This window comes from Falco biarmicus, chromosome 13, assembly GCF_023638135.1.
Source record: "Falco biarmicus isolate bFalBia1 chromosome 13, bFalBia1.pri, whole genome shotgun sequence".
In the NCBI taxonomy this organism is placed as follows: Eukaryota; Metazoa; Chordata; class Aves; order Falconiformes; family Falconidae; genus Falco; species Falco biarmicus.
This window is the reverse complement of record NC_079300.1, coordinates 6,342,100-6,477,101: the sequence shown is the minus strand read 5'-3', so window position 1 is coordinate 6,477,101 and position 135,002 is coordinate 6,342,100. Positions and strand designations below refer to the sequence as shown.

Below are 135,002 nucleotides of genomic sequence, written 5' to 3'. Positions count from 1 at the left end.
TCTCCTCTGTTTTTGTTCTATGGAACTGGAGGCAGAAACCTTGCTGGAACAAAGAGTTTCTTCTCCCTGCTGCAGATGGTGGTTTGACAGAGGAGCTTTCCTACAGAGCAGAGCCATCCTCCTAGGCCTACCTCCTCCCTTCATTTTCAGCTTTTCCAGCTCTTGAGGCTTTTTTTACAACTCAAGAACCAAAAAGTAAAGAAGGACATACAAGAGCCTGCGCTTTTTACCCTTCCTTCCAAACCCTGCTAGCTGGGTTAATTTTGCTGTTCTTGTTTTTTACATGTTTCATGGATTCCTAGAGGTCCCTTTACCTATGATATTACTGAGCCTCCTTCCTATCAGGCTTGTGTATATCCAGAGCAGACATCTTTGATCATGTTGTACCTACTATGAGGAGCAATGCACCCAAATCACTGGTGATGTTTAGACTCCCACTGACTTGTTTGGGTGTCCCAACTCAAGGAAAAATCTGCAAAAGCAAGGACAGCATTAGCTTAGTTCTTCTTGACCTTCCCTTATCTGCAGACAGAGACATGGGTCCATAAACTCAGCGTTTAGTTAAAACATAACTGCTGGTACTGTTAAGTTCATAATGAGGAAAATGAAGCAAAGATCAAAAGATTCCCTCTTTTGCAGATTTAATTTTCTCTCTCGTCTTTGCACTTTGGTCGTAAACACTGCTGTTCCCCCTCTGCCCTCCTGTTCCATATACTGAAGATGAAGTTGGGAAATATTTTTAGAAAAGACATGAGTATACAGAGGGGAGTATTAGACTGTGACCTTATAGCTGCTTTTGAAGTTTTTGAAGGCTACATGGCAAACGTTCTCAGTATTTCCAAATTCTCAGAAAAAGGAGATTCATAGATTGCTCTTCATTAATTTAAGTGTACTAACTAATTGGCCACATGTATGTTTATTCCATCTCTCTCATGCATGCACACATAGAGCAAAGCCAACACATATATTCCAAGATGCTTTAAACAAATAATGGACCCACAGTATTGCCTCGATAGCTACTGGCATGGAATGAAAAGTAAACAGCAAAACAGGAAAAGGAAGGCTAAAACTAGATTAAACAGATTGCTGCATTCAAGAGTGTGCAGTCATCTGGGAACTTAATGAAAAAAAAAAAAAAAGAGTTGAAAGGAAAAGTTTAAACAAATAACATACAGGCCTCTCTTGTATTTTTGAAAATCCCTCGCCAGCTGTGTGGTAAAATGCCTTTAACAAACTAGCATGCAGTATAAAACGTAGATGTACAGAATTAACCTTTCATTCACTGAGGTAAGCAAAATATCAGGATATTCCTCATCACTGGAATTCAAAGTAGGCCCAGATTGTTAGACAGGAACTGGAAGGAAGATGTCAGGGATCAAAAATCAAAAAAAGTAGCTTCTTTGTCTCAGTTGCAGGGGCGGGGAAAAGTAATTTCTCAGAATGAATATATGTTACCAATGGAGATTTATGCTGCATATATGTAACACAATATGACTTCAGTTATCTGTAAGAGTTGTGCAAAAATCAAGGCAATTTAAAAATTTGGCCTATCAAAGCCAACTAGATGTCTCACTGTCTCTATCATTTGAAGCCAAAATCTCCTGCTGAATACTCTAGTCCTTTTTAATCCTGATTTGATTTGGACTCGAAGCCTAGGTCCTAGAAGAAATCAAGCCCAGATCTTAACATGTTCTTTCCAGACCATTTCTGATAACACCACCTCTATTGAAATAACCTGGCTTCACTCCTGCAATGATTTCCAAGAACTACAACCAGGAATTTACTACTTTCCTGACCGACTTCAGACTTACCTTTTCAGGTTAGCCAATTGAGCCAAAAAAAAAAATAAAATCCTTGCCTCCTCCACCACTCTTCTAGGTTTTTACATTTGGAAAAATGAAAACTACCTTAGAATAAAGACTCTATTGAGACAACCCATCATGTCAACTGGGCAGTATTTTTCCCCTCTTGTCTGATCTTCAAGAGAGAGGGTGATCAACTTGTCTGCGATATTTCTGAGTTCTGCGGTAGCCCCATAAATTGAAAGAACTTTTTGAAGTGAAATGCCCACTGGACAGAAGGCACAATAAGAGACTTCTCAACTAAGTTAAGCAGAAGTTCATCTGTTATTGCCCTGATGAGAACACCCCTAACCAATTCTACAGACCATTTAGGCCATGGAGTCTAAAAGCAAGATGCTCTTCTATTATGCTAGCAAGGGTAAAATTTTTTTTGTAAGTTTGGGCCAGCACTGCCTTTCGGATGGATTGTGTAACACAGGACACTTCTTCCTTCATCACCAAGTCCTCTGGTCCAGGCCAGAAAAAATATTTTCATTTGGTTAGCCCAGCCTGGGCTAGTGAATGGCACAGGCTCACCTGCAAGTACTTACGGCTGAATTTATTCAAAAGCCACATACCTCTCAAATTCAGTCTCAGGTATCTAAACCTACATTTCCAATGATATTTTATGTAGGACGTAACTCTTTGTTTATCCTTAACCGATGTCCTGCAGCAAACACTTGACTAACTTGTTACTAAAATCAGCTGTGTTTCAATTTCCAAGCAAGGGAGATACAGATGAAACTACACAGTCTCCAGTTCTTCTAAATTAAAGATGTATACCAAAACACAAATAGAATCTGAAAGGCAGTGATGATCATTATTGGTATCGCTAGCATCCATAGTCATTAAGAATGAGGGGGTACTTGTAAACATCACTACTTCTCCTAACAAGCTAGTCTTTCTGCTCTTTTTTAGCAAAAGGTTTCTTCTATAAAAGGACCTCTAGATGCATCCATCTATGTGAGTGGTTTTACTGCTGAAAGCTGTTCACAGCAAAACTCTGAATAGAAGATGCTAGTAAAGCAAAAAGCAGAATTAAAAACTCCCACGGAGCTCTGCGTTTGAGCAGGACATCCTGCTACACCAAGAGAGCTCAGACTCCTGGCAACTTACGTTAGCCCAGACTCCATTGAATGGGAGCACTGGCAAGCTGAGCTGAGTGCTGGGGTGGTTTGCGCTGTAGGTGTCTGAACTGTACATGAATAGGAGATTTGAAGTTCTGGGACAGCCAGGATCTTAACCTTCACCTGTACAGATATTTATCCCAAAAAATAGAATACAGATTTTGGAAAACATACACATTATAAGCGTGCTTGTTGCATTTCCACCTGTATGAGTCACAGACACATCATTTCAAGGAACTGGGAACACCCTTACTAGATATGAAGCCATGATAACACTTATGTAGAAATAGGGCTTATGTAGAAATGGGGCAGTGGCTCTCTGGTTGCTATAATTTTATTTTTCTGAAGATTCCAGGTACTGGTACCATAGAAACAACATTAAGATACTAAACTCCAAGATGCTCATTGCTCATCTCCAACATTAGATACGAGCCTTGGTGCTTCACTGGTACGCAGGGAACTGTGCCTAATTTTAGCAGTCACATCACAAGACAAGTTTGCAGGCAGACTTGCCCCTTTCCTCCAGCTGCTCCCTCCATCTCCTGATGGGCTTTCAGCCTCTGGTCCAAGGATCCCTCCCTGTTCCCTGCCCCAGAAATGCCTAAGGATCTGAAAGTTTAAAAGGAGGATGTTTCTCCTTGTACTCACTGCTGAGCCTTCAGCTGCAATCCTTGTGCCTGGTGGAATGCAGGTGGTAGACAGCAGTCTGTAATTACTTCAAGGACTGCAAATAGAGGAGAAAAAAGTACTCAAAGAGATGAAACCCTGGTCCAAATGGAATCAGAAGGAATTTAGCTGTTTACATCAATGGAGCCAGGATTGCCCCTCTAGCTGAGATGATAAGACCCTGGAGTTTATCTATACATTTACTCTTGTTTTCTGCCAGCAATAAACACAGTAAAAAGTAAGATAAAGATGTATCAAAGAAGCTGACTGTGCTACAAGAGATGTTTCTCCTAGCTTCAGGCCGCAAGATTATCTTGCGCAAAGCAATAAGTAGGAAAGCCATTGTGCAAACACTACGCACCATTGTTTATTTTGTCATATCACAGCTAATCATAACCCTTTCAAAATGCTGAGCAGATCTCATGGAAAGCACCACACTGTCATTACTGTGGAAGGTAATCACTGCTAGATTGGAGAGTTCATTTAAACCACTTCAGCTGTGGTTGTATTGTTGTACAGGAGTTTGCAACTCATCTGCTCTTGGAAATGAAAATGGATTATAGGCAAGAACTGGTCTGAATGTGAACTTCGACATACTCCAAGATCTGACTTATTTACTACGCCATATATAACACTACCATAGCTTTGATATACTGTTTCTTCATGCAAGGGAACAGGACTTCATTACTCAGCTTCTCCCAAGTGCAGCTATAAACATCATTAACACTGTGTGATTCTGCTGGAGGGCTCTGTCATTAAAACTGGTGATTTTAAGACATTACTGGTCACAGCTGTCTGTCCTGCTTGGGGCAAACACACTGTCATGGTTGATCAAGTATCCCAGAGGTATGCAACTCACTGCTTATGACATTATGTGCAGGTGAAGCATCCATTAGTTTGAGGCTTTCTTTTACCTGGGGTCATCCCAGCTCTGCTTGTCTGCCACAAAAATCCTTGAGAAACGACCATACAACCTCAAACCACCATCGATGATTTACTGATCCAAGAGTATAATCACAAGGAGAAAAATGACAGAGTGAGGAAGCCACAAGGACTTGCGCTACCTTACTGCTGTGAGCTGCTGCCTCTCCAGCCGGGCTGGCAGTTCACCTGTCTGCTCCGCACAGCCCGAGTGCGGTCTGGCACACAAACAGAGACATTACGCCAAACTGTGAGGCAGGATCCTGGCAAGGGGAAGCAGGGCCAGGCAGGACAGAAGAGCAGCTACAGATTTCAGCCCATTTTCTTCCACAAGTATGACACAGGGGCCATTGATCGGGTTTGTGCTCACTGTTCTAGAAGGATGCTGACACTAACAAATTTTTTCCTCCCCCTCCCCTTTTTGTCCCCATAAAAAACCCCACACTGACAGGTAAAGCTTTTCAAAAACTTCTTCCATAACAAGAGATTTAAACCAATTTTGATTTCTGCTTGTTGTGAGCACCACAGGTTCAAAGGCACAGAGAATAATCAGAATCATTTAGGTTGGAAAGGACCTTTAAGGTCAAGTCTAACTGTAAACCTAATGCTGCCAAAGTCCAGAGGCTAGAAGGGCATCAGCTTTCCTGGTCCTGGTGGACCAGACATGTTGCAGGGTTCTTCCTTTCCATCACGTGGCTTGACATAAGGGGAAGAGGCAGAATTACACAGCTCTCCTCCTCTTCCTCCTCCCCCCACATCCTCCTGGAGACCTCTCCCACGGACACGGGGCACCGGACACAGCCTGTGTGTCAGCAGCAGCCAGTCCCATTTCCCTTCTCCTCCTTGCAGTGAATAATCTCCAGCTCATACCAGGCAGCAGTAGCCAAATGGAAAAATTTACCTCTTCTTTTATCCACCACCAGTAACATAAGGTTTAATCATATATCCCCAGTCATTTGTGCCCCAAGATTGGCACCTGAAAATGTAGTGCAAGTTCAAGACAGTCATCTTCCACACGCATTCACTTCACCAAGTTCAGGAGCAGGAGGAGCCCAGCCTGTGGAAGCAGGGTCATTTTTCAGTTCTTGCACTGTACTTTGAGCCAGTCACTGTCCTTGCTTTTACTGCTACAAAACCAGGCATCAGCGTGTAAATCAGTTCGCTTCTGTCTCACAGAGTATGCTAGACAAACTCCCAGCAGAGGTGTGAACTTCCCCAATTAATCTTAATGAAGTGTTAACTTCAAAGCTGATCTGCAGCCATTTCTAGGTTAACAGAACCGTACACAAAAAACCTCCCAGTTTGACTTGTTAAAAAACAGCTCCAAGGGGACAAGAGTGGTCAAATTTGGGGGTTATTCTGGGATCTGGAAAAAAAAAAATCCCACTTCACTGGCAGCTTTTGCTCATGCACCACTTCCATTGCAGCTGCATTGTTAAGAGACCAAAGGGTCAGGCAGCCAGACTGGAAAAACCATACAGTGAATGCATGCTAAAAATATCACTGAAATGGAGCAGATGGAACAAGATAAGGAGGCCTGGATGATAAAGGCTGTAAGGAACTGTGTAATCTTATTGAGCCAAGTGATGACCTTGCTCATACTGTCTTTTACCTTATCCACATCAGAGAAGTGCAGAGCCAAATTCGTCCTGAGGCCAGATTTAATCTGTGTATTTCCAGAATCCTTAGTTACCCAAGGATGCAGATCTTTTCCCCTGAAAACTATTAATCAAGTGTATGCTTCAAATTGGTCTGTAGGTGTTTGCAGCATTACTGTTAGATCCACTGGCACCTTCAGCCATTGCTGTATGAGTGCATTTGGAAGTGTTAATCCACAGCAGGGACCCTAAATATAGGAACTCGTGTTCCAAGTCCTTCATTTGAAAGAATCTTCAATCTTGTTTTCCTGACATAATGCCACAGATGTGGGGCCTTTTAAGCAAGTTTTCCCTGATGTGTTTCTGCCCAGCTTGTGGCCAAGGAGCCCACCTAAGAACTGGGGAAGGAAGATGTAGCTTGGGGAACTAAGCTATGACCCATCAGTATGTATTCACTTCCTAGTCCCAGCAAGAACTCTTGGTCTTTGTGCTCATCTGTTACTCTAAAATAGGACCAATATATTGAGCTGGTATAGTTGTAGGGACCATATAAACAGACTGGCAGCACCTTCCCTGGGGGAAGTGTCACCAGATCAGACTTTTATGTCTTACACACTCAGGTACTACAGCAAGTAAAAACTCAGACACCTCATTTTTAACTGTTAAAGGCAATAGGAAAAGCATTTCCTTTGAAACAATTTCATGGATCTGTTTGACATAGCCCCAAAAGCCAAAGCTACTGTGCTGAGCAGTTCATGTCACATTTCGGGTAAGAATATAAGAGAAAGATCCTTCCTGGCACTTCATTACAAGCTCCCTTGAAGATCTGACTCAGCTGATTGTTAATTGCCGGAACACACCCACATCTGCCTGTGTAAGCTTTTAAACTATAAAAACTGGAAAAAAGCTAAATTCATTATTCTTATTTTGAGATGTTCAAGACTAAGTGGCCATGAATGCTTTTTTTGTTTGTAGCATTGTTTTTTCCTCATTATTAGCTACTATTAACCAACAAGAAACAGGAGTTCACCTCCAGCACTGTAACATGGCTCTGACCTCAAATATACCGCCAGCAGTGGGGCACAACAGAGTTTTAGTTTGGCTAACAGATGGGTGGAAGCCAGATGATGCTGAAGCAAGCAATAGTTCTTCCAGATCCATATGATTTTCTGCAGAATACCTCAAAACCAACTATGCTCACCAGGGTCAGGAAGCAGTTATTTTCACATTGCAAAGTTAATTCATGCTAGCAGCTACTGTGTGTTCTTCTTTCTCCAAAGCGCCTCATTAGAGAGACAAACTAATCGACTGAGCTTGGCAGCAGCAAGCAGTCAATAGGGAGCTGGGTAGAGGTCCCAATCCTTTCTAGGAGCGGTGGGTCATCACTGACAGGAGTAGGAAACCGTTACTTGAACTTACACAGTTATAAGATAGCTGGCGAAAAGGGGGCTTTCAGCAGCCCCAGGCTGGGAGCTCTGTTGAGCTGATGTGACAGCTCAGTCACAAAACCAAATTTACAGCTGCCAATAAGTTGTTTCCCAAGTTAGGGAGGCTTTATGTTTTTCCAGTGGAATGGAAGCATTGGTGGGTATTTACTATGACACAGAAGCTGCACAGGCTGACATCACTCTGCACCGCCTCTCCTTGCTCCATGCCAGCAGGAAGAGTGTGTGGTTTTATCCCCCCCAGAGGCACACTGCCGATTGCTAACCTGTCTCCCATCACCTCCTTCCCAACGTGTGTGTTCAGGGGGAACAATTCAGGCTGCACAGATTACACCATTTTTCTTAATCCTTTAAGCTCAAACTCCAACAAAAGCAAAGCACACAGCACTCCCAATACAATAACTTTTTTTGAACCAATTTGGTATTAACTTGGAAGTCTGGGCTGTGCTGTTTTCTCCAAAAACTGACCTTGATATACATATGGGAACACAATGGAACAGCTGTACTTGGCTTGATTCATCAGATATGGTTATATCCTTTTTAGCTTTAATTGTATACACTGTGTTTTCTTCACTTGGAAGACTTTGTAGAGACCATAAACCAATTACTAGCAAAAATAACGATTCTACATTTTACAGATAAATTATTAATGTCCAAAACCTTTGTGCTATTTCTTCCCTAAATTATTTTTCACTGACAGAGTAACAGTGGAAAGGAACAATGCATCTCAACAGAGCAGCCCTATTGACTGGGGAGAAACAGGTGCTCCCCTAGATGCTGCTCTGCAGGGCTGCCAAGACATCTGTAAATAAGTTATGCTGTTGCACTGTTCTCGGTCTTATTCGCATAATAGAGCTTGCAAGAGTTTAAACCCATAGCAGTGAATATATTCTTGCAGATAACAAATCAGTAAAGCCACAAAGCCACAAGTTCTTAGGCATCCCTCATCTCCTAATTAATTTCAGTACTAATAAGCAAAAGGGTATGCACACACATGTGCATGCCTACATCCATTTCTGTGTGGAAATATGGAATAACTAAGTGAACTATGACTCTTTGGGACCGAAAGAGATGGCTATGAAAGGAGCACAGTAGCTTACAGTGTAAAATGGCTCACAGAAAGCAAGCAAGAACTGACTGTTCATATTATATCACTTCAAGAAGTGATGGGTAACAAAGCTAGAAGACACAGGGCTCAAAACAGAGAAGATGTTGTTCTTCACATCACATATTATGTCATTGAACTCCCTGCTGCAGGCCAGTGAGGGTGCTAAAGGTTTACATGGGTTCAAGGGAACACTTGAGAATTTCATGTAAGGGAAATACACTGACAGTTATTAAATATAAAGGCATTGACTCCAGTTCACTGAGCCGCAAATAGTCAGAGATTGAAGGAACACATTGGGGCAATATCGCTTCACCATCAGCCTGCACCCACTCAGCTACTTTTACACTCCTCTATTAGTATTTGGTTTTGACTACTTGTCAGGGAGAAGCAAGGGCCCACTGCTCTTTAAGGGGTGGACGCCAAAGGGGTAACATGGCCAGCAGGATAAGAGGACCCCTCCAAGCACAGCCCACTCCCACAGTACCTGAGCAAGGCGAGTAGGGCAGGTTCACCCAAGAGTCCAGACCATAAGGCAATATCATGGTGATGAGACAGGTCCAAGGTCAATAAGTCAATCTACACATCAAGACTAAGATCAGGTCCTGTGGTTGCTACATGGGCTCGTATTGCAAGAGAGTCCTAAGGCCAAGTCAGGAGATCAGGCTGTACATTGGGATCTGGACCAACGAGCTCTACAAACAGGTAAAGGCATTGCCAGGCTAGAGATTAATACCCCTCCAGTACAGCTTAGACAAGAGCTGAGGGCCCCCAGGCTGAGCTTAAATAGAGTTACTGGGCCATGGGTGTAGGTGGAGGTCCCAGGTGAGGCTGATCAGGGTCAAAAAAGCTTGCTAAAAAGCACTCGTAGCCCGGTCACCACTGCTGGGCTTAGTGAGTGGTATTTTCCTGTATCGTGTAAAACTGCATTGGAATGTATGTGTTAACAGCTTAATGGCAGTGCAGAGCATCAGCCTCACCAGCTGGAGGGACAGTGACATGATGAGGCCATTGATAGTTCAGTAGATGAGGACCAAGCCCTGAAGATGAATGGTCAGACCAATAGACTGCAATTATAGCAGCTGTAGACAGGCATAGTCACTAATTACCGCTTTGCACAGGTCCACATATTCATGCTTCTGAGATCCAACAAAAGACTAATGCCTTGGCTTAAGTTATGCTGTACAATGTTAGCCTCTTCCTGAACAGAAAATATCCAAAAGACCTGATATATTTTATTTTTTCTCCTGCTGATATGTTTCATATGACATCACAGAGGCAAGGAAATATTGCATCATTTTAACATACGGACTTGTGGAAAGGCCTCTGCTTGAACTGCCTGTTGCAGTTACGGAACATGGATTATGTTAGTGGTTTTCAGTCATCCGTAATGTGGCCTACATTTTAACAGACTATGGAAAGCCAGTCCTGATGTGAATCATGGACCATCCTGTGCATCCCTTCCCCTTGCATCTCATCACACAGCATACTCTGGCAGGGATAGCAACAGCATTTATGGAAAAATAATGGCAGTTGTATCATTAACTTGTTAAGATGCTGCAAATAAGAACACCAACACCAAACTATGTGTTCTCTCTCTGTGGACCACTAATGATATATTTACTAAGGTTGCTGAGCCATGGGAGCATACAGTCCTCTACTTAATAACATGAGTCATTCAAATGGAAATTTTTTACTCTAAAATTTTATTACTCTAATTAAAAGCATTAAAAAAATTATACTAGCCTTTTTGTAACATCTTTGTTTTGGGTATTACCTTTATGATATTTCCATTTATAAGAATCACAAAGGGTAAATGAAAATAATCAGAGTTCTGCTTGCAAAAAAGGGAAGTTTATTGGCCTGAATTCTTAGGTCAATATCCGATACCACATACCAAATAAAGAAAACAAGCCTTTTTCTTTTCTCCCACTGATGCAGTAGTGAACTCTCTTCTTAATTAAAAGTGTGATTGCCATAGTGGTAGTCCAGGGTGTCAAGACTTTTGTTGTATTATTAAGTTGGGTAAACAAATTTTATAGAAGGGTCTGAGGACCGAGCATTCAAAGGAACGTCCGGGTTTCTATAATACTCAGCAGAAACAGATGACAATGGTGACGCTGTGAATCCTACCGTGACAAGCTGTCTGTAAGAAAATGTTTTGGCCCATCAAATCCAGCACTTCATCTCTCTTATGAAAAGTCTTTCAGAATGGAAAGGAAAAAATGGGAGCGATGGACTGCAAGTGACAAACTGCAGAGGTAGTGATGACAGCGAGTCCAAAATACACTACAGAAGACATTGCTGCATTAGCAGCTCTTAGGTGGAAATGGCAAGGCCAACAGCTAGCTAGAAATGGTAGACTTGTCTGGACAGAAAGAGAGATGACCTGAACTTCTACCCACAACTTGATCTGCAACCAAGACAAAAATGTAGTTTATATTCTAAGCAGTCAGTGCTGTTACTGCAGTGTTTGCTGTTTGGGCTTTTGGTTCCAGGCTGATGTTCTGTCTCCCAAAAAAAGTCATTGTACCTCTACAGACAATAAAACCCATGAAAGTATAGTTATAAATGAGCACGGTCACACAACAGCTCTCCTTCAACAGCTTCTCGACAGCTTGCACACTGCCTTTCCTGATTACTGCAGCTTCCTCCCCAGCCTGCCTTGCTCCCTGGAAGGGTGCAGTGAGGCACGGGGAAGGTTTTGGTCCAAGGCAGTTTTTAGCCCTCAGCTTGTTACCACCAGCCCGCTCTGGCAGACCTGAACATCTCAACTTACTTTCCTAATCCTGTACCAAGCTGTCTGCATGTGGGGGAAAAAAAAAATGTATTCTTTTAATTTATTATTGCATATTCATAATTTCTTTATTATCATGGTCATTTTTCTTAATGACATACACTAAACCCAGACAGCTTTGCGTGGGCAGCATAAATGAAGATAGATGCGGTGGGTTGGTGGGTGTGGGTGCTGTAGGGAGTTCCCCGTGCAGTTACTGGTGGTAACTCCCCATACACATCAGATTGTGTCTTGCATTGTGGCCGAGCTTACTCTTTCTGTCAATCAATAGTTCAATACTCTTTAGGACTAATCCAGCCAATACTTTTCCTGGCAATAGTTTTATATACCATGGTAATGTACCGCTCCTATTTCTTTTTCATTTTTTCTCCACCACTTCCAGCCATCAGCTTGGTGTTTTCTTGAAGACCTGACAGTTTTGCAGACATTCAAAACACTGCTCCCACACCATGCTCAAACAACACAAACCTAGAGCAACTCTGCTCTGGCTTTCCCAAACTGACCCTTTACTGGCTTGCCTAATACACCTTCATTTAATTACATGAATCTCTCAGCTAGCGAGTTTATCAAGGAAGTGACTTCTGATTTCTGTGTGATTTAATCTCTGCCTTGGAGAGTGTCTCAGGAGCTCCTCAGGTTTGAGGCTGAGGCAAGGGGTTTAGGGGGGATTAATGGGGTTGGATGGCAAGGGGTCTGGGACAGCGTGGCAGAGGATTGGAAACTCGGGTTTGTGATGTTAAATTGTGCTGCAAATATTAAAATAGAAAGGTTCATTGGGTTTACCATTTTTGCCCATATTAGATTTTGTATAAATTAAAGATATACAATATGTGCTATATATAAATATAAAATACTATCATCTTGCTTTATCATTTAAATACAGGCCCATCCTGTGAATCAAGTTCTGAAAGGGACCTCTTATTTTCCTGCGGAGAACTGAGTCTTTCTTCCAATTTAAAGTCTTTTTATAGCTTAGCTGCTGTTGGAAGCCAGTCTACAGGAGAACGCCAGCTCAGCGGCACTGCTCGTGCAGGACAGCCGCTGTTCAGACTCCTTTTGTTTGCTGCTTCTCGCCCAACACCAGACAACACCAGAAGCCTTTGCTTTTGCTACTCGTTAGGTGATCTCAGCCTCCCATAACACCACCCTTGTTTCACCATAGCCCTGGTCTAGTCCAGAATAAAACATACTCTTTTCAGGAACATTTTTTCAAGGAAAGTGAAGGTTGTATCGAGAAGGGTCATTTAAAGAGATCAAATTAACTCTGAAATTTGTTACCTGCAAATACAACTCAAATGCTGCTGCTTCATATATTCTTACCATTTTATGAAATTATCTATAGAGATAACCCTTGATTTCAAGAGATGATGGGTTCGGATCCAGTACCCAAATCTGGGGTGAGCCCTTTAGAACCTCTTGAGCCCCAGCGCTGAGCTGCAAGCGGCACGGCTGTCCGGAGTGTAAATAACTGGAATTTATATCAGGGTGATAGTGATGTCATTTGTACAGCTGGGACATCACATGAAAGCCAAAGAAAAATAAAAAACAACACATCCACCAACAGAGACGCACACAGATTAGCGGGAAGTTTCACCTCAGGAAATCACTGTGGCTCTCCGTTCCTGTCAGTAACGTGTCTGCAAATGTCACCCAGCAGCAATGCATCGCCCCACGAGCAGCCCCAGCACACAGAGGCAACCAAAAGGGTGAAGAGAAAGAGATTGCCAAATACTTTTGGAACAAATCAGGGACTGGACCCGTCGGGAGAAAAATTACGCAATAAAATAAACAGCTTTTGCCAAGAAAACCAAGAGTCAGGGAGGAAGTTGCCTGTGCCAGTCCTGGCCACAGAGGAGAAAGCTGTTTCTCTGGGAAGGACAGTGAAGTTGGATTCAATATTTGCTTCTCCTCCTTGTCGACTTCCTCCTCTACTTAACGTCTCGACAACTAAGTTTGTCCAAGCTGGTCCTCAGCCCCAAAGCTTCCCCTGTGAACGGTGTCTGGCTGCACACAGGCTGTACCTCTGTGTGAAACCACTGAGCTAATTTCCAACAGGTATACGTGGCACAGGAGAGTAATATCTCTCCTCTAGAGAAGCCTCCTTTTCTTCTTTGCCCTCTCCTTACAGCATTGCTCTGTGGCCTGCTGTTAGCAGAAAGACCTCTTTTATCTTTATGCTAGACCAGTTCTTAGAGGAGGAAAAAACACAGGTCCAGGAAAACCTGATTCCATTCTGTGCTCCCGGTGAGCACAGCTTCCCTGCTCGCTGAAACGAGGAGGAGGGTTGGCACACCACGCCAAAGGGTGCACCTCCAGATACACAGAACAGGAGACACAGAGGTGCATGGCTCTCCTAGGAGAAACCACAGCCTACGTGGACCCATCGCTGGAAAATGCCTCTGGAATTTCATCTGCTGGTGTCCTGTTTGTGTCCCGGCCCGAAGCCTTCATGCTGGAGACCTCACTTCACTCCTGGAGCCCGCTCAGCCTCAGACGCTCTGCTGACAGTACCAGCCTATTTGCCAACCACGACGGTAATCACAAGTCTACGAGGAAATGAAGTCACAACAGTAACTGGAATAACTTCAGAAAAGCCTTCCGTGAGGCAGCAGGGACCGAAAACCATTACCGACGAGGGCTGAATTAGAAACAGTGGAAAACTCTGTATCTCATTACAAGTTGCCACAATATACAGATTAAAAAGGATTAATCTGGTTGGTGGTGCCATATGCTGCTCCAGGTGGGCTGGAGAAGGACTTGGCTCGGTGGAGTGCTCAGAATGTTTTAACAGGTTAATACTGGCAAGTGTATTTAATACACTGAGCTCAGTTCCTGTTGGCTAATGTTAATGTTGGCACAATTAGGCTGATGAAAACACTGTGCAGATGTCCTCTGGTGATCCAGTCCCTCCCCAACACTTGTAACTATCAGATAATAAGCTCTTTTTCCACGGCTGCTCCGGTTGGTGATTCACTGAAGATTACTTAGACTAGTTCTCCACTTCCTTTTGTAATGTGTCTGGGCTTCTTACCTAGCTCCGTACGTTCTTCTTGGTTGCTCTCGTGACGGGCCGTTGACAATTTCTCCAAGGTTTCTTGCAGCTTGCAGAAAGCAGGGCTGAGCCCGGCACGACGAGCACCCGCGGGGGGAGGGCTGCTCTGCGGGTGTCGGGGGGAAAGCTCCAGAGCAGCAGGGGTGACTGGCACACTTCTCATCTCACTCTTTTAATTTGAACTGCTACCAATACGTCAGCCTGCTGGAATTTTTTCTTCTTTTTTCTTCCTTTTTGTTCTGCTTTAAGAGCTTTTTCGCTGAACTAAACTTGTACTTCTATGTAGCTATTTCCTTCAATATTTACTAAATGCGATGTTGAAATGTAGTCGTAAATTTAAGCTCCCACCTTCTTTAAACCTCCATTTAGAATATTCAGAGCAAATAGCATTTTTTGAATTGGAGTTTAATTAGTTCTTGCCCACTGTTTGTGCATCTAAGATGCACATTTTGCTATCTTATTCCTACTTTCAATGATGCTCACCTTTCCTATAATCATTGCTAACAAAAAATAGAAAAATGAAAGGCAGGTGTTGAAAAAACAGTGGGTCCTTATAGGTGCCTGTTCAATATTCAAGTGGAAGTATGAAAAGAGCAATCCATAGAACAATTACTGGCTGAAGAGCTTGGAGTCAATCACAAGGAATGAAGGCAAACCTTTGTTCCCTGAAGAGTGCTGGGTGGGACCACTCTTCTAGTTCTCTTGACAGCAACCTCTAGCATCAGCATGAACTCCAGAACAGATTCGAGTTGCTCTGCTTGCCCCCATACCTGCTTTTTTTCAGCTGAAGAAAGGGTTCTGAGGTTCTGGAGCATTTCAGTGTTCTAACATTATTCTGCAAAGGCCTGTGTCTATGGGGTGGAAAGTAGGCTGTACAAGGATGTGCTGGAAGCAGTTTTAGTGCCCTGGCTATGACTGGAAGGAGGAACATGGGTTTCATAGCACTCAAAGAGCTCCCCTGCCTGAGCGTGTTGTCTGCTCAGTGCTCAAGTTCCAGGCTTTTCTCTGTGTTTTCCTTTTTATGGGAAGGAAATTTGTATGTGTGGGGAAAATGAAGGTCACTGTGCGGTATAATCAGATTCTGGGGCAGGATAATCAAGGACCGAGACCCCAGGACATCCAGTGTTATGTCCCTGCTGCTCAGCTGAATCATCACCTGGTAGTAGCCCTTATCGCCTGTGGGGGACGAAGCCCTTGATGTGATCTGCAGAAACCAGCCTGCTCCTGTGGTGCTGACTTTTTGCTTATTTTCAGCTGCTTGAGCATATTAAATAAGCCTTTTCCCAGTATTACTCTTCCATGCAAGCCCCTGCTTTAGTTGCCATAGGGATGGCTTGCGACTGCGACTGGCAGGGATCTCGAGGCCATCTCTCTGGTGATGTGATGTCTGCTGTCAATGAGTGAAAGCCCTTACTCATTTGCATTTCACAGCTACAGCGATGTTTATTGCCAGCATCAGAGCAGAAGAAAAGAATGATTTGTTTTACTTAATTTATTTTTTCTTGCAGGCCAGTTACAATTCTATTTTATATTCTCTTTTGCTAGAAGTCAACATGAATCAAGCCTAGAAACTCATCATTTGAGGCAAGGAACGCAATGTTGACCTTATCTCCAATCTAAAGATGCCGTACAGATTTCCAAGAAACAGGAAGCCTAAGGAATTGATCTGTGCATGGAGGGAATCAGAACTGATCTGTGCATGGTGGGTGGCAGTGGTCAACTGTGCACTTCAAAAGGCATTCTCACGGAATGGCATTAGTCATTTATACTCAATAGAAAATGAGGAAAGCAGCCTTTCCTCCACTACATTGTTTTAGTTTGCAAAAGAGCATGTTGACAGCATTGTTTCTTAATTAAAAATATTTAGAACATGTGATGTGATAAATATGAATCTCTAAGAAGAGAAATAAAGTTAGTATTCTAAGAATAGACCAAACAAAAGTGATTTGTGTTTCAGCAAACAGTTCTGGGGCATTTGTCTTTATTTGCTAAACAATACTATCTAGATAGAAATATAAATGAAATATCCCACTTTTCTGTAACCTTTCACTGTAACAGCTCCCCAGTGCTGCATCTGGCACTACAAGAGCCACGTACTTTCCCAAAGACCTCTGCTGTCTTCTCCCGCAGTAGGATGGGAAACAGGAGGTTTCATTTTGGCAGTCTTGAGGAAGGGAATGAATTTCTCCTCGATGCCTCCTCCCCAAAAGTTAGCAGTGAGGTGGACTTGCCTTCTGCAGGGCCACTGCACACAGGAAGGGCAGGGACTGGGGACCAGGTTGTGAGGCTGAAAAAGGAAAACCAGGGATCAGCTGTTTCAGCATGCAGCGACCCTTCTTCACAGGACGAGGGAAAGGACAGCGGATACTTGTCTATATGCCCCGTGGCATCCCTCCAACACCGATTTTGTAGGCATCATCAATGTGAATTCGGAAGAAAGTAATGGATCTTCATAATGCCTAGTCTGGGGAAGGCTACGTGAGTTATTTATTTGAGAGGTTTTAGCGGAGCTCTTCCTGAAGGAAGAGGAGTGTAAATTCACGTGCACTTTCAGTGAGGAGTTTCTCTTCCACATGAGTCTCTGAGACAACGGAGAGGACAAAGTGTAACTGGAAGGATGGATATTATTAGTGACCTCTGAAACCATCTTTAAAACTTCTTCTGGATTAGTTCTCCAAATCAGGTTGACAGAGTAGGGCTGCCACCCATCTCCTGTCCATCTGAGCCTATTTAAGACAGGCCAGGTCTAAACTACAGGACCAGCAGTGCTGTCTAATTGTGGGTGACATCCAAGCATGCAACTTTCTTCTCCTACATTCTAGTCTCCATGGGGAGGAAATGCAGGTAATTACTCTCCGTGCAGGTTTCCAACTGAGCAAGACTGCACAAAAAATCTTTGAAGAGTATTTCACACCCAGACTACACATTACCAGAATCAGCACCGCCCCACCTCTCTTGTGAAAACAGTTGTCATCATCTCTCTCCCTGCTGGTCTTAATCTTTGTATTCCTCTTGTATCTTTTCACTGCTTTCCTACTCCGTTGCTATCTTTGCTTTTTCCTCTTCCCCATCTCATTTCACCTCCTGCTCCGCCCTGCTTCTTCCCTTGCTTGCCTCAGTCTTTACCATGTTACTTTCTCACATGGGTGGAAAATCCCGACTGAATAGGTGGGGTCCTGCCAAATAGGCAGGAAGAACTGACAAAGAATAGCTGGATGTACGGACAACTTCAGACCCTTACAGTGCTGCCTGCCAGCAAGCGGCAGGCAGACAGAGGCTGCGTCACATGGCAGACTAGAAAAATGATGCTGTAGCAACGCATCCGACACCAAGACTGATAAGGCTGGATTGAAGAGCTTCAAAACACCCACGCTATCAAAAATGGGCTGCACTGATCGATTTAGAAAGACAAAAAGCTTTTGGGCTTGACAAATCTAAATGTACCAGCTACATCCATGAGCAATAACATGGCTGAGTATGGTATTTGAAACTTCATGAGACTTGCTTATCCTGCTCCTGGTACCTCTGTGTGCGTTACATCCTTGAAAACTGTGAGGCTCGTGTGAAAAAGGAGACGTACGGTAGAATAAACATTTGTACAGTGTGTGACTCACATAGAAACAGCACTGTCCTTGCAATAAAAGTCCAGGAAAGCATCCTAAAACCCCTTTGAGTCATGTATCTTAGGTTACCCATTGTATGTTCAGTAACTGATACACGGCTGCTAACCACAGGCTCTGGGCTCCTTTCTGAATCCAGCTTGCACCATCTTTGAATAGAAAACTCGGTAAAGGCACTATGACTTTCCATTGAGAGACTTCACATCTCACTGAGAGGTCGATTTACATTTTTAACCCTACTGACTCTTGACGTATTTGCTCGAATAGCATTCGCAGACAAACCTGGGAAGCTCTGTGGCTGGGAGTGCCTCCTGATCTCATGTGGATTGCTGGCGCTTTGAGTAGACATTTACCAGCAGCTGGGAGCTTGGAGATACAGCATCTATTCTTTCCTTTCACATTTGCCTACAGAGCTGTAAATGTCAAAGCCTTTCAAGTGCCCCTCAAACAAAACGAGTTAGTAAATCAGCAAATGTGGCACCGCACACACTCATGCGGTGCATGTTAAGCTACTGTACTTCATTCACTTCTTTATCCGATGGCTCCGTGAGAAAAGAGAGCTCGCTGAGGCGCCGAGATGCCTTAGTCATTTTGTTTGTTTTTTCACATGGCTACTGTTCTTGTTTTGTTTTTTTTCCAAAAGCTGCGTCAGATGTGCTTAGCATTCAACTCGACTAGATACATTGGATGAAAAGGCTATTTTCTCTTCACTGATGAAATATAATTGAACCCACTTATAATGAACTCACATACCAAATAATGAAACTCCATTTGTGTGACCGGGGCTCTTTTCCGAACCCCACAATTCCCATTCCCCTAAGGGAATGTTTTATGTGCGTTTCCACCAATTTCACTGAGATCACAATTTGGCACATCAGCTTTCGTGGAAAATGCAAGTTCTTCATTGTCTCTATACCAGAGAGAAGCCAGTTTGGAAAAAGAAAATATAAAGAGTAGGAGCAGTTTAATTAGCAATCAGTGTTATTTGCAAAAAGCCCCAGCCTGGCTTTGCCGAAGAAACCATTTCTTTAGCACACAGTTGTTCTTCCCAGTCTTCTGTTCTAGTATCCCGTTTCACTGCGGCTCATGGTTTACTGGGTGTCTTCTTCACCTTCAACCTGTTTAAAGTTATCTACTGCAAATTCTGCAGGAAGCTGCCAGTTTTGGCACAGCCCTGCAATCTATTCCCTTGAAAGCTGTAAGGGCCTTGCTAAGCAGTGAAACAGCGTAAGGCAAACATTTGTATTGTGTCTCTGGGGCTCCTGCCGAGATAAAACTCTCCCTTTGGTTCAAATATGGGAAGATGTCCCCAGCCTCCTTTACGTGCAAGCACTGTGGATAAGGAGGGTACAAGTCTCTGCGTGACCTCATGTGCATATCTGGAGAATGTCAGAACTGCTCCCTGAAGATAAGGAAGAAGACTCGGCCCCAGACAGGGAAGATGTGGAAGGAAGGGTGGGCTGTACTGTCTATACATGCTGGATTTTAGGAAAAATAAATTTATCGTGCCCTTATTCAAATCTGACTGCCTAAAGCCAGGCATTTTGGTTCCTCAGAGCTGGAGCTAGTGTGGAGAAAGTCAAACCAGCTGAAGGAGGCTTTGGTTTTAAACTGAGTGATGTGCTCTTTCTGAGGTGGCATTAACCTGAGAAATTTGGGAACTAAGGAAAAAAAAGAATCATTTAAATTTGACCACATTGCCACTGCCTGTTACCAGCCCAGCGTTTTCACCAGTCATGGTGAGGTCTGGCGTGGGAGCGGGCTGCTCGCCATCAGAGACCCATGGCACAGCGGGGCCACAGGACTTTATCATGGGATCATTTTTGGAGAGGTTCTGATATATGACTCCTGTCTGCTTTTGGTCTCACACAGCAATAAATCAGTATGGCTTCACACACCATATTTAAAACTAATATCATCTGTAGGTATACGTGTCAGGGCCTCACCTGGACTTTATGGCCCTGAGCAGCCTCACCTGGGACCTCACCCACACCCTGACCATGGGCTCTGGATGCTATTTAATCTCAGCCCAGGGCTCTTAGCGTCTGAGCTGTGTTGTTGGGGTGGTGGTTTGTAGTTTTGTTGCTGCCTCTGCTTCTTGGACTGATGCTGTAAGTCGTTGTCTCCTGGATGGCTCCTTGCACATGCATTGTAGTTCATCTGGTCCTTACCTCCCTTTGCTGCTGGCTGGGCTCCCTGGGTGGCTTTGGACATGTTGTTCCCTTGCCGGCTCTGGGGATGTGGGTGTTGTGCTCAGGCTCTGTGGGAGCAGGGCAGTGCCCTTGCTGGGGTTGCCCTTGCTTCTCTTCCCTCAGGGAGCAGCTGGAGCCCTTGCTGTAACATCTTGGGTCTTGTTTATGTACCTTGTCCTTTCAGGAAACAAAAACCCATGAATGTTTTTTAAGAAGCTGGGAGATGAATTGCTTAAATCCATGATGAGTTCCTCCAGGCTGTTATATAGGTTGTAGCCCTACTGCTCCTGTACAAGCATCTACTCACCCATGTGAGTAAGAGCATGTGAGCTGGTGCTGGCTGCCTCAGACTCTGAGAAAGGGCATTGATCTTTGGAGCTCTTCCTGAACCGAAAGTAATAGATCTTGTACCTCTTTCCTGCTCTGATAGGGCTGTTCTGATGCAGGTACAATATCTGAGTATGTTTCTGTAACTGTTCCCTTGCTTTAACTAAAAAGCAATGTTTTTCACTATCTAATTGATTTTTTTTTTGTTATAAAAATTACTGTTAGTAAGTGCCTCTCTTGTAGCATGGACTTTAACTTTTGGAGTGAGCAAGTAACTGTAGTTCAGAGGAAATTATCTTACCAGCTGCAGCAGGCAGCTATATGTGTAAGTGCTAGCTGCACGTTTAAACTGCACTGAGGGCCAGGCTGGTGACAAACCACATCTGTCAGGCTGAAGAAGACATAGCTGTAGCTTTGCTAAAGCCCGGCATAGGTGTGCTACTCTTATCATATCTATCTAACCTGGGAGTGAAACTGAGATGGAGACAAAGGCTGGGATGGTGTCTGGGAGCTGCCCACGCTCTCTGGCTGCTTTCTGGGAAGGTGGACGTGTTGCTGGATACTGCTTCCCCTACACCTGTGACTGCAGGGGCGGCAGCACTAAGGGAGGTCTGCGAGACTCATCTAACTTGTTTCTTCTTGGGCTCCTTGGCTTTTTCTGAAGTATCGGTTTATTGGTGCTGGCCTGTAACTGACCCCTCATCACATTGGGTTTCTGATCAGGTTGAGGCAGGTCAAGTCCCTTATTACTCTTGTCTTCCTTTGGAGATCGCTTACAGGTTAGACTAGATGAGCTAATGCCCTGGCTGGATTCACTCTGCTAGGTGATTCATCGCCAGCATCCAGGGAAGGAGCGCTTTGGCCGTCCTGCTGAGATGATACAAATGTAAATGGCGTACAGAATCAAGACGGAAGACAGCAGCAATGCCCAGCAGTAAGCTGTTACCTCGGAGCCATAGTCCAGTGAGGTCTAAGGCCAGGAGTTTCCTGGTTTCAGTCTTTTACTACAGTTAAATGGAGCTTTAGTAGCAATGCTGGCAGCAGCTAGCCTAGCTTCAGGCACGAGCAAAGCCGCGCTTCTTTCAGTCGGTATTGAAGAGGGATATCAGCTGCTGATGACAATCAGTGAAGAATTAAAGTCTGAGGGTGAATAAATATTGCTTGTCTTTAAGATGAATGAGTTGTCGTGTCCTGCAGCCTGGCTTCTGAAACTGCTGGGAGCTGCAGACAGGTTTCCCTGCAGACATGCTGCTCCCCCCCTCGTGCCTCTGCAGGGGCTGGGAATTGGAGTGGCAACTCTCACTTGAATTCCAAAGAAAATTGCATAGCACTTCAAACTAAGCGTTGCAAGCAAGGGTGAAGGGCTGTTAGTTATTGCCGTGATGAAGCTAATCCAGTCCTGAGAAGGATAAAGGGTTGCTTAGCAATACTTTAGCAATGACCAACAATGCTTTGCCAGGCTTTTACTGTTTACTGAGACTTTAATACTGGCTCAGTGGGTTTTTTAGTGGAATGTTTTTACTATTTTTGTAATGGTCTCCCCTCTTGAGAAACTGTCAAACTCATCACATATAATGAACGGGCAGCAGGCAGCAAGCTGTTGATTGCTGATCATGTGTTGATTTTTGGCCTGACCTCATTAAGATTCCTTATCTCCACCTTCTCTTTCCCTAGGAGTTCTTAAATTAGCTACAGAGATTAGATTATTTAAGTGCTTTTCATATAAATGCCTCCTGGTATGTTTATTTTTCCTAAGCCACCCCTTGTCTGTGTAGAAGCTCATTGCTGGTACTTGATGGAGGGATGTACTGGGCAAGAGATTATCTGAACCAGTCCAGAGTCACATATTGCAGGAAATGTTACCGTGGCCTTCTGTAAAAGCCTTTAACAGGGAAAGATGTATAAGGTTTCATTTAATATTCCTTAGTAGCATAACTATTAAGAAAAGTCACCTTCTTGATGGCAAAAGGCTGCTATGTACCGTGCCATATATTCATATACATTCCATTAAAAGACATATTGAGGGTCAAGTGTTTGTGTTTTTAGATATTCAGCTGAAAAGTATAAGCGCACACCAAATAAACTGATCTTCCTTTTCTCTGTTGAGGCACGTGAGTCATGGCTGTCACTGTAGAAAACGTGTAGTAATATTTTGGGGAAAGGAAAACACATTAAAGCTGAGGAGTGCATCTGGATTCTTTAAGCATTCCCCTTGGCCATATCTACACTTTGTTGCCGATGCTATCGGGGGAACCAGTAACAACATGGTAATCCCCAGCAAAACATAGCTCACATTTTAACTGTGTCCAGAGACTACTGTGCAAGCAAGCGCCTCTGTGGGACTTCATCATGCAGCACAGATGAGCCCTGCGTGTTCCACCGTCCAGGCAGCCAGACCGTTAGCTCCCCTGCGTGACAGCCAGAGCCTTCCTGGCCTAGCTGGGAGTAGGGGTCCCATTTAATCAGAGGTGTGTGTAGCAAAGGACCTGTGGCAGTATGACCGGTTGCCATACGTTTGCAGTCAGTGTTCATATAATAGCCAAATAAGAGTGTTCAGCCTGGGAGCTCTACAGAAAACAGTGCTGTGGCGTGGCTGCTGGGGGCTTCGGCAAACCCACCTGGGTGGCATACAACAGCCCTCTAGGAGTTCTGAATAACTGTGTATCTCTGCAGCTTTGTGTATATTCCACAGTTGTAATATTGATTACTATGAGATGGGATGTATCTCTGGTCTTGTGAACACCAGTACAACTTCCAAGACTCTGGAGGACACAATATCTCTCAGGCATTCAGCTCCCTTATCTGTGCAAATTGGCAATGAAGAATAAAGATAAAGTGAACACATTTCTAGAAGCTCCTGGTGCTTGCTCTGTGCTGAGATTCTGGTTTTAATTGTCACAGGAATTTATGTAGCTCAGATTATTCAGCTGGGATCCTGAATTTCTTTCAGCACTGCTAATTCCACTAACTTCTTAATTTTCAGCATGTTTAGAGAAAGTACAAAAGCAAACATCTTGGAACTGAGCCGGGAGCCTGCAGCACCGTCACCTTGGTTTGAGACATGGGGCACAGCCTGCTGTGGTTTTGTGGACCCATGAGGAGGGCACACCAGGTGAGACCTTTCCTTCTGCTTTGGTGAGCTGTACTGTTGGCTCAGCCACTGAAGCGATGCCCTCGGTGTACCCAGCACTGTGCCAGCTGCCCTGTCACCTGTTTGTCATCGTGCTGAATCACCTGGGGAACATTTGATGGCTAGACACCACGGAGCACCAAGTCACCTCTGCTCTTTGATGTTTCTAGAGGGCAAATGAAGAAAGCACCTTCTCTTCTGAATTTCCTCTGCAGTCCTAGTCTAGCTGTAATCTCCAGAGCTCTGACTTGGAAAGGAAGAATGGGAATGGACTTTGAAGTTAAAATTCATCGTTTAGTTGTCCCCAGATGCACTATGAATATTACCCCAAAATCCAGTTCCAAACCCCTCTGTATTTAGCAGACACGCCTTGAAATCTGAACGTTGTCCTCTAAAACCATGACTAGACTATGAAAGTGACTTAGATAAATGTCATCTTTGATCTTCCATCAATGCTGTCCATTGAAGCATAGAGTGCAGCAAAGAATTAGCAGTGACATTTTTAGTGAGCTGTTAGTATGGAGTATGTTAGTTAGGGAGTTAGGACTCCCTAAGAGTCCTTCAGGCTTCTTTAAATCTGAACTGAAGGAAGTCTTTCCAATCTTAAGAGAATCACTTTACCACTAACCTCGTAGCACTGTTCCTTATGATGTGAGCTCAGTGTATTAACGCAGCCGTTCTGCTTGTATTTTATTGCTGGTATTTTTATAAGGTATTTGACTAACTGTCTGTGGGAATCCTTCAGCACAGAGCTATTTCTGCATGTCTATTTTTAGATAGCACCATGAAATCAGTATTTTGGTGCCTTCTTGGTATGTGTAGACTAATAAAATCCAATATATTCATCTTTTCTACTCACTTTTTCCAAGCCTGTCTTTCTCCATGGCCCTCGGTGGGTACAGATATCTGACACTGAAGGTTTATCTGAGGCTTTTTGAATACTCTCTGCTATACTTGACTGCAATCGGTCTATAATATTTATTACTTCAATGAGCTTAGTAGCTGTGAGAGGAAGGGAAAGCCACACAATAACAGCAATACGTGTGAGACTTAGCACATTCCCAGCAAAACCAAACCTCCACTTGGGAAGAAGGATGATGATGGCATGCTCCATAGAGTAAAACCTAACTTGGGGTAGGTGTTCTGGTATGAGCCTCCTGTGATAATGCAGGAAGTCTCACTTGGCATTGCTCAGTGACAGGGGTGTCTGCAGCTGTGTCAAGCTCCAACTGAGTTCTGTGGCTTGGTTTTCTCTTTCTGCCCTCCCTAGGAACATAAAGAGAAGAGAATCATTCTTCACCTAGCCTGGGGTAACAAAAAGCATCACTCAACCTTGGTGATTTGGCTGGATGGGGTACCCAGAGGCAGTGTTGGAGGCTGCTGGAGGCTTACGTGTGGGTGCCAGGCATCTCCTGATGCTCTTCACTGGCAAAAGGGTTGGGAGGCTGATTTTTAAAATGAAAAGGGGTTTTGTCCCAAGTATTTTTAGGAAAGAGGGGGATATGGGGGATGATCTGTTCAAAGGAAGCAGGTAGGTAAGAGAGGAAGAGACAGGAATGCTCTTACAACAAAGTATTAATTTTTCTGTAGGGATCTCCTACCTACATAGAGAGGAACAAGCTCCAGACCAAATGGCTAGACATGCAGGGAGGGGATTTAATCCCACAAAGGTAGGAAAATGTGCTTGAGGTATGTATTATTTCTCTAGCTTTTTATATTTCTTGTGCTAGCCAAGCTGCGTTTGTTTTGGAGCCAGTCCACCGTCTGTACGCGTGTCGCATACCTTTGCCCTGCAGCTTGGAGCGTGGGCAGGGCAGGAGCCCTCTGGAAGCGCAGGACCGAATACTTTGGATGGTTTAGGGAGTTGAATCATCTTGCCAAAGGGTCAGACAGGCAAGGTGCAAGGAAATCGGTAGGAAAATTTGGTTGGGCCTGGCACTGCCTCTTTTGGTGACGGTGAGCTGTTAATGTGACTCAGGTACCTCTTGAGACCTCACCCTTAGACACCAGTGCTGGGGTGGGAACAGAGGGGAAAGGCTAAAACACTAGAGGTGTGGTTTCTGATTTGGACCAAGAGACTGTATTTAGTCTCAAAACCAGCAGACTTGTCGGGAAGTTGCTGCATGGTACCTGTTTATTCAGTTGCTTAAGACCTGCCCATCTCTATGCATGCTTCAGCTATATTTGATATTTTCCCATTCCATCATGCAATGGTTTTGGGAATTCTACCAGTCGGTGAGGTAATCCAAGTTAAATATTCTACCTTCCACCCTTGTTTTGAGGCTCTTTTCCCTGAGGATTTTCTTAGACTGAGGTGTTTCCATACCAGTGCCACCAGCCCAGACGGCTGTGGGCTGTGGCAGAAATCATTAAACTGGCTTTGCACTGAAGAAACTATTCTGTGTAATTATAGTCCGGTTATAAAAGGTAGCTAGGACACATCTGCTGAAGTTAACTGTAAGTTCAACCAGGGCAGACGTTCCAGTCTGAGGAACTTTCCTAGAGCTTTGTGAGATTTGTTTCCCTGAGCCCCCAGCCAGCTGGGAGGTGGATCTCTTCAGGGGTTAGCGCATCCCAGCTGTGGGTAGAAGTGGGATCACCGAGGGCTGTTCAGCCTAGCTAGTCACTGAGCTGTGTGTAGGAAAGCAGATATACAGACATATTGGGTTAGTTCCACAGGGCAAAACCCCAGGCTGGGAGGGGAGATCAGCAGTGAGGCAGTAGCTGATGATATTATTGTGGAAGAGCTTCTGCGTCCTTTTCCCTTTCAAACAATCCTGAGGATCTGCTTCAGCCCTCTGAGATGGGCCTTGAGGTAGTCCTCCCACACAGGAGCTATTTTTACTTCCATTTCTTGTTCCTGCTTGCCACCAGGCACCTTGTAATGAAAGCAGTGCCACCGTCCAAGGTGGAAGCTTCTCACCTTGCACCGTTCTTGCGCTGAAGATAGTCGTGGCTGAGGGGAGGCTTCCAACAGGGACAGAGGTACCAATGTCCCAACATAACCTTTCCTCCCTACTCTATGAACAGAATTCAGCTGCTGCTGACACCCTCCCCCTCCAAGAAACGGAGGGCGTAATACCTGTGTTTCTCAGCTTTAGCCTCTAGCCTGTGGCATCATCAGTCCCTCCCCTGGCAATTAGGAGTTAAGAGAAGAGTGAGATCTACTTAGTCCCTGCCAAGAGCAGCTGTAAGCACCCAACCAGGGTGGGTGCTGGGTGCCGTTTTCAGCCCATGCCACCTTAAAGTCTCAGTCCAGGTCTTAAAGCCCTGGAAAGTGCTGGGATTTCAAACTTCTCCATCCTGTACCTACCCTCTTTGTTCTTGCTTCTGCCTGTTGCCTAGTTCAACCACCTGGGGCTTTGGGCCTTCCATGAAGTACATGACTTCTGCCGTGCATGGGGACTCCAGTAACTCAGCAATGCTGGTGTGGATGGAAATCCCCCATGCAGGCGGACACCTGACAGCTGGGCACTCAGCTATCAACTGTGTTGGTATCATAGTTTTCTGCTGGGTCTGAGCTTCCATAAGTGGCCCAATCATTAACTCAACCAAAGTCGAAGTAGAAGATTTCAGTAGGATTGAGATAAATCTCAGCTGGCAACTTGCAGGAAAAATAAAACATTATCCCACCCAGCTTTGCAGTCAGATTATTCACTTAGGAGTAGGTGCATGCTTTTCTCCTTGGAGGTTACTCACATGATAGAGAAGTTACTATAACAAAGTTTTCAGAAGACATGCATAATAATGACAGTGTTTTCAAATTATTTTCTTTCTGAGGGTGTCTATGTACCTTGGTTCAAAGGGACTTTACGAGAATCAGTTTCATCAGCTGTTGCCTTCAAAGGAAGGGCTTCTTGTTTTAAGAAAACATGGCTATTAACTAATGCCTTTTCTTTGATCTTTGCTAGCAAAATTTATTTTAATTTCTTTAGTAGCCTTTCTTCCACATACAATTTGTGGTATGCTCACTTATTTGTTCTTGAATTAGTTTCCAATTAATTATCAGAGCCAGTTACAAAAAATCCATCCAATATGACAAAAAGGCCATTTTTGTAGAGCTGCAAAATCAGGCAAACGCTGTCTCCTTTCATGTGGTTTGACTTTAACCTAAAGTGCCCTGAAGGTAAAAGATGAGGAGATGAACTACTTCTTGCTTCTGACGGGCATTTGCAGTCAAGTGGGATGTGAGCGCAGAGCAGGAAGCACTTTGCCAATAATAAATCAGATGTCCCGAGGAGGAAAAGGTTGATGGGGACTTCAATGATGTTTTCTTCTCTGTTATTAGTACCTGCACAGTAGGATTAATGTCCCATGTTTTCTGAGGTGAGTCAAACATACAAGCTTGCCCTTGGCTGGGAATGCTGGGCTGTGCTCCGAAGCCAGCGCTGCAGCCAGGCGGGCAGCGCGGTGGGGCGGTGGGACGCCTGCACGTCCCCCCCACGGAACCAGGCATGCCCTTAGCCAGGGCTGGGAATGTGAACTCGTATAACCTCCCTGAGCTCAAAGAAACACAATTGCACTTCACATGCTTGAAAATATGTTCCTTAACTGCTGGCTTGTTGAGCCCACGTTTCCAAGCCTTCAGTAAAATCTGTAAGCGCTGCATATTTGGTAACCACAGCTTCCTCCGTGCTGTTCCTGGATAAGGATTATTTTGCTTTGCTTATTTACATGATGTATTATCAGATTTAAACCCTTCCATCTGTGAGGTGCAAGTGGTTTCAGGTCACTGTCTTCTGCATTGAACATGTGTCATGGCAGCTGGATCCAGCCCTTCCCTTTACAAACTTTCACAGTGTTATCCCTCTTCCTGCTCCATCACTTACAGCCGTGCAGTAGCTGGGATAGTTTAGTAGGCTGCTCGATCTCCTTTGCTCTGGTCAGAGCAAGACTTGACAGCACTTCCTTTTTGCTTTTCTGGTTGCTATCAGCAGTGAAGCTGCATGGGTGACGGTGGTGGCAAGGTGCCCACGAAAAACCCTCTAAAGCAAAGCCCATGCAGAGACACGAGGACAGCCCGTGGAGAGCTGGGGTGCTGCTGCTAAAGATTTCCTCCTGACTTGATAAACAGGATTTTATGGTCTAGAATGGACACATCTGGTGCTAAAGTAATTTATTTTTTTTAAACGAGCAAAATAACCTGTGCCTCGGTGCTGTAGCACTATTTAGATCCTCACTTGTCTTGTGAAGGAGTCATTGTAGTTTTGAAGAGCTGGAGAAGGGTGGCAGACTGGTAATGCCACCTGGAGCTGCTGTAGCAGAATCTTACATGGCATCTTCATTAGAGCCCCTGAACTATTAATTACTTGGAAAACTCATTTGTGGGCAATGACAGTTCAATAAGGAAGTGTGCTGAACTGAAATAGAAATTATAACGCTTCCAGAGAAAATAGCTTTTTTATTCTTGCTGCCCACACAAGCAGAACTGCTGACTAGAAACCCAAGAGATTAAAAAGGTTATCGGGCAGGAGTGTGCTGATTACCTGCCATAAAGCATTCTGTTCAGCCAAGCAGACCATCACCACTGTAATTTTGCCTGACTGATGATTGCAGGTTTAGACTTTAATTCTGCTGTCTGCTCTGTGTGCAGATGGACAGCTGCACGGACTGCAGCCAGATGAGAGGAGGAACCTGTGCTCAGGAGTGATTTTAATTTTCTGCAATGCCTCAGACTTTCTATTTTGGTAGAAATGTCTCTAAGCATCTCTAAGCTTTATCAAGTGAATATCATAGTTCAAGACTGTGGTTAACCAAACCACTGAAAACAGCATTACTGTTTCCAAAATCTAAGTAACATTAATGTTTCCATAAATACCATATAGCATTTCCACACAGTTTAGAAACTGTAGTTGAATTGTGGAAAGTGAAATTGTAACACAGGCTTACGTAGGTCATTAGCTATCGGGGTTGCCAGACTTCCCTCGTCTGGAAGAGATAGTATCTTGGCTTGAACCATAGTTATTGTCTCTCTGGGCAAAAAGACCTTAGGTTGGCTGAAGCTGCAAGGAGCTTTCTTTTCCATTTCTTGTTAGGAGCTAGTGGATGAAAAATGTAAGCAGCAGGATAAAGGATCGAGGGATGATGCTGACCCTGAGCTACGAGCTGAGCTGGGGGGGTTGGGGGCAGACTTGGGGAAAGGACGGTGATGATTGTGCAGGAGACAGATGGAGAGATGGATGAACAGAGGTGGTGAGCTGTTTAGCAGAAAATGAGTCAAAGTCGAGAGTGACCCACAATCAGGAACGGTGTTTGGAGCAGTGCTGTGAGTGGCAGGACTCGGGGGCACAAGTCCACAATCTCATGCCCAAAAGGTCAGTGCTTGAATCTGTAGAAGCATCGAATGTGGGTCGGTGAGCTGGGACTCGGCTTGAGTGTAAGTGCCAGTGCCAGCCAGACACACAAAGATAAAGGTTTTCTTAAAGTGATGCAACCACTCAAGTATCTCTCTACTTTGCTTTTGTAGATTAAGGTGTTTTCTGGGGTATAAATATGAGCCAGTGTCTGAACAGGCAATGGAAAGACTATAGCTTCATCCCTTCAAGTGATGTACTGGCATTCACAAACTAAAAAAAACCGTTTTACAGCACAGTTGTATTTCAGATCCTATCCAACCTGTAACAAATCCTGATTATCGTAATGCCACTTACAGCACTTGCATCAAGCGGAGTTCAACAGCATCTTCTAGCATGCCTGCTGCTGGGTATGTGCTAAAGTATTTTGTTGAGTCAGGGCCTTGGTATCTTTCTATATTGTTAGGTCAAGCATCTCATTTTAGCTAAGTGCCTTATTACCTTCCACTTTTACCTTTGTATATATGCACGATACAAGTTTGACACCCAGTGAAACGGATGCCACCTATAGTCAAATTTAATTGCAATGAAACGAAGGCACTGCTTAGGTTTAATAGCAAAATAAACTTTTCTGGTTCTTGAGGGCCACTGAGATCCTTTGCCGTAGGGTAAGACAAGACCCTGTGTGCAGCCTCTTATGTCTGAGTGGTGGGAGAGAGTTAATCAATCCATTTTGCATCAGATTCAATGGGAAGGACGTGTAGGATCTGGAAAGGCTTTGCTGCTGGAGGACATGGTGGAGGCAGATACTGAAGCCCGTATCTAGAGTCTGTACCAGCTACCACCGCTTTGATTTGAAAATTTTCTCCTAGTCAAGGGCAGATTCTTTAAATGGATGCTCTGTACAGAGGTCCCTGCAGTCAGTGTGGTCCTGTGCAGGTGTTAAAGCTGAGATTAGGCTTGGTGATTGCCTTCGTTGCTCAGCAATACATATTCTGCCTGTCTTTGACGTAACCATTAAATTAACCGCTTCCTTTAAGTGTGCTGGAGGTTAACAGGATGTCAATATATAAAACAAATTTTCTTAATGTCAGCACAGAGCCTTTGTTATCCCTACTAGTCACAGTGCCAAAAGCAGAAAGGTGTTTCTGCTCACAGGGGATCCCATCCCCAACTGGTGTAACTGGTCAACACCCTTCCACTGATTCCTGTGGCTTTGGGGTCAGCCCTGGAGCATGGAACAGTCTGACCCTTCTGGGTAATGGAGATATTTGGAAAAGCTGTCTGTAGAGCTAATGCAATAGGTGTCTTTTCTGGTGTTTATAGTTATTGAGCAGATTAATACTGGTAAGTATTAAATAGGGTCATCTGGAAAGGGATAAGCACTCTAGCTTTTGCCAACAACCCACTTAAGCACACGCTTAGAGATAAGCACTCATATTAAGGTAAATGGAGTTGTGCACAGGCTTGGTGTTGAGCAAACCCAGGGTTTCTGGGTTTGGAGAAGCTCATTGTTTGAAATCAATTTTTTATCCTTAATGAATGGAAATTAAGCTCTATTATGAGAATTAATTTTCATTAAACAAAAAAAAGTGGAACTATTAAAAGGTAAAAAAGTCAGGATGAAAAAGGAAGTGATCCAATCTGAATGCCATAAAATGAAAAGAAACATGATTTCAAGAAACATTAAAAAAAATTTCCCATCTTCCAATCTGCTTTAAAACTTACTCAGACCCCCAGGTTGCCTGGCAGGGTCAGCTCCGTGCCTTGGGGAGTGGATTCCTGTGCTTGATGTCTCCAGTACTCCTGGTGAGTGCCATGGTCAGGTCCAGCCAGCCCAGGGAATGACCATGTTGGGGTAGGAGGTAGGAAGGGTTCTCCCCTTGCTGAGCTGGCTGGAATAAGGTAAAAATAAGGTTAAAACTTCTCCATGAAAATCCTTAGAGCAACACCGTTCATTAGGAAGCAACTATCTACATGGAGTGAGCAGTCGTTGCACGTGCACTTCAAAAATCTTAGTTGGAGCTTGAAATATTCAAATTCAGAATTACAGACCTGCTTTGGATGCTACAAAGCGATGTTTGGAGAGGCAACAACTAAGACTGAAGCAAATCTGACCTCCTGCCAGGAATACTGCAGGAGTGTGCAAAAGCTGATATGAAGAGAGCTCCTGGGTTGGCGTCTATGCCTTTGTCCCGAAGAGGAAGATAAAATGGTAAGAAACACTCTGAATCCTGCTTTTTCCCTTGAAGCACCATGGAAAATCCGCTGCTGTGCCGAAGTGTATCAACATCAAAAGGGAGGGAAGATTTTTCCAGAGAAGTCCAGCACAAACTGAGAATTCCCACTATGCTCAGTGGGAGAGTGTATATATATATATATATATTTATTTCTGTATATATGTAACTTTTTATATATATAAAACTATATAATCTTGGCCCTTCTTTTGGCAAGTTTATGACTTTTTTGTAGGGCAGAGTGTCCCCAGCTGGGGGGGATGGGCGGTGCATGCTGGCATTTCCCTGTCAGGCAAAATTGGCATAAAGACAGGGAAAAGAATTACTATCAGATCTTGGATGTGAACTCTTTTTAACATTAAAAATGGATAAGCTATGCTCTTGAGAGGAAGGCAGAGGAGGGAAGGGAAGCTGGGGCAGGGCTGACCCTGTGGTGGGTCAAGAAGCACTCCCATTAATAGCAATCTGCAGCATTGGGCTTTTAACCAGCTCATTAAAAGCTTGATTTGCGCTGTGCCTGGCGAAGGAGTGCCTCCTGCTTACCTGCCCACGGTGATGGAGGACAGGGCCTGCCCTGCTCCCACATGCAAACGAGGATTTATATGGCTAGAGCTGAAAATTTGGCAAGTGAGTACACGAAATTTAAGGTTACCTGTAGGCAGCTGTTGCTCACCCTGTGGGTGTTTTATATGGCTATTTAATTGCATGTTGCTCAGTACTAAATGAGTATGACTTAAGTGAATAACCACAGCAACACAAATGCTGCTGCCTCTGAAATAAAGGAGTTTGAGAAACAAATGCTTAACTAATAATACCGTGCACTTTTTGAAGTAAGTCTGTACCTTACCTCTGATAAGAAGGAAAGAAATGGTCTAGTTCTCAATAATAAACCCAAAAGTATTTTAAGGACTTTTTTTCACGCGCCCCCCCCCCCCTTTTTTTCTATTCTTTTCCCAAGTTGCAAAAATATTGTCTGATAATGAAATGAAAACAAGCTGAATAGTTACATTCAGTGGAGGAGGGAAGAGGTAGTCGCGGACAGCTGGAGCATGTCTGGGCCAGTGTCTCAGCTCTTTTCTTTCTGCTAGTTTAGTGCCACTCCAAGAATGCAGACAATGCTGGCTACGACTGTTTCATATTTGATTTCCACACTTAAATCTGTGCCTGTTAAATGAAACCCCATTGTCAGGCTGGCACGCATCCGTGCTGCCTCCTCAGGTCCTGCTTCAGAGCTCTCCGTCTCTGTTCGGGTGTCCTGCTCGCATCCCTTCGGCGAGGATCAGGTATGCGAAGAGTATGTGGCTGGTTTTGTGCTGCTGGTGGCATTGCAGCAAAGGCTCTTGGACTTTTCTTGCAACTGCATCCATGGGTAGCCCTCGTAAATCTTGGTCTGAGGGCAGACAGAAGTGCTGCAGGGGAGGGATGGGGGTTTGGAACAGCCTCGAGAGCGGTGGATCAATCGGGCACTTGGCTGGAGCCGGGCTGTGGGCAAGGTACAGGCTGTGCTGCCCGCAGGAGAAAATGCTTGGGCAAGCAGGGCCTGATGCTGCAAAGGGCTGGGATCCTGCCCTGCTCCAGGAGAGGAGGCAGCTGGGGATGCTTTTGGTCTCGGAGGGGCCCGTTGCCTGCTTTGCTGGGCTGGGACCCGGGGGATCAGCGCTTGCAGGGCTTTGCTGAAGGGCAGCAGGAGCAGTGCTATGTATTGGGAGCAGAAGTGCTATCTATTGGAAGCAAAGCGGCAGCTGTGAATAACAAAGGATCATTTCATATCCTCTGTAAAATACCAAGGAGGGCATGAAAACTAGAAATCTTACTAATAAAGTTTAGGGGGCTACAAAACCCAACAGCTGTCCAGTCCTTTAGACTGCAGACCCTCCTGGCCTTTCTTCCCCCACCATAAGTTGGTACCATGGTCTGATACCTGCTCGTGCATCACTTGTGTGTGTGACTTATCGTTCAGTAAATGCCAGTAATGCCAAAGCAGACGGAGCACTGCCCACAGTAGTTTGCAGTCTACTTCAGCGTGAGAGGAAGGAGAGCGGAGGGGATGGGGCCGTGGTACCTTGGGGTGTGATGCTGATCGGAGGAAGAAGCACTTGCCGTGTTTTGATGCTTCAGATGCCCTGGAGGAGTCCACTGCTGGGCTGTTGTCATGGGAACACTGTTATTTTTGGGGATTCAAGATTGGCTCCAAACAAAGGTTAAAAGGAAGAAAAAAAACCTGAAAAAACAGAGGGATCAGCTGCACAGTAGGTGAGATTTTCCTCAGCACAGCAAAATCGGTGGATATCTGAGCCAGCCGCAGGTCCTGCAAGGTGTGTGGGCAGAGGTGTGTCAGGCTGGACACTGATGCTGTGCCTCACATGGGAGCTGGTCCGGAGCATGGTGCTTGTGCTCTGGCTCCGCTCCAGGTCACCTGAAAGCCTGTTCCTCCTCCTGCCCTCACTGCTCATCCTCCCACACTGGCGAGGGGCTGCTGCCTGGGGCTCTACTTGGAGCAGAGAAGGTATGTGCTGGATGCTGGTTATTTTTCACACCTTTTTTGCTGTTTGGGTAACAGATCTATGTCTGTGCAGGTTTCAGCAGCTCTGTGCATTAATGGCAGCGCAGTCTTCACAGTTGTAAAGAAGAGCAGAAAGGCAAATCTTCAGGTTATGCTTTTTGTAATGTCAAAAGCAAATCATATAATTTCTCTAAAATTTCACCTAGGCTTTAAATTTGGATGCCCAGGCTATGTATGTTAAAAGTGTGTCCCTTTGGTTGAAACGGTACTGCGATGTAATGGGTATGAAGGGCCAAATTGCTCATTCATGAAGTGATTTAATGAAATGTTGCACATGGTTTCATGGGCACTGCTAATCTTGATGTGAGTGCATTCAGGATCTGCCTGTCCTGGCACAGCTGTGCTGCCCTCCTGGCTAATTACCTTTATTATTATTGCCACCTGTAATGTTAACAGCATTACAGGTGGCAATCCACCTTCCCTGCCACAACCAATGCCCGCTTTTAAATGTCCGAACTGGAGCAGTCTCACAAAGGTCATCACAAAACCTGAAGATGCATGGAATATGGCTGAACTCAAGCACAGGTCCTGTATTTGCAGGCTGAGGTGGTACCATTCGTGATGCGATGGGTCTCTGCAGAGGTTTGGGAAGTCAGTGTAGGGAAAGGGGAGCAGGATGTCTTACGCAGGTACTTGGTCCCAGCATTGCAGCATATGAGTAGTGGTGATATGGGCCAAGTAGAAGAGTTGCAACGGCAGCAGCAGATTGCACCGAGGCGCTTTGATGTTCAGTATGCCAAAAGCGAAACTAGCCTTCCACTGAACTGGAGACAAAAGCATTTTGTCACTTTTCTGACCTGCTGAGAGATTCTTTTTTTAAAAAAAGAAAACACTCTAAAACTAAAGACTCAGTATTTTTTAATTTCTTAATTTCCAATTTGTAAAAAAAAAACCCCACCCTGTTTTTTATATTCAGTCTCCTTTATTCTGTGTCCAACAAAGGGTGTGATGGTAAGGAAAATTAGTAGTTTGAATATCATGAACTTATTAGAGAAAAATATGGATTTTTTTTTTTTTACAGGGAAGACAAAGTCATTGAAACCATATTTTCTAAAAATACTAGAAGAATAAATTGGAACAGGTATATTTATGCAGTTTGTCATATAGCCTATAAGTACAGTGGGTGGCCTTTAAAATTTAAACTGCATACTTGAATACTAACAAAGTTCCTCATTATGAAAGAAAATGTGACAGGAACTGGCAGAACTACTGTGCTGGTGGGATACTTAATGTGCACCCTCTGTAAGCCCTGCACAGCACACTTGATCCACAATATTAGCAAGAAAACAGCTTTCCCTGTTGAATGCATCGTCCAGATTGACTCTGCTGCTCCCTTGCTTCCTCCTGCGTGCAACACATATAGATACCATATAGATTCCTGGACTTGTCACCCAGACTGATGGCACTTGCACCTACCTCTGCCCTCAGTGGCTCCCCGCAGCAGGATTTTGGCGAGGTTCAGCTCGGCTCTGGGGTAGGTGGGTGAACAGCTTGGCTGCTTGAGCGGGTGCGGGCTGTCTGGGTGCTGGGTGCTGAGCCCTTGGTGCCCGCTCGCAGCTCTTGCGCCTCCCTCTTGTCCCGGCGCATCCTTGCCCTGGAGGGGTTTGCTATGGAGCCAGCTCTGTCCTTTGTGCCAGCTGAGAGGCTTTTCCATGCTGGGGGAAGCTTTAAAAGAGCTTTTAGGAATAATTTACACTTCCTTTGATCCAACAACTCTGCAGGTAAAGGACTAATGCTATTAGAGCAAGCAGTAACTAGCTGCTGCTCTCCAGCCAGAGCAGAACGGGCTCTTCTCCTTGATCAGGCTGGAATAACTGCTCAGTGTTTCTTCCCGGTCCAGTGCACAGAGTGGCTTTAAAAGGGGCTGCATCATGCACAGCAGAGGCAGGACCAGGGACCTGCTGGCATGCACTCAAGGCCAGCTGAGAGCTTCCTGAAGGAAAAAATACATCTTTTGTCGACTCAGGCATAACATTGCATCCTCGTTGTGCACAGTGCAGCCACAGATGATATTTACTGTTGGTTGCCAAAAGGCCAACAAAAACTGTTATGTGCATCTCCTGTGATTGCTGTTCTCATGCTCCTGAGGCACATTGGAGCACTTGGAAGGAGATGGCCATCCCCAACAGGGGACACCATCCAAGCCACCAGGCTGGCGCTGACCACCACCGCACAGCTACTTTATTCAGGATTCTCACACTGACAAAGGGGGAGCAGGGAGGAAAGCGAGGGTGCCACAAAGGGGAGTGCCCAAGGAAAACCCCAGGTGGTGCAGAACGGTTATTTTAGTGTCTGCTTCGTGCTGCTTTTGTCACTCAACAAGGAATAAGTTTGGGTTTGATTATTCTTCCCAAGTGCTGCCACAGGCACAGCAGATCCTTGCGTTATTCAGCAGGTCCCCGTCAGGGCAGGGTGTGTTTCATCACTGCCCTTATTTCAGAACCAGATTTGACTGGGGACAGTATCTGTGTTGATGATGGGGAGGTGACATACACAGACAGATTTTCATTCATTTAACTACACCAGCAGTGACTCTGGCTTGCAGCAAGTAATCTTTCTTTTTTTTTTTCTCCAGCATAAGCATCTTGGACCCACGTGCATCTTTGCTGTTCGTTTTGGGCTGGTGAATGGAAAGAAGAGCTGAAGATGTGCTAAAGATGAGAGTCTGTGTCAGAGAACACAAAATAGCACGATCTGGGCTGTCACTTCTGGTGCAATGTAAGAGAGTGTATTGCACAGATCCAGAACCTTAAGCAATATTGTCCTGTGGTTTGATTTCCATTCTGGCATGCTCAATGCAGTAAGGCCCAGGTTTTACATGGCACTTTCCAGTTTTGATATAGGGAATTTGAAAAATACTTGTCTTGAGGCTGAGCCTGAAGTTATAATCTTGGCATATCCATACCATTAAATTTCCGTGGATAAAAGCAGAAACATCTGGATTCATGAGTGGATGTTGGCTATATCCACCAGAAAAAAAAGCCCTCAAGGGATCCTAAGGGGTTCTAGCCAGAATAAATAATACAACAAAATAAGAGTGCTATTAAGAGTAATTATAATACTGAAGCCGAATTATGAGATGAGGGCCAAGCCCTTCTCACAGTCTGCTTTTCCAGCTAAGAGCCCTTCAATTTACACTTAACGCACATGTGGCTGATGGAACAAAGAAAAAATTGAAGAAGGATGAAAGCAGTGCAGAGATTATTCAGCCTTGCTGGTTTAGCTCCAGGCACATCGTTTAAATGAGTAGATGATCAGTTTCCAGTTTGTTTTAAATTCTCTGGCAAGAAATTTTACGCTCCATCCCAAAGTTGGATGTGCTTAAAACTTTATTTTTTAAGGCTTTGCTATTTTGTTTCATTTCTGAAGGCAAGACCCTGAAATTGCTTTGCAGGAGACACCTGCGTGCTGGGGCTGGAAGGGGCAGGCTGGCTGTGTCACCGAGGGGCCACATTGCTGCTCCCAGGCCATGGTGACCCCAGGACTGGGGAACAGTTGCTCCTTTTCTTTCTCACCTCTGGGAGGCTGAGCCCTGCCTTGCTGAGCCAGATGCCATATGCAAGTTCAGCAGCACCCAAAGTCAAGGGAAGAGGCCCAAACTGCTGTGTCCTGTAGACTTGCAGCCTCTCTCGGGCTGCATGCTGTTGTACCAGCACTGCTTGCCTGGTTTAAAGCTGCTGAAAGGGAAAAGGTTTGTACTTCTTGCCCCTTACGTCTTCTCTTGGTGTTTTCAGGGTTAAAAGCTGCTGAACGGCACATCCTCTGGCCACCCAGCCCTTCCTGTGTGGGTCCTCTCCATGCCCACAAGCACCAGGTCAAGCGGCAGGTCTTCCCCTGCTGTGACAGGGTGAACTACACCCACGGGCAGGTGATTAAAAAGTAAGTTGTACATTGCTGAAAATGCCCTTAATGCACCATCCCTCCCCAGCCAAATGTAGTCAGCGTTCCTCGTTATCTGCACTTTGTCCACGCAGATCTGCCTTGCTGACCCTTGCTGGCCTTGCACGTCACCCTTCCCGATTCCCGGAAAGCCTCGGGCCTTTGCCCGCTCTGTAATCTTCAGCCCACGCAGCTTGAGGTGAGTTGTTGCTTCCTTGTGGAATAAAAATGCTGGGGGTACGTCCTTGCCCTGCCCTCCTCCTTGGTTGCCCTCTTCTCCCCCATTGCCCATACCGCAGCCGACCGGTCGGGCAGCTCCGGGGGGCTGATCCCTGGGTACCACTCCAGCAGGTCCTCCTCCACAGAGGTTGTCCTCCATGGAGACGCTTCTTGGGATGTACTGTCGATGCTTAGCGCACTCTGAATGGTGGGATGCACATCTGGGGCAAGGCGATACTTGAAGCATGAGTGGAAATACCAGTGACATCACAGTGACGTTTACGTTGCTTTGTGTTCCATAGAAGGAATAAGCCTGTTTACACTGTGAGGAGTGGGAGTTCAATTAGCCTTAAAATAGCCTCAACACATCTAGGAAATCCATAAAAGGATGCCCCAGTATTTCTTAGGGCATTATTTTCAGTAGTTCTGGTTATTTAATTCGCTGCCGACATTTGCTATTTCCTCCACTGTGCATTGCCCAGCACCCACATCCTGGGTCTGAGCCGAAAGCTGACAGGACCTAATGCAAAAAAATTCAGAGTGGTACTTTCCATTAGTCTAGCATCTCGACCATCAAAGTCAGACGAGGAAACTCATCTGCTCATAGATGTAACAAAATACTTGCTTTAGATTACATCTCACTGCCACTGTCCCCGTTTGCAGTTGTATTCTTCCGCCTAGGCTGAAGGCAATAGGAAGGTCAGCTGAAACTGCACGGCTCTTGGTTGGGAACGAGTAGTTTGAGAAGCTGAAGAATGAAAGATGAAGCCGAGCTAAATTTAGAATCTCAGCTAAGGAAATATGTGTATCTTCTGTGGTTTTATTTTGCTCTACACAAAGCACACCTTGGTTTTGCATGGCTGTTTGCAGATTGTACTGACTGAAAGAAGGCTTGGGGGGGGGAAAGGCTTTGATGTCTTCAGTAAACAAATAGCAGTGTTAAAAGATCTTCAGTACTTGTTAGCATGCTGCAAACAGCTATGTTTGAAGAAAAATAAACATCCCAAGGTTGATGGAAGGGTAGGAAAGCCATAAAGTACTGTAGTCAAATCCCTGGTATGAGGACATCAGAAATAACAATGCCATGAAAAAACTTATTCTCTCTGCCTTTGGATTAAAAAAGAAAAGAACAAACTGGTTCATGGTTTACCAGCCCTGGGGTGGGAATATGCGGGTATAAAACCCCATGGCCAGATCATTACCATCCATATCACCAGAATACTGTCTGGTCCACTGGAAAACCATGGAAGGATGGAGGCTCCGAGTCCCCTGGAGGTCTTCCTCTCTAGCCACTGGGGCGACGGGGAGAAGACGACTCACCCTTCCTCTAACCCCTGTTTTGATTCAGCTTCCTCAGCGCTTCACCGCCAGCCACAGGGCCACCGGCACCTCTTAACCCTCACAGCTACAGGACCTGGTCCCGAAAAACCTCATCGGCTTTTACGTTGCGCAACCAGAGAGGTTCCATGAGGAGGCACGAGACACGCATCGCGCTCTCAGAGGATGAGGGTTTCACGGCTGCGTGCCTACCGGAGCTTTCACTCTGTAAAGCTTGTTGTACTTGTCTCATTGCATCGCTTACAACATCCCTTTGGAAATTCAAAAGCTTAGGGAATGAACCAAAGGAAAAAGCTAAACAATTATCTCAATTACACCAGCGTAACCCTGAGGATGTTAATTTACATTTATATCCTTTTAACAATCCAAATTAGGTTCAGAATGAGAAAATTTGAGTTTTCTCTGTAAAGGGAAATTAAAAATCGGCAGGTCATGACAATAATCAATATGCCAATATTTACTGCAAATTTAAATCTTATCAAGAGCCTCTAGGGAGCCTCTTGCTTTAGTTTCATACAGTTCCAAGCATTTCTCTGTCAGAAGATAGTTTGCAGGAGCTAGCAAATAGAAAATTCAGACACAATTGACTTTAAAGTGTCTGTAGCATCTCTAATGTCTTTTTTTTGACAACGCATTTGTTCTGCCTACCAAAGCTCCATTGCAAATGGCACTGGCAAGGCAAACGCTCCATCCAAAGAACCAGAGCTTATAAGAAAAAGCAGGGGAAAAAGGCAAAATGCCAGAAAAAATGCTTATAACCCCAAAGGTAATAAGTACACTTCTATTAACTTCGTACAAGCCCTTCACTTTCATTGTAAACTTCTCCCTGCTGTATTCACAGTGAGGGTTTGTAGCTAAAGCTGAGGCAGAGACATTTCATAATAAACAGAAGCTCCTTAGAGACTGTAGCCATGGCATGTATGAGCTGTTTACCTGGCACAAAGAAGCACTATTCTGTTTATCTTCAGATGTTCCTACAGAAACAGAGGGTATTGCAGCGTGGTAAATAAGGCTCCTTCACCCCCAGGAATATGTTTTTTTTCCAGACTCGTTGCCCTTCACTTTCAGCTGCGGAAAGCTCATCCTGTGATTTCGGAATTACTTCTTCATCCACCTTCCCAAGAGGATGGACTGCTTCCCAGTGCAGAGAGCGCTAGCAATGGGCTAACAGCAACTGGGGCTGCTGTTTCCAAGGCTGTCCTGCCCACCGCAGCCCCTGTGACACCAGCCCCCTGGTGCCGGCAGCCTCTGCAGGACACAGGCGCGTCCTCCCCGGCCGGACCACCTCCTCCCCAGGGAGAGTTACTGTTGGTGCAACATGTCTGTAGTAAGGAAATTTAGAGCGAATGGGCTCTACCTTGTAACTTGAAATCAAGCGAATCACACAGCTAATGCTGTTGGTGTCTTTGATTGCCCCCAACATGAGAGGTAAGGGCACTGGGAGCTTTGAGAGGCGCTTTGGAGACAGGAGGTCATTCCTAGGATCTGCTCCTGGGCACGGTGGTGGAAAGGTCTTTGATTTGAAAGGGATTAGGGCTGGTGCCTCCCACTGCTCATCAGACTGCAGCCCTGTTTCTCCCTGCCTGCCACAGCAAATATTTTGTTTGCAAGAGCCAAAGCAATTGTGTTGTGTACTTTATCATATGCAATCCCCCAGGCATGCTGCTGATAACCATCAGACTCATTGCAGACCTGTGGCCCCCCATCCCGCCCCCGCTGCTGGAATGCTGCCATCAGCCGGGGTGGCACTGGGTACCACCACGTGCCCCAGGAGACTGGAATGGTCCATGCTTCAGGGTAAGCCAGCTTGCATGGTGGAGGCTCCTTGGGCTGCTGTGATGACAACATCCCCTCTGCACTGCAAGGAAAACCAGAGTGACAAATTTAATTTACAATTAAACTTACACCTCTGGAGATCCTATAGTACCCAATTCAGCCCATTGGGTGAGATGTAGCATTGAACGGATTTATGGCATAGCGCAGCAGGCTGTGTGGGGCATGTTTATTGGAATAACAGCAGCCCTCTCTGGCAAACACTATTCCACTTCTAGTTTAATTAAAACACAACTAGCAGGGCTGGCAATTTTCTTAAATATGCCCAATCTTCAATAAAATTAGTATTAATCTCTGTTCAATGTGCAAGTCAGTAAAGCGCATGGAAAATTACACGTTCTTGACTCAGGAATGCAGCTTGGAGGATGACTTCATGTTCCTGAATGAGATCGGCATGCCAGATGCGCTTAGTGCCTGACCCCTTTAAAGGCTCTGAAAGATCACACGTAATTTTAAAATGTATTTTCAAGCATGCAGAAGGAAGAAAAAGGTTCTGATAGCTTTATGTTACTTAGCTTCCCGTTTAACTTGGTTAGGGCGGTGTGAATGCCTCAGTAACATAGAGCAGAGCTCTGATCTGTGTTCTGGCTGCACATTTCCAGTAGACACCCTAATGCCTTTCTCGTGGCCGGGGTGGTTAACAATCCATGTTTCTTGCTATTAATTAGAAGCTGTATTTCGTTTTCTGCTGAAGAGCTAGCCTTGCAGTATGGCTGACACGCTTGCAGTCCTCGCTTTCAGTCGTGCATTGAATTTCACTGAATTGTTTTATCTGGAGACAAAAGCCACAAACGTGAGTATGGAATTAATAGCTTTTAAAAGTTGTAATTGTATTTTTAGGTCACAAAAATCTGGTGGTATTCAGTATTTCCTGCTTTTGACCCTTTACTCTGCTATAGACTTGAATATCCTTTCTTTTTCCTTGCCCAGCTGCTTGCTCCTTAAATCCTGCTCAAAAGTATCTGGAGAGGGATCCAGGTCTCTGTCATTAATAAGTGTTTTCCTGTAGGAAATTATATAACAGTGTTTTGCACACTTGTATTTTTCCTCTCCCCCTGTGCATTCCATGCACCTACACAGTCATGCTAATTAGATCATGTAATAAACTTGGATGTGGCAAAAAATCTGTTCACAGTGTGTTGCAAGACAGAGCCGGATTTGGAAAGCAGCCATTCATGAGTCTTGTTTTGTTTGAGAAAACCCAAAGGATGTTATTTTACTGAAGATGAAGCAAACCCCATGTAAGAGGGGCTGTAACCTAAGAGGACAAATTATTTTATTCTAGTCCTCTGTGAGCCCTGATGTAAGGGCTTGCTTATACGAAGAAAATTGTGAGAGTTCAACAAAGCCATTAAAAATAATTACATCTAAACTAAAAAGTGTTGTTATGTTAAGTTAAACTTGATTAGTTTAGTTAACTAATTTAAAGTAGTGTTAATCCATAACCTACGGAGGAGCTAAGTTGCAAGGGACTTAACTTTGAGGATCAGAGGTCTTTTAAAGGAAAAGAAGTGTCTACATGGGATATGGTGATGGATTTAAAATGCATCAATACATTTTTCTATAGATGGTCTTAAACTGCACATAATACAGTAATCCCTGCGTTTGCAGGGCAGTACAGGGGAGTGAGAACACAGCCTTCTCTGACAGTCCACTTAGCGCTGCAACCTTACGCTTGCACGCTCATTTCCAGGGAAAGGAGTAATTTTGAATGTTCCACCAATTTGACAGCAGTGTTTAATTGGTCCTGGGTTTGATTATACAGCTGGTAACGTGATCAGCTGCCGGGTAGGAATTGCTTTCTTAATTTCAGTTCAGATGCTAAGAGTTTTGGCCACCGTTGCACTGAATCGCATTTAAACCTGTAGATCTATTGAGTCGTCTCTTAACTACAACCACAGTAATGTTCGAAACGATCTAGGCAGATGGAGAGCGTTACCAGATAACTGCACTTCTGTGAAGCTAACGAAAGCAGTGGCACGGAGCATGAAAAAGTGACGTGTTATGAAAGACACGGGAGAAGGAGCCGGGGTGGTGGTCTGGGAAAAGCCTGCCTGCAGAGTTCATCAAATGGCCGTTATTAATGAAGTATGGCGATAACCTTCAGCTATATCCCTGATCAACACTAGATGTTGCTATGCTGCTACTCATATAAGCTATACATTAGCGAGGCTTTTAAACGGTATTTACTGCAATTTCCTCTTTCCTGTTTCTGCTCTAAGCTATACCCCGAGTACTGGGTGAGCTGCTACTTTCATTTACTTTTTTTTGAAGTTTCAATTTTATTGTATAATAACAAGTTTATAACCCCCTCGAATGTACACGTAAAATTTTACAGGCAACAGAGGCTCTTATAAGTGATAATGTGAAGCAACTCCTATATGAATGTCAAATATTTACTTAAACTCTGCTTCTGGATTTTTTGCAATCGAAGGGGAATGACATTGTTAACCGGACGATTCCGGGAACAGACTGACAGCTGCAAGGCCACGGAGGGAAGTTTGTTTATAAGGGGGGGGTGGGGGGGAATATATAAAATTTTAAAAAACTGTTTAGCCCTGCTGGGTTTCAGGCTTTCTACTCCCACGTGTTTGAGTGGGAGAAAGGACAAATCTTAGGACGTTGATTTCCCCATGGCAACAGAAAACGGAAATTACTTTAACCCCATCTAGTGACAGATGACTCATTGCTCAGCCTGCTGCTATTTTCCAAGCACTAAAACAATACAGCTGCAAAGAAAAGGCCAGCCTATATTATCTCATAGGCTGAGCGCCGGGGCTCGTGGGAGAGGGCAATTCTCTGGCTGCCTTTTTATCAAAGACAGACAGAGCTGAAGCCTTTTGGTGATTCTTCTAATGTACAAAGAAATGTGTCCGTGTGCTCTCCATCCCTAAAGAAATGTGTCCGTGTGCTCTCCATCCCTGCTGGAGGGCAAACCTGGGGTGTCCCCGTGACCGAGGTGATGTGGCACCCCTGGGGTGAGCGTGAGTGTCCTACTGCTTGGTCCAACAGGGGACTTCCACACTTTCAGTTTAAACATCCCCCCTTGACTTAGGTGCAGTGAACTGTGCATGCACCAGAGGAATGATTCGGTCACAGATGCAGCCCGGTGAGGGGACAGCAGGTGTGAGCAGGTGTTCCAGACCCCTACATACAAAAAAAGCTATCTGATGGCAGAAGTGCATTGCTATATTGCTGGAGAAGTTGCAACAAGATCTCCTAGAAGAGACTGAAATAGAAATATTCAGCTTTGAAAGCTTAATTATCCTAGGTGAAAGGGTAATTAGGCAGTGGTTTCTGAGCAAGGATGGTGGAACCTTTATCACTTGGCATCCTCAAAGCCAGACGAGGTGTTGTGGTGGAAGATAAGCTTCAGTCCGGCGTGCAGGGTGAAGAGGTAAGCTATGCGCTCAGGATGTCAGCCTCAACAGCCATCTCTCTTCTTGCACCTTAGAGCCCTTGCAGCGGAGCTGCACAGAGCTACAGCTCGGCTGAGGAGCACCTCTGTTGAGCACCTCCAGCATCTGGATGACTTTGGCTCAGCACTTTCTGGACATGGCAGAGAAGGGCTGTTTTGGAGGGGAGCTGGTCTGAGCTTACAGGTTTGAGCGTTGTTCTTCATCTGCCTCTTTCCACCAGCAGCCCAGTGCAAGAAGTGCCCTCTCTACCAATGCTGATTTTTGCACATCCTGGTAAGGATTTAGTAAGGCTCAGAAGTAAGGCTGGTAAGGCTTACCGAGCCTCAGATGCACTTTGCACACAAAATATTACATCACTGAATGGGGAAGGTATTAATGCTACCACTGAGAAGATATGCTGAATAAGTCAGTCACTGTCAACTCGTTCACCACAAACTGTGCGCAGACATCACGGTGTTGGGAAATTCAGGAGCCCAGGGAAATGACATGGTGGGATGGTGTCATGGGATATGTGAAACATTTTCTGTCCAGGAAAGGCGGGCTGAACTGCTGGTACAATAGCTGAGTCTCTACCCAGTCTTGCCATTTGTATGCTGGTATGATTAATTTTCTGCAGAAAATCGGGTCCATAAGCTTCTATTTGGATAGTACAATTAACAAAAATAATAGCTTCACCACCGAGCTGTTCTGGAAACCAGATGCTGGGCTGCATTAACGGTACAGAGATTACCTTTGTGCAGAAATCAACATGTCCCAACACCAGCTGATGGCTTTCCAGGCTCAGACCCAGACCTTGAACAGGCTGCACAGCGCGCTGCTCTCTGGGCCTCCCTGTGGCTTCTTATCTGGGAACACCCCAGCGCTGGCTACAACCAATGTGTCCCAAAGCCGTAATTTCAGCAACAGCTTCACCAGGGTGCTCGGGGCTGCTGCCCCTACCTCACCTTGTCCCTGGCAGCTGCTGCTTCAGCCCAGACCCTTTGTGGCCAGCTCTGATTTCTGGAGCAAGAAAAGGGATGGTTCAGTCAGGAGCTGCTTCTGGGCTTTGTGTTGTGATCACATCGCTCTTCCCTCTTCTGAGCCTTCCCTTACAGTTTAGTTCAGTGCTCTTCTACAATGCAAAATGTTCCCCGTTCCAAAATGCTAAAGCCCTGTGAACCTGCCTGCTGTGGGGAAGGAGGACCAGAGAGCACAACAGCTTATTCTTGAAAAAGAAAATATGACTGTTGCCGTCTAAACTTATGGTAGAATAAACTTACACCTGGTAGAATCAGAGAAAGACATGGGGATTCAGATGGGATTCCACATGGGGATGGAAAGTTTCAACTCCATCTTTTGAGAATTCATCCATCAGCATTCTGGTTTAGAAGCCCATGAATCACGGCACTGAACAAAACAGCTGTTCCTGTCAGAGAAGAAGCAATTGCCAAAATGTCCAGGTAGAAAATGAGAATAACAGTTTTAATTTAGGCCTGGTTTTTGCTTTAACGTTCTCTCTGCTGCTTTAACTAGAATATGGCTACATTACCTGGAAAAATATTTTTGTATCGTGCTGCTTGAGGGGAAGGGAGTTAATTGAATTTGTAAAAGTGGAAAATGATGTCTAAGAGGTCTTTGAAAGGCTGTGATTCTGACTGCCGGTGTCAGCTTTACCGCCAGTTTGTGCAGATGGTAACGAATGAGCTACCATCAGCCATCCTTTATTGTCCTAGGGCCCCACTCAGCTCGTAAATGTCTTCACTGATGATTATTTCCAGTTATTTAGTGTTCAGTTTGTAAGTGCAGTGCTCCCATTGATGCCCTACCCCAAACCAGGAGAGCAGGGTAAGTGGCAGCCGTTTCTCAAGCAGCTCCGTGCACCCAGAGCCCTCGGAGCGCAGGGAGGCTGCCGAGGATGCGCTGCAGCAGCCAGCATCAGTGATGAGACCAAGACCTCTACAGCTGAGCTGCTTGCTCATAACTCCAGCCTTCCAGCAAGAGCCTGGGCTGCTGGGACCTCTGCAGCACAGGGCCAAGGCCAGGCATGGACCAAAGGCTCTGGGTTTGCAGGGCTGGTGGCTGTGCAGGTGAGTTTGAGCCTGGTAATGAAAGGTGGTTATCCCCTGTGTGCTTCAGAAGGTCTAGGTAATGCTTTCAGACTTTCCACAGGACATATTGTACTGAATTTTGCATAAGCAGAGGACATCATTTCTCCTTACAAACAAGGGCATATAGTAGTCTTTTCCAGAATAAGAATAGAAACCACTTTCCCCAAAATAGTATTTGAAGCTTTGGGCAAACGTAGTGCCTGCTCTTTGATTTATCAGCCTGGCTCCGGTGCCGTGTTCAGTTCTCCTCAGCCATCCTTAGAAACACTTCCTCCGCCTCTTTCAGCATACAAACACTGCGGTAACTTATGTAAACCACAAACAACTGCTGTACACTTTTTGTCAGTAATTCTTAGTTCATACCAACAGGTTCTTCTTTTAGCAGTATCTGCAGTTTCTGGTTTATAGCTCTGCGGCACGTGGTGCCCCGAAGCCTCTTCCCTAGGCAAAAGCAGCAGGCAGGGGGGCTCTTCTCCTCTGCCAGGCAGGTGGGGGTTGAGGTACAGATTCTCCAGCTCCTTTTTGTGAAGCTACTTTCTTCAGCTCTGCCAGAACAGTTTCATCCCCCTTAAGCCATGAGGGCTTAGCTGTGCCTGCCGCTCTGGCCAGCCAACGCTCTGTCCTCAGGCAGCCTTTATAGCTCCTAGTGAACCCCAGGGCGACTTCCCCTGCCACTGCAGAGTCCAGAAAATACCAGCCGGTTCCCATTCTCCGTCAAGGCAGGAAGAGTTTCTTCCTTGGTGTCTAATCCTCCTAAGTGTGTCCGAGTTTTCCTACTGCAGTCCGCTGATTTCCAAGCAGAGTTGCCTATAAAAATTTCCCTCTCTTAATTTCAACACATTTTCCCTTGCACTGGAGCAATGGAAATAGTCACAGGCTTTCCTGGCTTGCCTTTTGAGGAAAGCTGCAAATTCATGTTTCCCAGGAACTACAGTTCCCAGAAGACAACTCATCTGCCCCCAAACAAGGAACCGAGGCTCGCTGGCTCTGTTGCATCTTTCAAAAGGCTTCCTCCTCCCTGCACAGCAATGATGGAGGAAGGGACGCGGGCTCCTGGAGCAAGCTGCCCAGCGTGGGCAGAGGGGCAGGCAGCGTGCAGGGGCCAGGTGGGTCCTACTGCTGCCATTCTGCATCCATCTCGGCACAGCCTTGGCTCGCTCAGGGCTCCATGCAAAGTCAGGGGGAGAGCATCCTAACACCCCTGTCTGGAGGCACTGCTTCCACTTACATAGAACTACAAAATCCCAAGAAAAAGCATGGTGTTTAATGGGCTGGCAAGTGTTAAATAATTTCAGGGACTGCGTGAGAATGGAAGGAATGCCCTCCCCAGCCATGTGTCTCCACTGAAGTAGTATTTCAGTATGTCTGTTCTTAGGAGTCCGTGAAATGCTCCTCTTTAGCCTCTGACCAGACACGGTTGTGGTACCCGCTTGAACAACGTGCTGTGCGGCCAAGCGCCGCGCTGGCTTCCTCCTCCCAGGGGAACAGTCTTAGCAAAGATTTTAAAAGGCAGGACTTAACTCCATGGCCCTAAGCAATCTCCGTACCGTTTCATGTGATGTGACTCAGTACCACACTTGGTCACTTAGCAAGCCTTAGTGCTCCTAATTAAAACCAGTTCTTGCCCGGACTATCGCTGTGTGAGTGCTATCTCAGCCAGTCAAGTCGTTAAGAGTGGTACACCCCTAAACAGAACTATTTGTGCGGGGGCGGTAATCTCCTGAAGCGATCTCTGCTTTTTGCAATCAGAAGTTAAAGGTGTTCGTTTTACGACATCCTTCTAAAGTCTGCTTTTCAAAACATTGAAGCCTCAAAGACTGCATGTGGAGTCATGAGGAGCCTCCCAAAAATCAGATAGCAGGGTACACCACTGTCCAGGGCTGCTGTCTGCTGTGTAGAAAGGTTAGGCTCCGTTTCCAGCGAGGCAAAGGAGCTGGGTAACAAGCAGCATCATGTCTTCAGTGCTGTGGCCACACAGTGGGACTTGGGGTGCAACCGTGAAAAGTCAGGCTGGCGTTTCAAGGACAGCATGCTTTTCCCTATCTAAGCAAAGCAGGAGGACTTAGCTGCTCACTGATAGCAAGTTTACTGAAATACTAACCTTCAAACAAGTACTAGCACTAATGTAAATAACCTAAATACAATAACCTGACTGTTTTGGGGTTTTTTTTCCCCACTGGAACCTACTCTGTTTCCAGAGGGTTTTTGCTCAGATCTCTCCCGGGGAACCTCAGCATCCCTTTTCATCACTAAATGAAGCTTCAGGAGAGCTTTGCTCTGTGAGTTCAGCCTGAACCACCAGCCTGACAAAAGCTGCTGTCTCACGGACTAGAGATGGAGAAGTCATTCAGGATAAAGATGAGAGAACCTTTCAGAAGCCTTGAATCAAGCACTTCTGAAGAGTTTATAAGAAATATCCCCACTTGCCAAGAGTAAATCTGACAGGTATCGTACACACACACCTCCCCCCCCCCCCCCCCCCCCCCGCCCCCGATGAAGTTTCCCTGCCCCTCACAGGAGGAAAATAACGAAGCGCTACTGCTGCAGAAAGCAATCAGATAATGCTCGTTTCTAATTGCTGCTGGCAGGAAAGCCTCATTGTGCTCCGATTTTGGTGAAGCAAGTTTTAATTGCTGAAGTTCAGCCACAAATGTTTGCTACCTCTTCCCCAAAAGGCTGTAGTTTCACCGAATGCCGTAGGAGCTGCTGAGGATTTGTGAGGAATAATTCTGCAGCTGGCTGCAAGCAGCTGTGCGCCGTGGCATGTGATGGCTGGGCAAGATGCACCCAAGGAGATGCAGGTGGGTGGTGGGAACCCCAGCTGGAGGGGCTGTGCAACTGCCAACTGTTTCCAAGAAACACAATATTTGGACACCTAAGTATGCCACAGACATCTTGCTCAGCCATCATGGGGAAGGAATGTGCCCCCTCCCCAGTTTGTTCTTAGGAAGCCTGCTGGGGCCGGCCGTGCCCACCCTCCGGGGACCAGATGGGCACCAGAAGCAGCAGAAGAAAAGCAGAGCTACCCTGTCAAGATATTTCAGTAGATTTGAAGCAGCTGAGTGGTTTCATACCAAACGAGCACACTGTGCTGGGGGGCCAGCCGCTTTGAGCCAGAACCTGCAGGCCTGAAGCATCTTCTCCTCTGCTGTCTCTGTGCAGCCTCGCACTTTCCTACCTCTATTCACCCGCTTTTAAAGTGGGGTGAATACCCTTGCAGCACAGATCTGTGAAAAGCAATGAAGAGAGTGGCTGGCCAGACTCCTAGTTTTGCCTGGTTTTCTGAAAACTGCAGGGGATTTTTCCTTTCCATTTAGTATGGTTAGGTGCAGGAATATTATACAATTTTTTCCCCACTACTCTGAGATAAAAAGTCACTTCTTCCTACCTTTAAAACAATAAAAATTAAACTAGTTATTTAAAAAAAAAAAAAAAGGAAAAGAAAAAGGCCATAAACTGCTTTCTTTTTGTTCCTTTGGTATAACACTAAAGTGACAATGGAAAGAGGAAGCGCCTCACAGCTGGAGCCACAACAGGCGATCCTGTGCTGCTGCTGGCATATCGTCACCCACTTATCTCTTAACTTCACCCATCTTGTGGGTCAACTGCCTCCCAGAGCAGAGGCACTACAGGCCCCTCCGCAGGCTCCAGAAGGGCTCCAGAAAAGGCTGTGTCCCTGCACCATTTCATGCTGCTGTGCCCCACAGCTTAATAGGACCACAGAACCATTTAGGTTGGAAAAGCCCTTTAAGATCATCGGGTTCAAACGTTAACCCAGCACTGCCAAGTCCACCCCTAAACTGTGGTGCTCAGTGCCACACCTACACGTCTTTTAAATACCTCCAGGGATGGTGACTCCACCACTTCCCTGACTGTCACATCATTTCTGGGGACTTCGCAGTGGATTTAGTTCAAACCCAGACAAGTGCCGACTGGCTGGAGCAGGAGTTTGCCAGGGCCAGCTCAGTGGGGTACTCGTTGGCACGAGGTTTAATTTTGGGAATTCCACAAACAGCACAAGAAAGTGGTGTGAAATGGTTCTCTCCCTCATTGGCTTAACTTCATTCCTGATTCCAGAGCAGGGGTTTGCTTTAAAGGCAGAAGGAGCAGCGCTGCCAGCAGATAAGAGTGTTTGGATCCGGGATGGGCAATTTGCTCACCGCAGCCCTTTGGTTGCTTAAGTCAACACTAAACACAGACACACAGCTTTGAATCACGCCCAGGTGCAACCTTCACTCCTGTAAACCAGCCTGGAGATGTTTAGCGACCGGGAGAACCCAAACACTTGGAAACAGGTATCTTCCAGAGCAGCTTTTCTGTTCAATGTTAATGCAAATTCCAAGTAAATGCTGGTTGTTTCAGAAGGACCTGCCTGGTGAGATGGTAGAAATGATGCTGTGACCCGAAACAAATGCCAGGCCTTGTTGTATGAGCACAGAAACCTCCGGTGTCCTCAGCTGGATCCCGGGGCTGTGGCAGTGGGGCAGATGCCAGCCAAACACCTCCCATCCGTGTGATCCATCGGCATGCGGGAGAGCCAGAGACCCCCCGCCACGGCCTTCCTCTGGCGTGTCGGTGAGAACCGGGCAGCTGGGTACCCACTAGGGACCGGCAGAAAGTTAAAAGCCAAAGAAAGGTAAAAAATAAAGAAAGTAAAAGCTGAGCAGCCCATCTCTGGGTGTGCGTTACAGGCTGCTGTACATGATACGTAGAATTAAATTGCTGAAGAACCGGTTCTGGTTTAGGTTTACGTTCCCTCAGTAAGTAAAACAGGGTAATTTGGCACTTCACGGCCACTTTCATTTGAAGGTTTAATGATGACCGACACCTCTAAGGCTGCATGCCACTGCTTGCTCTATTTGTTAGTGTCCTTTATGTATTTGTTAATAATTTTGAGCCATCTTTAGTGGCACACCGGTTGCCAGCTGAGGGAGTGCAAAAACTGGCTGAAATGCAAAAATTTTCAGTGCTTTTCCTTTAACATCTTCCACTGTTGAAAGAAGACCTGATGGATTAGCCAGGCAAATGGGCGTTGCACGCAGGTAGGTAAATACCATGCTGCTGATCCTGAAACTCAGATAAACACTTGTGCCCAGTTATTTCCTTCAAAAAGACCTCCATGTGAAGGCGACTCATCCCATGTTGTACACTTGAACATCTTTGCCCGCCAAGCACGCCGTGGTTTGTAATACTCTGGTCTTCCCAGATCTATGGATGGAATTAAAGGAAGGTGAGAACATCCCCCCAGCAGTGCTCCTCAGAGGTGTGTGCAGCTGGTGCTGGTGACTACAAATAGAACCGATCGCACGGACTCTGCTGGGGTTCTGTATGTGAGGTTTTGTGTTTCTTTAATTGTTTGGGGCTTTTTTCCCACTTGTTCTTCCTTTTTCGGTTTTCATCCTATGGCAAAGCATGGGTTTAGGTTTTTTACTTGGGCTGTGCAAACTGACTGGGAGTCTGGCAAACAAAAAAGAGGAATAAAGAATTGTGCTACTGGTTTTAGTGGAGGGTGTGAGCAAACTGGGGGCAGAATACTGGGGAAATGGGACTGAGGGCAGCTTTGAGTTTGGTCTACTCTCTAGAAAGGCAGTGCACAGCACTTCTTATTGCCTTTTTGCTTGTGTGCTTGTGGAAGGGTAAAAATATTTTTTTCTGAGACTATCTTTGTGCTTCCTGGTGGATTTTCTGAAGGAAAAATAAAACCATTTTGTGGGCCTTATGTTAGGGAGTGGCATCAGCTCCAGCCTGCTTTTTCCTTCCATGTGTTTGCACACCTTTGCTGTGCGGTGCCGCGGGTGCCTGGTCCTTCTGTGGGGGGCTGGCTGGCCACCTCAGACTATTGCACTCAGCTGTGCCGGCTGCTGCTCCTCCTGCCTCCCCTGTGGAGCCAGTGGGGTTTTCCAGCTCATGGTGTCTTGAAACTTTCATAATTCGTTCAACCCCATGTTTTTCCCTGTTGCGATCCATCCCATGGGCCACAACGTAAAAATCCTCTTTCCTCTGGCCACCCTGCCCGAGGGCTGGTGTGTGCAGCAGCGCACGGGAGATGGGGTGGTGGCAGGAGGGGACAGAGCTGCTAGGTGCATGGCCCCAGCACGGGGACTTCCGAGGGAGCACTCACTACTGAGCACTAACTACCGAGTTAAAGAGCAAAGCATAGAGCTGCCTATGGCTGGGCACTGTCTCCCCTGCTCCAGAACGCTGAAGGAACTCCTCAGAGTGAGTCACCTTCTGATTTACGTGAGTCAGAAGCTGGGGAGACACTAGTGCACCAAAACCCACGGTAAAACGCTGGCTTTCTGTCGCCAGGAAGACAGAGATGAAGTGGTGTAAGATGTATGAGGCCACTTTTCTAACAAAGTTTTGAACAGGAAAGTTTTGAAAGTTGTAACAGAGCTCAGATAAAAAGGAGAACAAGCGAAAGCAGCTGCATTACTGGTTGCTGTGGGAGAACTGGGTGTCTCAGGGGGACTGTAGGCGAATTCAGATCATTTAAGATCAGAAGCAGCAACGCCCTTATCTTGCCTGACCATCTCTCTGTGGTGCAGTTGCAGTTTGCCCGGATATTTGTAAGTGTTTAGGTATGAATGCTAGAATAAACTATTCTGATCATCTGGTCTGACCTGCAGTGTCAGGCAAGCCACAGGATTTATAGTTTCCCTGAACAACTGTAGCCTTTAGAAGGAAAAAAATCTCCAACCTTTGATATTTTTAAAATACCAATGCCAAACGACGATTCTGCCTCACCTGATGATGGACTGTTTCACTGGCTGCATTTGTGTCAAATCCAGCTTTGCCTGGTTCAGATTCTGACGGTCAGGTGACATCCAAGAAAATATTTTCATTTCACAAGAGAAACTTTCCAATAGTATGAACAAGGATCTGAGGAACTAGGAAAGTAGCACATTGCAAAAGCATGCAAAAATGGTGATTCCTGTGATAATAAAAAATTAAAGCAATGAGCTAATTGTGAGCATTTTGATAGTAGGAGTGAACAAAGCCAGAGTTTAAATTAAAATATTGAGAACTAATACTGCCAGCAGCTATAGGCACATGTAAGCCTGACAGAGTTGTTTTAGGGGCAGAGCATAACTGGAATACACAGAGCTAGCACCAAGCAAAAATGAGAATATAGAGAAAAATACACTAGTTAAGAAAATACAGCTATAGAAAGGTAAGATACATGTGCTATAGGGAGAGATTTTTTAGTGCTCTCTCCATATGGGATCACATGCAGTCAGAACAGCAATAAGAAGAAAATGGTGCTTACTAAAGCTAACAAGGAAAAGAAACTCAGGAGAAACAGCGTGGAACATTGTGAAAGAAGCAAACAGTGGCTCAGAGGATGAGATTTTTGCATCTACCTCATTAAAACGGAGGGGAAAAAGAAAATAAAGCGGGACGATTGGAGCAGTATTAGGTCCAGAGACATGGGAGCAATGCAGAACTGGTGGTACACTGGGTAGCACAAGACATCTCAGCACTATACAAGAAAAGCAAGTGACATTTAGAATCAGAATCATTCAGGTTGGAAAAGGCCTTAGAGATCAAGTCCAGCTGTTAACCCAGCACTGCCGAGCCCGCCTCTAAACCATGTCCCTAAATGCCACATCTACAGGTCTTTTAAATCCCTCCAGGGATGGTGATTCCACTCCTCCCTGGCTGTGCCAGTGCTTGATCACCCTTTAGGTGAAGCCTTTTTTCCTAATATCCAACCTAAACCTCCCCTGGCGTAACTGAGGCCTTTCCCTTTTGTCCTGTCACTTGATTTACACCAAATAAAACCAACTTAAAGTTATGCAATGACTACCACACTTCCTATCCCCCCTCCTTGGAGCCAACTTTAAAAATAAAACATGAGGAGGAACTTCAACTCAGGAAGTGTTGCTTTTAATTTAAACAAGTGAACATGTGCACCTAGGGGTATAAAACCAGGGGGGAATGATTCAGAGAACAGGCACATCAGTAGAGCAATATTATGTCCAGAAGAGATAACGAACTTCTACTAAAGTTGGAAAAAATGCAGTGGCTTTAGTTAGAGCACGCTCGCCTAGCCCTGCAATGAGTAAGGCACTTGTTGCAGAGCATGGAGCAGCCTCACCTCCGGCTGATCCATCCTCAACCGGGCTGAGTCACGGGTGCAAACGCCGGCACAGGGCTGCTCTGGGGAGAAAGGTGGTGGTGCTCTTCTGCTTGAGGGGGTGGAGGGGGTTTCAGGAAGCCTGGAGGCTTTTGGGGAAGGAAGTCTGGGGGACGAGCGACCAGGGGATCTGTGCGAAAGCGAAAAGAAGTAGGGGAGGAAGGGCTGGCCGAGACCTGGAAGTTGTTTCTGGTGAAGAAGCGGGCTGTCGGTGGCCAGAGGGGAAGGCAGTGCCGGCGCATGGCGGTGGCTCCGTGGGCTGGGGTGTCCCCGTGAGTATGTGCCGGGGGAGCGAGGCCGACGGGGCACGCCTGGGCTGCCTCCGGGGTGGGAGCTGTGGCCGCAATGGAGCCCCAGGAAGGGCTGCATCGACACTGAGCTGGGAAATCGCTTTTGGTTTGGGAAGTGCTAAACCATCCTTGGGGCTTCAGTGGTGACGGTGCAAGCTGGTGGCAGCTCCAGGGACGCGGGCACTGGCTGCAGCCTGGGCTTGGCCGGCGTGATGCAGCGTGAGGGGTGATGGGGTGACGGGGTGATGGCTGCCGGTGCTGCAACGGGTAGGGAAAGAATACAGGGCTGAAGAGGCATCAGACAAAGTTTCAGCGGTCCGTAAGGCTGTGCAGGGACATTTGCTGCTCTTTTGAGGACAGAAACATGGCCGGCGGTCAGAGGGTGGTCTCTTTGGCTGAGGAGACGGTGACAAGATCCTATGTGAAATTCTGAGATGCCACAGCCCTGTCCCCCAGAGCCACACATCAGGGTGCTACTGTGTGCCTGGGGTGGTGGGGGGCATAGCCCCTCCAACCCCAGCAGGGCAGGGAGCCTGTGCAAGGGGGGAGATGCCCAAAGCTCTCCGTTACCAGGAAGCTAAAGATCTTTCAGGCTTACGCTAAGATCATTTATTTCCTCAAGGAAAATACTGCAGCCCAAAGTAATCTGCAAGGAGGTGTCTTAAGATTTTCCCAAGAGAGGAGTTGTTCCCCCACAATAACACCAGGAATAGCCCCGAACGAGCACCCCACAGCTCAGCAAGCAGGGTACAGCTGGCGTGGCTTGAGTCACAGAAACAGAGAGTTTTGACATTGCGAGGGGAAAAAGAAAATAACGGTGCATTCTGATGGCAGTCACAGGAGAGACTCGCTCCTTTCAGTGGCCTGGTGCTGCAAAATACCCCCTGTACGAGACAGACGTCTCTTCTCAGGAGTTTGAATGGCTGTTCTTAGCTATTGGCAAACTTGGAGTTAGCAAAACAGACTCCTCTTTATTTTCTGTAAGTGTAATAAATATAAATGCACTATGATAAAGAATCAATGGAATATAGTGAGTTGTTACATAAGTAAATTCATTACATTTTGTTCCCAGACAACGGAGACAAAGGGATGCTGCAGCAAATGCCTCGCAGTGATAGAGTTTGAGTAGGGAGAGGAAATTAGATCCTGTTTCTGAGAGGGGAGAGAGAGTGAGGGTTTGTGAATGAAGAATGAATCTGAAAGGTGCTGCTTCCCTCTGTGCTCAAATACCAGTAAGGTGAATAACAGTGGAAGCTGCAGCTGGAGAGGGCACTAGGGGTCACCACTGTCTTATCTATGTCATCCGGGTTTAATTGTGAAGAAAGATAAATAGATAGATAACATGATAGAAACCAAAGCCAGGCTTTTTTCTTTTTATTTATTTTTTTTATTATTTTTTATTTGTCGGCCAGACAGTTTGAATTCATATCTCCGTTTTCTCCTCCTGCCTGCTTTCTGTCTGTCTCTCCCTTCAAACAAACCCGGGGAAGCCTGTGGGCTGCAGCCAGGGGGGATGCTCTAGAATCAGGGGAGTTGCATCAAAATTCCCTCTGTGCAGCTCCCATTTATTTAGAGCAAAGGTTAGGCAAGTCACAAACGCTGTCAGTCAGGCAGAATCATGTAGCAGCCTTGGCATGTTTCTGCAAGTACTGCAGAGCAAACTGATGACTGTAATGAATAGCACCCTTGTAGTCCAGAGAGTAACTCCCGATACGTTTTGCTCTGCCTGACCAACAGTCCCGTGTCTCAAGATCTTTCCTGATCCTGATTTTCCCCTATCCAAATAAGTATCCCCGATTGCTCATGGAAGTGCAGCTGATACCTGCGCTGGAAGGAGGATTGGGTGTTGGGGTTGTGAAGAGAAGTGCAGATCCTCTTCTCTGACACTCTTTTTTGACCCCGTGTCTAGGAAGTAACCATTGGTGTGGGCTGAATCTATCAGCTTTGTTGGGATAGTGCATTTTAAGGTGGGATGCAAGGTGTCTAGGGAGAAAGAGTATTGCTTTACTGAAGCAGATGATTTGTCTTGAGACAGACAGGTTTCAAGCATAGAAGACCCGATGAAGGTATTGCACCCCTGCCAGTCTGCTATTTTCTAGCTGTAGTAACTGATCTTGCAAGATGTAGATTCCCTTTTCTCCGCAGTTAAGTTATGGCAAATTGTGGTGGATTTTGTTGCATGATATTGCGGAAGCTGAAAGTTCATGTGAACTTGAAACCTGACTGGACAATTTATTGAAAGAAATAGCTGCCAGGCACTTCTGGCTTGGAAAGTCCCTTGCTCACAAATCCCTGGAGACAGGGAGACTCCCAGAGAAGTTTCCCCACAATCATGCTCTGTTCGCGTACTCCTTCCTAAGCACCACTTATAATTCCCTTGGGACGGCACCCTGGGATGAGATGGTGTTCAGCCTGACGTGGCACGCATGAGAAGACAAGCACGGATGTGCATTCTTCGATCATCACAGCGATGATCAAGCTGCTCAGAGCACGTTCCTGTACAGGCTCTTTCCGGGGAAGCGTGGGGGCACACGCGGTGCTGGGTGCAAGCACAGGCAGGGCACCCCTGTGCCACCAGCTTCTGCTGGCTCCAGCCCGGCCATTGCTGCGCCTTGGCTCAGGGATGGCTCCGTGTCAGCTCAGGTACACGTGGGCTGCAGTCACGCTAGCATCCGAAGGTGGGGGAGTTCTCCGGCTCTCTATTTTAGGATTTTATGTAACATCCAGCTTATATAAGCCTTTGTCTGTTAACGAAATGGGTGGAGCGTGCCTTGCTTGGATTCCTCGCTAAAGAAGCGCTCGTTACTTAACTCTTACTCAAGGGCTCATTACATACTTTAAGAATATTTTAGTTCCTTTCCTGTCCTGACTTGACAACAGTGGACAAATGATAAAATGTGTAATTCACCCTTTAATGAGCTGCATCTTGGAATACATTAGAAACAGTGCTGTTGAGGTAGGTGAGGGAAAAACAAGGCGTACCCCAAACCCTGGCCCTGCGTTGCGTCTTGCTTTCTTCTTGCTCCCTCCTGGCTGGAGCGAGTTTGGCAGTGCTGGTAGGGAAGGAAGGGTGGTTTGCCCTTGCCGGCGTGGCTTGGTCCGCAGGACATGCCTGGGTAGCCGGTGCTGGTACAACCCCCTCCTCTTCAGCACAGCCAGGGCTGCACCCAGCACCAGTTCCCAGGCAGAGGGAACGGGGAGGGGGCAGCAGCACTGAGCACCCTGCGGGCAGGTGTCCCCATCCCAAAGCTGCAGTGGATCCCAGGAAGGTCACACTGCTCTCTGTCCTTAATAAACACCTTTCCAGATCTGGGCTTCAGTTCTCCAGCAGGTAAAGGTGGGTCATATACTGCTGTGTCAGAATGGTAAGGCATTAAAAGCTGTCAGGTGCCCAGATCCTGCGGTGGAGAGGACTGTGTAAACTGTTTTTACATAAACTTGTTGAGCTCACTCAGACCTGACATGCAAGTTACTGTAGGGCTTTAAATAGAAAAACAGTGTGTGTCTTAGCTTAACACCATAAGGAGACGGTTTGCGCTCTCTCCTTCCTCCAGATACTGTGCCTCATACTGACGTGCTTGGCATTTCTTTAAGTTTTATGAATTACTGCAAAAAACCACCCTCCTTTTGATTTTTTCCTCCCTCTTTTTTTTTCTTCTTAAAGCTGGCATAGCCCTCCCTGCAGCCCTGCCCGCTGGGGCTGCACGGGGCAGCTACCACACGGTGGCATCCAGGTATCTGCGGAATGATGTGCCAGCGAGGAGACTTGCAAGGGTTTGGGTTTTCATTGTGCAAAACCAACTCTGAGATACAAGAAATAATCTATTACTTTAGCTCTGAGGCCCGTTTCTGTCCCCTGAGACTCTTAAGGGGTGACACAGATTGGAGATGCACTGCTGCAGGGAATATCAAGCTAGAAGTGGTATCTCATGTTTTATTTCATATATATATATATTAATTTTTACTCTTTTTTTTAGCTTTTCATTTACCAATTTCATTCACACCCGGCCTCGAGAGGAGGAAAAAAAAACCCAACCAAACCCAAACAGAGAGAGCTTTGTTTTTGTTTCCATGGGAATTCTGTGAGAGGGAGGGTGTGAAAGAAAACTGAAATATTCCGGCCGAAGCTGATAAGGTTCGGATCCTGAGCAGCCCTGGGGCTGTCCTGTAGGAACGAAAGTCCGGGGGGTCCTGCTGTCCCCTGGCCATGCAGGTGGGGAGGTCTGGGACAGGGCGGCAGCTGCTGCTGCATCACGGGGAGCATTACCGTGCTGCCGAGCTGCGCCAGAAAAAGCGATTTGTGTGGGAGAAGATATGACTACAACTCCCAGGAGGCACCGTGGCCAACTCAGCCCGTCATGTCTAAGTGCCTTTCATGAAAACTTCCTCCTCTGCCTCTTCCTCCAAAGTTAGGAGGGCAATTGCGGTCCTTGGAGGGCAGGGAAAGTATTTGACAATGTGATTTCCATAAACACCCCTTCCCCCCCTTTTCCTTTCTGGTCTTGTGGGACAAAACAATAAAAATCACTTTTTTTGTGCATGCCTGTGGCTTGACGCCAGTTGGCCCACATTAGGGCGTCTCTGGGCTGCGCCATCCTTGGCAGCATCGCCAGCGGCTGCCCCACTGCAGACCCCACAGGTCTCCTGGGGTGCCTGGTGCGCACGTCCACGGGGATTAGTGGTACATCCACAGGGCTCCACCGCCCCCTGCGCGTGTTGTGGTGGTCTGGGCAGCTGGAGCTGAGCACCGTTCTGTCCCATCCCTCTGTGTGCCTCATGGGAGCAGGTTCCAGCCCTTTCCCTTTGCACTGCTCTGCAATGGCTACAGCAATCCCCATCTCCAGTTCCTGGTGAGGTGATGCTCAGGCGTACAGGGTACACCAGCCCTCTCCATCCTCAAAGAGCTGCAGAGTCACTGTGTCACGGGGCAAGCCAATGACGTCTGCAAACCTGGCAGAGGAGTGGTAAATCCACCACCACTGGTGGACCCTTTGCTCTACAGAGGCTGGGACGGGCCGCGGGAGCAGCCGGCAGGGTGGTGTCCCCCTCACACCATGCCAAAGCCAGCCCTTATCCCACTGCCAGGTGGTGCAGCCAGTTCCTCCCTGCCTCGGGGCTCTGTGGGCTCCTGCCCAAATGGCACCCAGCTCGGGGGAAAAGCTACTGCCCAGTTTTTGCTGTAGTTCCCCTCTGGTCCCCATGGCTCTGCAGAGGCATCAGCATCACCCGTGCTTGGGGCCGGGGAGCTTCTCTGAGGCTAAACATGCGGGACAATGTCCTGCAAGTTGTCTGCAGATGTGAAAGACAGGCAGAAAAGCACTCAACTCAAGCAACCGATGGTTGTTTTGTTTGGTTTTGCCATCTTTGATACTTCATGTATCCAGGAACACGTGGGCTGTGGTGACCGGTGTCAGCTGAGGCAGAGCGGCTTGGCAGTGCTGGGCTGGGGGGTAGCGTGTTATTTGTAACACTGCAAAAAACAGTGCTGGAGTTTGTGCTAGCGGAGCTGTGCTCATTTAACAAGGGAAAAGCAGCCCAGTACAAAAAAACCTCTACAGGTAAACCCTTGTATTTAGATGACATCTGTGCTCAATACACCAGATGGATCCCTGCCACGACTCCACTGAAACTACCGAGGGCCCTTCTGCACCCTAACCTTTGGGAAAAACTGCTTTTCACCACAGAGTGAGAGTGCTTTTCTGGGTGCAGGAAAATGGTTTGAGACGTCTGGAGAAGTTGATGGCTTTTTTGTGCCATCACATGCTAGCTCCAACCTGCTCTGAGGCCAGAGTTTGGCATTTTTCTAGTGTCTAGCAGCCACTGTCCCTGCTTCCTCCCTTTCCCCCTCTTTGTGTTTGCTATGCCAAGTAGTGACCACGACTGAGGATGAGGTTCTTTTTTTTTTTTTAAAAAAAAAGATATCTTTTTCTTTTCCTGAGTTATCTTTCAGTTCCCGGGTTGGGTTTGGTGTGCAGCAGCATAGGCTCCTCAAAAAGCCCTTCTGCAGGTGTCTCTGTATGCCTCATATATCCCCACTTTTGGCCAGGTCATTAGCCATGGCAACAAAAAGTTTTAGAGAGAAGAAAAAACATGAATGAAGTGCAACTAAATAACAAAATAAAAAATTCCTAATATTAGCACCTTGGTTTCGCAGATTGCAGTGACATCGATCCCTGTGTGACTGGCACACAGCGCGCTCTTTGCACCGGCATCAAACATTAAATAAGAAAACTTCACACCCTCTGTGACAGCAGTAAGTGCCCTCTGAGGGATGTGTGGAAGTTCCTGAAGATTGAAAAGCAGCTGGGAACAGAGAACCAAAGAAGCCCTTGACAGACAGAGAAATTTTTCATGGTTTGTGGCAAGTATCCACTCTATAAATTGCCTCTGGGACAGGGCAGGTTACGGGGAAGTGTAGGAAATCGCTAATGGACACAGGCACAACAGCGTTTCTCCTGATAACTGTGATAACAGAGAGAACTGTGGGTGGAGAACCTTCTGTGTTGTGCTCGGAGACAGGAATTGTGCTACACAGAGGCCAAAATGCTCATCAAGAGTGTTTGCTCTCTTCTGCTACTGGTCTAACCCTGCTCACAGTGACTGCCAAAATAAACCTAGCATCAGAGAAATTAAATATGCATCAACTGAGCTAAGGTTTATGGATCTGTAAAGTTTTGCCCGAATTCAGCCAGCCAGTTGCATAGGAGATGAGCACTAAAATGAGCGCTGGGCGGGTGGGCAGGGGTTTGCTGTGGAGAGAGTTGTTCCTCCCTGTGTCTGAGAGGCCCCCTCCCCACAGCAGCGTGCGTGGACAGATGTGCAGAAATGGGAGACAGTGGAGGTCCCCTGCAGCCCGCTGGCCTCCTGCCCCAGGAAGCCCTGGGGTTAGCAGCGGTGAGGCTGGAGGCTGGCAGAAACGGGGCAGCCCAGGCAGGCAGGTGCCCTGAAGGATGCTCCCCGCCATCTGTCCACCGATTCCTATCCGTTGGCGTTGGCATGAAGCCCCTCTGCAGTGGGGGGGAATGTGTCCTTCTCGAGCACAGCTTTGCCCGCTCTTTGGGACAGAAAGGCGATGCCAGTGATACAGGGTGACTTACCATATTTCCCACTGCCCCTGTTCTTTGCTGCAGAGTTCCACCCTGATTTTCTCTGTTGCTTTGTTCTCTCATGACACTGAGCGTTACAAATGTCTGTGCTGTCTTTTTCTTGCTCAATACAGACGGCACTGGTGAGCCACCCTGACTCACAGCTCTCCATAGATGCTGAGTGTAGCGTTGCTTGAGCTCAGCACCGTGAGTTGAAGGAAGCTGTGTTGCAATGCTGTTGGGGACCCACCTTAGATTTCTGAGTTTGATATGAAGCCTGAAGCACGTCACTCACGCTGATTTTGGTAAGCGAAGTCATAGTAAACCCAGTGTAAATGAGCAGAGCCGATGTGTTGCAGTTGTGCCCATGAACAAAGCCAGTACTGTTCCAGTGGAGAACGTGGGGATGCTTCAATATGGCACGGCCAGAACAGGGGTAGAAGCTGCCTCTGCATTAGCCGTGACCAAAGTTGGGTTATTTATCTCACAGAGATTTGAGGACCACGGTTCAGTTCCTCACTATTTTAAAAAAAAAAAAAAAAAAAATCCTTCAAGGAAGAAAAATATCATTAACAACCATATTGAAACCTTGCTGAAGAGACAGAATTCCCTGGAAAAAGTCAGCAAGACGTCCCCTGTGCAGCTGCAGCGGTGGAAGCCGTAGTGCTGCAGACAGGTTTCAGGCATTTTACCAGCATGCCAGTCTGCAAGACTGTGTTATAGCTGTTTAACGTATGGAGGATTTTTGCTTCTCTGCTTGCCAGTTCAATGGCTCCATAAGCACATTTTTTTTTCTCTCTCTCTGAAAAATCTGCTTCTTTGCATGTTAAAAAGGGTGTATGGGAAGTAACATGAGAAATGCAGCATGTGCAGGCAAGTACCGCTCAGATACAAACAATATGTGACCATAATTATCCGCTTGTCTTATGCTAAAAATAACATCGCATATGTACTTAATTCATTGTTAATTTGCACTGACTTTTTCATTTGTTCCCCTCGCCAAATGTAATTTCTTGGCGGCGGCAGGGGAAAACTGACTTCTCCCTGTTGGAGTAATTGGGCTTCTGCGAGGAGAGTGCAACAGGGGGGAAATCCGCGCTCCCTGTGAAAGCTGCGTTTGCACGAGTGTGGAGCAAATCACTTTGAGCCCCTGTACTTGCAGCTGTGAAGTCGAAACAGAAAAGCAGTTCATGGGTCATTTCTTGATTATTACTTTTTTTTTTTTTCCTCCCCCTCTGCTCAGAAGTGCCCAGCATAAAAAAAGGGGCAGAACTCATTAAACCGCCCTGCCCTTTTCCTCCACCCTTCCTGCCAGCATCCCACTATTCTCCTTAACTGGCGGGGAGTGGTTTCCCTTAATTAGCAAGTGCTCATAGGCTGCAGTGCCTTGTGGGCTGGGTCGCCCTTCTCCTCGCCTGCGGAGCCGGGCTGGATGCTGGAAGCGCGGGGCCGGGCGGTGCCGGGGAGCGCGGCGGCTGCTCGGGGGGGCTCCGCCGGCTGCCGGGCCGCCGCGTCCTTGGGAGAGCGCCCGTCTCTGCCAGCGCCATGGGGCACCCGCTTCCACCGGGGCAGGAGGTGGGTAGAGAAAGAATTGGCGCTCCCGGTGCGCTCCCGGTGCGCTCCCGGTGCGCTCCCGGTGCGCTCCCGGTGCGCTCCCGGTGCGCTCCCGGTGCGCTCCCGGTGCGCTCCCGGTGCGCTCCCGGTGCGCTCCCGGTGCGCTCCCGGTGCGCTCGGCTGGCTGCGGGGCCGTTCGGGGGAGGAGAAGGCGGTTCCTTCCCCACAGGACGCTTATTTTTCAAGTTCATTCCCTGCTTGGGCTCTTGGCTGAGGCAGGCGTTGCCGCTGGGAGGTGTTTCTCAGCCCTGCAGGGCATACTCGGGATGATTTACTGGTTTTCCATGGGTTTAAACGGGTGGGTTTGGGTCCAGCGAGGCTGCCGAGCCTGGGCCAGGCTGGTGTCATCTGTGGGGGGTCTGGGAGTCTGGAGATTGTAGCTTTGCGTTTGCTGTGAACTCAGCGTTTCAGAGATGTACTTGGCTGGTACGTCTCCAAAGCCGGTGAAATTGTGTCTGTGCCCTGTCCCTTTGAGCAGTTGCTGTTTTGGGACATGGGAGAAGCCTGAGGGTTTCCTGGTGTGCTGGCAGCGGGCTGACATAACCCCTTCTGCTGAGCTGCCAGCTTGATTTTTTGCAGTGGAAGCCTTTTCTGCCTGTTGCTTTTTTTCTTGATTTGGCATGATGCCCTTCCTTGGTGTAGGAGGCTGCTCTTCAGAGCTCTTCAGCCCCAAACACCTCTACCTGGCCTGGGCAGTGATTCGAGCCGGTGCAGCTCCGTTGACTTTGGGAGTGTTTTGCCTGCGCGGTCAGGGCTGACACGGGCTCCCTGTGCGCAGCAGGACAATACGTACTACGTGTCCAGGTCTATGTGGTCTCCAGATCCCTCCTTTGAGTAAATCTGTGCGACGCCTCTGAAGTCAATAGAGTTACGTGGCTGTTGGAGGGGCAGGCACTGGCAGTGTAGTGGGGTGGACGCAGCTCTGCTGGTTTGACATTTGGTTGGAGATTGTAAGTAATGAGGTGTCGTGGCTAGGCTGGTGTGTCCATGGCTGCTGGGACAAACACTCCCCGTTTGCCTGTGGTGCTGTGTTTCATAGCTGCCTGTGTTTGCAGCGTCAGGGGGGACTCATCTTTGAGTGTCTTCAGTCGCTCAAGAACTTGTGTTTTCGTTCCTGTGCTGCCTCTGGCATTTGATAGTGTGAGCTCATGCCAGAGGCTTGCAGGTAACCAGGGAACTTAATTTCTGACTGCCTCTTCGCATGATGCTCCCAGGAGTGTTAGCTCTGTGGCTTGGGTCTCACAGCCAAATCCTGCCCAGCTTTGCCAGAAATTGGGAAGCTCCAAGTTCAAGCCTGTGGGCCCCGGGCCACCCTTCCTTTTCAGCTTGCCATCTGTCTTTACTGTGAATATGCAGAAAGCCCCCTCCTTCAGGGTAAGTGTTTCTGTGCGATGCTGAGAGCTGCCCAAGGGTGCTGGGATCCCTGATCCCCGCTCAGGGGGGTGAGCGCTGAGCACTGTCGTGGGATGGTGGCTGCCACCCCCTTTGTGTAACTGCCTGTGCCTGCGGCTCTAAGGGGCCCTTCCTCCTGTCCTTTTGCTGCAAGATACCACCAGAACTGTAAAAAAGGGGTTTTGCAGTGGAAAAATGTGCCTGGGCTCCACCTGCTGAGGGGTGCAGCACATGGGAGACCTGCGGGGTGTCCCCATCGCCCATCTTCATGCAGGGTTTAGCTGTCTGAAGGGCTGAGCCCCCCCGGTGCTGCCCTCCCCTCCAGAGAGGGGGCCAGCCCCCGGCTGGGTCAGAGCTTGCTGGAGGAGAGGCTTGAGGCTTATCAGAACAGGTTGGGGAAAACCCCGATCCCTCTGAAAAGACCTATTAGAATCTATAGAGATTCCCTGTGCGCTGTGGTTCAAATGATTAAATGGAAGTTGGAGAGGTACAGCTGTTTAATTTTTTTTTCTTTTGCCAAGGCTTAGCTTTCCTACTTAGAGAAGATCAAAGGGTCTTGCTTAAATACCCATTTGCACATTTAATTTTGTCCAGATACATAGCATCCTTGTTTTCAGGATTATTGAAAATTAGTGGTGAGGCTCTGGTCTTACTGGAAAAGACTTAATAAAGTGATTTCTGCTGGGGGCTGTGATGCTCTTTTTACTGTGAGAGGCTTGAACTCCTGCCACAAATAATGCTGTTACTGGCAGGTGTCTCTTGAGCTTTTGCAGCTGAGGAAGAGTTTGCTGGGATCAAAATTGCAGCTTCTTTAAACTGCTGAAGATACTGTTTAATATAAGTAAAATTATGAGCGCTGGGTAGGTACTCTTTGCTGGTAAAATCATTCTTTCATGAAGCAAGCTGAAATCCCATGCCTCACCTAGAAGTTTTTACTGTTTTTCTTACTAGTAGCAAAGTGTAAAGGCTTGTGTCAACTTGACATTGTTATCCCCTGTAATTTATGAGGTGCTCTTTACGCTGCAGGTGTGTCTGCAATAAAGATCCTGTGTTTCACAGTGGGCCAGCTTTCCAGCAGGGATTTAAGAAATCTCTTCCATGATAAACCATGCAAAGAAGAGCAGCTGTGTCTCCTCCGCCTGCTAGTTAGGCACTGAGCTTGGGTTTTTACAGTTATCCCTTCTCCAGCAATTGATTTAAAGCAAGTTAGCAAAGCTTCAGGGAAAGAAACATCAGGGGAACGCACTTAACTGCCAGTATTGCCACAAACTTCATTCCCTTGAAATGAAATTGTAAAGAAGGTATCGGTTGTTAATGCTCACACAAGCTTCTAGATTTATCTTCTCTATCACTACCTAATGAACACCCCGAAGGATGAGGCCCCAGCCTGCTGTAGTGAGGCATCGCGCGCTGTTAGGGGACGGACCCTTCTGTTGCCTGTCTTGCAAACAGGTGGTTCCTTAATTTTGCATTGGAACAGCTATTTTGAAGCAAGTAGTTTAAAAAAAAAAAGTTACAAAAAAGTGTGAGTGGGAACAAGCATTGTACAGTGGCCTTAAATCTGTGTGTAGCAGCTGAGGAAGCAATTTGATTTTCTTCTGGGTGTGGAGTTGCTGGAGTATCTAATGCCAGTAAGCACCTGGGCTTAGCTGAGGCTGAGGAGGGTGAGAGCGAACACTTTGTGCCTTTTCCTCCCATTGTCTGGCTGACAACTGATGTGTTTTTAACTTGCTCCCACATGCCCTGTACCCTGAAAACTCTCCTGCAGGGGCTGGGAGAGATTCGGTCACGGCTGTGTGACTGAAGTTGCAACTGTGTTCTTTTTAATTTCCCTTCACAAAACCTTTGCCAGCTGCCTTTTTTTTTTTCCCCAAAAACTTCTGGTTTTGGTTTTAGGTGGTGGTGGTGGGGAGTTAGGGTGCGTTTTTTGTTTTGTTTTGAGCCTTATTCAGGTGGTGCTTGCCATGCTTTTTCTGCACTCTGAGATGTGGGATGTGTGAGTAGCTGGCATGCAGCCTGGCTTCTTTGCACCTGACTATATGGGGGCAGCCCTCAGCCCTGCTGAGCTGCACAACGGATATATACATACATTATAATCAGTTTGAATAAAAAAAAAAAATAGTTGCTGAACAGGTATTTAGCTATGTGCCCCTGCCCTGCCACTCTCATGGAATCATGAGCATCTGCCTGGTGTACATACCAGCTGTGTGTGTAGACGCCCTGGAAAGCAGAGGATGGGGGGGGTGGGGGCGTGGGGATGGAGGGTGAAGCTCTCTTTGCCAGCTTTTCTTGACAAAAATATTTTCCATGCTGCTCCCTGCCCTGCTTGGCACAGGTTGTCCAGGCTGGCAGGAGGCAGCTGTGGCCCTTGGGGCAGGGGACATGTACCCTTATCCTGGCTCCTGTGCCTGGGGGGACCAAACAGGAGGGAAACATGGATCCGCAGATTGGGGATTTGATATGTGCGTACATATATTTGTGTGTTCAAGATCCAGTTTTCTCTGTTTCCATGCAATAATAGTGGGAGCTATCTCATAGCTGGGGTCGGCATCGCGTGCCGTTGCCACTGCCCTGAGCGCTTGGCACATCCCTCGCTCCTCGGCCCACACCACACGCCGCGGTGGCATTTAGTGCTTTCAAGATCCTTGAAGCAGATAAACACCAAAACCCAGGGGTTTACGTAACGAAGGAGTGGGCTCGTGTCTGTCAGACAGCTCGCCTGCGCTGGGGTGCCACGGCCCCCAGGCACCCATCTGCTGGTGCAGGGAAGCGGGGAGAAGTGTCTGGTGGCTGCTGCTGCCACGCTGGAGAGCCAGGACCCCAAGAGGAGCTGGGACAGTGCCAGGCATCCCCCTGGCACATGCTGCCCCCTCGCCAGGGGAGGGGAGGAAGCCATGCGCCCTGGCAGGGAGGCAAGCTTTGCCTCTGGGAATAAAACCTTGTAATTTAAAAACATGTCTGTCTTGCATGAGCCAAAGTAGATGTCAGTGTGGGAAAACTTGCTAAAAAGGGGTCAGGGAGGGGAAGGGAGCAGCTATCAGAAGGACCCGCTACAGCAGCGAGCACAGCGTGCACCCATGGCAGGCAGGGTGACAGTGCCGCATGTGGTTAGGGGTCATTGCCAAAATGGGATGCCGGTTTTTAATATTGAGATAATCACCTTGAGATAGCAATCTTAATGGGCTAATATGCTTGCTTTGTTGCTGAGAAAACGTGGCCAGGAGTGGGGCTGGCCGGGAGTGAACCCGGCAGCGTCTCCTTGGCACTCATCTTCTCGTCGGCACTAAAGCCATCGTTGGCTGCATGCGGCATTCGCACCTCTGTGCTCTTTGGTTGATTGTGTTTCTGCAAGCATTTTCCCTTAAAACTTTCCCCTTGTGTTCTGGGGGTGCAGTGTTGACCTGATTGAGCTCCAGCAAATAAAATCATGCTACACCTGTAGTAGGAACTGGCAGCAGAGTAGCCAGTTTGTATTGGTTATCTTGGTTAATGCTGTCCCTTCCTCCTCGCCTCTTTTCTGGCAGAGAAAGCATAGATAAAATAAGAAATGATCTTCTGCCCTAAGGGGCGAAGTCTCTAGGGAAAAAGCCTGTAATAAAAAGGCAATGTGAATAGTGATGGGGCAGATCTTTTGCAGAAGAGAAAGAGCATCACTCCGCTGCTCACCCTGGGCAAGCTGGGCTGGGGTAGGGAAAGCCCCTGAGAGAGGAGGTGCAGAGCTAAGGATGAAAACCCTAATCGCTATTTGTAGGTTTACTCAACAGGAAGACTTGGGTTTTTTTCTTGGGTATGGAGTTCTGTTTGCACTATACTGGCAGCGGCGAATATTCATGGTGTTATTTTTCTGGTTTACACCTGTTGATGGAAAAATAATTAAATTGTGATTTCTTTGATTGTGTTTTCAGGTCTGTGAGTGGGCCTGATTCCTGCCTTAGACTATTTCTGCCAGTGCAATGAGCCCTTGTGCAGCCCTGATGTGAGGATTTTTTTTATTCCCCCCCCCCCCCCGGTGAAATAAGAAAAACCTGCTGACAAACACCTGGTGCTTTCCTGGGCTCCTCCAGGCAGATGCGGGGGGGGATCCCGGCACTGCTCCCCAGCTCCGGGGGCTGTTTACAGCTCCCTCCCCACGGCTGGGGAAGGTGGTCTGGGCACAGAGGGACCACTCTTCTCCGGGACGAGCGTTCCAGTGCACAGAGACAAAGGGCAGTGTCAGGCAGACAATGTCCCTCAGAGCAGCGCCCTGCCGGCCTCTGTCCAAGCCTGTGCAAGCGGGTGATTCACAGCCAGTTGGTGTTCCTGGCTGTCTCGCGTGTGGGAACTTGCTCCTCGGCTCTCCCATCCATCAGGGTCCCACCGGCAGCGTGTCCTGGGGCTCTTCCATGCTGCCAGCACTGACGCATCGCCCAGCCACTTCCCAGAAACTTCTCCCACTTTACTAGCCAGGCTTCTGGGAGGATTTTAAAATCTGAAATCCTCATTTCTTCTTCTTTCCCCTGGTCTTTATTTCCCCTGCCCAGAACACAGCCCTTGTGCGCACACACTGCGCTGCTCTCGGTCAGGTGCAGCTGGCAGCACAGGCGGCTTCCACCATCGCTGGGTGACTTTGCTTGCAGCCTCCAGCGATCCCCGCAGGAAAAATAACCCAGCACGAGTACTCTGTTGCAGATTTCCAACGCTCTCAGTAACCTCGGGTGTTGTGGCTGTGGCAGTACCTTGTAACAGTGTCCCACTACCTGGCTAAAGGCAACCTCACGGCTTTTTTTTAATTAAAAAAGAGTAAGTTTTCTCTCTTTCAACAAACTTTGAATGTGCCACACAAGAGGTAAATAAGTGGATATTCTGGGCCTGCATTTTCTTTTTTTCTTCAAGTAAGATGCGGTTTCATGATGCAGTTGACTTTTCTTCATGGAGAATGCAAATCTGCCTTGCTTGGTGTTTTCTTGGGTGCAGCAAGAAGCACCCGTGGGTGCTGGGGTCTCCAAGGAAGCTCAGCTGTCCTCTCTCTGCCACGCAGGGCTGCTGAAACCATTTGGAGAGCAGGCAGTGCATCATAGTCTTTTTGAAAATAAATGCTTTAGTTTCTCATTGCTTTTATTTTCTAAATGTCTATTTATGTAGTCCCCATGAGATGTTCTGAAGTGTATTTTTCCATGACACAGGTTTCCTGCAAATTGATTTTTTTTTTTTTGCAAGTGTCCCACCCAGTGTTAAGTCTTAACAAGAAAGAATAGTAGATGACTCACTGTGGCTTTGAAAAGTCTGCGGTGAGACCCGATTCCACTGAGTTTTGGCAGCAATTATGGCAAATGAGCCATTTTGTTCACTGGGAGAAAGAACCAGTGAGATAAGAACTGCTGTCTGAGCCGATTCAGGGTTTTTTTTTCCTCTCCCAAAGCTATTGCTTTTCTTCTGCCAAACAGCTTTTTTTTGTACATGTAGAAAACAGTCTGCAGCTACCTTTCTGAGCACGGCTGGTCCAGAAGGTCGTGGCAGTTGAGGGGGAAAAAAATATTTAATTTTTGGCTCATGGTGTGCAGCAGCCCATCTTGTGCTGAGGTCTGGAGGGTTAAGCTTGTGAAGTTGTAACCTCAATGCTCTGATTTCTTCCAGGAACGTGTGGCGAGTACCATACAGGAGTTTTCACAATGTGAGGGAGAGCTGCAGGGTGTCTCTGGCTTGTCCAGACGCCTGCATTGCTTGTGAGGTGGTGGAGGTCTGGTACATGGGTAGGGGAGAGGGATGAGGGGGCAGCTGAAGCCTGAGTTGAGTTCAGACATGAGCATCATCTTTCCCTGCCTGCCGTCAGTGTGCTGCTGTGCCGGTTTGATGGGAAAGGAGGAAAGAAAATTATATTAGAAGCATCTATTTTCTTCTAAAAAAGCTGTCAGTATTGTCAATGTGTGTAAATGAGCTATTTTGCATAAATTTGCAGGTGTTTAGTTGTGTTTAAGCAAGAAACATAGGGGAGCTATTCTGTTTCTGCAAGTTACTTCTTTGTAACGAGCAATTTTCTATTGAATTTGCCTGGGTTTGATTTTAGTTCGGCAGGTACCAACCTGAAACCTCAGCCATTGTTCCAGAGTTATTTGTGAAACCAGAACTGAGCTTCTGTAATTATTGATCCATTATCAGAACTGAGCAGAACGCCTCGAGGTGTAGAAAAATTAACTTTTCAGTACCTTGGGTACCCTGTGTTCCGAGTGCTGTTATGATCCCATGGAGGGTCATATGGAGATGCCATGGAGTCTCCTTGGGAGAGGCTGGTTTGCAAAGGCACCTGAAGCCCTCCAACAGGGCTTGTGGACTTCATGCCCTCACCTTTGCCCTCGGAGCTTGGCTCGCAGCTTCTCTTACAATTACCTTGGCATTTCCCCAAGCCAACTCTTTTCGTCTTGATAACTACATGTTCTCAGATGTTTGTTTTAGCTGGCCAGAGAGAAGGAAAACGCAGTTTCGGGGAGGCCTTACTATTACCCTAGATCCCCAGGTGAAGCTGTTGGTCAAGTGGTTGGAGGTTCTGACGGCTGCCTGTGTCGGTGCTTGCTGGTGGCCACGGCAACCGCTTTTGGAAACGCAGCGCAGGAGCAGGCACGCACCCAGCTGTCCCCTCCAGCATGTGTTGTTGCTGGCCCTCTGGGCACAATGCCTTGTTGTACAGTGGGCTTGTGGCGCTGCGTGCCCCAGCTCGATGCTGGGAGCTGAGGCCATTGAGCACTGCAGCTCTAGGGGTAGGCTAAAGAATGGAAGTTGGACAAGGATGGAGACATCAAATTTCTTTGCAGTTTTAGCCAGAATACATGAAACATTAAATGCATTGTTCAAAAACGGCAACAACAAAATTATTAGGGAACTTTAGTTTGGAAAGGTGCAAAATCCAGGTTTGTGGGCAGGGGTACAGAGCGTTTTGGGGTGATGCAAGTGGCTGCCCTGTGTCACAGGGCTTTCACCAGTGGCTCCAGCCCAGCTGCAACATAGCCTTGCTGAGGCAGCTGGAGGTGTGTGGTGTCCCCAAGGTGCCACAGCTCCTCTCGCTCCCAGGAACCAGACGTTCATCCTGTGCTTTGAGTTTACCAAAGTCCACCCCTGACGCACTGTGGGTGCAGTAAGCAAACAGCTTAGCAGAGGCTTATGTTTGGTGTGTGTGGTGGCAGGATTGATTTATGCCACCAGGAAACATCAGCACGGGATGGCACCGTGCAAACATCTGTGTGGACCTGGGGGCTGCTCAGGTGTGCAGATGGGCAGCACCCGTCAGTACTGCATGTGGGTCCCAGCCATGCACCCTGCACTACTTGGCTTTTTTTAAGAGGGACAAAAGCAGCAATAAAACCTACGTGGTGGTCACCCCTGCAGTGGTTGTCCTTTAAGCTGGTGGTACCCCAGGGAAGCTGTCCTGGGAGATAAGCCTGTGCCTTGGACACCCCCCCAGGCAGGGGAGGGAGCTGGAATGGGCTGCTGCTTGTATGGGAATGCTGCGAGTCCTGCACTGTGGTGCTACCTTCCTGCTCCATCATGGCCTTCTGCTCATGCCAAATAATTTTCATTAGAAAAAAAAACCCCAAAATATGTTAGGAATTCCATTAAAACACCAAAAAAAGCCCCACCAAAAAACACCAACCAAAAAATCAAGGCAAGGGAAGTGGCATTTTAGTAGAGCAGTGAAACATTAGTAAATTATCTCAATCTGCTACTCCTTGTTGCTGTGATACATTCAGCAATTTCTTATTTCTTTGAGCAAGTCACATAAAGAGTCAACAAGAAGTTAACACCTTGGCACCTTCATGTGCTTTTGCATGTGGTTTTTACTAGCAGAAAGAGAAAAGAGAACTCGCGTTCCCATTTAATGGAAACTTGGCGATAAGCAGCAGGGCTGCAGCTGGAGCGGGGATGGTGACCTCCTGACATGTACCTGTGCTCTCTGCCTTGATGCAGAGCAGCTACCCTGGGAGCAGGTCTGGGGAGCGATGGCTGAGAGATCCTGTTGCAGTCCCTCAAATCCCACCCGGAGCGCCGGCTGTAGCGCTTTCCCTGGGTTTAGCTTGGCTGGCGGCAGTTCTGTGCCGATCTGTCAGCATTTATCAGCTGCCATCGAACCCTGCTGTGGGATGGAGGTGCTGGGCTGCCTTCCAGCATGCCGCTCTGCTCCGAGCTGCCGAAATTCCCTGCGGAAATATGGCTTGGCAGGTGGTGGTTGCTGGAGCAGACGTGGCACTGGGAGATACCAGAATAACATTGGATGATGTATAGGGCATCAGCCGCATGGACATCTATAGGTTTAGATCATGAAAATATGTCCTGTGTTTATATGACATGTTCCACTATGTAGAAGAGCAGCAGCAATGCTTACCATCCCGTGAGCCCCGTGGTGGTCCTTGTCACCGCTGGTCATTGTGGACATGGTTACATTTGCATTATGCTGTCGCCCTGGCAAGCTCCTCGCTTTTAGGGTTTTATATAAAGCTTTCATGGTCTCTGCCTCACGCCAGGCTCTGCATATCTGTCAGCACTCTGAAGTGCTGCATCCTTTGAGCTTCTTACTTTTTGTGCTCTTTGAAGCGAGTGCTTTTTCCAGCCTCTCTTTTCCCTCAGCCCAGGACTCCCTTGGCTTCTTTCTGTTGTGGGGTTTGGGGATGCAAAGATGGTGCTGGTACCCATGGTGCTGCCACCAGGTTCCCTTTGTCCATCTGTGGCTGCAGTGCTGGCTGGTCTGTGGGGGTAAATAACCAGGTGCTGCAGGCTCTGGGCATCCCCTGCCGTGGTTTCAAGGGTGTCATGTGCAGTGCTCCTGGCTTTAGGGGTGTGGACTGTGTCCCATGACCGCACCAGAGAGCAGGGGGGTCCCGGTGACCCAGGGGCTGAACACAGGGTGCGAGTGCTGGACTTAAATGCTCTCGTCCTTGCCTGAGAAATCCAAAACATGGTGATGAGTAAGTGTGTGAGGGGCTGGCGTTAATCACCGATCAATACCTAATGATGGGCTTCCCCTGGCAGCCCGGGGTGAGGGCTGTGTCGCCGGGCAGGGGGAGCAGAGCCCCGTCTGGGGGAGCAACCAGCACTGCAGTGGGAGATCAGCAGCCCCTGCTCATCTCTGCCTGTTGATGCTTTACTGTTCTGCAAAGCAAATAAAACGAGTCCTTGGGAAGCGCCTGACGCGTAGGCTGGTCCTGGGTGTGGGGGAAATGCAGCACAGAGGGGTTTTCTGACTCCTGCAGTGGGTTAGTCACCACGTAACGACAGTGCTGCCGGCGGTGGTGACCAGGGCCTTACCTCACCGTTTCCCTTGACCTGCCCCATTTTTCTGTTGCCTGTTCTCTGGCACAAACGCTGTGGGACAGATACTGCAGAACCCAGTATGGGGAAAAGAGTGGCTCTGCCCCAGCACGGAGAGCGCAGCAGAGGGATTCCTGTAGATTTACCTGTTAATTCCAGGCAATCCCATCTTGAAGCCTCTCATCCCCTCTTGCAAACAGGCCGTGTGGATTCCCATGACTTAGCTTTTCCATCGGGCAGGCTGGTGGCTTGGCAGCACGCCTCGCAGGGAAAGAACTGTGGAAATCAATAAAGCAGAACCAGGGAACTGTGCTGCAGTCATTAAAGTGGGAAGAACTAATTGGTTCCTGCATTTAGAGGTATTACTATTAAATGCAGGAACTTTGTGAGAATAATTGTTTTGGAAACAGTGTGCTAAAATACTCTGGTTTTATCAGCATTGGGCCAAAGATAAGAAAATTAGGTCAGGGTGATGTCAGAACATGATGTTCATTGCTGATTTGGATTCATATTTCAGTTCTATTCCAGCTCCAGATCTTTCCAGGGTGGGAGCAATACCTTGGTTCCGATTCGGGGATTGTTCTGCTGCTTTTAAAAAAGAAACCCTAATCCTTCTGTGCTGTCCTTGTAGTATGAGCATCCAGAAGGGCACATTTTCAGGAGGTGTCTCCATGTGCCATGCTGGCCGCTTGTTCGTGTGGTTGAATGGCTTCCATGTACTGAACTGAAGAGCGGGGTTAAGTCATTGCTGAGCATTTTTGAACCCCTCAGTCTTTTTATTAAAAGGAAATTTAATGTGCTACCTACAAGTAGCAGGGGAGGGTATAGTGAAAAATAAAATCAGCGTGTGTCTCTGGCTCTGTGTGGGTATGTGGCTTTCCTGAGCTGGAAAATGGAGCACTCTGCAGGTGCTGGTAGGGACCTCAAACCTGGGGGACATTTCTCAGCTGCTCGGTGGAGGTCTGAGATCTGCCAAGGACTGTGGAAGGAAGGTGTGCCAGGCTGTACATCTTCAGGTGGTGACAAGCCCAGCTTCTTCTGGGGGGATGCAAATAACCCCTCCAAAAGGGCTCCTGTCAGATAAGGGTATTTCTCCATGAAGGAGTGGTCCAAACCTAATGTTAGGTCTAAACCATGATGAAATGGCAAGTATTTACGTGGAGAAGCTTCATCACCACCAGGCAGCGCAAATAGCTGTTGAGGACACTGTGCCTAGGATTGCTTTGGCGTCTGTCTCCTCTGGGCTCTCGGTGCCTGTGTGGCTCCCAGCCTCCTGGCAGCAGCAGCAGCAGGAGGAGGGGACAGGAAATTCATGGCTTCAGCTGTTTGGGGGTTGTTTTGTTTTTTCTTTTTAACAACGCCATCTCATTGCCCTCTTGTAGCCTGAGCCGGTTTTGCTCCACGCAGGCAGGGAGTCTTGCGTGGGTCCCACCGCCCGCGCTGCCTGAGGGACAAAACCAAGTGTGGGAACAGAGGTGACTTGTCACAGCCCTTGCCAAAAGGTTGCTGTACTGGGAGAGATGTCATGAGAACTGGAATGAGGGTAACTTGCAGGGATTACAGTGTTACTCGCCGTGGGGATGGGAGTTGATGTAGAGCATCAAACCCTGGGAGGCACTAGCAGGAAATGCCTGTTTTTACTGGATTTATTTTCTCTTCCCTCCTCCTCTCTTTCCCAAATGAAAGTTTTCTCAGTTTCATAGCTCTGCATGGTGCTAGTCAGCATTGTAACCTCATTAAGGAGCAGGGATTATCTGAGCGTGTTGCAAATCTGCCACGAGACTTGCAAGAGAATAGACTTAGGCTGACTGAATTTTAGGTAGTCTGTGCTATTACCATCTGCATACATTTTCACATCAGGACTAGAATGTCTTCAAAACACAGAACTGTTCATGAATATTTACTGAAATATGCATTTTCTGTCTTCCAGTTTCGATGTTTCTAAAGCTGGGGTTTTGTTGTGCTATGCAACAAGTAGAAAAACACTGTTCCTTTAGCAAAGGCTGAGATTGTCATATGATCCCCCAAGGGATAATTTGGGATTTAAGCAGAACCAAAACAGCAGATAAGAAAAATAGATACTGGGCTTGCAAAACTGCAGGATGGAGGTTTGCAATACATTCACAAGCACTCAGGGATTAATATAGCTAATTTTTGAATTTTATAGTAATTTTTCCTGTACTTGCAATCTTAATTCTTGGTGCAGTCACTGTTTCCAATGTATATATGTCAGTGGTTCGAGAGGTTTGGGGCCCACATGCTGTGGGGACAGTCGGGCAAAGGGAGGCAGGGAGTTTAAGTTGTGCTTGGAAGAGGAAATAATTAGTCTGCAGTCTGGGCTGGGCGGAGTTGGGGTCAGCGGTGTTTTACAGGTTTTTTAGTATGTTGTTTTCCTTCTGTTTTTTACTATTTCTCTTTTCCCATGTTTGTGCATGCTTTCCAAAGTTTTCCTTTCCTGCTGAATTTTTTTCATTGTTTTTTCCTCCTTGCTGCTTTTGCACAGGCAGGCTCTGAGGAGCCGGATAATGGTGGAGCAGGTCACCGTGCCAGCTCCGGGGAGGCAGGTTCGGGTATGTGGGTGCTGGGGGTCTCCAGAGCGAGCTGGGGGGCTGTTCCCCCTTCCTTGCCCCAGGGAGGTCCATGAGACCTCCAGCCTTGGGGACTCACAACCCCCTCCTCGGACAGTCCCGTGTCTTTGCCATGAGACAAGGCTTTTCTCCCTGGTCTCTCCTGGAAACCTGCAATTGGGAGCAATTTTCCCACCGGTCCTGCTCGCAGCAGCCTCCTCCAGGCTTGCAAGCAGCTGTCATGTTTTGTACAAGTGTCTTCCTTCTCTTAGTCCTGAACACTGTTGTTATGGGTCAAGTGCTTCAGATCTGAATCTTCCTGTTTTTTGTTCCCTATCTTCCTTTTTGGCTTGCAGGCAGTAGCCCCGTTTGTACACCTTGGCACAGTTTTTTGCCGTTGTTTGGATTCCTGAATCTTGACCTGCTGGAACCCTGGGCTCTTTTTTTTTTTTATAACTTTTTCGTTAACAAACTGCTGCTTATTTTCCATCCTGGATGGCAACAGCCAAATACTGATATGTAACATTTGTTTCCAACAAATCTCATCCTATTATTTACACCCTCCTACAATTTGCCAGTATCACTTGAAGTCTCTGTCCTTCACATAATTGCAGCCTCCAAAGCTGACAATATCAGCGAGTGTTCTAAGTCCATCATTAGCGTGAGCAGCGAGTGGCACTGGATGGCCAGGGCCTCCCCAGTGCAGCCCATCTATTTCGCAGCTGAATCACGGCCAGCCGCACTTGGCGCGTGCTTGCACCCAGCCTGTTGCAGATTAACCCGGGCGCATTCCTCAGCCTGCCTATGGGAATGCCAAGAGCATCCGCATGGAAACTCTGGCCAAGAGGTTAAATAGTTTTTACCGAGCAGAGCCGTATAAAGCAATTTGGAGAAGCTTTTAGCAGGACGTGGTATGTCCTGTCTTTCCAGCTGACCCCTGTGCTGCCCTCCCTGCCCAGGGTGGGTTCGCCTGGTGTGCTTCGGCTCGGCAGCAGCCAGCTGTGACGGGGAGCTCAGCCGCTGCCCGGGTTCCTGGGGCTTCTGGCAGGGCTGTAGACAAGTCACGTTCTCCCTCTTGAGCCCATAATCTGGCTATAATCTTGACAGGGAGAGTCTTGCTGCTGGGACTGACTCGGGTCCAACTGTGTCTGGACTCTGCTTTATTCCAGGACGTATCTGTGCCAGCTGTGAAAACTGCTTTAGCTTTAAAAAAAAAATAAAAATAATCCTGAGTTATGCAGCTCTGCTGTGGTCCTTAGCAAATAATCGTGGCACACACTGGTTAATTGTTTATCCATTAACTGACTGTGTCAAATAGTTTGACAAGAGGAGCCCGGCCGTACCTGGCACGGCGGGGCAGGGAGGAGGCGGGAGGATGCACGTCCTGTCTGTGTTGGCTCCTGTCCGCGTGCCCTTCCTCCAGCCCTGGCCGTGTGGTATTTGTCTGCTGGTTTCCTTCAAGTGTGATTGCTGGCACGGCACGTACAAAGTGTGTTTGGTCTTGTGTTCTCTTTGGCCATGAAAACCTTTACTTTTGGAAAGTGCATTAACATTCCATGAAGCAAGAGCATCTCTTCAGACTTTGAAAAACAAACAAAACAAAACCAAGCGCCCCCCCCCCCCCCAAAAAAAAAAAAAAACCCACCAAAAAATAAACCCCATCCCCAAACTGTGTTTTGCTTCTAAATGTGAATACAGACAGAAGAGATAAAAAGCAAGATGCTGCTTTATTTCCAGCTAGAGAGGGCAAAAAAAAATTCCTTGCATGGAGTACTGAGCGGGAGATAAAATAGGACTTTATTGTATGCGTCAGTGCAGAGTGGGGAAGAGATGCTGTCCGGTGTAGGGCAGCTCTGGGCTCCCCCTGCCACCCCCCCGGGTTATTTGGGAAAACCGGATAGCACGGCCTCCCTCCTGGGAATGCTATTTCTGTATGTCTGCTTTCTAGGGAGGAAAACAAACATCCAAAGCCAGTCTATATCTGGTGGAATGACTTCACTGCTAGAAGAAAATAAAAACTGTACCTTAAGCTCTCTGAATCATTAAAGCCCCCTGCAGTGTAGTGTTGGGAGCAGGTAAGGTGTAAAGCTTCTGTGGATGAGAACTGGCTTTCTGTCAAGCCATGGGGAGGGAGGTGTGGGCAGTGCTGGTGCCCAGTTCCTGCTGCGGGGAGGCTGTGTGATGGGGCAGGGTGGTGGGTGACAGCACTGGGTTGGTGGTCCAGTGTGCCTGTCTGTCAGGGTTGCTGCAAACTCCTGGTGAGGTGGACACGTGTGTGGCTTTGCAGTTGGATTACTCGGGCGGGTCTCTTGCAGTGCTGGTCCCAGCGAGCCCCCAGTCTGGTCCTAAAGCCGCCTGGGCTGTGGTGGCATTCCCAGCCACCAGCGGAGAGTGGCAGAGCTCCAAGACCCTTGAGCACTCGCTCTCAAGATGAGGCTCTTGATTCAGCATTTACTTTGGTATAAAAGAAGAGATTGACCCAGTTTTTCCTAATTCAGGTCTGTGTGCAAGTGGATTTTTTATTTTCTGAAGGCAACTGATTTTAACATGTTTTTCAGCTTACATGATACGAGTCTTACATACTAATAAAATTACATACTTGTTTCAAGAGCAAAGAATAATAAAGAATGTTCTTTCAAAAGCAGCTAAACACATGAATTATAAAATGTTAAATGATTTCCAAATTACAGCATATCCAGTTCTTTCTGTGGAGCTCACTCAAGAATAATTGCGCAGTGTTCTTTGCAGAATTTAACATCAGAAACGTCGCACTTCTCTTTCTTTTTTTTTTTTTTTTTTAATCTTTCTGTCTCACAGTGCAAGAGCTTCCACAAGTATAAATGAGCATCCTTGTACTGGCTTCTGTAAAATGTTGCCAGTTTGTCCCATCCATATTTTTTCAGTGTAGCTGTTGAGCTGTGACATTTATTGCAGAGCAGAGCAAAGACTGAAGGGACTTTTTGTCACAGAGATGCCCAGGAGCTGGAGCTTGGCTGCATGCAGGGACCAGCGTGGGTCCACAGCCCCATGGCTGTTGCAGAGCCTGGAGGAGGAAGAAGCTTTGCAAATACTCATGCAAGCACTGAAAGTTTGCACTGGTGTTAGTGGATGTGCTTTGTATCTTGATTTTTTTTATCATTTTTTTCCCCTATTTTTTTTTTTTCTTCCTTCCCTGTTTTTGCCCTGATTCAGGCTCCTGGCCCAGATGGGAGGGGTGAAGATGGGAAGTGCTGTATTTGTCGGTGCCTAACGTCGCCAAGAGGCACCGCCTGACTGCCCTGGCCAGGCAACAGCCTCCCCACTGCCCCTGCCACCAGGGCTGGTGGGCTGGTCCCCTGCAGCCCCCTGGGCTGTGCAAGAGGTGCGAGCTCGGTGTGGGGCTGTTAGGGGTGGTGAGCATAAAGACACGCTGTGGTGCCCACCGGTGTTGCTCCCAGGCTTTCTGCGGGCACTGGGGTGCCCCTGCCCCTGCTGTGCTCCCTGGACCGGAGCCCTCGTGGCATTAACTGTTGAGCCTGCTGAAAGGATGGAGCTGTGGGAGAGCACGAGACGTGCAGATGCCACGGGCAGTTGTATAAGGTGCACAGAAATGGAGGAAATCAATGCCAGGAGTTGATGTCACTAGTTCAATGAAAGGAAGAACACTTAATAAAAACCTCTCCTGATTTTCTGAGTGAGTTTTTCCTCAGTGCAGCCTAACCTGGGAAGCGCGGTGTCATGTGATTTAAGCCTAGGATTTGGCTGGGCATTAATAATTTATACTTTTACTGATGCATCGCCGTTATTACAGAGCTAGCTGAGATGATCAAGCAAGTTGATGCAGAAAGTTCCTTGCTTTCCCTTTGAAATGAAGGCATTCCTAAGCCACAACCAACCCTCTGCAGGTTTTTGTAGCTGGAAAGTGAAATACTGTGTGTTTTCCCTTCTAACGTACAACCCGAGTGTACGAGTCCTGTGGTCACTGGCACTGGGGAAGTTTTCCCTTTTGGCCTGAAGCTACCTGTGCGCTGTCACTGCTCCAGCTGCCCTGGGCAGTGGTTTTATGTAGCTGCAGGGCTGGGCATTTTGCATTGGGCGTGCGAGGTGGGGGTGGTTGGGTGCCACAAAGATGCTCAGAGGGCTGGAGCACCTCTCCTGTGAAGACAAGCTGAGAGAGCTGGGGTGGTTCAGCCTGGGGAAGAGAAGGCTCTTATAGCAGCCTTCCAGTACCTAAAGGGGCCAGCAAGAGAGCTGGAGAAGGGCTCTCTACAAGGGCATGTAGTGACAGGACAAGGGGTAATGGCTTTAAGCCAGAAGAAGGTAGGTTTAGATTGGATATTAGGGAGAAATGAGGGTGGGAGGCGCTGGCCCAGGCTGCCCGGAGCAGCTGTGGGTGCCCCGTCCCTGGCAGGGCTCAAGGCCAGGCTGGACGGGGCTGGGGGCAACCTAGGCTGGGGGGAGGTGGCCCTGCCCGGGGCAGGGGCTTGGAACTCTGTGATTTTTAAGGTCCTTTCCAACCCAGACCAGTGTCAGGTGTCGCAGAGGGAGTGATGACAGCTCTGCTCCTCCTTCCTCCCCAGTGCCCCGTGGCTCTGGCGCACAGGTCCCTGAGATGTCACTGAGAGATGAAAGCCATGCAGCTACGTTGACGCTGAAGAAGATCGCTGCAGACATGAGCAACATCATCGAGAGCCTGGACACCAGGGAGCTCCACCTTGAGGGGGAGGAGGTCGATGCGGAGGTGCTAAATGACCCAAAAGGCACTGGTGAGTTGGCAGCTGTACGTTCTCACCTCTGTCCTGCCTGGATTTAATAACCTATAACCTGCTGACAGGTAGGGTACGACCTCAGTGGTTTCACCGAACTCTGCTGTTGAACCTGGTTTATTTAGGACCAGGAGGCATTACTCTCAGCGCTTGAATTCTTCAAGTCACCTCCCTTCTGTGAAAGTTTATCTCCAAGCTCTCTTAAATAAAACCTGGTATATTTTAGTGGAATTAATGCTGCCGTGTAAATGCTCCCATGTTAAAGTATTGCAGCTGTCTGCTGGCTTTCATGCCCTCGTTGGTTGTTACGAGGCTGTTGAACTAATGGGGTTTGTGGTCCTTCCAGCGTGCATTCCTTTCTCTGCCATCTATCACACCCATCCGTTCAAAGAGCCGGCCACGCAGACGTACCTCACAGGATGTCCTGTTCGAGTGCGTGTGTTGGAAGTGGAACGCTTTACTTCCACAAAGAAGGTCAGAACTTCCAGAAATCTTGTTTAATTTCTGTACAACTGTATTAAAATGCTTTTTGTGGGTTAATTCTGCGGGTGTTTGTTCGTGGGCTGCAGAAGCAGGAATGCCTGTGTCTCAGAAAACACTCGAGAGAGAAGGTTATCTGTCTATGAAACCTGATAAAGCAGAACGAGAAATTGTGAGACAGAATGATCCTCAAGTAAAACTGAATGAGGGCCCTTTAGGTGAGCAGCTGCAAGAAAATGACTGTTGCAAAGCCGCATGCCTTGTGGTGTTCTCCTCTGCAGGTACCAAGCCCCAACGTTTACACCATCGAGCTGACCCATGGAGAGTTCACCTGGCAGGTGAAAAGGAAGTTCAAGCACTTCCAGGAGTTGCACAGGGAGCTGCTGAGGTACAAAGCCTTCGTGCGCATCCCTATCCCCACCAGGAGGTGAGTGCTCAGCCCTGCAGACGCCGTGGGCTTTGGGAAGATGAGGTCTTCTTTTAATAGCACATCAGTTTGGCTTCACTCATCCCATTTACTTTGCTGTAAGGAGGAGAGGGCGGGAGAATTTAGCCTCTACAAATATTTAGCAGCTATAATAAAAATATTTAATCTCTACGTAGTTAGCAGCTGTAGCCTAAGTGGCACAAGCATCCCTCTGCTGACGCAGAGAGCATGTGGGTCCCAGGTCATCAGCTCTTGAGTTGAATTTGCCTTGAATTTGGGGAAGAGTTAATGTCGTAAAAATTGTTGGTGCACTGTGGCTTTCTGCAGACATGGGCTGGGTGTGGGCGGTACGGGGGTCCCTGGCATGGGGTGGGTGCTCGAGGTGGCTGGAAGCACAAGGGAAAAGAGAAGTGGTATGGGTCAGCGAGAGCCTCCTGATGCGAAGAAATGCGGGGAGATGATCATAGGAAAGGTGAAATTATGAGGACTTAAGGGCTGGGGGAACATGATGCCGTAAAACTAGGGGTTTAGGCTCCCTTCCTTTGTAAGGGTTAAAAGAGGACCCTCAAAAATCAAACTCTTATATTTATCTGTTATATTTTAATTTGTGAGCCAGTTGGAGCATACTGGCTTCTTAAATGAATCCATGCTTGCTTTTTTTTTTTTTTTCTTTCTTTCCTGCCCACTCATCTCAGTTTTTAAGAGCTTGGATAGGAAAACTAAAAGCATTGCAGAAGGGTTACGTATGGAGGCATGCACATGCTCGCAGCGCTTAGCCTTGACATCGGGGTTTGGTTTTCCTTCCAGCCACACGGTGAGAAGACAATCCATCAAACGGGGAGAACCGAGGCAGATGCCGAGCCTGCCGCACACCGCGGAGAGCACGGTGCGGGAGGAGCACTTCTCCAGCAGAAGGGTAAGCGCCTGGCTCGGTGCGCGGGGCCGGAGGGATGTGCTGGGGGAGGTCCGGCGGGCGTAGCGATGCCAGGCAGTTGGCTTCCAAAGCCACACGCTGTCAAAGCCCTTGCTTTGTTACCGTTACGGTCTTTTGCTTGACAAACGTGGGCTTTGACGAGTCCAGCTTTAACGCTAGATTTTCCTCTGAGCCAAGAGGAGGAGGATGCTCCTGGGGTTCGTACCGGTGAAGTTTTCCTCTGCCATGGAGGAAAACCATGATGCCCAGAGTGGTGGTTCCTCTTCTTCCACCTGCTCCAATGTAAAGGTAGCAGAGGCAGCTCACAGGGCCAAGTTGTGTGATGGAGGCAGCCCCACAGTCATCAAAACCTGAGAGATTCAGTCCTGTCCCCCTCTGAAAGAGGAGATGACAGTCAGGCTCTTGATGCAGAAGTGGGTAATTTTAGCCGAGGCACACGTGTTCTGTGTAACTTCATCAGATGTTAACAGATGGGCCCTTCTGCGGAGAGGGTGGATGTCTTCCTACCTCTTCACTGCAGTTTTGCTATTTGTGAGAAAAAAAAACAAACCCAAAAACACACAAAAAAAATCCAACCAAAACCACCACCACCCAAAAAAAACCCCAAAAACCTCTGTAACCCCCCACGTTTGTTCACCCTTTAGCATCCTTTTTCTGCCGAAGGCCCAAAGGGCTGTGTCTCATGACTGCGGTGCAGATGACCCTCCCTGCTGTGCACAGCTTTACTGCTGTGTGGGAAGTTTCAGGAGAGAGATGTTCATTTAAAAGAGGAAGAAAACTGTTTTCTAGATCCTTTTCCCCGTCCCCGCCTTGATTTCTCTGGGGGAATCCCACAGCTTTCACCATGGGGATGCATACCCCTGCTGCCCAGCTGGGGAGCTCGGTGCTGGGACACTGGCGCTGAGAAGGATGAAGGTCCCCATGGCATTTTTCTGTTTTCTTTGCGTCCTGCAGGACTCTGCCCAGTTTCCCATGCCCAAACTGCCTAATCTCTTCTTTGTCCGGTTACCGTGAGGATGGGAAGGGATTATCTCTCCTCTCCTGGTTTCTTCTCTTCTCCCCTCCTGGCTGAGGGACGCACAGGCTCTCCAGTGAGTGGTGGTCTGGCCACCGCCCTCTCCGTGGCTTTGGGACAGGGCAGCGTGGTCACTGTGCTCCTCGCCCCATGGACCTGGTGTTTTAGTTAAATAGGCTCTCCCGGTTTTATCTGAGGCTATGTTTTCTCACGAAGCTAATTCATGTGGGTCAGAAACAGGGGGGACGTATTTTGTATTTAAAATTGTTCTGAAATCTGGGCTCGGCCAAGAAAGTTGACCTCTAAAGCAGCAGTGCCAAGGAACAGCTCTACTGGTAGAAGGTACAAACACGGGTCTGTGAACAGTAAAGAACCTGTGATCAAACTGTTGATGCTGCTGAGCTATATAATCTTCCATGAGCACATAATAATGTTTTATTTTTCCATTCAGGCTGGAAAGCCTGTCTGATTTCTTGATTGCTTCCTAATGCCAGACAGTTGGATTGTGGGTTTTTTCCCTTGAAAATTGCCACATCTTACCTTAAAGTTTCAATGTTTTAATTGTAGAAACAGCTGGAAGACTACTTGACAAAGATTCTAAAAATGCCGATGTACAGGAACTACCATGGAACAGTAAGTAGAAATCGGTTTGCTTAAACTCTTAAAGAATTTAACAAATGTTGAATTCATTGGAAGAAGATGTGCAACTTATGTAAGAAAACTTCACAGCCGTTTTGCAAGCGTTTTGTCTTAGCTGATTTCTCCAACATGGATGTAATGCAAGTAAAACCAAAGGAAGAGAGTGAATGGCTCAGTCTTACAGGTCACGTAAATATCACTAACATAACAGTGATATATCACTGTGGTATATAACACACATGTATCACTGTTATAACACAGTGCTAACCTCCTCAGGACAGTCCAGCCCAGAAAGCTGATTGTACATGTATGATGTAGTGAGTTTCTCTGTAAATCTGGGGAGTGTTAAGATGATAAGTGGAAGTTTTAAATTCTTAAACAATTGGAGTCCAAGCCATACGTGTAATCGCTCCTTCAGTCTGGGCTTTTTGTATGGTCCAGGGTGCAAATACATCTCGGGTTCCTGTGCGGTTTCACTGGGTATCACTGATACTGACTTTGTATGAGCGATACCCATCCACCTCTGCAGGTATTTCGTCGCTTCCAAAGGGAGACAGTAGTTGGCTTATTTCCCCGAGTCAGTAATCTTCTTGAAATGAGGGGAGATGTCAAATCCAACCTCAGGCCTATTTTAAGCAAAAATAGTTCCTCTGGAAGCCATCCTCAGATGTTTCACCAGTAGTCCTCACCTGTCAGCCACAGCTGTAACATCTCCCTAACGTGGTAATTTATTTCCCCTATTCTTGGCTGCACAGTGGCTGTGTAACTCCATCTTTTGTATCACCAGCAAAACCTGAGGCACGCACCGAGTAGCTGCAGAGCTCAGTGACGTTTCTGAGCAAGGGGTGCGAACTGGGAACACTTGGGTTTCAAACAAGCCAGAAATGTAGCCTGAACATAGGGTGTCTGTAGCAGCCAGTTCTTCTTTTTGACTTTTGTTGTCTTGCTTGGGTAGGTATCCTGCTCTTTTGAGGGATGTCAGTTGTGTAGAGATGTTGGGCAGCTCCTAACTGGATGTGGTGCCCCCAAACCGTGCGCGCGCGCTGCAGAGCTCAGTGTGTTGAGCGTTATAAGGGACAAAGTGCTCAGCCAGGGCTGGCCATCGCTGTGGGTTCCAAGAAGTCTTCAGACTGGGGCTGAAGGAGCTGTGTTCCTTGCGGAGTGCTGCTTGTAGGGACAGGCTGTGGAGCCAAGTCCAACGCAGCCGAGCCGCGTCAGCCTGCGTGCGGCAAACAGCCATCTTTTGTTCCGAAGGCAAGACTGGGATAACTTGGCAATTCTGATCAGTAGCATATGCGGAGCGGGGGAGAGTGATTTTACAGTGCAGATCTGTCTTGTCACTCTTAGGCAGGCGTGGCTTTTTTTTCCAAATATTTTGGAGGATTTCTGCTCCTGTAAGACCGTGGGTGATCTTTTGCCCAGGTTGCTGCAGTGGGGGCCGGCGAGGTGGTGAGCGGTCCTGCCTTGCCCGGGCAGCTGTGGGGTGCTCCCCTCCTCCTGTGCTGAATCGCCCTTCTGTCCCCAGCCCCCGGAGCCAGATGTCACTTTGCACATAAATTCTCAGTTCATTGTTGGCTTTCACTGGATTTGGCCGCAGCGAAGCGTTCAGTGAGGCTTCAGTGCCGCCAGTGGTGGTGGCACTGAGAAGTGCAGTGGGTCCTGCAGGTGATGCTGGAAGAAAGCACTGGGAGAAAAATGTTCCCTTAAAAAAAAAAAAAAACACACCAAAACAACCCCCACCGTTCTCTCAGTAAAATCTGAACGAAGATTTCTGGCATTTTCCTTGGAACTGTTTGTCCTCCTTGGAACAAAAGGAAGGCTTTGCTCTTCCCGTGGTTGGGAAATCTTTTGCCTGGACACTGAAAAATGCTTAATCTCGGGCACGTTGTGACTCCTGTGTGTTCCTCTCATCAAGTCTGCACACCGAGGTGCGTTTTAAAATCCTAAATTTTTTGTGAAGTCAAACCTGGAGTTGCAGTGGCAAGCTGCAACCTGCCTGATGTGTAATCCTTGGTCCTCATGCAGAGCCTGCTCGGGTCAATCACATCTCCTTGGAGGTGGTTTTACATCTGACCTGCACAATTCAATTCGCTTTTTTTACTACTTTTATTTTGCATTTGTGGCTAATTTATTATTCGTCAGTGAGAGGATCCCCGCTTTGTAAGCTGTCTCGAGCAGGTGCTGTGCATGGGGAGAGTCGAGCCTGCAAGTCGAGCTTGTAGTGGTTTTGTAGACCTGAAGCTCCCAGCGGGGGGAGGATCAGGTCCACGGTGACCACATGGCACTGTGGAGGTTGTACACCCTCTAGCCTTTCTAGGTGACACTTCTGCAGGCTGTGGAAATAGAACCTACCGAAGCATCATCATTTAGAGGTGTACTGAGTGGCCCTTTGACTGGGTATCTCTGTCTTACAAAATTTACAGCCTTCTCGTGCTTCCCTGAATTTCCCAGCCCTCATTGTAGCAGAGTATTTTGTGTGGCGTTCACAAATGGGTGGGTAGCTGCATCGTGTTTTGTGACCAGACATCAGGCTTCATAGCCTTTCATTATTTTTTTTTTTTTCTTTTCCTTTTGGCTATGTGACTTATGATTAAATCTCATGTCTTCTAGTCCCTTCCAAAACCTTTTTATAGTATTTCTGGGCTGAAGTGCTTCAAGACAATTAATGTTTAAATGAACGTTGTGGGAATCTCAGTGTGTTAATTGTCCAAGCTTTTGTTCTGGGAAATGGAAATTGGGGAATATAGCCCAAAACCATCAGAAACAGGGCCTGTGGTTTTTATCTTATTCCACATAAAAAAATTTATTAATTGGACCTTTGCATCATTTTTTTTTATGAGCTGCAATAGTTGAAAGATGCCTAAGCAAAATAAGAAATTAGATGTGGCTGAAGCAGGGTGTCTGTGTCTGTAACATTTTGAATGAACTTTAGTGAGCGAGTCTAAAAACCTCATTGTAGGTGAAAGCAGAACAGTGTAAGAACAGCTGGGGTATGTGAGAGTAGCTGCTGTTCTGCCTCTGATATGGCACTTGGATCTGCAGACCATGGCAAAGGTCCCTGTCCAACCCTATGGTATTTTTAGTTCTTGCACTTGAACTTCAGCATGTTTAATTTTTAAAATTTGGGTTTAGTTTAAGCCGGGGGTTTTTGTGTAAGAAGTAACTGGCATCTTTAGCTGAACAATATTATTCTGAAGGGTGGTGTAATTTCATTTTTATTGCCAGGCATAGCTGCTAATCAACTCTGTATGGGTTTTTAACCCACTAAATTAAAAACAAAAGTTGAAATGAAAACGTAGTGAGGAGCTGCTGAATTCTTTCTGAAATGCAGATGCTCTGTGACATTTTTGCTTACATAAATCACATGTGCTCGACATTGCTGGCAGAACGGGGCAGTTTAAAACCGTGGCTTGTGCACCTTGCAGCTGGCTCTCCACCTCATAGCTTGTCTTTCTGCAGCTGATCGCTCCCGTCTGGGTGCTGTTTTGTTGTGGTTTTTTTTTTTTAATTGCTACAACAATGTCATTGAAACGGCATTCTCTAAGCCTGTATCTCATACTTAAAATATTCGGCTGTGGATCACTCTGAAACCAGAGCGGGGTGCCAGCTCCCCGGGGAGGCAGCTGGGCCATGCAGGGATTCCGATGTGAGGGAGATGAAAGCGTCTCGCTGCTCTGCCTTCTCCTCCTGGTTTGTCTGTGAGTGACGAGCACCTCGGATGAAAGGCAGCGTAATGGTAAAAATAGCCAATGCAGCAATAATAATAATAACCAATCATTCGATCAGATGTTTTCCATTGCACTAAGGAATTTTCCTTCTAACTGATGGAATTTATTTATGCGTTGGTTTTTGTTTTTTTTTTTTACAAACCAGTGCTTTTAATTGGCACTGCTTGATCAACGTGTTGGATGGGCTCCTGTCACCATCTTTGCCATTTCAAAGACTCCTTGGCTGAAGAGCAGGTGGCGATGCTGCCAGACAGTCTTCCATTTATGTATTAGTAATTCTGTTTCTGCAAGTAATTTTTCCTCCTTTTTGCTTCTTCGAGGACAATTATTTCTCTGCATGCAGTGCATCTCAAATTGCTTCCAGCTTTCTGGTCACAGCCAACATTTTCAAAGGGTTTTGATACTCATATATGCGTTTTTTGTGTGTGCCTGCTGTGAGAGAGATGTCTGGGTTTCTGATTCGGCTGGTGGGGGATGCCAGCCGTTTTCTGAAGACATGAAAATGGGAGCCAGGGCAAAGAACTGGCCTGAGACTTCACTTGAGATCGCTGATAAGAGCTTGCAGGATACGCTGGGTTTTCAGATGTCCCCCATCCCACTCCAGGTGTCACTGCAGAAACAGCTGAAATGTTCATAGGTCATGCCTGGTGCTTTTCCAGAACGAGTGGTGAGCACAGCGATAGCAAGATTGATAGTAAAAGCATGGAATAACGTGTTCTAGCTGATTTCTGAAAACGGGCTGAAATCATCCAAAAATGAGGGCATTAAATTTCCCTCTGCTGATTAGAGGTTACTTTATGTCCTTGGGCTACCCAGAAGAGAACAAAAGGCCTTTTGTTCTTCTCTGTGACCTTACTGATGTGAGAAGTTTGGGAAGGTCCCAGGAGCAGCAGAGTGTGAGGATGGGGAAGGATCTTCTGCCCTGCTGCAGCTTCTGTGGGGCAGAAGGGATGGTGCTGGGAGGGCAGCCTGAGCCGTCCTCACCGTAACTGCAAGGCACGCCTTTGCCCCAGATTTACTGATACTTTTTATTACGCTTAGTATTTGAAAATACCTTTGAGACTTACAGGTTTACCCATATAATTCCTGTGCAAAATGGGATTTTGTGGATGAGGCCCCTGAGGTCAGCTTGCCAAAGAGCAGGTGACGGTGACCACCGTGGAGGAGAGCCCTTCCTTGGGTGCTAGCACCTGAGCTGCTCTGGGGAACGGGTGGGCATAGCCTGAAACTGGCCCGGGGCTGTCTGATGTCCTCACTGCGGTCAGGAGCACGGGATAAATCCTGGACTTTGGCCCCAGCAGCTTCGTTGCCAAAACATGTGGTTAGAGGGTTCTCCCCGGCTTGCTGCCCGGCCAAAGCGGGGAGCAGCTCCTGCCCTCGGCACTCATCCTGCACTCAGACAGTTTTATGTGATGATAAACTCAAAGTCCCGGGTGCAGAGAAGCCTCTGCCATGCAAGGCAGCTCCTCCACAGGGCTGCTGCTGCCCAAGCCCTGTCCTGCACGGGACGCCCGGGGCAGGTGTCTCTCCCTGCCAGCGGGGCCCAGGGCTAAGAACCAGCAGACTGTCAGGAATGTCCTGCTGTACAGCCAGGAAAAGCCTGCTCGGCTGAAATTGCCTGGAGTCCTATTTTTAGAGGAGAATGTAATCGCGCTGTAGCTTTGCTTGTCATTACGTTCCTTTGCGCTCTGCCGAAGCAGGAGGAGGCACGAAGCGGCAGGTTGCTTGAATCTGAGATGTGCTGGGAGACCTGCTAGTGTGGCACATGCGCTCCCCAGGCCGTGCCTGCTGTGGAGCTCTTTGCAGACCTGCAGAAGTCATGGAGAGTGTGCTTGAACTTGCTCTCCTCCTACTCCACTGTGACTTTCCTGTGGGTTTTTGGCTCCCGATGCCAGACGGGGCAGTGGCATGTGCACAGCGCTGAGTCAGAGCGACCTGCTGCTGCAGTGGTCCTGGAGGATGCTCGTGGGTTGAGGGGCTGAACCCCCATGTGGTGTGTGCCCATGGGGTGAGGGACTCAAAGGGAATAGGTTGCTCCCAGCTCTGGGGATGTGTGCTTATTCCTTTTCCAGCCTTTTTGTTGGGTCACTGGAGGAAGGAGAGGGTTCAGGCAGCCAGCCAGCCAAGTTCCACAGACACCCAAGCACCAAACTTGAGTCCTTTTTTCAGCCAGTGATCCAGGAGGAGGACATGGTTTAGTGGTGGACTTGGCGGTCCTGGGTTAATACTTGGACCTGGTCTCTAAAGATCTTTTCCAACCTAAATGATTCTGTGATTCTGTGCTAGTGGGTCCCTAAAACACATTTGATTTTGATTGTCCTGGTTGCCTGAAGTGTGTTCTCCAAAGCACATCTAAAATAAACAAACAAAAAACCCCAACCAAACTACTTTTCTTGGTTGTCTTGAAGCTGCTGAGGTGATGGTGGGTAACTTTTGCTCAGGTTCTTCTGTAGGTTCTGGCTTTATGACAAGTCACTTTGATGAAGCAAAGTATTTTGCGGATTTCAGAGTATGAAAGATGGGGGAATCTCTTTCTTTTTTCCCCAGATGGAGTTCGTTGGAGTAAGCCAGCTGTCGTTCATCCACGACCTGGGACCAAAGGGCATGTAAGTTGTGAGCTGTGTCTTTGTGAGTTACAATTCACCAAGAGCACGGTTTTATGGATAAATTTTGTTGAAATTAATAGCTTTCTTTTCTCGCCAATAGCTAACTGACTGGGCAATGTTGTACCATCCAGATAGAAGAGAAGATTAATATTCAGACAGAAATGCTACAGCTTTGGGAAACAGTTTTGAGGGCGAGGTGCTGGCTGCAGCTCACGGGCTGGCTCGCAGGGTTTCTCCCCTTCCCTCCCTGCAGCCTATTTGGTCAGGTTCAAGACCTGCTTGTTCTTCTGCTTGTGCTATAAAACAGGGCCCTGCATTTCTTAAATCTGCGTGATTTCCTGCCGGAGGGGTAGTTCTGCCCTTCTTCCAGATTTCAGGGCATGGCACAGAGGCTGCTCAGGCATGGCTGGTGGCACCAGGAGCCGTCCCTGGGCACAGGGTTTGGGGGGTTCAGCAAACACCCTCCACCTGAGAGCCCCCCACCTCCAGGTGAGCCATGCCACCCGTCCTGACGGTGTTTCTGTCCTTGCAGAGAAGGGCTCATCATGAAGCGCTCCGGGGGGCACCGCATACCTGGCCTGAACTGCTGCGGCCAAGGAAGGATGTGCTACCGATGGTCCAAAAGGTACTGCTGGGACGGGATGGGGTGGGATGCTGCGTGCCCCCTGGGCATACGTACAAACCCCCTCATTTGTCTCCGTCTCCCAAAAAGTCTAGGAGGTAGATTCTTGCTTTTTTGCAAAAGCCGTGGATTTTCAAGTCCATCCCCTCCCTGTGGGGAGGATGCTGGGGTTTTTTTCATCTGCTTTGGAGTTCATAGAAGGGACCTGTTGCTCCAGAGGAAAACTGGGATTTCTGACTGCCTCAGGCTTGCAGAAATGGCAATGATCCCCCAGTCTGTGCCCAGCTTTCCCAGCTGCAGGAGTGCCCACGGGGCTCCATGCCTTCGGGAGGGGACATGGCCCTGACCAGATTTCAGCCCAGTTTTCTGAGTATTGCTCCCTCAAAAGAAAAGAAAATGCTTTTCAAAAGAAAATCAACTAATTGAAACACTTTCTGGACTGCTTTGGAGATGGGTTAAATCAGATGTCACCTGCAGCAGTTAGGAGCTCTGCTTGGTGCAATTAACCTTGGGATTAAATACATCACCTCTTCGTTACTACTGCACGTACTTAAATGCTGGTGTTTTCATGGGAGTTTTCACAAGCCACCCTGTTCCCCTGTCCCTTCCCACTGCAGACAGACATAACCTACTGTCCCCATTCCTTTACCTTCTGTGTTAGATCTCAGCGTTTCCTGAGGCTTCAGCGTAGGAGGCACGTGCTACGGGGTGCGGGGGGGGATGTTACCAGCTGGCATCCAAAAACCACAAGGGGTACTGCCTGGACCTTGGCCTTCCCAAGCAAATCTTTCGTTTTGAAAATCCAAATAGTACATATCTGCCTTAGAGCAACATTTTTTGGTCTGTAGGAGCTTCCTGAACGTTATTCATCTTTTGGATTTTACCATCGCCAATGGGCTGTCATTAGTTTTTTCTTAAAAATTTCTGTTTGCCAACAAAATCTTTCTGCATTCTTGTGAAGAAAAGGTTCTATTTCTTCGTAGTCTTTCCAACATTCCTTAATGTAATTTTACTGACCTCTATAATGAGTGTACAAGGAGATCAAGATGTGACCTTCTTTCAGGTCAAATCATTGAATTGTCTCCAACTCTTTTTTTTTTTTTTCTCTTTTATATTTAAAAAAAATGTCTTTATCTCTTGATACCCCTTAGTTAACTCTTCCCTGCGTTATGCAGAGCTCAAGCTTTACTGGGGAGAGTAGTACATCCAGCTTCGATGGCCCCACCGTAGCCTGCTGGTACTGACAGCCTATGCATCAATAAATAAGCAAATAACAGGAATATTTCCCAGCAAGGGTAATTTTAAGTGAAGTTTTTTAGGACACGTCACACTGCAGACAGAGCTCCCCCCAAGCGTGGCACAGGCTGTGGGCAGCCTTTTCCCACAACAGCTTTGCTGCGGACATTGGGCTTTCTACACGCCACGTTCATTTCACTTATTATAGTAGGTTGGGTGCGTTATGGCCTTGGGGGCTGTGGAAAGGGATGCAGAGGAGAACAGCGGGGTGATGCTGAGCATGGGCATGGGCAGGACTTGTTGGGCATGCAGAGCTGCCTGGGGAAAAACAGAAAGGGAAATGCTTGGAAATGCACCCTGTGAGATGTTTGGGAGTGAAATTATGGGCCAGATAGGGAGGGGAGGTATTTTGGCACCAAATGAGGGGTGATGCTGGGATAACTCTTTCAGGGCCCTGAAAGAAAAGAAAAAATTATGGGATCTGGCAATAGGTGAGGAGCTGAGGCTGTTACTAAAGACACAAGAATGAACAGATTTTTGCAGTATTTTCTGTTGCTTTGTGTGTTTCTGAGCGTGCAGAAGAATGAGGCGAAGGTCTGGTGGCTGAGACCTGTGTGGGACAGAGGGGGCCGGTTACCCCAGCTACGCCGCAGGGGGAGAAAAAATTAGAAATGCCATTCACAGTAAAAAATGTGGGTTTTTTCCTAGAGTTGCCTTCAGGCTACGGTATTTTTGTAAAACCTGCCGGTCATCTCTCATCGTGTGTTTCTAACAGGGTGCTGGTTGCTTGGCAATAAAATCTTTCCGAAATGCCTTGTTATCTATTTTGATAGGAGTGAAAGGGATCCTAGCATCATAATTTATGTTAGAAATGTCAAGTGACTCCCGTATAGCAAACAAGCTGAATAAAAACCTGGGGTGGAGGAATGCTTCTTGCACCTTGCCTGGTGCTGGGGCACCCAGCTGGGAGGTTTGTGAGCAGGGAGGTTCTCATTGATTTTGTTACACAAGGAAACCTATGTTTTCAAAGGCTTCTGTGAAAAGGTCATGCAAGTAACTCTAAAAGTCTTGTATTGAATTCAAACTCATTATCCAAGTTCATAAAATAGGTACTTTTCCTGCTCAAGAAAACCATACCCTGGACTAGCCACTGAAAATAAATTTTACCATTTGGTTGAACGCTTTCCTTTCCCTGGTGAGGATTTGCACTTGTTTTGAAGGAAACCCTTTTCCATTTTATTGACTTTTGTGGTGGCTGGTGTTTTGAAGATGGGCATGGGTGAGGTGCCAGTGCCGTGGTCGCTGTGCCCGACAGGTGGCTGGTGGTGAAGGACTCCTGCCTGCTGTACATGAAGCCTGACTCGGGGGCCATTGCCTTTGTCCTGCTGGTCGATAAGGAGTTCAACATTAAGATAGGCCAGAAGGAAACAGAAACTAAATACGGGTTGCAGATTGACAATCTCTCGAGGTAAGCAATACAGACTTGATTTAGACCCTTCTCAGTTTGCTTTTGCTTTTTCTAAGGATGACACGATGCCCCTCGCTGGGCTGAGGTGGTGCGGCTCAGCCTCCCGCAGGGCTCAGCTGCTGGTGTGTCGATACCTGCTGGGGATTTGGCCTCTAATGCTGATCGTTTCCGATGTCTTAATGAGGCATTTGGAGCCTCAGCTGCTCTCTGTCCACCCTTGCGGTTATTGCTGGGGCCTGGGGGCGCGGGGTGCATGCTGAGTTGCACGGTCTGGTTTTGCAGCAGTTGTCTATGGTAATTTTCTAGGTGTTCTGTGCCTTTTGTGCTGCAAGCAGGGACTTGTTCTTCTCCACCCCAACTGGAGTATTACCCAAAAGGCATGCTAGATGGGATAAAGAGATATTTAATATTTTTATAGTGGCACACAGTATAAATTTGTCACTTTTTAAAAAAATACAGCATTAGCTACGCCCCCTGAGTTAAGCCAATGCTGTTAATTTAAGTGTGGGGTATTTTATTTTATGCTTGGCAGCGCAACACTGTGGTAGTTGTTTGGAGCAGCTCAGTGCTGATGCATTCTTTTGCAAGCAAAACAACAAAGCAAAGTCCTTACTTTTTGCTTAGGCAAAATATGACTTATATAGGTGCATTTATCAACATATACAGAGAGCGCGGAACAGCCCATTTAAACGTAAGTGGCTCCAGCATCCTGCCCCACGCATCATCTGTTTTACAGGTCGCTGATTCTGAAGTGTAACAGCTACCGACATGCCCAGTGGTGGAGGCAAGGCATAGACCAGTTCATTCGGAAACATGGCAAGGACTTCCTCACGGAACACCGCTTTGGGTCTTATGCAGCCGTGCAGGAGAACACGCTGGCCAAGTGGTGAGGACCATGGCGAGGCTGCGACTGACCCTGTACCTTGGGTGCAGTTACCTGCAGCAGCAGTGGCACACGCCTGGCTGTGCTACGCCGGCTCTGACGGGTAGACCTGGTAGCGTTTGGCAGCTGCAGAGGCTGTCTATAATAAAAGAAGTTGCAAAGAACGAGGCTTTCTTCACCAGGAATGGAATAGCAGTACTGGTGACAGGAGTGCTTTGATCCTGTTACGGCTTTGCATCACAGCTAAAATAGCATTTTGCAACATTGAGTTTCATTTTAATTTGAGCAGGTTGGGTATTTATTATTGGAAGGATAAAAATGGTATCTTGATGCACATATAATTGGCAGGCTTCTTATGAGTTAAAACCAGAACTGCTCTTCCATTAAGATGTTCTTGGCTTCAATTTTATCCCAGTTTCTGATTCTGGAAATGCTATTTCCTATGGGTTCAGGTCTTTGTGCTCTGGGTTATAAACTCAGGGTAACATATGTGCTATTGAAAATGTCCACCTCTTCGGCTACTCCCGTCTTCATAGCTCCCTCCCAAAGCAGCTCTGCTGCAGCCTGCCCTGCCGGCGCCTCCCTGCAACTGATGGTCTGATCATGCCCTTCATGCTCTGAAATGCAAGATATGTCCTGCTCACTACATTTGCAAGGCTGTTTCTCATTCTGTAGCGCAGCATCGCTCTTCCAGGCATCACGGATGTGTTCGGGTGCAAAGGGCACTCATTGGGTTGAAAAGTAGCATCAGATTCAGGCCTGGCAGGTTGGCTTTACGATGAAAGAGAATCAGCCAGTGCGAATTTGGGTAGTCTAAGAATGACTGGGCTTTATGTACACAGTAGTCCCATGAGAAATCCTTCTGTCTGTAGTGTAACCTGGTTGCACTAAGCCATTCCCAGAAGCATCTCAAAAAATCAATTGTAGCGGGAAGCAAACCCTCTCGGTGCTCTCACTGCAGCTTCTGCCTTGAAGCAACTGCTGCCCAAATAGTTTCCATAAATCAAAGCAAGCCCCACTCCACCATCCTTTCCTGAGAGCCAAACCTAGCTCGCTCGCCAAGCAAAACCCGAGAATACTGTGTGCGCTTGGCAGAAGTACAGAGTAGCACTTAATAATCTCTTATTGTGCTGTTTCATTAAGCTACTAATAGCAGCATGGAATTCTCCCTGCATGTTGTCCTAATTCTTGAAACTGGGTTTGTGTTTGCTTTTGAGAAGAGAACCTAGATGGCATTAGCACAGAGCCCCACCGGACTTTGTTGATGAAGGGGGAGGAAGCCTGAGCCCATGCGCTGTGTTTGCTTTTACAGGTATGTGAATGCTAAGTGGTACTTTGAAGATGTCGCAAATGCCATGGAAGCTGCGAAGGAAGAAATTTTCATCACAGATTGGTGGTTCGTACTTACATGTTTGGATGTTGACCAGCCGTGTCTCTTGGAAGCTTCCCGACAATGCGGCAGTGTTGGGAGGCCCTACAGTATGGCAGCTAGCCGTGTGGCCAGATGGTTTGGCAGCACACCCAAACATCTCCTTGTGCTATACTCAAAGGCCTTTTCAGGAGGGCTGGCAGCAAAAGCGCATGCTTGGAATCAGCAGTTTGGTTGTCTCCTTCCATGGAAAGGCCTGAAATTGCTTGAAGGCACCACCTGAATTGCAAATGTTACGGCCTGAGGCGCTCATCAGGAGCGTAAATCCTTGCGGACCGGAGGGGCATGGGTGGCTTTCAGTGTATAAGGGATTGTGGATGCTCAGATGCCTCTGACAGTGCTTTTCCCATGGGATCCTGCACGGGATTCTGCTTTCAGCTGCTCCTCACTGTCTTGGGAAGCCTCATGCCAGCAATAAGAGCATCTTGCTGGGGGGGGGGGTGATTTTGCTCTGCTCTTACATAGGCCATACAGTGGGGGGGGAGTTTTCGTTGCCCCTTCTGAGCTATGTGGCTGCTGAAGGACCTGGCTCTGTCACTTCATAACCAGTAATTCAATACATTTATGCAGTGCGCTGGTTCCTGCTTGAGGCAGAAAAAGGGTGCTCTCACAGACTGGGGGCAGGGTTTCTTGGCAGGATGCCGGTTGCAGCTGCCTATGCCCTGCCTTTGTGGAGTTCAGTCTGGCTGAGCCTGGACCTTGGGGTGGGATGGTCGGGCAGGCTCCCAAGGCATGGCTCAGATGTCCCCTTTAACCTTGGGCACATCTCTGTGCTCCCGTTTCTCCATCACTAAAATGAACCTTTTGCTGCTAATCCCGTGCCTGTAGGAACTGGGAGGATTAGTTCTTAAGTGCCAATTATTATGAGAAAATGAAATACGATGTTAGCATTTACTGGGGTAAAACTGGTTTCCTAACATGAGCACAGATAACCCCAGGGCTCCTGGATTCCCACGTGCAAAAGCAGGTAGCAATGCAAGAGCATCACGTTTCAGACCTGTTATGTCTGTCTTAATGATTTATTCAGACAATTGTTAATGTATCTTGGAATTCCAAAACTTATCTGAAACTTGGCATTTCAGATAAAAATGCTGTTGTCAGAAGCATGTTTTTAGGATGTAGCAATATGCTTTATCCAAGCACGTGTTTCCATGCTTGGTACAAAAGTAAAGGAATGAAATTCTGTCACCTTGCTTTGGGAGAGGTAGATGAGATTGTTTAATTATTCCTTCTAATCCTTAAAGCTATGAATCAATAAAATGTCCTGTTGAGAGATCATATTGCTTTGTCTTTAGGCAGCAAGGAAAATCCAGTACAAATCTATGCTATTCAGACAGCCTAAGTACCAGGAGAACTGAAGTCCTACTCTTATTTATATTTTATGTATACATATCTCTTTCAAACCTACCTTGGGGTTTTCTGTTGTTGCATCTTTCTTTCATAGTTAGAGTCCAAGTTTCCTCATTTATACATCACTATTAAACTTAGTCTCATGGGCTGTTGAATACTAAGATGAATGTACTGGACACATCCCCTGCCCTCTGTAATGCTCTGTTATTAAAAACCAAAGGGCATGACATCAGAGGATGCATCACTGGGACGTGAACCTTCACATCCATTTTATATAAACTGATTTCTTTGCTTCCCAAGTTGATTATTCAGGCCAACGCTTTGTTTGCAGACTACATATGCTGTGTTTTTTCCGCCTCTTTATTTTCTTAGGCTGAGCCCAGAAATCTTCATGAAACGACCCGTTGTGGAAGGAAATCGCTGGCGGCTGGACTGCATCCTCAAGCGGAAAGCAGTAAGTGAGCTCCAGCTGCAGCCTTCACCCCGCGGGAAACCCCATGCGCCCACCCACTTACAGGGTCATGTTAGGACCGGAGCATTTGCACCACTTGTTTTGGTAGGGATGAGAGTTAACGGTGGCCGAGCCTCGTTCCAGAGGGCCTTCAGAAAACCACGTGTTTTGATTTGCTCCCCCGTTGGGTTTGGAAGAGCTCAGAGGCAGAAGGGTAGCTCCTCTGATTGTCCCCTCATGTCCTCAGGTTTGGGTCACTTCAGCCTTGCATTACAGCTACCCCAACTCCTGGTGAGGTCCAAGACCTGTTGCTGTCCAGTGCTTTCCTGGTGGCATATGTAATTTAGAGGTAAGGGAAAGAGTAAGCGCTTTGTGGTGGCTCTTGGTAGGTGGTTTGTACGTTACCGTGTTGTGCAGATCCTGTCTGTTACCGCCGCGTATTGTCTGTCTGTGCTGCAGCTTTTGGAGCTGAAGCAGTGAAAGATACCATCAGTCTGCCAGGAAAATCAGGATGTCATTAACAAACAGTCACTTGGTATCACCCAGAGGTTCGTGCAATCTCACAATAGCCTTCTCATTGAGTTTTCCTTACTTAATGCGTTGCATAGGTCCTTGCTACAACTAATCACAAAGGAACTGATGATCTTGCTGTTCACCCGTCATTCCTTGCTGTAGTAAAGAAGTGCCTGCTGGCATCAAACATCATCCTAGTGTCTTCCAGCTCCCTGGTGGAGCCTCTTTTGCCTTCGTCCTGCCAGGCCATGCTGCCTTCGTGCCAAAGCTCTTCATGCCACAGCTCTTGCACAGCTGCTGCTGTGAAATAATAAACTTTAGTGGGGCATATAAGAAAGGCCAAAGCCTTGAAAGGTTTTTGTGTTTTCTTCTTATTATTTTTATTTCCAAGGATAACTTATGATTAGAAAAGGCTTTATTTTTTGGTAGCTGGCTCTTACTACCTGTATGTCTCCTGGTTTTCTCTGTTCATGCCCACCCCTTTCTGTATTCTCATGGCTCTTGTGGCCACTAAGACATGGCAGATCAGCTGCGTCCTCCCAGCCTGTTCCTCCTCAGGTTGAGACCCTGGTCATGGGGGTCCTGGTGTGTTGATGTGGAGAAGGGATGTGGGGAAAGAGCTTCAGCAGAACATGGGGGGGAAAAAAACCACCTGTGTACAAACAGAAGCAGCATACATTCCCCAGAGCTGGACTGTGGTGTTCAGCTTGTTTACAGGGAGGTGATAAACATGACTCAGAGACTTGGACTTCTCTCTGCATTGCCACATTATCTGAGCTAATAAATGCTCGTGTTCAGTAAGCAGAGGCTGGTATGAACTTGATAAGGCTGCTTTTTCCCTGTTTTCATTTCTCCTTCCCTGCTGTCCCTGTGGAACAGAAAAGCTCAGACCCGCCGTTGACCTGGTGCCTTTCCTGGCGTTCCCGGTCTGGGCTCCCATGCAAAGCTCTGCGCTGTTGCATGCTGTCCTTTCTTGTGCAGCCCTTTGTGGTACGGGCAAGAAACTGCTATTATTAGCCCTGTTTCTCTTTTCTTTAAGCGTAGCGTTTTCATCTCAGAAAACAGTTTATTTTGTTGCTGGTTGTACTCTGCTTTCCAGTAAGACGTCTGGCTCCAGCCTATAGAGAACACGTTTCGTGGAGCCAGGCAAGGCAGAGGAGAAGCCGTGTGTGAGGAGTTTAAGAACGTGGGCTGTGTTTCTGATCACTCAACCCGTGATAACACCGGTGCTGGAAATGGTAACTTGCCCCGTGTGAGTGGTGAGTCACAAACTGGAGCATGGCTGAGGAAGTCGCTTCAGCTGCCGATGTGGTGGAAGGGCAGGAGTCCAGGCAGAGATGCTGAAATAGTCTTTGACTCCCTCCCTTTCAAACCTGTTGTCATCACAGTCCTCACTCCTCTGTGTGCCTAGAAAAAAAGTAAGGTTTTTTGTGTCTGTTGCTGATTTGGAAGTAGTCTTGTTTTCTGGCAAATGAAATATGGCCACGGGGCAGGCCCACCAGCTGGAAGAATTTGGCTTTGTCACGTTGACATGGATTTTCCTGTGGCTATAAATACCTTGTAAGAGCAGGGAGTGTTTTAAGCTTAGTTCCTGGAAATACTTGCGGGCTCTTCCACTTGCAGCATTCCTTTGGCTCGACAGGGCGGTCAGCAAGCTGGTGCCCTGGTTTAGGGGTGAGGCTGTCCTTTATGTATGTGCAGTGCTGCCTTGGGCTTGTCTGGGTGCAGGGGAGAGCAGAATATCGCCCCCAGTTTGGAGACTGCCTAAGCTCCCAGTACCACCTTTGTGGCAATAGGAACGTAAAAGGCTGTGGGAAGTTGAAGTCCCAATTTTAAGCTGGCAGATTCCACTGCAGCATTTTGAACTGTGCTGATTTACGGCAACTGAAGATGCCCCAGTGTGTGACCAGCGGCTGCCGAGGTTTGGGAAGTACTTAGCAGTTTTGAAAGTGCTTTAACAAGTGTCCTCAGAAACCTTCCTGTGGATACCATTCTGGTCACAAAGCACCATCCTTTGAGTGCTGCTTATTGGATTCCAGGAGCTTGTTTAGCTCTACCAGCAGAAAGGAGGTGTTTGCTGGTGTTAGGTTGGTTGTGTCCACTTTAGGAGAGGGATGTCCATATGACCACACTGGCATCGTTGTCCTGCAGAGGCTTTTCACTGCAGGCAAACATCAGGGCAACTGAAGGAACAGAAAACTGAACTTCAGAGGATGTGTGCAACAGGATTGTATGCGGACTGAATAAGGTTTGCAAAAATCTTCCCCCACGGGATGTTTAGAAGGGGCTGACCTGTTGGTGGGCTCTGGTGTAGCTCAGCTCTTCGCACACACCCAGGTACCGAGCCCTCCTCTGGAAGCTGGAGAGCTTTCCTGGGCAGTGCGGGTCCTTGCACGCTGTGGGGTTACCAAGGGGGATCTGGAATGAAGAGCAAGTAACCTCAGCCTGTGTTTCTGCCTGCAGGTTCAACATGCTTACCACCTCTTAGCTTTTCCTTGCTTTGGAAATGGGCTGTATCCATTGGCATACCTGCATAGCATGTGTTTCTTTTTATTTCTGACAGCAACAAGGAGTGAGAATTTTTGTTATGCTATACAAAGAGGTGGAGCTTGCCCTAGGGATCAACAGTGAATACAGCAAGCGGACACTCATGCGCCTCCACCCCAACATAAAGGTAAATGCTCATCGCGCAGTTGTATGAGGGACGCTTACATTCATTTGTTCTTGATAGCTGGTGCGGACCCTCAGTGTATTTGGCTATGAACTGGAAGAAAAGTGTTTCCCACCACTGTGGTGGGAATAGTGTGTGAGGGCGTACCCATACAGTGATTACTACATCTGGCAACTTCATTAGGTTATAACTGAACTTAAAATTGCTTAGTTCAGACTTGCCAAAGCAACTATTCATCTAATTCACAAGAAACGTGTTTGGTATGACAAGTTAATGGGGTTACATCAAATGGAAAATTACCATTTGAGAATGCTGTCTCATTTCAGCATTTCTGTTCAAACACAGAGGGCCAGAGTCAGCGCTGAATGTTTATGTTCCCATCATAAATAAAGAGCATTGCACTGTCCTGTGCTGTTAAGCTGCTGCTGTGCCACTGAACAGAAAATGAGTTGTGGCAGACGAATCAGTAGATAAAGCTAGATCCAGTCTCTTGAAATTAGAGATATACACATTTTAACGAGCAATAAGATATATATTATGCATGAGGGTGACTAACAAACTGCTAGAACAATAGATTTATCGTCAGTTGGTCAGTTGCCACAGTGAAGGGAAGCATCATCTTCATGGCAAGACTGGAAGATGTATCTGGAAGATACCTGCTAGCTGTGTAGCAGGTTTTGGGAGCAGCCCAAAACAGGTGAAATCCTGTAGCTTTTTCCCCAGGAAGCTGGTCTAATGGCTCTACTCTAACATAAAAAATAAAAAAACTATGTACTGTATGCTTAGATATAGAAATTACTTTGCCGTAAACACGTTAAAAAGAATCTCATAAACAAATGCTAAACATCTTGCCGATTTTAAATAGGGAAAAGCCAGCCAACTTCTCATTTCACTTCTGTAGTGGCAACGAAAGAAGTGAGTCAGATCACCAATATGTTGTTTTGTTACAGAGCAAGCTCTGTGTTTGAAAGCTCAGCTATTATAGCTCTACTGAAAGCGTGATTTTATTTGTTGAAACAGCTTCCTTGAGTATGGTCCTCTACCAAAGTGTAAGTAAGTGTGACCTATCCCAACACCAGTAACCACTGCTGCCGGGGAATGCCCGCGTTGCGGGGAAGCACCTGCCTCCAGTAAGGCTGAGCCCAACTAGCACGGAGTCATGGAGCTTCAGCATTTACTGCAGTCTGTGTGGATGCATCTTTCAAAAACTCCAGTGTTTCCCCATCATCCTGAGCAGCCAAAAAAGCTGGGCAGCCCTCTGGCTGGAGGGATGTAATTTGGGTGATGACACTGAGCTTGAGCGCTGGTTTTCTCCCTAGGTGATGAGACACCCAGACCACGTGTCCTCCTCCGTGTACCTCTGGGCCCACCACGAGAAGCTCGTCATCGTTGACCAGTCCGTGGCATTTGTGGGCGGCATTGACTTGGCGTACGGCAGGTGGGATGACGACGAGCACCGCCTGACCGATGTGGGCAGTGTGAAACGTGTGGCGGCGGCGAAGTCGGTGTCAATGACCAACCTGGCAGTAAGTGGGCTTGCTCCAGCTGGTGGCCACGGTCACGTCTGCATGGAAGCTTTGTGGTGGGGCTGAACAAGCTGTGCCTGCTTCGAAGCATACGTAGCGTTGGGTTTAGGAGGTTTAGAGAGTAATGGGAAGTATCCGAGTACTGAACGACTCTTCAGGGCTAGATGCTGACCAGCCCTTGCCAGGGCACGGAGACAGCTGGGTTTTCCCTGGAGCTTGGAGCAGCAGTCACAATGTGGAGGCTGCGTTCTCAGTAAAACTTAGCTAGAAATGCCCAGTAAGCAGTCGCAGAGTGCTCCAAACTTTTGGGTACTCGGGCCCTCAGCAGGTGCCTTGCTTGCCAAGCTTTCTGCTAACGTGGGTCTGTATGCAACCACATCCCTCGTAAAAATGTAGAGAGGTCTAGGTTTTTCAAGGGGAGTAAGAGCCCAGAGTAAAATTATGGAATCAAATTCTGCTGGTATTACCGGGTTTTCTTGTCGAGTGCCATCTCAGTGCAGACTCTCTCCCCCAAAGGCATTCCTAGTTCCCTTTGTCACAGAGCAAAATTCGACTCGTGCTTGTTTCTGAGCTTTGATATGCATGACAATCTGTAATTGAAGGGGAACCTGTCCTTACATCACCTGCAACAGTGTCTTGTGTCTTTTCAGCCTGCAGCAGAGTCATATGAGCATGTCCCTCTGCAGTCTCAAGCTCTGTCCCCAGAAAGCCACTTGTTCCAGAGAAATGCAGATGATGTCCCAGACATATCAAAAATGAAAGGAGTAGGAAAACCTAAGAAGTTTTCAAGGTTCAGTATTTACAAGCATCTCCATAAACATGGCATGCACCATGCTGACAGCGTCAGCAGCATCGACAGTGAATCAAGTAAGTAACGCTGTTCAACTAAACAACATGTACAAAGTGTATGTGGAGGTGGGTGGGTGTACCTGCAGATTCACATAATTTCTGGAGTAACGTGTTCTTTGTGAGGAAGGAAAGTCGACGAATTTCTTAACTACCAGAATAACAGCTACATGTAGTCAATGTGTAAATTTGTGTTGCTGCAAAATATACAAGGCAATTTTTAAGTGGATTTGCATTTAGTTTAATTAGAGATTGCTGTGAGCCATCAGGTGACATGGTAGAGTGTACATGATATCTAATGTTTATATTGTTGGGAAATTTTTGCTCCTGCAAGGGAGAACTGAAACATTTGTTCTCACCTTGTAGTGATTATAACAAGCCAAACAGTTTCTGAAGGTGATTATCCCCTCTCATAGGCCAGTGTTACCTAGGTTTACATCGGTTCACTTAAACGGAAGTATTCCTCATTTACCCACTTACTAGAGAGGAGAGACTATTCAAGAGTTGAATATTTGAATGTAGCTTTTCATTCCCCACATTAAAAATAGCTTCAAAGCTAAAATTACAAGGGTCAGCTTAACGCTTGTTCTAGCACGGAGTCCTTCCTGAGATCTGTCTCTGAAGTCCTCGGCTCCTGAAGCTGCATGTTGCTCACGGTGGGCACTTATCTGAGTTTCCATTGCGCCCTGCGGATCTTGCTCCTGCCTCTCGCCGGAGGAAGCCTTGCTGGAGCATCGTTTGCAGTCAGCTCAGGACATAGCCATGGCTTTGCGACTTCATCTGTTTGGTTTAAAATCAGTTGGGCCTTGAGTTTGGTCCTTTGCCTGTTGGCCACTTGTAGTTTCAGCAAACTGAGATCTCGTTTGAGCCTCTGTTGTGCAAGGTGTCTTCAGACAGCATCAGGCACCAGCACAGAGGTAGTGGACACGTGTTTTTGCCATGAATAGAGCATCTTGACTTTCTGCAGGTTACTGTAACCCCACTAGGAGCCAACCGAATATAATCCAGAGTTTAAAGCCCCATCTGAAAATGTTTCATCACCACAGTGAATCCAAGCAGGGGCTCGCTGAGCCTCGGGAGGGTAAGTGAGGAAAGGCAGAGGTGCGGACCCCTTCAGGCTTTAGCTGCTGATGTTTTTGCATTATAACTATGGTGAGAGTTAGGTTGGGTGCTGGGATCAGCCTTTGCTGGTGCTTGTTCTCCCAACATCCTTAGCACCCCTCTGAGAACATCCTGGCAGAAAAAAGCCTTCTCCAGAAGCTACAAAAACTGCAGCATAAATAAAATAAAAAACCCCACACCAAAACCCCAACAAAATTAAAAAAACCCACAGCAACAAAATTCAAAGGGAAAAAAAGAATTGCAATAATGACAGCAGGGAACAATTGAGGAAATAGCTCTGATTCTGGGATATGATGATTTCAGCAGCTCTCATCCTGCCAAGGAACGGCTTGTTAGTGGGGCTGGGAACTTCTGCCTTGGATATTTTAAAGTAAGCCTGGTACAGGAAGAGATGCAAACAGAGAGAGGAAACAGCAAAGTGGCTGCTGCCAGACCTGTGTTTGAGTGGAGACCTGGGCCCCCCACCTTTGCCCTGTATTAAAATCAATGAAAGCATACTCAATTGAGAAAGGAGCTCGGTGGTTGTGAGCACTAAGCTGTTCTGATCTCTGGACTGATGTTGAAGGGGCCTGTTTCAGTGTGGTACCTCATTGAGATGCCTTTGAGTTCTGGTATGGGGTGAGGTGTTCTTCAACATCTTCCTCTTGCTAACATCTTCCTCTAAGGCATTGATTGACAATTATAAAACAAAATAGTGGAGGTAACAAGGAAGAGATGCATTTGCTTCATGGAAATGAAGTGCAATCCCCCCTGTGGTCACCTCGTGCTCATTCAGCAGTTGGTGTACACTCATCGAAGCTCGGTACATGAAGTGTGTTTCGGCCAGACGTCGTGTCCCACCCATTCCCATTTGAGCATGCCGAGCCAGCGATTCCTCAGCTCCACCCGGACTCTCACTAGCCACCCAGGCACCCCCAGGCAGCAATGCTGCACGCCTGCTGCATGGCGCTTTGGCATGGCTTGGCTCGGTGGGGTTACAGCGGCGCTGGTAGGGCTTGCTTTGGGTGAGCTGGCCGTGTTGCGCTGCTGCTGTGTGCTGCTTTGACTGTTGAAAGGGGCTTTTTTCTTTTTTTGTACTAAGGGTTTTTCATGGTTACCTGGTGATGTGGTCGGGTTAAGAGAAGACTGCTGTTGGCATGCTGCTGCACAGTTACTGCACTAGCAGATGGTGCGGCAGATGAAGGCAGTTCTCAGTGTCAAGAAATAACGCTAGCTAAGTGTTCATGGTCTAGGCCGGTGGCTTTGGCTCTTTTAAGAGCGAGGAAAAAAGGGTTCACTCTGTGCCAAAATCTGTGCTCTAGAAAAGGGATCCTGTCAGGAGGGAGTATCTCTGTCTACAATACTTCTGCCCATTTTTAATCATCATCGATTTGGAATTTAGGATCCATTTGTTCAACAGGTAAATTTGTATCAAAAGATGACATTGTAATTTGGAAAAACAGTAAAACAAACCAACCCCCACACTACTGAATAAGGGAACATGAGCTTTTTAATCATCTCGTTCTCGTTAATAAAGACTAGCTTCTGTTAGAGGAGATACACCCTGCTGTAGAGGCAAAATAATAAACCCTCTAGCAGAGAAGTTGAATTAGTTCAACAGTATTGAAAAATATATTAAGTAGATGATATATGTGTTGTTCCTGTACATATATCTACTAAGGGCAGTCACAGCTGGGCTATTTAGATGTCATAGGACTGTGGAAAGAGAAATTACTATAGGGTGCTTTTTTTTTTTTTAAGTCCAATGTAGAGAGCATTCAGCATCTGCTTTTTGTTCAGTAACAGATTGTCATATACAACCTGTTCTGATTGTGTAGCAAATACTACAATAAGGAAGAAAAAATACTAATAGATCTCCTTTGAAAGCAACAGGAAGACTAGGGAGAAATCTGCTTTGGCTGACCGGGACTGGCAGGTCCCACCAACGCTGTTCCGCGGCAGCGAGTCTCTCGCCAGCGGTGCGCGATGGGCAGCTGTGACTCACAAACCAGTGTGTGGTTTTGTTTTCTTGTTTGCCTGCGACAGATAAAGGATCCATCCGCAGCTTGAAGACGGGTGTTGGCGAGCTGCTAGGGGAAACCAGGTTCTGGCATGGCAAAGACTATTGCAACTTTGTCTTTAAAGACTGGGTTCAACTTGACAAACCTTTTGCTGGTAAGTGCCTTTGCACCCTGGAAGTCATTACATTCCCCACAAACCCTCTTCCCTATCTTTTCAGTCTCAAACTATATTTTTTTCCTGCTTCTGAGCCAGAGGTAAGGAGGTTATTTTGGTTTGACTGCTAGGAAGAAGCAGCAAAAGCCCCTTTAAGAGGTTCTAGAGCCAATTACGCTGTCATGGTTCATGGACAGGCCTCGGTGCCATGTTCTGGAAACTTCAGCTTGGGGGGAGTGGGTGCCATGCTTTTTCATATTCATGTTCTTTGTCTGAGGAGGTCCAACCGTGCTTTCCTGTCCCGTAGATTTCATTGATAGATACACCACCCCAAGGATGCCCTGGCATGACATCTCGTCTGTGGTGCATGGCAAAGCAGCACGTGATGTCGCCCGACACTTCATCCAGCGCTGGAACTTCACTAAGGTGGGCTGTGGGCATTGCTGCTGGGGCATGGAAGTAAATACAGCTTCTGCCTAATTCACGTGTCCTCCGGAGGCATGCATTTTATTATTATTTTTTTTATGTTATTCTGCTATGTTGCAATCTTTTCAAGGATTTTTTTTTTTTCTTTTTTCCCCTGGGCAGATTATGAAGCCCAAATACCGATCCCTGTCCTACCCCTTCCTGTTGCCAAAATCTCAGCAAACTGCAAATGAGCTGAAGTATCAGGTGCCCGAGGCTATTCAAGCTACAGTCCAGGTGGGTGTTGATGGTCTCCTGCTCATATACTCCTGAGAGAGCTTGTTTTGCATCTTCCCAGCAGGAAGTATTGATACTTGACAGACCCTCTACAGAACTTGAAATTAAAAGATAAAAACCTCTTATTTAACTCACAGTATAGATGGTCAGATCCTCAATTACAATAAAATAATGCAACTCTTTCAGTAGAGATGCATTAATTTGTACCTTTGCCTTTGAAGTAAGAGGACCAAGCTGTATGCAGCACTCAGGCTGTGGGAACACCATGACCTTGTATAGCTGTTTTGTTTTCTGCTGCTCCTCTAATGTCTAACATTTGTTTTTTACATTTTGGGAAGGCCTGATGGGTTGAGGTTGACCACTGAATATTTATCTCAGATCTTAGAGCAGGCTACTGGGCCTCTGATGCCTCACTCGGATGAGTAGTGGTCAGGTACAACCCAGCATTAAGTGGAGGCTCGAGGCTGTTGCTTTCTGCATTGAACTTCATCTGCATTTTATTATGCAGTCGCTCATCCCTGTGGGTCCTCTGAAGTTCTGCACAGTCAGCCCACAGTCTCGTTTGTGACAATCATCCTCTCAGTCATAACTGCCAAAATACCTATATTTAGAAACCCAGTTATCTATATGAAGTGCATACATTGAATACTCAGGTTATCCAGCAGAAACCTGGACTTGTTGAAGAACACAGTCAGAACAGTTATGCTGAAGCAGCAAAATAGTTGTGTGTCTGTGGATGAAAGATGTATGAAATGAGAGCAATTAGACCAAAACCAGGAAAAAACACATGCCTTTGCTCTTCGTAAGGAATGGTCCGCCCAGATGACAGCAGCGCTTGGGGAAGCTTAGTGTAACAAAATGCATTTTTCTGGGTTTGTGGGTTGCCAGGGCATTGTCTGCTCCTCCCCATGTGGTGTGAGGGATGGCCAGCAAGGGGATCTGGTGTCACGATCTTGGGTGTTTTGCATCAGCCTCCAAAACAATGCTCGCAGCTTGTTGAGAAATAACCTGGCTTTGGGCATCAGCATACTTCCCTGTGGCTGTAAATGCCACTCCAGCTGTGTCTGTGACACCAGCTTCCTGGGAAATTTCATTCTCGTGGAAGTGAGGGGCTTGTGTCTCTTGAGTTCTAACTGCAAGATAAGCCTCAACTTCTAAATCATGAGGTTTGCTGTAGCAAAAAGCTACGTTGTACTGATTACAGAACTGAAAGCAGTTCCCGAAGGAGGAACTGCAGTGAGTGCAGCCTAGGTCCAGCTTTCCTTTGGGCAGTTCTGCGGAGCTGCTGGCTCAGAGCATCAGCCTGTGGGAGAGGAGGATGGAGCTTGGGCGATGACTGATCAATGCTGCGTACACCAGTGCTGAGTGATGGGTGAGCTGTTTGAAAACTAGCCTCGTCGTGACATTGCTGGGGCATTGCAAATAACCAATACATTCCAGGAAATGAGGGGCTGTTCTCTGCGACGCCATAAACAGCAAAAAGAGAACAGGTTTGGCTTGTAAATTATTCATTTGAAACTATCTTGCTCATTTCTAATTTATCTCAAATTGTGGCTTTGAGAGACCTGTCATGGTAGCTCAGCCCTGCGTATAGCCAGATAAATAACATTCTATGATACTAGGCTGAAAACATGTTGCCCTGCAATGTACCAGCCTTCCCGGTATGAGGGAAGACTGTGGGAGAAGGGCATTTTGCAGCACCAAGCACGGTGGAAGCAGCGAGGGTGGCTCCTCTGCCCGGGCTGGTGCACCCTCCTGCCTGGGTGCAGGTCCCTTGGCCCTGGGCTGCATGCAGCTGGGTGATGATCTCCTTGAGCTCCCAGGCATGGATCTGCATGCAGATACTGTAATTTTGGCTGTCTCTTTGGCCTGGTTTTCCTCAATCCCTAGATGGCACAAGTGCCCTGAGCATCCCTGCAGTCCCCGCTGTGGGTCAGTGAGTGGCTCAGGCTCTCCTACTGGTGTGGGCTTTAGTTTTGGCTGCTGCAGGAGGGGGAGAGAGGGCAGGATAGCTGCAGCTTGGATCTGACCTCCCCCCGCTCCTCCCAGCTGCCTTTTTCTGGAGCTGCTGCGGTCTGCATCAGGGCATCCCTGTGTGGCTCCTCCTGGCTGCAGGAATATCAGCCTCTTGCCTGTCCAATGTACTAGTTTTGGACCAGAGGGCTGCAGGTGCTCACATCTCTTTCAGCAGCACAGTCCAGTGCAGAAATAACCAGATACCCTAAAATCTTTCACCGTTTCTTCATCCAAAAAAATTAGAGCAACATTGTTGTTCCTTATGCTGAATCCTTTGGCTGGCCAACAGCCAAACCCACATTATCCCCATTTTGGTGCTGTGTAGGGACTTCGTAGGCAGCAGTTACTGCCCTGACGTGAAATCCAGCATCCAGTGACTGTCCTTGGCTGTGGGGTGATTGAAAAAAGTCTGGCTGCCAGTTTTCTTGTTGCTGAGCTTGTTTGCAAATCTGTCTTCAATTATGGGCAGATCAGAGGAAGGGGAAACACAAAGGATCTGTGGGGATTGCAACGTTGCTGCAAGCCCGAGCCACTGACCTGTCAGCAACAGATTTTGACCTCGTCGTACCATCTGGTTTTGCTCTCCATTGTCAGAGGAGAGGAGCAGGAAAGTGCTTTCAGGAAGGTGGAGATAGCAGGAGCAGCACTGACAGGGGCTTTCCCCTGGGCAGGGAGGATGAATGCATCATGCATGGGAAACGATGTGGAGGTACGGCTGGGGACAGGAGAGGAGGAGCCTGTCAGACATGGGGTCTCATCCTCTTTCATTTGAACTTCTGAGCTTTGCTCACAATAGCAATGTGATTGCACATTGATTTTTTGCAAAAGTCAAATAGCTGTTGGCCAAAGGCGGTGCCAGGTTTTTTTCCATCTCTCTGTTTCTATTCCAGAGTTTCCAGTTATCAGCCAAAGCCAGCACTGCAAAAGATGTGACGTGGTGAGGCAATATCCATTTCCTGATGTAAACGCAATGAAAATTTAATGCTTTGGCAACAGCTAATGCCCTTACCTCTTTGAAGTCTGCATGAAAGCCTGCATTGTTCAGGTTTTATGCGCTAGCCCACAGCAAACACCAAATGTATTACTATTGTATCGGTTAAAGACATTAAAGGGATGACAAGCCTGGCACAGCACTCCAGCAGCTGTTGTGAGGCTTAAGAGGAAGGAGCACGGAGACACCAGCTCCACTTGGTGGGCACTGCGCTGGGCAGCATGCGGCCTTTTTTACCTGGGAAAATAGATTGGGTCTGAACCAGCTCACTTCAGATACCTTGACAGGAAAGGAGAGATGTCCAGAAGTGAGATGAAACATTAGTGATAAAGAAAGGCTATGTAGGAAACTTCTAGGTGTGTATTTGTCCTTGCGTGTCACAGCTTTGTTTCCTCAGGGTGCGTGACACATTCATGTGATGCCAGTGTTGGTGGCTGCAGAGATGCTGAGGTTGGTGGCCTTGTCCTGTCATCTCCTCGCCTGTCACTGTGGCTGCAGAGCTGTGCCGTGATCGGTGCTGGCCACTGAAGTGGTCCAGATTAAAAATAACTATTTCCAGGAAGTCCAAGCTGGAACACCTTACACCCATTCTGCTGTCCAAGCCAGCATCTTCAGAAAGCGCCTCTTCCCTCCACATGTGGATTTGAGGTTGTACCTGATGCGTTAGCTTTTCAGGTGGTGCTGAGTCAGCTTTTCAGGATGAGCCATGACACGTTATTCTGGGGCGAGGGCAGAGGGGTGATGGTCCTGTAACAGCGGGCAGCCTGGCGTGTGGAGAGAGCTGGGGTGCCGACGAGTGGAGGGGTGAAGAGGAAGGCAGGGGAGGCTGGGGCATGATGCTGTGGGAAGCTATGGCGCTGGGAAGGGGTAGTTTTGTGTGATGGTTCTGTCGCATCAGGTGGCATCCCCTGGTTTGGAATAAACTTGTCTTCTGGCAGTAAAGATGAATTCAAAGCAAGGGGCTTTGGCGCTATCAAGTTCCCAATTCAGAAAAGTACATTTATTTCTTGTCTGTAATGGTTTCAGTTATTGCTGCTGTAAAAAAGGGTGTGGAAGTGACTTCGTTCAGTGCAGGGCTCAGCAGCTTATCTTGAAAAGAGAAGCGGCTCTTTGGAGCGTGGACAAAGTTAACTAGCAACAGAAAAAACAGAAAAGTATTGAGTGTCAGTGTTTCGTCACCTAGGAAGACACAATCTGCAGCTTTCTGAAGTGCAATTCCAGATTGCATTTGCTGGATGTTCCCAGCACCCAGGGATGGGCTTCGGGGCCCGAGGTTTTCACCGCAGCAGGACAAAAGGCAGGGTAGGGGCAGCACAGCTGCTCATCGCCAGCTGTGCTGGTCGAGGTGGAGGGCCTACAAGCTCCTGCCAGGCTGCAGCCTGAGCTGTGTGCATGGAAGAATTAGCCTGCTTTCTACTCGGAAAAGCTGCTTTTCTGTCCTTATTACTGCTAGACGGTGGAATTTTGTTCAGGAGCTCTGCCTGCTGTGGTGTTTTGCAGGGCTTTAGCACTGGCCAGCCTGGGGTGAGTAGGAGCATGCAGCGTTGGCTTTGCAAACCAAATGGATGATTAAAACCACACCAGCATGAGCAGCATCACCTTCGGGGGGTTGTGCAAGCAAAGGGCAGCTGTTTGGGATGGGTAGAGGCTGTGACGGCCCTTGTGTTCAGGCTGGCTCCCACACTCAAGCATCTGTGACCCCAGTGTTCAGTTTGGGAGGCTGCAGTGTGCTCCCTCCTGTTGGCCAAGTGAGCAGCCAAATGGGGAATTGCAGGATCTGCTTTTCAGTGAGCTGTGGGAGAAAGCTCCTTCTGTCCGGGTGAAGGAATTGGCTCAGGAGTCATGTGCTACTCGGCAGCAATGGCCCTCAGTGCCACCTCCTGAGATGCTCTGGAGGTGGGAGGGTTGGTTTCGTTCAGGCATGCAGCACCTGGACCAAAAGGCCAAATCCTTATCTAACTGGTATACTACTGGAAATTAATTAGCTTTTGAAATTCTTCAGCCATGCCACAGCCAGCAGCCTGCTTTGAATGATGGATGATGATGACAATGTGACAGCAGAGCTCAGGGCCAGGGTATCAGGAATGTTCAGGGGATGGGGAGAGTAACGTGGAGCAAGGCAGAAGCTGGACACAGAGAATTAAAAGAAATACATGGGAGGGATTTCCAGGGAAAAATGTTGTTGAGCCCCAGAAGACATCAGGATTTTGCATGTACTGACACACGCATTTCACAGGTCCTCAACATTTGGATCTTGTCCTGCGTGTGACTGGCCCAGAGTGCTGGTAAAATGGCTGTGTTGAGATATTTTAAGGCTGTTGTTTCAATGGCAATGTTTAAAGACAGAGGGTAACCACAAATAATTATTTCCCTTGAGCACATACCCTGCCAACACTTAATTAAAAAACACATTTCCATCTAGGAAAATGTCACTTGGGGCATAGTGTGGTTGCTTCTTGACTCAAAGCGCGGGAGCGGGTGATGCCACAGCATCTCTGGCTGCCGGGGCCGGGAAGCTCTTTGCTGTGGGGCTTGCTCAGCCTGGCCGAGAGCACGGACCGAGGTTCTTTCACATGTTGGTTTGGCTCCCTTGCACAAAAACTGCGGGAGGCAGGGGGAGAACGTGCCCGGGGGATCTTGCAGTATCTACTTTAAAAGTGGATTTCCAGTAAAAATTAAGTGTGGGCAAGTGAACTGCTATGAATTTTAAAAGTCGTATCACAACAAATCAGATAGCTTGTGGAAGAATTTGGCAGAACAAATGACTGACCTCGAGTGCTCAGGACAAAGGCATGGGCTGTGTTACCAGGCTGACCGTGGAATTAGGTACCGCCTGTCTGGGGGGAAAATGCGTTGCCCAGGCTGGAGACCAGCCTTAAAAAGCACTGGATGGGAGATCAGCGATTAGGTGGGCACACCTAAAGCTTGGAAATTTCAGTTGGTTTAAAAGCAGTTAATCATAAGACCTTAAGCAAGAACAAGGCTTCTGTGCTGCTTCTATTGCATCTCGACCTGCTCAGGTGGGAGAGGGCAGTAATACAGCAATGGGACAGGGCATTGATATTTTTGATCAAAACATTATTAAGCCTTAATACTATTTTTGAGCTTCCATTCTTCTTACTACAAATGCAGTATAAATGATAAGTGTTGTGTCTGTTACCTGATTTAGTGAAATCCTGACAGGCAAAAGTATCAGGGAAGAGCGCTGCCTCTTAAATAATGCACTTGCAATGCTGTTGTGTCCTGAGTGGGACAGGGCTGAAGGTGTTAATCCTTTGCTTTGCAGGTGATCCGTTCTGCTGCTGACTGGTCAGCCGGCATTAAGTACCATGAGGAATCCATCCACAATGCCTACGTCAACGTGATAGAAAACAGCAAGCACTACATATATATAGAAGTGAGTGGCAGTGAGGGAAAGCAGGAGAGTCCTGATGCTCTGGGCATGGCTCACAGCCATCAGGAGGCTAATTCTACTTCTTGAGGTTTGGTCTTAATTTTTTATCAATTTAGACACACATGGATATTAATACAGCATCTGAATTTCTGGGGCTGTTTCCACTGCTTTCAGTGGTCTTTGGACCAGTCTGATGGCTATGTACCCCGACAGCCTTCTGATGGCAAGGTGGAAAAAGAAGATATCTCCTTCACAAGCCTCTTTGCAAAATTGCCAGCAAACTTTCATGGCCTCTGCAATAGTCGTCTTGTCCTTTCCATGGATTTGCAGTGTCCCCTGTGTGTGCTCAAACCTCCCGCTCACAGGGCTGGTCTTGCACCTGCACAGCCTTGAGGTGCAGGAATCTCCCATGTCCAAATGAATCTCTGTGCTGGCTGAATGGAGATGCCTATTATCCTTCTTTTAGCCTTTTGTTAGGTTGCTCTTTACATGAACTTCCTAAGGAGTGTGACTAATAAGGACTAATTCATTCCCTAAGCAAGCACAGACACACACATCATTTAATAATAATTAAAAAAGCATCCACTCAAACAGCACACAAACCCAGTTGTTTGCTCTTTAGTTGCTCTTGGTCTGAAGTAAAGCATGCAAATACTTTTTTTTGTTGTTGCTGGCAATGTCTGACAGTAGCTTTGCTTGCTTTTCCTGCAGAACCAGTTTTTTATTAGCTGTGCTGATGACAAAGTTGTCTGGAACAAGATCGGCGATGCGATTGCTCAGAGGATTCTTAAAGCTCACAGGTAACCTGTTCTTAACGAGGCAATGAAAGTCTTCCAGGTGCATGCATATGGTGTGGTGTAAAATCATATCTTGATGGACGCAACTGTATAATAGCTTTTGTAGCGCAGAACCGATGCGGTCAAACATTTGCTTGTGTTTGCAGCAGTAGGACTCTGGTGGTTTCTTTGCAGCCAGAAAGGGATTTTCTGGACTTGCCCTGATGCAAATGTATTTTTAACTGTGGATCTTGTCCTTGATATACCAGTTCAACAACCCCTTTGCTCCATAGCCAACCAGTCTTGAACTGTGTGGTAAGGCAAGTTAATGAGTGAGAAGTTGAACTGGGACTTGTGGTTTATTTAAATTATCTATACAGAGGATTGGCTTCGTGTAGGGGAAGCAAACGCATTTCGAGGCTTTGGCTGCAGGGTTCAGTTATTGTCTGAACAACTTTTTCTGGTAAGTGCTGGAGGGTATTTACAACCTCCAGCCACCATTGCAAGGGAACCAGCACTTGTTCCTGTGTGGATCAAATCCAACCATGTTGTAGACATGCCTTTACTTCAGCATGCCTGACCTCATGTTAACGTTAATACCACAGGTAGTGGCCTGTCTTCGCTTTGATCCCGGACAGCCTTACTTAAGGTTGCTCCCCTGGAGTCTCTCTTCGAGATACGTATACATCACCATCTAAAACTGTATGCTGGTCTTACTGGGCTGATATACAGAAAACTTTCTAAACATCTTCCTTTCATCTCTCGTGCTTTTTTGCCATGCATGGAGACTTTTCTTGCAATGATTGTTTTCCATATTGTAGTTGTCCAGAACTATGCAGGGGCTGCTTGCCTGGAGGTGCTCTCTCCAGAATCTCAGAAATTTCTCTCTTTGGCTCTTGAGGTTGGTAATTCCCACCTGGATAAAGGCAAACACCCCAAAAGAGGCAGCCACCCGGGTCTGGGCAGTACCTGCAAGGCCACAGGAGCTGCCATGAGGCAGGCTTTGTTCAGAGGCACTGTGGAAAGAGGAGCACTGTTCAAACCGGGAGAGCATGGGTGTTCTCTGCTATGCCTTTAGTAACAGGGCAGAGTAACAGGGTGGAGTTGCTGGTTATCTGTGAGCTGCAATGCATAGGCTAAATAATTGCAGTAAGCTGAGGGTGAAAGATGGGGAGGATTTTCTCACCCAGGGTCAATGAGGAGTGGTGCCAGTGCTGCTGGAAATGGCGTTGCTGGTGTTTGCGTTGCAACCTCGAGGCTCGCAGGCAGCCGGACACACAGCTCTGTGCTGGTCGGTGTCCCCATGGAAAGACGCTCTGGGTTATCTTTCCTGCCTTTGGGAACTGATCACCATGGGCCCTTTGCATCAGTTGCCTGCTTTTTAGCAATGCTACTGAGGCAGCAGAAAACTCTCCAGGTACTCTGTTAAGATCTTCCCATTATATCAAATTTATTTAACAAGTGTCGTTCTGTCCAGATACCAGAAAGCCTAGCACAAAGGGGAGTCACGCAGATTCATCAGTGGCCCATTTTCATGTGTGATGCTCACATCTGTGTGACTCCAGTTTTATTCCTAACCGAATATGAGATTCAGATTCTGCCCACTCCAGCATGCTTGGCATTGCCTAGGTTTAAAAGTAATTTCAGACCTAAATGGCTTGTATCATAGCATTCATGTTCCAAACTGCCCCAGAAAACATGTAGGTGACGCACAGATGTTGAATTGTAAATTAACATCTTTAGTTAAACTTGTACACTTCTCTCTCTTCTAGACTAAATATTTTCTATTTATGTAATTAATGATGTTCTTTTCTTGGTTTCCTTTTTTTTCATGGGTGGCTCTCATAGCCATGTGTTTATTAAACTAGTTTATAGACAAACAAACTGCTTTTTTGGGAATGCTTTTGTTGGTAGATCTCTTTCTTCATGATACAAACAGGCTTCGTTTCAAAGACCTCATTAACTGTTTCTGAGGTCTGCTGACAAACTAAAGCGCGTAGCACAGCTATAAGGAAGCGCTGGCTGAAAGGAAAGAAACACGGTCCTCCATGCCTCTCTGCCAGCACAGATGAGACCCCAGTGCTTTAACGATTTTTGTTTAAACGAATTTTAATTTTAACGAATTAACGATTCCCGTTACCCCGAAGCTCACAGGCATGGCTTGCCCGGGGAAGGAATACTTTTAACAAAAACTGCAGGCCGCCTTACGTTCAGACTGCTCCTGCACGGGTTTTGTCCCGATCAAACCGTGTTTGCCATCTAGCGGCAGCAGCCTTCGACGGAGCATCCTCCTCCCTGGCCGGGGCGCAGGGCAGGGCTCTGCCAACCCGGGGTGCCTGGCAAAGGCAGGCGGAGCAGATGCACCTGCCCTTTGTCAGCAGAGAAAACCCAGAGGTGGGTTTTAAGAAAAGCCCCAAGCAGTGCCACAATTGGAGCTTTTGTTCCGAATCAGATCGCCGTTAGGGTATGGTTTACTTTGGGGGAACTCTGGAACTGAGTTTTTGTGGGTTGTGGTGTACCGGTGAAATACTCACCCTCCCTGAATGATCAATGTGTCGCTTGTGCCCTGAGCTTTTTCCACCTTTTGTGATGATTCTGGCTTCTAAAAACGAGAATGTCTTGGGAATGTCAGGTCAGAGTTGGGTTTTCTGCCTGTGATAACTGTGTACTCTCGGCTGTGCTCTGCCAGGCAGTCGTCCACCCCAGTCCGCACCAGTATCACTGTGACTGGGCTATTGGGGAGCTCTAACCAACTTCTATAGTGGCAGGCACAATCTGCAAAATAACTAGCAGATTGGCCTCGAACTTCAGTGAAAATGCATTTCTTTTCCTTTAGCTGCTTCTGTTGTCTGCTGAGAGTGAACTAACCGTTCCTTCTGCTCCTGAAGGTCTGAGCACTTGCTGTGGTGCTGATGACGGGTGTTGAACACCTGAAACTGGGAATACACTTCACACAGTGCTCCCTTAAAATCTGTGTCATGGCCTTGGATGGAAACCAAGTTGGTCAGCACAGGGAGAGTGAAACCGAGGGGATTTCACCTTGTACAAAGCTGTAACATTTGCAGGCTGATGTTTCCCCAAACTACCATTCCAGGGAAAACAAGCGTTTCCGAGTATACGTGGTGATCCCGCTGCTGCCTGGCTTTGAAGGAGACATTTCGACCGGCGGGGGGAACGCGCTGCAGGCCATAATGCACTTCAACTACAGGTACTGTGGGCAGGGCTGGGCGAGACCTCCTGTCACCTCGTCACCAGCTGCGAGCCGTGCCCGAGGGCCAGCTGCCAGCAGCGGGGCGTCACACTAGATGGTGTCCACGCAGGCACCCGGTGTTTGCAAAAGGACAAAAAAAGCATTTGTGTAGCTTCTTTCACTTAGCTTATTTATTTGCTAGCCACAGGATTTGCATCGGGAGGCGAGGCGATGCTGGCTGAGCGGGGAAGTGCAGTGGGTAAAGCCTGGTGCAGGCAAACACCCCCCTGGATGTGGGGAACCCCTGCCTCTGCCCTGGCGCAGCAAGCTGTAGAATCATAGAATAGTTTAGGTTGGAAAAGACCTTTAAGATCGTCCAGTCCAACCATTAACTCGGCACTGCCGAGCCCACTGCTACACCGTGTCCCCGAGTGCCATGTGTCCCCCGATCCCTTACACAAACGCCCCAATTCCTGACTCTCAGCCGCTCCCACATGCGGGGAGTGCTGCCACGTGCACTCCCTTCCCTTTCAGCTCCTCAAACCGGGACTGACTGATCTCTCGGCTCTCTGCCCTCCCGCTCGACAGCTGTGCTCTCCTGTAGGCACTTACTGCGGATTTTACTGGGGGTCCCCGTGGCAGCATCCCCAGCGCCACTGCAGCCGGGAGGCAGCATGCCACCCTGCGGGTTCATTAGCTGCGCTTCGTCTCCAAATCTGCCTTTTTGGCCGATACTTCTCCTGGCTCTGCCCGTCAGCCCCGCAAAGGCAATGGCGTTCTCCCCAGTGAGATTCCCCGGCTCTGGATGGATGGGTTTTGGGGGCACGGGCACCCAGCAGCTCTCATGGGAAGGACTGAGGTGCGGCCGTGTTGGGTGGACCCGCACTGGGAGCGGGCCGTGGAGGAAGGCAAAATGGGCCAAGGCAAGGTGGCTTTACTGATAAGCTGCTGTGTTATGGTATGGCCTGGGCACAGTTATCTGCGGAGACTACTGCCACCTCCAGTGTGAAATCCGTGTCTGCTGGTCTGCAGGGCTCCTGCTCCAGAAGGGTGAGCAGGGCAGGAGGCACAAGCAGAAGCAAAGCAGCGTGCCTGCCTAGCGAGGCCCTTCTGCCTGAGCTTCCTTCTGCAAGGACAGCCATACGTCTTGAGAAATCGCTCATGGGTTGGGTTTTTTTGAATGAGATGCTGGCTGTGGCTTTTCCAGCCCAGCTGTAATCACACAAACTCCCAGACCTGGCACTCTTGCACATGTTGCCTTTTTTTCTTAATGTGATTTCGTATCCAGACCTGTGGCACAGATGGTAGCAGCCCTGTTTGTAACACGTTTATCGGCATCATGGCATTCTCTAAAAGGCGAAAATGCTCCCCAGCTCCTATGCGGATTGATACAAGCTCCTTTAGGAAATGAGCAGTCCTTGATATATCAACAGTCATTTGGGGAAAATGCGTGCTCTGGAAGCACTGTCTTTCGTCTATTAGGATGGGGTATTTAAGAGGCTTCTGTGTTTGTGATTTACCTTGCCCGGGTCTGATTCAGCATATGCTGTTGCCTCACGGCACAGTGGTGCTGACGGCTGCCTACCTTCTTTCCAGGACCATGTGCCGAGGAGAAAACTCAATCCTGGGCCAGCTGAAGGGAGAGGGTAAGAGCTTTATTCCTTTCCTCTATGTTGTTTGGTCTTGGGATGCTGCTGTTCGATGGATACATGTACAACACACAAACTGGACTCTCCAGCTTCTTGTTAACGTGGGCTTGCTGTTGCTGAGGGCTGCAGGCATGGACTGGGGCATCTCGCAACAACGTGTGATACAGGCTCGTGGGGCTGGTGAGTGACCTCCTCCTCCTCCTCCTCCTCCTCTGCCGTCACCCCATGGTGAGGTCTGCTGGGTCACACGAGCCATGGCCAGTTGTCAGACCTCGCACTTGGAGGCAGCCCTGATCCGGAGGAGAGGAGGACCCCCCAGGGAGGAGCACGGCATGGTTGCAGCTGCTCAGGATCGTGTTATTTGGAAAATGTCCTGAGTGGGGCCACAATTCTGGGAAAGACAAGACCTCGGCCTCCCCTGTGAATCCCACCCTGGGATTGTGTCTGGTAGTTGAACACAGAGAGAAAAAACCTGCCTAAGCAGGACGCTGTTTCTGAGTGGCTTCCTCGCCATGAGGATGCCTGCTTGAATTCGCTCCGCTGGGAATCGGAGCACCATGAACACCCACATATCACAAATGCTAGGGGCGTACATAATGCCTCATTCGTTCCAGGTCTTTGTGTAAATCTGAGCTGCAGACACGTACATTAGGACATATTTTCCGTACTGTGCACGGACCAAACACCTGCTCACAGCCTCCTTTCTGCAGGATCTGCAGAACAGTCGCATAGTCCAGTTATTTTAAGATGCTTGGATCAGTTGTGAGCACTTGCGTGCTGTGCAAGGGAGATTGGGGTCATTTCTCACCAAAGTGGAAGTATCTGAGCAGGCAGCAGATCAGAGCAGCACAGAGAGCCCACAGGCAGCTTTTAAAGTCTATTTTTAGAGAAACTTATTTCCGATATCTGTTTTTTTAGTATTTTTCTAAAAAGTCAAAAGTGAACTGTTATTCATATGGGTCTCCATATAAAAAGAGGGTCTTTTCTCCTTCTTCTTCCACCTCCCTCATCCCATTGGTTTTGTTCTTTTCTAATTTTCAGTTGGAGATAAGTGGATAAACTACATTTCATTCTGTGGACTTCGAACATATGCAGAGTTGGAAGGAAAACTAGTCACAGAGCTCATCTATGTCCACAGCAAACTGCTTATTGCTGATGACAACACAGTTATAATCGGTGAGGAGGGGGCTTGCGGAAGGGGTTTGGACCACTCAGTTAATCTGGATTAGTCCCTTCGCTTCTCTGCCCTGTGCTCAGTGCAGGCTGTGGTGCCATGTGCTTTTCTGTGTTATGATTTCTTTCTCATGAAATATTTTGCTGTTTAGAAAAACCCAGAAAAACAAACTCATCAGGAGGATAGGTAGGAGGGAGGAAAGCATTTGGAGAGCTGTCGTTTAATTTGTTTTTCTGAAGTGATTTTAAATCTTTGTGTAACAGTGAAGAGAATCCCAGTGCAGGGAATATTGTCCATCTGTCTTGTATCAAACTCTGCTCTAGCAGGAAGACTTGTGAGACTTGTCATCTGTTCCTTAAAGAACAGAATGTGCCGTAAAATTTGGAAAGTTCGGACAACATGTGTCATTTATCAGCTCTGTTTCCTAAGAATGGGGAAATATGTTATAACAAGTAATAGATATCATTTCATCCATTCCTTTACCATATTTATTATGAGATCACGAAGGAAATACAAAAGACTTCAGGCTCAGAGTTCTACATCGCAGCAGAAAAGCAGAATTTTAGCCTATTCCTTTAAAGAAGCCCTTTTCGATGTGTTATCTCAGCAACAGAAACTTTGCCAAAGAATAACTTAATACCAGATTTTGCAAGACTCAAAATACTTCCCTCCTTCAAAGCAGCAGTCCAGCCTGTAGTCTTGGATGACCTGTGGTGAGATTGGCTCTTCTGTTACCCTCTCAGGGGTCAGATCCCATCTCTAGTATGCGGAGCAGCTCAGAGGTGGTTTTATTACAGCAGGAGCAGCGCTGTTGCAAGTGTGATGGTCTGGGGGCCTGAGACAGCTCTTAATTTCTATTTTCTGTACCTATAAGCCTGAGGATAGGTTTTTATACAGCATGTGCATCCGTGCCAGCTGGTGAGGTGATGGGGAGCCAGTGTTTTTCCACCCAAGAAAGGGAAGGTGCATGGAAATAAAATGCTAATGTGCAGGAGAGGGAGAGGAAAGGGTAGAGAGGGGCTTAGTTTGTTTTTTCTCCGGAGGTGTTAGCTCCCCTTGAGTCAGTTCAGTCACTGGGAAGGCTAAATGACTCTCTAGCACCTGGGGGTCTCTTACGGAGCTGGGAGCTGTGTCTGGAGGTTTTTTATTGTTTGGTCAGTTCTGTGGGTTGGTGACCTGATGACTCCTATTGCTGGCTGCATCCTGCTGTCCCTTTGGAGCCAACAAGTGCTGTGGTGTCCCCCATCCCTTGCCTTCTGACGGCTGTGCGGGGCAGAGAATATGTGGGGCTGTTTGGAGGATAAAGCCTCAGCTGGTCTCGAGCAGGGCTGTGGGTGTCAGACCTTGCATGGCATGTGCGGGCTGGGGAGCTCCCACTGCGGTGCAGTCAGGGCACCCAAAGCGCACCCAAACCCTTACGTGAGCAGGGTGGTGCATTTTGGAGAGGGACCCCCACCCCCCAAAAGGCACAGCCAGAGCCATACGATAGAAATGCAATGAGGGAAACATCTCCAGCAGCTTTGTTGGGGACTGAAGAGGTTATTTCCCAGACGCAAGCAGGGAGCTGTGCACAGGGCACCCACGGGTCCCCCTGCCAGGGCAGGCACCTCCCCTGCACCCCTCTGGAAAGCACCTCTCTTCTTCCTGGGGTCTGGGTGTTACACAGCGTGTGACAGCGCTGCAGGAAGCACAGGGCAAGGAGTAGAGAAAAAACATCTCCTGTGGTCGGGAAGTCCCCCAGAGCCCTGGGTCTGCTGCTGCCTTGCTGCCTTAGCTTTTGTGCCTGAAGTGTGGTCCTGGCAGGACAGGAGGGTCCAGGTGTTGGTTACCCACAGTGAGATGATGTCCTTCTTCCTAAAGCCCTCTCCCAAAAAAATCCCTACGTTCTAAATACAAATGAAAAACTTCCCCTCTTCACACTACTAAAGATGGGTGGATTTACCCATGGAGTCCATCCTGCGTCATTTAACTTGGGATCCAAATAGAATGCAGTTAAGACCTTTGAAATCCTTCAGCAAAAGCATCTGGGAAGTTACAGAGAGTAAACTTTTGAAAATGATGGTTTGAGTTTGGCTATGATTTAACTTCTTCCAAGCCTGGAGCTTTTGAAGCCTGCAAAAATTATTTTTTTTTCCTTTTCCCTCCCCCAGATTCTGACTCTCAGGGTCTGTGTTTCCATAAGGAAGCCCTCTGGTTGGGGTTTTACCTAGCAAAGCATAGATGGGGTGTGTGTGTGTGTGTGTGTGTGCAGGAGCATCTCGTGCAGCAGTGGTGCACTGCCAGTGCTTCTTTTTCCCCCTTGCCAGGCTCTGCCAACATCAACGACCGCAGCATGCTGGGGAAGCGTGACAGTGAAATGGCCATCATTGTGCAGGACACCGAGACCATCCCCTCCGTGATGGACGGGGAGGACTACAGCGCTGGGAAGTTTGCCCAGTCCCTCCGGCTGCAGTGCTTCAGGTGGGATGCACAGGGCTGGCCGAGCGCGGGCAGCGAGCAGGGATGTAGGCAGGGCTTGCTCAGCCTTACGCCTGCCCGCAGCCTTTCAAACCAACGGGGCTGCTGCTGCCTGCTCAGGTTTAGCATCGCTTGGCCTGGATTTAGTCCAGGGTTTTGCTGCTGTTTCATTGGCGTTAGTTAGCCTTTCTCACGCCGCTCCTGCCCTCAGCTTGGCAGCTTTACTTACAAATTGTTTTGCTCTGGGATTTCGCTAGGAGAGCTCATAAACAACACCGTGATATTTTGCCTCCAGATCCTGTTTTCACACTCTCTAAATTTTGGGGGGTGGTGGCTCTGATGCAAGTTTCTTGACTCGGAGCAGCCATCTGGCCCACAACATGGCCATTTTTTCTTTTAGACTTTTTTTTTTTTTGCCCCCCTACCCTATTTCCCATCTGGACAGTTATCACGCAGAAAAAAGGAGAAAATCAGAAAATCAAGCAGCGTTATGGCTGACAGACTATTGCAGGGACAGGAGTGGGAGGGTGCAGGAAGCGTGCACGGTCTGGCAAGTCCCAACAAAACTTTTCCTCTCCCGGCATTTCAAGAGGGGGAGTGCCCCGTGCCTCAGCCTCCATGAGCATCGATCCCTTTGCCTTCTCAGGGTTGTCCTTGGTGGCTCTAATCTCAGTCCAGAACACCAAGATCCCGTCTGTGACAAATTCTTCAAGGAGGTGTGGATTTCTACAGCAGCTCGCAATGCCACCATCTTTGACAAGGTGAGGAATGCGTTGACTTTCCCCTCCCTCCTTCCTGCACGGCAGCAGCAGATGCCAACGGGAGAAGCAGCACAGGGAGGGCAAGGGCAGCAGGTCCAGCTCCTGGGGCTGGACCCTCGGAGATGCTTTGAAGGAACGAGTAGTGTTGGATGCAAGAGCTGTGGACAAGAAACCGGAGTTTGTGCATCCTCAAAGTGACGGCAGCCCAAGAAGGCAGCAGTTCTGACTTGACCTTTTATTTGTAATGGCTGTAGCTCCAGTGAATGGCCGTGGTGTACTCACTACTTCTAGCTGGCCATAGCATAACTGGAGTAGAAGTAAATTTTACTTCTGGTTTTTAATGAGCTTTTGCAGTGATTAGGAAAAGCCCTGGAGCCTTCCCCTCTGCCTGCTCCAGCCGTATCACAGATAGGCACATACCTCTTCCCTCCCCATTCTCCAGGCTGCTAATGAAGTCCCATCCCGGGAAATTTGTATTAGATATTTTGGTCTTTCTCGGGAACCCTGCATTGCAGTATTTCCCCCGCACTGACATGCCACTTCTTCTTTCTGTTTTGATCAGGTTTTCCGATGCCTTCCCAGTGACCAGGTGAATAATTTAACCCAACTGCGTGATTTCATCAACAAGCCCAAATTAGCAACTGATGATCCTGCAAAAGCAGCAGAAGAATTAAAGAAGATTCGTGGGTTTTTAGTACAATTCCCTTTTCGTTTTCTGGAGGAAGAGTACTTGCTTCCCTCCGTTGGAACAAAGGAGTCCATGGTACCCATGGAGGTTTGGACTTAAGAAGATGCAGACGTTTTAAAGCCTGGTTCTCTAGAGACAAGTTGATGAATGACATGGGATTTTGGAAAGCTTTTTATTGCTAAGTGAGGCAAAAAAACATCTCCATCAAGCTTAATGTGCCTTTCCTAAGGGTTTTGGTGGAGGAACTTGAAGCAAATCAACACTAGCAAAGGAGAGGAGCAGAAAGACTTGGAAATTATGGCAAATGAGAAGTTTTGCCTCCGGGGGAGTTATTTTTTTAAGGCATGTTCTGAGCACCTAAAGGACACAGGCTCCTTCCTAGGACAGGAAACTATTCCCAGTCGATGTTGTCACTGCTGCCAGCTGTGTACTGTGGATGCATACGTACTGTGGTCGTGCTGTGGCTGCGCAGGAGTCATGGGCTGCGTGTGCTTCTAAGGCTTTTGGGTATCTGTACCTTGGCTTGCTGGAGTCCCCCTGTGTTACCCCTTCCATGCACCATCAGAGCACGTCATGCTGCTCTGGCACTGTTGGGAAGTGCTGTTTGGTGCTGCCTTGGGCTGTCCTACAGCTTGCAAAGTGCAGGTCTTTCACTTGATAAATGGAAACAGACTAACAATCTTGTATCAGAATCAACATTTCTGTCTCTTCTCCTCTCTGGGGGGGGAAAAAAAGACATTTCTACCGTGGCTACAGCAATCAGCAGTCCTCACGCACAGCGTGACACTGCCTTGGCCTTGGCGAAGGGTGACCTCGATGGAGCCGGAGGTGCTGAAAATCATCAGGGTTTGCTGGCCTTTGCAGACACGCAACAACATCTCAGTTTGTTCCAACTGCGCATGAAGGCTTTCTCCAGGAGAAGATCAAGGTTTAAACTCAAGCCTTAGACCTCCAGAGCTGTAGGAAAGCGAGGCACTGTGTGTAATGGGACATAAACTCAAAAGCCAGCATTGGCCGCGTTAAGCTCTGCACTCTGGGTCTTCCATTCATGCATTTGTATTGCAGTACATAGGTAGACTTTTCTTTCCATCCCTTTCCTCCCTATTTAAAAGAAGGGAAAGGTCACTAAGCTAGAGCTGATGCCATGCTCAAACTGAGCTGGCGTGTCGCTTTGTCGATGGGCTGAATGCGAGGGGGAAGGGGAGCAGTCAGCAAAGCCTTGTCTCTGGTCTACTCCGTTAGACCAGCCACAGTCTTGAGCTCAGTCATGCAGGACGTGTCTTCCCAAGTGCAGGTAAAACTCAGCATTTCTGTAAGACAGGTTCTAAAGCTATTTGGCATCTCACTGTGCAGCAAAGCAGCAATTCAATTCAGCATCCCTGGGCAAAACACTACCACTCCTGGGTCGGGATGTCGTCATTCTGGTGCTATCCTGGGTCTCACTCCATCCTGCAATGACCTCACAGTTTCATGTCCAGCTCCTACTGCAGTCCCAGGAGAGTTGTTCCCCAGCGGTTGGCGGTGCCATGTTGAACACTAAGAGATCGGACCATTAGAAACACCTAACAAGGGCTGGGTCTGGAGAGGTGGGAGGCTGAGCTCCTCTGCTGCCACTGCGTCCAGGGGCATCCCTTTGCTAGCTGGGTTTAACTCTGTGTCCGACTATCCTTAGTCAAAAGACCAGGTGAACGGGTATTTACTTTAGCTCACAAGCAAGTTTCTTTTTTCCTTTTCTGGCTCTTCCAACAGTCTCACCTGTTTCTAACTGGAAAAGAATCATACCAGTCAAACTCACACCCAAAACATATCTGGCGCCACGTTTTAGCTGATTGCCTTCTGTGTCTTCAGACCTGTAACTAGGCATCAGGTCATTCTGTACCTGCTGCATCACCTGAGTAAGTAACAACCCCAGATGTTCTTCCAGGGCAGCCCAAGCCTCGGCCCCTTCCCACAGTTTCCATTGTTTTACGCTTGTGTTTTGTAGATGCAGTTGCTTATTACACTGCTCTCTGGCTGATGTGGCTGTGGTCTGGTTAGCCTGTTGGAAGTACACATGCAGCGTTTTATGTGATGATCTTTGGTCCAGGGGGTTGATGCTTTTAGCTGGCACACTGTTAGCAGATAAGTATGTTCCTTTGATTATTTTTTTTTTTTCCCCCTTAAAAAAATTGACCTGGGGTCACCCTGTGTGGAGCCAGAGCCGCATGTGCCCTGACCACCTGCAATCAAGAAAGATCAAAGGTGTCTTGTTATTTCACATCAGTGCTAGTTCAGAGCTTTTCTCTTCTGATACGCTTTTAGCTGTTTTAGTTTGAACAAAGCTGCTAACTTTAAACAATTACAGCCTGTCAGGGAATCACTGTAGGTCCCACAGATCTGTATTCATAGTTGAAAAGGAAGCATTCAACCCTGCCACCCGTACACGTGAACCTTGAAGAAGTGCAAGACTCCTGTCATCTTCTAAGTGCTCTTATTGTCCTCATCCTCATATTAGCAAAGAGTCTTGTAATTGTTAAATTATCCTTATATTGTCTTTTAAGGTGGTAGGTAGCTGACAATTGGGCTTCATAACTCCAGTGGCGTTAAGTCCCCTTCTGCCAGGCTGCTCTGGGGAAAAACCACCTAGGTTCTGCACCACTCAGCCCACCGTGTGATGGCTGCAGGTCCCAAGTGACACAGCAGAGCCACATAGGAAGGATTTAATTGACTGATTCTGTATGAAAAGGTGCTAATTAAGAAGGTCTTTTGCTGTTAAAGTAGCAGATGGACCTCACATTGGCTCCCTGTCCAGGAGGAGGTTTCCCTCTGTAGGAACAGAGGAGCCGCACTGAACGTCCCTTCCCTGTGTTGGTGCTAAATTCCTGATACCAGGAGTTTAGTGACATTCAAATGCAAGCAAGGTGTGCAAGGCAGCTTCAGCGCAGCGTAGAGAACCCTGCATCGCCAGGGGCTCATGGGGTCATCAACCCCCTCTCCGTGGATGTGGCCCTGCTCACCCCAAACAGATGATGGGGCTGGAGTTTGCAGTGAAGACATGGCTCTTGTTCGCACCTGCGGGCTGTGCTGTTTGGAGCTGGCTCCTTCGGTCCCGTCAGCTAGAGGCGTATTTCTTATATTAAGAAGCCTGTGAGGTTGAACACCTTGAGAGAGTTAATTTCTGCACCTGAACAATCACTGTTTCTTAGTCAGTAATACCAGTGTGGGTTTATTTTTAATACCTTCAAACTGGAGAGGACTGCTCGCAGATATACAGTACTGTACCAAGTGGTGTGGATTCAGGCACTAGCAAACCCAGAAATATGAACTGTTTCTTGTGGCATTTATTTCTTCGAATTATAAGAAATGAGAACTTTTCCCAGGCTCAAACTATTTTGTAGTTCAACTTGAGTCTAAAATGTTTTTTCTTTTAATTTATTCCTTAACACATGCCACTTTGAGAACTCACACTTCTTACCGTATCTTTTTAATAGTCTGATATTTTAAAATACATGTTTTGTTGTATAGATGTTGGACTGGATAAATGTTTCACTGTAATGCTAATGCATGGTTTAAAAAATGAGGGATAAGATGTCATCATATGTAAGAGCTTTTACTAAAATACAATTTGTAGGAGAACTATTCCAGTGCTCCATGGCAGACACAAAGTGCTTGGGTCAGTTTCTGGGCCCTTGTCTTGGTGCGTGCCTGACGTGATGTGAGCTTTGCTGGATTAAACCCCAAACACTCCATTTTGATCAGGTTTCACAACATGATTTTGCAATCCTGGTGCTGTCCCCAGGGGAGACCTCAGTGCAGGTTCTGCCTAGCTGGGACCCTGACATGAATAATTTACAGTATCTTTATTCCTTCCAAGGAAACTTCCATGTACAATCAAGCTCAGATGTGGTTTGCTATTGTTATTTCAGTGTAACAAGTCTTTTGTGCACTTGTTAGGACAGTCGGGGGGTTGTAATATGTGCACAGAAGCTGCATTTGTGGGGACATTGAAAGAAAATTCTGCATGGTCCTTTAGGTTAATGCCATTTCCTTCTCCTGCCGAATGCAAAGACCCAAATCCATGCTGGTCTAAACTGACACACCTCCATCAGCCGCAGAGCTGCCGCACTGGTTTTTCTGACAGAGAGGACTTGGTTTGTAGGATGCAGTGGTGGCCAAGGTGGAGAAAGCAAGTGGGCTCCAGACCAGGTAGACAGAGAGAGGTTGGCATCTCTTGGGTGACCTACAAGATGTGAATACATTCTCACATTTTGTGGCCCTTGTTCTGCAAATTGTTTCAAACGAGCAATCCCTCTGCACAGCTGAGCTCCTGCTGAAACCAGGAGCTTTGCAGAATCGAGGTTTAAACCAGGAGTGTAACGCCATGGTGGTGAATCAGGTTAAGCATGCAAAACAAAGGTGTATCAAAGTGGAGCAGACCCACAAACTGCACATTGACCGCTGAATGCAGTGATCCTCTTGGGGTTTCTCTCTCTCTCTTTTTTTTTCTTTTTTTTTTTTTTTTAATTTCCCTGCCTGCTTTCTTGTTGTATTTTCCAGTATTTGTGATTATTCCATTTTTAATATCCCAGCGTTTTTTCATAAAATCTCCTCCATGTAAATAACTCCACCTTACCTCTTTCCTGACAATTGGGAAATGAGAAAAAGTGTTGAAAGTCACAGTTCTGGGAATGTTGGTTGTTTTTTTTTTTTTCTAAATTGTGTCTCTAGCTAGACTAATCAACAACAGGAGAGCTTCCACTTCGGGTGAGTGCAGGTCTCCGTGCGTCTCTACCTTCCGATGGTGTGGTTGTGAACACTGAATATCCCTTCTGTGAAGGCTGCTGGAATTGAGTTTTGTATCCTTGTTCCTGCTAACGATCGCTTTCCTTTCCACTCGGTTTGTATCTGGTAAATGAATGTGTATTAATGGACTGAAAATACAACTGATTATCATGTCAAAATGTTTGGCTTTGGTCTTGTTTCTACTTGTTCTGCAGACTGTGGCCACATCCTCCTTGTGGGCTGAGTTCTGCCCTTGCCTTGCGTTGACAGTGCTGTCCCAGCAGCCGAGACATGATGGAAAAAGGCTCAGAAATGTAATAAAAATGGCTAGACTTGAGTCACTAGTGTTTTCCAGGGAGAGAGAAATTGCTGTGTGGAGTGAAACAGTATAGAAAGAGAAAATTGGACGACTTACATTTTAAAATCCTATTTTAAAAGTTTTAATAATCTGAAAGCGTTATGAGAGGCACAGACAAAAATGCTCTCCAAAACAGAACTAACTTGCCACCGTTCCTTTTAACTTTCGGTAAAGGAAATCCAGTATATATAGAGAAAAAAGCAGATTACCGTTGTCCTCAAGGGGGAGAAGAGATTAATAAAGCATCAGTGGCGTTTCCAAGCTCTCTTGCAAACTGAAGACATATTAACTTCTCTGTTTCTTAGGTTTCATCTCCTTCCTCAAATGCCAAAGGGCTCTCCGCATCTTCAAAACTCCCAGATCCAGTCTGTGCCCTTGATAAACACAATAAGCCAAGATAACAGAGCTGGAGCTTCAGGGCAGGGGTGTGTTGGTAAAAGGCAGGCAGCTGCTGACTGACACCCCAGCTTCTGCTGCCACTCCGGCATCTCACAGCTAATTACATGCTTGCTGCATCACGCTTCCCAGGTCTTGCAGGCAGAGATAACAGCAGGCAGGAGTGATGGGAAGACCTGCCAGTCAGCACTGGGCACAGGGTGCTGGCTGGCAGTGGCGCAGGCATGAGGGCAGCGTGGGTGGCCACGGCCGAAGCTGGCAGCCCTTGCTGGCTCTGTCTTGCCAGCATCGGTTGGTTTCTGGGCCAGCAGTGCAGGAAAGCGGGGGTATCACAACGCAAGCTTATCTCTGTATGAAATTATGGCGAAATTAGAAGTGGTCTTGAATCTAGAGAGCGTAGGTATCGATTTGTAAGAAGGATCCTTTCCCTTCTCTACATGATGTAGGAGCCCAACTTGAGGGCACTGTTGCTGCTTTTTCTGTTTTCCCTCTCCTACACATAGGCATGCGATGCTTTTACTGTGCACCACTTCATCCACATCCACAGCCCATTCAAAATACAAGTGAAGGCCAGCTTACGGGCTATAGTGGGCACAAACTGTGCAGGGGAGGCAGGAACGCGCTGCCGTCAGCGAGGACAATGGCAAAACTCCCTTTGACTTCCCTACAGAAAGCATTTGCCTGATGCATGACTTGCAAAGCCTCTAATTTGATGGCTCCTCGCTGAGCAGAATTGTAGCCTATGCGTACCCTGAACACAAAGCCCAATTGCTAGTATGTTTAAGACCTGTTATTTCCAGGATGGATTTCTCCAGCCACTTTTGTACCGAGGCAGTTCCTGCCTCCTCTCGCAGGTCAGCTCTCCATTGCTGATGTGTCCGCAGGCATCCAGTGCCGGAGGCTGGAGAATTTCTCTCCTCCACCCCAGCACCGAGCACATCTGCTCTTTGGGCCTTCATTAGCCATGCATTTATGCACAGAGCTCTCAATAATGTGTCAACTTTTTAATTAGTGCCAGCCTTTTGAGTGTATGAAATTACTAATACTCTGTAGTTATTTTTGTAGAGAAGGGAAGAAAGAAAGGAAAGGTTTTGTGAGATGGGTCTAAAGGCATGTGAAGAAACAGGTTTCTTCTCACTGCTAAAAATCAATCTGGTTTAGTTTCTCTGCAATTGTGCCAGCTCTTCAGATTTTCAAGTATGTCTCTGAAGCACTGATGCGGTGGAGCAAAGGTTTTAAAAGCTGGAATCACAACAGCACTGTGAGTGAAATGCTCTATTTTTTTTTATTGGAAAAATTAAAAGTGACAGTTTCAAAATTGGTTCCACTGCTTTGATTGATTACTCAGAATATTTCGCTCAAAATGATTATGGCAAGATTTTCTACTGAGGCTTGTGGCTGGGATGGAAATTAATTTGAAGAAGGGGGGGGGGGGGGGGATGTTCTTAAAAAAGAAATTATTCTGCAAAGGAAACTGTTTATACCCAGAATCAGTGATGAGTAATCTCTCCGTAGTCAGCCTGATCTTGATAATTAGACATCCTGTGACTCCCATTTGAGGACAAAGGAGAGGAGGCCAGGGAGATAGTGTTATCATGTCTCCACAGGTTTCTATTATCTGGAGATTACTAGTGCCCAGCAGAAGTGGGGGAACCATCTGCATGCTGCTCAGGAGCTTTGTGGTGCTCTGCTGATGGCCTGTCCATACCATACCTCCCTATGGGGAAACCTACCTCGGGCCAAGGGTTGTGCTTTTAAGGAGGCAGAGGAGTGCTGGAGTCCTGCTGGGGCAGACTTGCTGGAAATCACCCCTCGGGAAAGGAAGCTGAGGGACACTGAAGGTGGTGTGGGCACAAGAGAAGTTCAGGTAAGAGCCAGACCCACCTCTTCAGCTGGGGAAAGCACCAGGGCCAAGCTGTGTAGTGGCTGCACAGGGGCTTCAGCACCGCTAGGCACACCACGCTGTCCATGCAGATGCCATCCCACCACCTTGGTCTTCAGCCTCTCTTATCCTTGCCGGGTCCTTGTACGTTCCCTTATGTTCCTGCGGAAGCCACAGCTTGAAAGCAGGTGTGTCACACAGATGCTCCAGTGTCTCCAGGCAGGAGGCTGCTTTCTCGCTCCAGGTTCCTCCCATGTTGGGAGAGCCAGGAACAGCTGGGAGAGGGGACAGGCAGGGCTGTCAACCAGAGATACCGATCTCCGCATCTCCCTCCTGTCCACAGCTTTGGAGCTCTGTCCTGCTCCTAGTGTGCTGCCTTTGGCATTTATCTGACTCCTCCCATTCATCTCGCCAAATACTCAGAAAATGATTTTGTATTTTCTTCTCTGGGTTGCCTTATTTCATCCTTTACCAACCAATTGTGCATTAAAGGACCCCAACCAAGCCTCAGCAGACTCGCAGGCTGAAACATAGACATTGTACCTCCAAGACAGAAACAGAAATTGTATCTTTTAGGAGGGGACTCGGCCTGTTTGCCTGGCATTTTTTAATGTCAACTTGAAAGGTGGGTTTGAAACTTCAGATTTTTTTGGTTTTTTACATTTCAGGAATTTATGTTTCAGACATGCTTCCTCTTGAAATAGATATGTGGTTTATGAAATGAAATATAAAGCACTGTAAACTTCAGAAATATGAACTAGATACTGAGTACCGAATTAATTTTAGGCAGAGTTAATGGCTTGCTTTATACAGAAAAGTCCTGGTTTTTCCAGTATCAGGCATGGAACTGGGAAACTCCAGAAATGAAGGCAGCTGTAGCCACACATAACAGACTAGCACAGTACAGCAGTC

The 135,002-nt window shown here is 47.3% G+C and overlaps 1 protein-coding gene and 2 long non-coding RNA genes across 9 annotated transcripts; all 3 read left to right on the top strand.

The window, feature by feature from the left end:
- The first annotated feature begins 37,302 nt into the window (after positions 1 to 37,302).
- LOC130157993 (uncharacterized) lies at positions 37,303 to 40,935 on the top strand. Its single transcript, XR_008825129.1, has 4 exons — positions 37,303 to 37,632; positions 38,649 to 38,793; positions 38,889 to 38,992; positions 40,361 to 40,935. It is a non-coding gene; the product is annotated as an uncharacterized LOC130157993 (long non-coding RNA).
- Positions 40,936 to 45,122: 4,187 nt separating this feature from the next.
- On the top strand, positions 45,123 to 53,186 carry LOC130157994 (uncharacterized). The gene is made up of 2 exons (XR_008825130.1): positions 45,123 to 45,875; positions 49,888 to 53,186. It is a non-coding gene; the product is annotated as an uncharacterized LOC130157994 (long non-coding RNA).
- Positions 53,187 to 55,747: 2,561 nt separating this feature from the next.
- Positions 55,748 to 131,633, top strand: PLD1 (phospholipase D1). 7 transcript variants are annotated; one of them, XM_056358178.1, is made up of 29 exons: positions 55,748 to 55,864; positions 62,274 to 62,473; positions 63,339 to 63,509; positions 82,610 to 82,795; positions 83,142 to 83,269; positions 83,557 to 83,702; positions 84,510 to 84,618; positions 86,219 to 86,284; positions 92,566 to 92,624; positions 93,157 to 93,249; positions 95,798 to 95,950; positions 96,687 to 96,836; positions 98,146 to 98,229; positions 99,985 to 100,066; positions 103,140 to 103,250; positions 104,567 to 104,773; positions 105,424 to 105,640; positions 106,587 to 106,700; positions 108,767 to 108,895; positions 109,203 to 109,321; positions 109,484 to 109,597; positions 115,891 to 116,001; positions 116,710 to 116,798; positions 119,869 to 119,982; positions 121,561 to 121,610; positions 122,655 to 122,789; positions 125,094 to 125,247; positions 125,891 to 126,005; positions 126,568 to 131,633. In XM_056358178.1, the coding sequence occupies exons 4-29, from the start codon at positions 82,642 to 82,644 to the stop codon at positions 126,790 to 126,792; spliced, it is 3,228 nt and encodes a 1,075-aa protein (XP_056214153.1). In that variant the 5' UTR covers positions 55,748 to 55,864; positions 62,274 to 62,473; positions 63,339 to 63,509; positions 82,610 to 82,641; the 3' UTR covers positions 126,793 to 131,633. The 7 variants fall into 7 exon arrangements, with proteins under 7 accessions (XP_056214153.1, XP_056214155.1, XP_056214152.1 ...); XM_056358177.1 differs by lacking the exon at positions 55,748 to 55,864 and adding an exon at positions 55,961 to 56,101; XM_056358179.1 differs by lacking the exon at positions 55,748 to 55,864 and adding an exon at positions 55,961 to 56,105.
- Positions 131,634 to 135,002: the final 3,369 nt, after the last annotated feature.

What these genes read in the sequence shown, in the direction of transcription:
- PLD1 (XM_056358178.1), top strand. Translation starts at nt 82,642, where the DNA reads ATGTCACTGAGAGATGAAAGCCATGCAGCTACGTTGACGCTGAAGAAG. An exon ending in ATCCCTATCCCCACCAGGAG is followed by an intron (nt 83,703 to 84,509) that starts GTGAGTGCTCAG and finishes TTTTCCTTCCAG; the next exon opens with CCACACGGTGAGAAGACAAT. An exon ending in TGACAACACAGTTATAATCG is followed by an intron (nt 122,790 to 125,093) that starts GTGAGGAGGGGG and finishes CCCCCTTGCCAG; the next exon opens with GCTCTGCCAACATCAACGAC.